At 36.7% G+C, this 144,179-nt stretch overlaps 1 pseudogene; it reads left to right on the forward strand.

The window, feature by feature from the left end:
* Positions 1-114,823: 114,823 nt before the first annotated feature.
* On the forward strand, positions 114,824-115,273 carry LOC103103001 (tubulin beta chain-like; annotated as a pseudogene).
* Positions 115,274-144,179: the final 28,906 nt, after the last annotated feature.

Genomic DNA, 144,179 nt, shown 5'->3' on the forward strand with positions numbered 1-144,179 from the left:
TGGGAGGGATGAAGAGAAAATGGACCTCAACAATGTCAGAAAACAATTATTTAAAATTGTATTGATGTGCAATCTGGAAAAAAAAACTACAGAGAAGGAAAAAAAGTTGAGTCAAGGCCAAGAATTCTATTGTAACTATATCATTTCAAATTATCTAGAAACCAATAGATCAGTTCTCATACAACACTTTTCAGGAAATGGAGAGCTTCCTAATCTTTTAGCATTCTATACCTTTCCTATGTACCTGTTTTATTGTATTCTAGTATTATATTTGTGACTGACATATCTCTCTTAGAGCTGATGGTATAAAAGTTATGGTATAATTTTTATGAAATATGCATGAAAAACAACTACTAAATATTTGCTGAGTGTCAATCGCTGTTTTAAGAGCTGGAAATGCAAACACAGTCTTGCTTTCAAGGAGCTCACATTCTGATTTTGGAAGTAACATTCATAGGAAATTTCAGCAGCAAATCAGAGGGAAAGGCTTCATGAACACTGATGTCTTGGGTGAAGCATGTAGCAATTCATTTTCTTTAATGTCATGGATAAAACTATATATGTTTTTGATGTTGAACATTTTTATGGCACTAAGGATTTTGGTGGCAAGAACCTTTTGATTCTGAGCTTGTGGAAAATATGTCTGGTGAGGAGGAGGAAATGTTCTGGTACCTCCAGAGTTAGTTGCCAGGCTGCATTTCCATAAGGGTTATTGCCCTCTTTGATGGCTGAAGAGGCTGAACTGGAAGCAAGAAATACAGCCCAAGGGACTGGGAAGAGAGGGTGGGTGCCTCCTATTTCCTGAGCCATTTGTCTCTAACTCCTGGCTTGTTTCCATCATGGTCTGAGGTAGTGGGAGTGATTCGACGTGTCAGATATATGTTTCTTCTTTTCTCTACCTCAAGATACCTTGCTGCCTCAGCTGGTGAACTGAACATGAAATTTGGAGTGAGGAAGAAATATGTTTGAATCCTGCTTCTTATACTTTTTAAAAAAGAAATAAAGTTCTATTGGTATCCTTTATTTTTACTTTGCCAAGATTTTACTTTCTTCTTCCAGAAACCTATCCTATGTAACAAAGGAATTTTTTACAAGAAAAGAATGTGAAATAAAAGAAAACCTGCAAAACTGATCAATGCTTCAAAAAAAATTCAAAAGATACATTATGTTCCATACCTGTAGTCTTCCTACCACTGGCAAAAGAAGTTGTGGGGTTTGTGTGTGTGTGTGTGTGTGTGTGTGTGTGTGTATCTGTGTGTGTGTGTGTGTGTGTACATGTGTATTCTCATATCTCTTCTTCAGGAAAAGGTTTTTTCTTTGTAAATTTACAATATACATTTTTGATTGTTGTATAGTCATTTTTTCATTTATATAGTTGTCGTCATTGTGTGGATTGGTTTCTTGGCTCTGCTTCCTTAACATTGCATCATTCATTTCACATAAACCTCTCTGGGCCTCTCTGTATTCATCATATGAATGACTCTTAATGGGAGAGCAAATTCTAATACATTCATGAATCACAATTTGTTTACCTGATCCCCTCTAGTGGGACAGTTCCTAGTTTCCAGTTCTTTGCTGTTGGCTGCTGCTGCTGCTACTACTACTATTACTACTACTACTACTTCTACTATAACTACAGACATACATTCCTTAAATATCTTCATATATATATAGTCTTTTTTTTTAACCAATGACTTCCTCCAGGTATATATCTAGAAGTAGAAATTCTGGATCAAAGTGGAGACATTTAAATGATATTATTTTCATAATTTCAAATTACCTTACAAAATGATTCTGATTCACAGTTCCAATGACCCCTATCTTTCCATAGCCCCTCCAGGTTGACAATGTCCATCTTTTGTCATTTTTGCCAATTTGCCTGATGTGACATGAAATAGCAGGGTTGCTTTGATTCAGATTTCTCTCATTAGTAGTAATTTGGAGCATTCCTGTGATTATGAATAGTTCCTAATTCTTCTGTTGTCAAACATTTGTTCACATCCTTTGACCATTTATCCAAGAAAAATGACTTTTGGTTTTCTATTTCTCTGTTAGTTGCTTATGTATTTTTTATTCCAAACCCTAATCAGAAATATGTTATGAATTTTCCCCATTCAGCCACTTCCCTTCTTATTTCATATGCATACATGAAACTGAAAATCTTCATATAGTTTTTAGGTTGCTTATTTTCTTTCAGTCTTAGGTTTCTCTTCTACCAAAAAGAGATAATAATACTGCCTTCATCTTAAGAATGTAGAAATGATTCTAGGATCATTCACTATCCTACTGATATACTTTTATATTTAATATTCAGAAATATTATGTGGATATGTAATCTATTTTTGGTAATTGAATATAAATATTGGGATGTAAATTAATCCATAAGGTCATTAAAATTGGGACTATTTGTATTAGAATATATTCTCAATCTGATTTAGGGTTTTTTTTTCTTCTAAAATCTGGTCAATCGCTATTTTGGAGAGGTTGTTTTGTCCTAAGTAATTTGAAGTTATTAGTGTTGGCATGGTTACATCTATCAAAATGTTTTTTTTAAAGTTTTGGGCAGTCAATTTTGTTTGGATGATTGTGGGCAGTAGTTTTACCTTTAATATTTTAATTTCTACAAAGTTTGAATAGATAAATTCTCAAATATATTTGGGTTTTCTCATTTGTAATAAAAAGAGTTGTCATCTGTTATTAAATAAAATAATTTATAGCATATGATAGAGACTAATTACTAGCATATAAATATATAGCATATATTAGTATGTCATTATTATGTAATAGATTATTAGTATAAATTCTAGAGAGTGATTATGTCTTTTTGCATGCTAAATTGTTAAACTTGCAATGGTCTTGTCAGTCTTTCTTTGAGTTATGCAAGTCTGATGAATATTAATTTCATATTATATTAATATTATGAATGTTATTTGTATATCCCTATATATTTGCATATGCAGAATGACTTGTATATATTAGATACCTAATAGATGTTTATTTAGGGAGTGACAGATGAGAAAGCTACCTTGAACTTGAAATTAAAATCTATCCCCAGCCCTGTTTCAGCTTCCACATCCAAATAATTTTAGAAATAAATACCTAGTCTTTTTGACAGAACAAAGCACTAGAAACCTTTTCTCTGATGAATTAATAATCATCAGCCTTATTAAGCCCAAGAAAGATATATATCTCCTTTAGTTATAGGCACTTCCAGTAGTTGTGAACAGGAAATTGGGGCTTGCTCTCAGAATTATATAGACCAAGGGATGGCATGGTTTCCTGCCCCCAGTTACAGGGATGGATGAGGATTGTCTCAGGTTCCACCTAATGGCAGATATTCAACCATATGGATTATAGGGACTTCATTAGCAAATTTTGTCATCTTCTGCACTCTATGCTTTCCTATGAATAGATATCGTGCTACTTGCCCATAGCCAATTCTTTGAGCAAAACTTGCTACCATTGAAAAAAATATTTTTTCATTTTTTTCCCTTACCTAGTTCCACGGGGTTTAGGTGGGGGTAGAGAGAAATTACTCAGGACATAATAGTAAAGCTCCAAGAGCCACATAAAAGAAGATTCTTAGCATTTAATTTACATTAGAAAAGTCAGGATTTTTTTTTTTGCCATTTCACTGAAATACAAAGATATACCTTAAAATCTGATATCTTATGGAAGGAAATTAGTTAATTGCAAATAGAAATCAAGTGGCCCAAATTAAGTGTGTTCCAAGTAGTCTTTTGTTTAACTCGGGATGACAGGTGACTTCCTCTGTGGAAATTTCTCCATAGCACTCATGGTTTTTACCACCTATCTGGGAGCTTAATTATGTATTGCCTTATTTTGTTATTTGACCAATGTGTGTATGCATATCTGAACCCTTCCAAATGAAGTAAAAACTAAAAACTGATGTTATTTGAATATCTTCTATAGAAAAGGGACTTTTCAACTCCCTGTGGAGATTATCAGAAAGTATATTATGGTCCTGGCCTCAAAGAAACAAAGTTGCAATGTCCTAAATGACAAGAATTATGTCTTACATGCATTGCTCTCTCCTGACCCTGAATATCTAACAAAGTCCTTACTTAGTACAAAACACTGACTAATACTTGAGTCAAAGTGAAAAATAAGAAAGAATACATCCTTAAACTATAAGGCAAGCACACTAATGAGTGTTCTGCCAAGAGAGCCCTGTAATCAAAAAGGAGATTATTCCTCGGCCGTATGGTCCCACGAGGATGGTGGTCAGGGAATTACCACGGAGGATCTGTACATGGTAGAGTATTGGACAATTCCTTTCCATCTGTCTAGATACAGAGAGAAGTTGGCTGTTTGCCTGTGTCATAAATCAAACTGATCAGAATGGAAGTACAGGAATTAAGATGCGTGCAGATAATACCTCCTGTGGTTATTAAAAGATTAGAATCTCCTTGGAGATTTGGGGTTGTGGCAGATGGACCTCCACCTAAAAGCATTGAAGAGATTAGAAAAGAAATTTGAGAAACTCACCTTAAGAACCATAATGGTTTTTTAATTTAATTTTATTTTTTTAGAGATGGCTGAAACCTGACCAGTTAATAAGAGAGGGAATAGGAAAATTCTGGGGAGAGAAGGCCTATGCTGAAGAAACAGGTGTGGTATAATGGAAAGAGCCCTCCTCTAGCAAGATTTAAGGAGATCTATTGACTACTACTTACTGAATGTGTGACCCTATGAAAGTCATTTCATTTACTTAGGTCTCAGTTTTGTTTTGTTTTTTTTTTTTTATCTAAAAATAGAATTGTTGGATTAGGCAGTATTCAGGATATCTTTTAATTGTGATTATTTTTTAGAAATGTTAGTCCCTTATTTTTTAAAGACATCATGGCCTTTCTTTTGACATTTCTTTAGGATTTCTCTTTTTATTTGTAGTATTACAAACTATAAACAGGAGCTTAAAAGAATTTAATTGCTTAGTCCCTTGTCACTCTTTTTTTCTTACAACTGATATTAAGACAGAAGGTGAGGTTTAAAAAAAAATAAATCTACGGTCCTATGATATTACCTAGAATTATTTTCTGATGCTATTGACATGCTCACTAATGTGGAAACAGCCCTTAAATTGGCTCAAAAGATCTCTGTTCAATAACGTTCATGGAAGAATATCCAGCTTCATTGGACTAGGCCCCAGAATGCAGACATATTTTCCAGGATTTCAGAATTCACAAATTCGAACTAACATAAAATGTGAACTTTTCTGTCAAGGAAAGACTTTAACACAAAAGAAAGGACAACTTTCCAATCTGGAACAAATTGCTAATTTTCACAGTTTTTACCAAGCTAAAAGGCATATCAGCTTCCCCTTGTCTTCCTTCCTTCCTTCCTTCCTTCCTTCCTTCCTTCCTTCCTTCCTTCCTTCCTTCCTTCCTTCCTTCCTTCCTTCCTTCCTTCCTTCCTTCCTTCCTTCCTTCCTCCCTTCCTTCCTTCCTTTCTCTTTGAACCGAACATCCTTGATTTTTATTTTGGAGCAAAGAGAAGAAAAAAGGGGGGAAGGGAAAATTACAAAATGTTCCAAGTTTCAACAAACATGATTCAAAAAATAGAACTGAATAAAAGTATGCTAAAGAAGAAGGTGGTTGTTTTTTTCTTTAAAAAAAAATCACTCATAAAGACTCCTGGGAAACCAAGTTCCCACAATCTGCATGCTATTCAAATCGTAAACTCTTTAAAAGCAGGAACTGTGCCTAGGGATGTCACAATCAGCAGCCAGCTGCTAAGATGCTGTGAGTAACTAATAAACATTAAATAAAGAATCGACTTCAATCCAGGACAACTTCCCTAAACCACCAAACGTGTTTCTTCCTGGGGAGTAGCTCACAGATTCTGAGTGTTCCCTTCAGTTCAGTACATAAAGATAAAGCTCCCTCTGTGCTTAGAACACTGCTAGCAGCCATAGGCTTACATAAGAACCTCTCCAGGGAAACAATAATTTCTTTGGCTAAGATTTATACCCCTAAAATGAACAATGGATTTAGAGATGGAGACCTGGGTTGGAATCTTCAGCCTGCTGCTTCTGAGGCATCATTGGTCAACTTACTTTGCTTAAGTGAGTGGGTCTCAATTTCCTTATCTGTAAAAAATGAGGGAGTTGGACTACATCCAATTCTGAAGATCTTTCCTTGCTTTAAATTTATGAGCCTATGAAAGAATTAGTAAGCAATACAATGTCATTAGAGGCTGGCCTTTTTACTACCTTCTCTCAGCAGACTTCTATCTTGGGACTTCTCTGACTGCCTTTTCCCTCATGCCACAGGAAACTCAATTTCCATATTTAGTACAATAAAAAGAGCAGAGACTCTAGAATTAGAGAACCAATATTCCACTTCCTCTCTGACATGGTATGTGTATGATTTGACAAAATCTTTTTACCATCTTGAGCTACTGTTCACTTTTCTGTAAAATGAGCAGTTGGACTATATGATCTCCAATGTCCCTTCCAACTCTAGGTATATGACCTTATGAAATTTTCTCATGCTTCCTAAAATTTTCACTTTATTTTGTTACGTTGTCTATAATTCCAGGATTAGAGATTGCTTCATGTTAAAAACCATTTTCTTTGAACTGTACAAATACTTACAAAGGGCATGAAGAAGTGTCAACCTTTTATACATTAACACGAATTAATTCAATAATGTCAGTTTCCTCTTAAAAAAGGCAATTGAGGAGCAGCTGGGTGACTCAGTGGAAAAAGAGACAGGAGGTGCTGGGTTCAAATGTGACCTCAGATAATCCCTAGCTTTGTGACCCTGGGCAAGTCACTTAACCTCAATTGCTTATCTCTTACCTCAATTCTGCCTACTTAATGCCCTTTCTAACACAAAAGGTAAGGATTTATGATAAAATAAAAAATAGCTAATATCAATTTTGAGTAAATGGGTCTTGTTGGGATTGGTATAGGAGATCATCAATAGTACTCCATAGAATCCCTTGCTTTCATCAAAGCTTAATTCATTATTACTTTCTACATGAAGCTTGCCCTGATGTCTTTCTTTTTTAAAATAACTTTTTACTATTTGTATGTGCTATATTCCTTCAGTTGAATAGAAGCTCTTTGAAAGCAAGGCCCATTTTAACCCAGTACAACTAGAAGTGGGGAAAGTAATGGAATGGGCCTAAAGTCAGAAAGATTTCAAATTCAGCATTAGAAATTTACTAGATAAGTCAATTTACTTCTCAGTATGCCTCAGTTTTCTCAAATGGAAAATAAGGATATAATAATAATTATCTTCCTGAGTTGTAAGGATAAAATGAGATTAACATTTATAAAGTGCTTAGCATAATACCAGCCACCTAATAAGTATTTAGTAAATGTTTATTTCCATCTTCTTTGTCTTTTTAACCTCAAATCTTTGCATAATGCTTTATGTACAGTGTGCACTTAATAAATATTTGTCAAATTAAATGGAGAAGTTTAGGAAGTATGATAAACATGAGTAGAGTACCCCAATAAAGCTGAAGGCAAAAGGAGATAATCAGAACAAAAAGTCATTGAAAGATGAGAGAGTTAGAAAGGGATACTGAAGTTCTGTAAGAAACTAGCATTATGCCAAAGAAAAGGAAAATAATTTTTCTTCTTCCTCACTACTTTAACATGTGGCTGATTTGCTATAAGGAACTTCTCTTGCTTGTCCAAGATTGTCCAAATATCAGTAGAAAGAAGAAAATCAACTTAAGTCAGTGGCAGAAATTATTATTCACATTTTCATAGTATTTTTATAATTTACAATTTATAAAACATTGTATCTATGCTTCAGACATTATTGTTACTATTAAGTAACATATATTATAATATATAATTAAGTAAAATATAAATATTATTAATAGATGAGGAAAAAAAGGTGGGAGACTAGATAACTAGGCATCTTCTATGACTACATAACTGCCTTATGTGTGATTCTGTGGTGTATTCTTAATGACTAACCACAAATTAATAAACTAAGAACCAGAAAATATTTTAGATTTTTTTTTATTCTGGCCTATAGGTTATATAGATTCCCTTGTACTAAAAGTTCCCCCAAGAAGTTCTATAGGATAGGTTTTATCCATCCTATGATTTCTGGGAAGGCAAAACAACCTCATATTAGAAAAAGAAATTGAACAAGTCATCAAAGAACTCCCCAAGAAAAATTCCCAGGTCCAGATGGATTCAAAAATGAATTCTATCAAACATTCAAAGAACAACTAATCCCAATATTATACAATCTATTTGACAGAATAAGCCAAGAAGGAGTTCTACCAAATTCATTTTATGACACAAACATGGTACTGATCCCAAAGCCAGGAAGGTCAGAAACAGAGAAAGAAAACTATAGACCAATCTTCCTAATGAATATAGATGCAAAAATCTTAAATAGGATACTAGCAAAAAGACTCCAGCAAGTCATCACAAAGGTTATCCACTATGACCAGGTAGGATTCATACCAGGAATGCAAAGATGGTTGAACATTAGGAAAACTATCTGCATAATTGACCATATTAACAAGCAAACTGACAAAAATCACATGATTATCTCAATAGATGTAGAAAAACCTTTGATAAAATACAACACCCATTCCTATTGAAAACACTAGAAATTATAGGAATAGAAAGACCTTTCCTAAAAATAATAAACAGTATATATCTAAAACCATCAGCAAACATCATCTGTAATGAGACGCCTACCCAATAAGATCAGGAGTACCACAAGGATGCCCATTATCACCCTTATTATTTAGCATTGTACTAGAAACACTAGCAGTAGTAATTAGAGAATGAAAAGAAATTTAAGGTATTAAAATTGGCAATGGACTTCCAGGTAAACATGGATGCAATGTATATGTGAATCTCTTCCTCTCCCTGGCACCGAATGAAATAGGCTACCTCAAAAGAGCATAAAAATCATCTTTGGAAGAATAGAGGGACTTTCCAGTACCCCACAGAAATGAAGGTACATGGGGTTTGAACATTGCCACACTATAAGAAGGAGGAAAAGCTTGTACAAAAACGTGAACTGAGACATCCTCCCCACTCCTCCCGAGGAAACCAGAGTAGGGGATCAGAGCGTTCACTAGGACAGCGAGTGGGGGGGGGCACACCAGGGTCCTTGGGATCTAAAGACTGCTAGCAAATGACCTCTCGGGTCAATTTCACGAGAGAACCCTGTGCACTGCAGAGCACGCAGACCATGGGGCCCCTGCAAACTGTTAACAGGGTGGAGTCACAAGAATCTGTAAAAACTGCCTAAGACCAAAGCATTGACCCTCACTTTAGTGGGGGTGAGGGGCACACCAGGCTCCCTGGAAACTAACAGGGAATACCAGAGATCCTCAGAGTGGTTTTACAGGAGATTCCTGCTTACCGGTGAGAAGAGACCACAGAGCATGGGAATGGGCATGCTAACAAACCTCAGAAGCTGGGAAGAACTAGTCTGAGGCAACCTAAATCCACAGAAAACCTGCCCATATCATCCAGACTTCGGACCAAAAAGGAAAGGGGGGGGGGGAAACCACTGAAGGGATGGCTCACACAGCCCAAAATCAAGCCTCCAAGAAGAAAGGGGAAAAAGTGACTGTTTAAAAAATTTATGGCAAGAATATCCAAGGAAAAGAAGAGAAGAGAATGAAATTCAAACAAAATAAAAACATGCCCCCAAAATGGAAATTATCCACAAGCTCTAGAAGAACTCAAATTGGAGCTGATCCAAAAGATGGAAACCTTCTGGAAAGAATAATGGGGGGAAAGCCCAAAAAGAGGTCAGCAGCCTGACAGACAAGACCTCACAATTGCAAAAAGAGCTGGAAGCCTCTAACAGAAGGGAAGAACAAGCTGAAAAGCAAAACCAGTCCCTAAAGACCAGAATTAAGCAACTGGAAGACAGTGATCTTGCAAAACAGCAAGAATTAATAAAGCAAAGCCAAAAAATTAATGAATTAGAATAAAACATAAAATATCTGACTGACAAGGTGACAGACCAGGAAAATAGAGGAAGGAGAGACAACTTGAGAATCATTGGTCTGCCTGAGAAACCAGAGATAAACAAAAACCTTGATGCTTTACTACAGGAGATTATAGAATAAAATTGCCCACATGTTCTGGAGCAAGGATGAAAAAAAGAAATAGAAAGGGTTCATAGAACAGCCTCTATACTAAATCCCCAAAAGTCAACCCCCAGGAATGTAATTGTCAAATTCAAGAGCTTCCAAGATAAGGAGAAAATCTTACAAGAAGCCAAGAAGAGGAGCTTCAGATATAGAGGAGAGCCCATAAAGATCACACATGACTTAGCAGCTAACATGCTAAGAGACTGCAAAGCATGGAAAATGATATTTAGAAAGGCAAGAGAGCTGGATCTCCAACCAAGAATCAACTACCCAGCAAAACTGACCATATATTCCAGGGGAAGGTATGGGCATTCAACAAAATAGAAGATTTCTAAGTATTTGGTAAGAAAAGACCAAAACTTAGTGGAATTTTTGATATCCAATAAGAGAAAGCAAAAGAAAAATGAAAAGGTATATATGAAAGAAAGGGAAAAGGAGAAAAATCTTATCTTTTTCTTCAAGTCAATCTCTCTTCTATAAGGACTACATTTATATCAAATTATATATATATATATATATATATATATATATATACATATATATATTAACATGAGGGGAAAATGTAATATGTAACTCTTAAAAATTATATGCATCATAAGAGTAGTTAGAAGAATTTCGCATAGGGAAAGATTGGGGCATCAAGAAGATTTGGTGAAGGGGGGAGAAAGAAAAAGGGAGTGGGTGAATCATTGATGATACTAAGATTTACTTCAAGAAATAGAGGGGAAAAAACTAAATAGAATAATATTTCCCACACAAAGATACACATGGGAAGGGGAGGGGAAGAATTCTCATATGAGAAGGTGAGGAAAAGAGTGGGAAGTGGTATTACTTAAAACTTACTCTCAGTGAAATCAACTCTGAGAGGAAACAACATCTGGATCCATTGGGATCCTGAATTCTATCTTATCCAACAGGGTAAGAGAGAAGGGGAAATTAAGAAGGGGGAGTGGGAGGGAGTATAAAAAGGGAGGGAAGGTGAGGGGGGAGGGGAAGGGAACAAAAAAGGGAGGGGCACGAAAGGGAAGCATATAATGCGTAGGGACTAGAGGGACTGATCAAAATTAAATCACTGGTTATATAGCTAAAGAAGAAAGGTCAGAATTAGGGGAAGATATCAAAATGCCAGGGAATCCACAAGTGACAAACATAACTTTGAAAGTGAATGGGATGAACTCACCCATAAAACATAGACAAATAGAAGACTGGATTAGAACCTAAAACCCTACCATATTTTGTCTTCAAGAAACACATATGAGGTAGGTTGATATTTACAAGGTAAGAATTAAAGGATGGAGTAAGACCTTTTGGGTCTCAAGTGATAGAAAGAAGGCAGGAGGTGCAATCATAATATCTGACAAAGCCAAAGCAAAAATAGACCAGATCAAAAGGGATAGGGAAGGAAAATATATTCTGTTAAAAGGGAGTATAGACAATAAGGGATTATCACTAATCAACATGTATGCACCAAATGTTATAGCACCCAAATTTCTAATTGAAAAAACTAGGAGAATTGAAGGAGGAAATATACAGTAAAACCATATTAGTGGGAGACTTCAACCAACCACTATCAAATTTAGATAAATCAATCCAAAAAATAAATAAGAAAGAGGTAAAAGAGGTGAATGAAATCTTAGAAAAATTAGAGTTAATACACATATGGAGAAAAATAAATGGGGACAAAAAGGAATACACCTTCTTCTCAGCACCACATGGCACATTTACAAAGATAGATCATACACTGGGTCACAGAAACATGGCATACAAATGCAGAAAAGCAGAAATAATAAATGCAACATTTTCAGATCACATGGCAATAAAAATATTGATCAGTAAGGGTACATGGAGAGCCAATTAAAAATTAATTGGAAATTAAATAATATGATACTCCAAAATCTGTTAGTTAGAGAAGAAAACATAGAAACAATTAATAATTTAATTGAGGAAAATGACAATTGTGAGACATCCTTTCAAACCTTATGGGATGCAGCCAAAGCAGTACTCAGAAGAAAATTCATATTCCTGCATGCATATATTAACAAATTAGGGAAGGCAGAGATCAATGAATTGGAAATGCAAATCAAAAAACTTGAAAGCGAACAAATTTAAAAACCCCAGAAGTAAACCAAACTAGAGATCCTAAAAATTAAGGGCAAAATTAATAAAATCTAAAGTGATAGAACTATTAAACTAATAAACAAGACCAGAAGGTGGTACTTTGAAAAAGCAGACAAAATAGACAAAGTACTGGTCAATCTAATTTAAAAAAGGAAAGAAGAAAGGCAAAATAACAGCTTCAAAGATGAAAAGGGGAACTTCAGCTCCAATAAAGAGGAAATTAAGGCAATCATTAAAAACTACTTGGCCCAACTATATGGCAATAAATACACCAACCTCAGTGATATGGATGGATATTTACAAAAATATAAATTGCCAAGACTAACAGAAGAAGTAATAGAATTCTTAAATCATCCTATATCAGAAAAAGAAATCCAACAGGATCACAAGTGAATTCTATCAAACATTCACAGAAAAGATAATCCCAATACTATACAAACTATTTGACATAATAAGTAAAGAGAGAGTCCTACCAAATTCCTTTTATGACACAAACATGGTGCTGATTCCAAAGCTAGGCAGGCCAAAAACAGAGGAAGAAAATTATACACCAATCTCCCTAATGAATAAAGATGCAAAAATCTTAAATAGGATTCTAGCAAAACGTCTCCAGCAAGTGATCAGGAAAGTCATTCACTATGATCAAGTAGGATTTATACCAGGGATGCAGGGCTGGTTCAATATTAGGAAAACCATCCACATAATTGACCACATCAACAAGCAAACCAGCAAGAACCACATGATTATCTCAATAGACGCAGAAAAAGCATTTGCTAAAATACAACACCCATTCCTATTAAAAACACTAGAAAGCATAGGAATAGAAGGGTCATTCCTAAAAATAATAAACAGTATATATCTAAAACCATCAACTAATATCATCTGCAATGGGGATAAACTAGATGCATTCCCAATAACATCAGGAGTGAAACAAGGATGCCCATTATCACCTCTACTATTTGACATTGTACTAGAAACACTAGCAGTAGCAATTAGAGAAGAAAAAGAAATTGAAGGCATCAAAATAGGCAAGGAGGAGACCAAGTTATCACTCTTTGCAGATGACATGATGGTCTACTTAAAGGATCCTAGAGATTCAACCAAAAAGCTAATTGAAATAATCAACAACTTTAGCAAAGTTGCAGGATACAAAATAAACCCACATAAATCATCAGCTTTTCTATATATCTCCAACACAGCTCAGCAGCAAGATCTAGAAAGAGAAATCCCATTCAAAATCACCTTAAACAAAATAAAATACCTAGGAATCTATCTCCTGAGACAAACACAGGAACTATATGAACACAACTACAAAACACTCTCCACACAACTAAAACTAGACTTGAGCAATTGGAAAAACATTAACTGCTCATGGATAGGACGAGCCAATATAATAAAAATGACCATCCTACCCAAACTTATTTATCTATTTAGTGCCATACCCATTGAACTACCAAAATACTTCTTCACTGATTTAGAAAAAAAAAAACATAACAAAGTTCATTTGGAAGAACAAAAGATCAAGGATATCCAGGGAAGTAATGAAAAAAAAAAAAACATGATGGGGGCCTTGCAGTCCCTGACCTTAAACTATATTACAAAGCAGCAGTCATCAAAACAATTTGGTACTGGCTAAGAAACAGAAAGGAAGATCAGTGGAATAGACTGGGGGAAAGCGACCTCAGCAAGACGGTATATGATAAACCCAAAGATCCCAGCTTTTGGGACAAAAATCCACTATTCGATAAAAACTGCTGGGAAAATTGGAAGACAGTGTGGGAGAGATTAGGTTTAGATCAATACCTCACACCCCACACCAAGATAAATTCAAAATGGGTGAGTGACTTAAACATAAAGAAGGAAACCATAAGTAAATTGGGTAAACACAGAATAGTATACATGTCAGACCTTTGGGAGGGGAAAGGCTTTAAAACCAAGCAAGACATAGAGAGAATCAATATTAGGAAAACCATCCACATAATTGACCATATCAACAAACAAACAGACAAAAAAATCACATGATTATCTCAATAGATGCAGGAAAAGCCTTTGATAAAATATAACACCCATTCCTATTAAAAACACTAGAAAGCATAGGAATAAAAGGGTTGTTCCTAAAAATGATAAACAGCATCTATCTAAAAAACCACAAATAACGTCATCTGCAATGGGGATAAACTAGATTCATTCCCAATAAGATTAGGAGTGAAGCAAGGATGCCCATTATCACCTCTATTATTTAACATTGTAGTAGAAACACTAGCAGTAGCAATCAGAGAAGAAAAAGAAATTGAAGATATTAAAATTGGCAATGAAGAGACCAAGTTATCACTCTTTGTGGATGATATCATGGTCTACTTAAGGAATCCTAGAGAATCAACTAAAAAGTTAGTCGAAATAATCAACAGCTTTAGCAAAGTTTCAGGTTACAAAATAAACCCACATAAGACATCAGCATTTCTACATATTTCCAACACAGCTCAGCAGCAAGAATTAGAAAGAGAAATCTCATTCAAAATCACATTAGACAAAATAAAATACTTAAGAATCTATCTCCTGAGACAAACACAGGAATTATATGAACACAACTACCACTCTCTACCCAACTAAAAGTAGACTTGAGCAATTGGAAAAATATTAACTGTTAATGGGTTGGCTGAGCCAATATAATAAAAATGACCATCCTACCCAAGCTTATTTATCTATTTAGTGCTATACCCATTGAACTTCCAAAAAAATTTTTTACTGACTTAGAAAAAAACATAACAAAGTTCATATGGAAGAACAAAGGGTCTAGGATATCCAGGGAAATAATGAAAAATGACCTAGCAGTCCCACATCTCAAACTATTATAAAGCAGTGGTCATCAAAATAATTTGGTACTGGCTAAGAGACAGAAAGGAAGATCAGTGGAATAGACTTGGGGTAAGTGCCCCCAGTAAGACAGTATATGACAAACACAAAGAGCCCAGATTCTGGGACAAAAACCCACTATTTGACAAAAACTGCTGGGAAAACTGGAAGACAGTAGGGGAGAGATTAGATTTGGATCAACACCTCACACCTACACCAAGATAAACTCAGAATGGGTGAATGACTTGAACATAAAGAAGGAAACTATAAGTAAATTAGGGGAACACAGAATAGTATACATGTCAGACCTATGGGAAAGGAAAGACTTTAAAACAAAGCAAGACATAGAAAGAGTCACAAAATGTAAAACAAACAATTTTGATTACATCAAATTAAAAAGTTTTTTGTACAAACAAAACCAATGTAACCAAAATGAGAAGGGAAGCAACAAATTGGGAAACAATTTTCATAACAAAATCCTCTGACAAAGGTCTAATTACTCAAATTTATAAAGAGCTAAATCAACTGTACAAAAAATCAAGCCATTCTCCAATTGATAAATGGGCAAGGGACATGAACAGGCAGTTTTCAGTTAAAGAAATCAAAACTATTAATAAGCACAGGAAAAAGTGTTATAAATCTCTTATAATCAGAGAGATGCAAATCAAAATAACTCTGAGCTATCCCCTCACACCTAGCAGATTGGCTAACATGATAGCAATGGAAAGTAATGAATGCTGCAGGAGATGTGGCAAAGTCGGGACATTAATTCATTGCTGGTGGAAATGCGAATTGATCCAACCATTTTGGAGGTCAATTTGTAACTATGCCCAAAGGGCGATAAAAGACTGTCTGCCCTATGATTCAGCCATAGCACTGCTGGGCTTGTACCCCAAAGAGATAATAAGGAAAAAGACATGTACAAGAATATTCATAGCTGCGCTCTTTGTGGTGGCCAAAAATTGAAAATGAGGGGATGCCCTTCAATTGGGGAATGGCTGAACAAATTGGGGTATATGTTGGTGATGGAATACTATTGTGCTCAAAGGAATAATAAACTGGAGGAATTCCATAGTGACTGGAACAACCTCCAGGATGTGATGCAGAGCGAAAGGAGCAGAACCAAGAAAACATTGTACACAGAGACTGATACACTGTGGTACAAGATATCGTAATTGACTTCTCCATTAGCGTCAATACAATGTCCCTGAACATTCTGCAGGGATCTAGGAGAAAAAAAAAACAACACTATTCACAAGCAAAGTACAAACGGTGGGAGTAAAAACTCCAAAGTTAAGCAACTACTTGACTACTGGAAGGGACATGAATGAGGAGAGACTCCAAATGAACACCCTAATACAAATACCAACAACATGTAAATGGGTTTGACTCAAGGACACATGTGCTACCCAGTGGAACCATGCATTGGCTAGGGGAGGGGAGGTGGGGGGGAAGGAAAGGATCTTTCTTTCCAAGGAATATTGTTTGAAAATGACCAAATAAAATAATGTTTAAATTGGGGGGGGAAAGTGGCAATGAGGAGACCAAGTTATCACTCTTTGCAGATGACATGATGGTCTACTTAAAGAATCCTCGAGAATCAACCAAAAAGCTAGTCGAAATAATCAACAATTTTAGCAAAGTTGCAGGATACAAAATAAACCGGCATAAGTCATCAGCATTTCTATATATCTCCAATCCATCTCAGCAGCAAGAATTAGAAAGAGAGTACACAGAGACTAATACACTGTGGTACAATCGAAGGTAATGGACTTCTCCATTAGATTCAATGCAATGTCCCAGAAGAACTTGCAGGGATCTAAAAAACACTATCCACAAGCAGAAGATAAACTGTGGGAGTAAAAACACCTATGAAAAGCAACTGCTTGATTACAGGGGCTGAGGGGAAATGACTGAGGAGAGACTCTAAATGAACACTCTAGTGCAAATACCAACAACATGGAAAAGGGTTCGAATCAAGAACACATGTGAAACCGAGTGGAATCATGGGTCAGCTATGGAGGGGGGGAAAGAAAATGATCTTTGTCTCTAATGAATAATGCTTGGAAATCATCAAATAAAAAATTATTTAAAAAAAGAATTAGAAAGAGAAATTCCATTCACCTTAGACAATATAAAATACTTAGGAATCTATCTGCTGAGCCAAACACAGGAACTATATGAACACAACTACAAAACACTCTCCACACAACTAAAACTAGACTTGAACAATTGGAAGAACATTAACTGCTCATGGGTAGGACGAGCCAATATAATATAAATGACCATCCTACCCAAACTTCCTTACAAAAATGTTTGACAAAGGTCTAATTACTCAAATTTATAAAGAGCTAAATCAATTGTACAAAAAATCAAGTCATTCTTCAATTGAAAAATGGGCAAGGAACATGTATAGCCAATTTTCAGTTAAAGAAATCAAAACTATTAATAAGCACATGAAAAAGTGCTCTAAATATCTTATCAGAGAAATGCAAATCAAAACAAATCTGAGGTATCCCCTCACACCTAGCAGATTGGCTAACATGACAGCAAAGGAAGTAATGAATGCTGGAGGGGATGTGGCAAAGTTAGGACATTAATTCATTGCTGGTGGAGTTGTGAATTGATCCAGCCATTCTGGAGGGCAATTTGGAACTATTCCCAAATGGCAATAAAAGACTTGTCTGCCCTTTGATCCAGCTATAGCACTGCTGGGTTTGTACCCCAAAGAGATAATAAGGAAAGAAACATGTACAAAAATATTTATAGCTGCGCTCTTTTTGGTGGCCAAAAATTGCAAAATGAGGGGATGCCCTTTAAATGGGGAATGGCTGAATAAATTGTGGTATATGTTGGTGATGGAATACTATTGTGCTCAAAGAAATAATAAAGTGGAGGAATTCCATGGAGACTGGAACAACCTCCAGGATGTGATGCAGAGCGAAAGGAGCAGAACCAGGGAAACATTGTACTCAGAGACTGATACACTGTGGTACAATCAAATGTTATAGACTTCTCCATTAGTGGCAATGCAGTGATCCTGAACAACTCAGAGGAACCTATGAGAAAAACCACTATCCACATCCAGAGGAAACACTGTGGGAATAAAAATACCAAAGAAAAACAACTGCTTTAATACATGGGTTGAAGGCATATTGTTGGGGATGTAGACTCTAAATGAACATCCTAGAGCAAATACCAATATGGAAATGGATTCTGATGAAGGACACATGTAATACCCAATGAAATTTTGTGTTCGCTGCAGGAAGAGTGGATGGAGGGGAAGGAGGGAAATAATGTGATTATTGTAACCAAGGAATAATGTTCTAAATTGACTAAATAAACTTATTTAAGTGGGAAAAAAATAAAGTGCCATCACAACCTAAAAAAAAAAATAAAGGGCAAGAATCACCACAGAAGAGTGTTGAAATGTCCTCAACTTGTCATCAGAACATTTGAATACCAAGCTTTTGTTTGCTAGATGTAATGACTTTGATGAAATCATGCAAACTCTCTGAGCCTCAATAGTTCCATCAATTAAATGGGAACAACAGTACTTACCCTAACTGCCTATACTGAGCTGTTGTGAAGATCCCTATGTGTGTGAAATATGTGTGGAATCCTGGTAGCCAGAAAGTACAGTATATCCAAAATGATGTGTCATTAGGGGCATAATTGAGACCGGTGGCGGAGGGGAGAAAAGAACCTCAACACAGCAAGCATCCCCAACAAGAGCTGGAAATGAGCATTGCTTTACAACAGGACAGTCTCAGAAGGTAACAGATGGGATTTCAGTTTCCTGGGACATTCATACTGTTATATGTAAAGCACCACAGGGTGCATGGCAGTCACACTTCATTCCACTGGGAAAAGACTGAATTAGCTATTCCACTCAACCCAGCTTCCAGTTCTATTAATCACAATAGCAAATACTCCAACCTAGCTTCTTTTCAACTCCCTAAGCTATGGGTAGTTTATGATAGAAACAGGTTACAAGCAAAAATAGCCATGGTGCATCATGCAGGTGGGGAGGAGATGCTTTTCAAAGGGAGGATGAGAGCGATGGTTGCAGTTAATTAACAGGGATCCAGATTTACTTGCTAATGCTTTTGTTTGGCACACAGGCTCAGAAGTCTTGACGACGGGTGCATTTTAGAAACCAAAAACTAAACAGAAGCTAGGAGCTGTGCCTACATGAGGCAAATGGATCCATACAGACAGTTATTTAGCCAAATCCAGCCTTTGCACAATCAATTCTGGCTGTCTATATATACCCTGTAATGAGAGGGAGGGAGAAAGTGGCTCACATTTGCATAGTGCTTTAAGGTTTACAATGCTCTCTCTGTACAATTAAGCCTAGGAAAGCCAACTTTTATTAATGAAGCACAACTTAGAAAGCATCTAATAACAATTGTTGTTAACATCTTCATAGTGTATTAAGGTTTATAAAATGCTGTGCAATAGGTCATTTCATCTGTGAAAAACAAATGATCTTGGGGTTTTAATTGACTCTAAACTCAATATGAGCCAACACTGGTGTTTTGCTTCCTCCCCAAATAACAAACATGGCAAAAAAACCCAAAATCCATGATAATAACAAAAAAATAAAATAGTGCGAGCATAGGCTTTATTGAGAGGGGCCTAGTGTCTAGGATGAGAAGGTACAGTGTGGCTGTAGAGGGACCTGGTTAGACACCATTTCAAGGAGTGTCTAGTTCTAGGTCATCTTCTAGGAAGGACATGGATAAGCAGGACATGATAGACAAAAGTTACCAAAAGTCTTGAAACAATGGAAACCAATATGCTCAAGGAACTAGGGATGTTTAACATTAGGAAGAGAAGACCCAGTGAGGACATGATAGCTATCTGCAAACACCTCATATGTAGTTACATTGAAGTGAAATATTCTGCTTGGCGAAGGTCAAAACTTGGAGCAATAGAGCATGAAAAAGGGGAAATAGTAGAGTATAAGATTTTGACTTGATGTAAATTAAAACAAAAACAACAACAAGAATTGTCTGAAAATGGGATAAGTTGCCTCACAAGTGTTTGGAGAATGCCTCATGAGAGGTCTTTGGGTGCTTAGTGACTGTCATAAAGGAGATTCTTACACAGTTATAGGTTGGACTACATGACCTTTGAAAGGGTCTTCCAAATCTGAATTTACTATGATTCTGTGATCTGCAAGATAACATAATAGATGTGAGCTCAGAATTTGCCTTGCTGCTCAAATATATATATATATATATATATATATATATATATATATATATATATAGTCCAATTATTGTTCATGTTGTCATGAATGTTCTGTTAGATGGAGCATTTGGAGGGATATCACTTAGTAACTCGATGAACTGTTGTAGCTTTTAAGACATACAAAATAACTGGATGAAGATGTGCTTATCTCCGTTTACTTTTAGCCTTTTTATTGAGCAAATAAGATCAACTTTAGCACTCTATCCACTCGGTTTCCCAATAAACAAAATGCAATTTTGAGGTACATTATCACCAAGAGGATGCCTTGCATAGACAGTGACTTGATTCAGGTACATCAGTACCCGAATATATCAGTTCAATTACATCACTTGATGTACATCAGTTCAATTATTTTCAGAATAATTGATCATTATGGTCCCCAAAGCAAAAAATATTAATAATCAATTGCAATTGTTTCTTCCATGTTCACACAGCTTTAGTCTATTCACAGTCATAATAATAGCTGTCATTTCCACAGCATTTAAAAGTTTACAAAAGACTTTATGTATATAATCTCATTAATGTCTCCTACTGAAAAAAACAAAAACAAAAATAAAACCATCCTGTCTACTAGGGAAAATAGTACTCACTGCACTCTCCAGTTTTTAGATTGCATCTAGAATTTTGTGTTCAGGCCTGGGGGCCACACTTTAGTCAAGAAGTCAACAATCATTTATCAAGCACCTACTTTGTGCCAGGCCCTAGGCTAAATGCTGAGAATACAAAAAAAGCCAAAAATCATCTGTGTCCTTGAGGAGCTCCCAGTCTATGGAGGGAGACATGTGCAAGCAAATGTGTGCAGACCAGATAAATGATAGATCATCTCAGAGAGAAGTCAATGACATTAAGGAAGACTTTGAAAAGCAGGAGAATGAACATTCAAAGAGATCCCATCATTTTGTACAAAGCTGTCAAAGAGATATTTCTAAAGATCTTTGATTATGTCTACCTTCCATTCTAGTGGGTTCCTGTAGCCTTCAGAATAAAATGCACTCATCTGTTTGGTGTTCAAAGCCCTACAAAGCTTCAGCCTACTCAATTTCATTTCTTAATGAAATGCATGTTTATGTGTATATGTGCACATATACATACATTGTTTTGTTTTTAAATGATCCTGATTTTAAACCCATTTGGACGAGCAAAATAATTAGTCCCTATGTTAAAAATTCTTTTCTTTATGACATTTGGGGATAAACATATTAGGAAAGTAGTAGTATGAAATAGTGGATACAATGCTAGGCTATCCCTCATGACTGATTCTGCTTCCAACCTATCCACTACAGCTATGTTTGGGAGAAGCAACCCTTATGGAGATGTGCCCTAGCAACTGATGTGCCTTACCAACTCTTCAACAGGCACAGTTATAGTGCCTGTGGAAGTCCTAGAAAAAAAAACAAAACTCATCAGCAAAATCATTATCAAATGATTCAGCTTCAAACTTATATGACTGTTTTAATGGAAATTACCTCAAAGTAGATGCCTTACCTTTTGCTTTGCCTAAGGACCACTGGGCCTTTCCACCTTCTGATAGGTAAAACATTCGATGGATAGTGTTCCCTCCATTAGAATGTGAGTTCTGGTAGAGTAGGGACTAACCAACTATTTGTACCTTTCTATGCACAATGCTTAGTATGGCATTTTGTGCATGGTTCGTGCTTAATTAATACCTTTTAATTCACCTATTTACTCTCCTCTCCACCACTACAGCACAGCTGATATGGTCTCAGGATGAAATCACAGATGATGTGGTATTTAAATGTCAGCAAAGTGTTAATATTCTGTTATTCTGGCTCTCTTGGAGAGGGAAATGAGGAAATTAGGCATTTTTGTTAAAAAAAGTATATCAACAAAATGTATTTTTAAAATAAGAAATTCTGTTATCCATTTATGATCCATGAACATCTCTCTGATTATTAAACATGAACAATGTCATTGGCTACTGAATAGTGATTGGCCTTTAAGTTCCACTTAGTTCAGACAAAATGCAGATTCTGAGGAACAAAATATAAACCATTGAGGAGATCTAGGAAGCTGTTATTGGAGGAGATCCAAAGAGTTGTAGAACATCCAAGATGCCATTAATTATTATGCCCACTTTTAGCAAAGAGAAGTCTCATGAAATTGGGGTGGGAGTAAATCAAATCTCTCCCCCTTATGTACATCCTCTATGTTCCAAACATCCTAATTGTTGTTCCTCACACACAGCATTCCATTTCCTGCCTCTGCTTTTGTACAAGCTGTCCTCCAACTCTGGAAAACCTTTTCCATCTCATTTCCATGTTTCAGAATTCTTAGTTTCATTTAAAACCCGAATCAAGTCACTGTCTATGCAAGGCATCCTCTTGGTGTTAATGTACCTCAAAATATCATTTTAATTATTGGGCAACCAAGTGGATAGAGTGCTAAAGTTGAGAAACTCTGATTCCAAATCCTGCCTTATACCCTTATTGCCTATGTGACCTAAGCAAGTCATTTAACCTCTCTCAACCTCAGTTTCCTCATCTATAAAGTGAGAATAATAATAGCACTTACCTGCTAAGTTTATTTTGAAGGTAAAATGTGACAAAATTTTTAAGAACTTTGCAAAGCTGAAAGCACCATATAAATGCTAGCTCTCTTTATTTATCATGTATGTAATTTATATTTACTTACTTGAGTACATATTGCCCCAAAGTTGCCCCAAAGAGAACACCTTAAAGACCAGTATTTTTTATTTTTGTTTTTATCTCCAGAAACTAGCAAAGGACCTGGCCCTAATATATACTTCATAACTTGTCCATTTTATTTAAATGTAGGTGTTGTAGAGTTGCACAATACCTTGGAATAAAATAATTTATCTTGGAGGTAATTAAGAGAAAAAACAGGAAGTAAAAAGGGGCATTTTGAATAAAGACAAAATTGGATTCAAGGAGAGAATCAAAAGACAAGAGGTGAGAAACCTAAATTTAGTCAATGTTGAAAAGACATCTCCAAGAAGCTTGTCAGGAGACGAGAAATATAGTGAGGAAGTGAAGGCTGGGAAAAGAATTTCTCCATCTCTGTCTGGTTTTGTCTCTGCCTGTCTCTCTCCCTCTCTTCCTTCTTCATTTTCTCTCTCTCTCTCTCTCTGTAACTTTCCCTTCCTTCTCTTTCCCTCCCTTTCCTCTTTCCCTTCCCTTGTTTTTTCCTCTTTCTCACTCTCTCTCATTCTCTCCTCCCCCTTTACCCTCTCCCCCTTCTGTCTTTGTTCTTCTCAAGCCCTCATTTTCTCCTCTCCCCTTCTCTTTCTCCTTTTCTCTCTCCCCACCTCCCTTCCCCCCACTTTCCCTTTACCTTTTTGGCCTTTGTGGTATCCTGAGTCCTACCTAGTGTCCCTATTTCTCAAAAATAACTAGTTAAGGCAGAAAGGTACTAGATGATGCCTTTACTTTCTCCAGAGGCAAACCCCAGATGAGCTTCTTTCTAGGCTAACCCTAAAAATTCCCTCCCCTCAGGATTTTGACCTACACAGAAGAGATCTTATTATGTCCTTATATTCTGGGGACTTTTACTTCTTTATGTACTTTGGGTGCCAAGATTTTTTCTCCAGCTGGAGCCTTGTGTCCTGAAATACAAGATGTCTTTTTGATCCCTCTGTCCCCAACTGAATTGACCTTAAAACACTAATTTGAGACTACCTTTCATATTACCATCTTTGGATGAATTTTGGGAAGCTTGCCTTGACCACTAGAATTGCTAGTTATGGTTATATGTATATAAAAAATGGCTGAAAAAGCGAGAGTAGAAAGGAAAAAAGAAAGGAAATCATCAAGATCTCAAAAGGTGTGAGGCAAAGTCAAGTAAGATGTAATTTTATGGTAATATTTGCCAACAAGGAAAAAAAATAGCTCTATCTTTTGTACCCTACTCTATACTGAATAAGTTTCCCTGGCTCTGTTACCTCTAGGACCAAATATAAACTCCTTACTCCCCCATGCAGTCTCCAGAACTTCCCTATTGCCCTGCTTGTCTCTCCACATACCTGATGATGACTCCTCTCCATTCTTTGCTTGGAATACTCTCCCTTTTCCCTCCTACATCTTCCTAATCCTTTTAGCTGTTCATGTCTTCCTACATTAGTTTATTTTGTGTTGGATGTTTGTGTGTCTTGTGTGTATATATATATATGTATGTATGTATGTATGTATGTATGTATGTGTATGTTTTTATACATCTATGCATATATATTTACATTACATTTTCTTTCCCCTGTTAGAATATAAGGTTCTTGAGAGTAAGAATTGTTTCAATTTTGTCTTTCTGGGCTTAGCCCAATGTTTCACATATAAAAGGCACATAATAAATGAATATGAATTGATTGATTTGAACTAGTGATGGGTGAGTAGGCCGAAATAGGGACCTCTTAAGAACTGATCACTAAGCAGTCAGAAATATGGCTTCATGGTTGGTAAAACCTAGTCATTAAATTGGCCAGCATAAGTAGGTCAGCCATTTCACAGTCTAGTAAATGACCAAATTAGAAGGGAGGAATGTTAGGACCCTATGGGTTGATGGTTTTTATTTTTTTATTTTTTTTTTTTAAGTTTTAATATTATTTTATTTGGTCGTTTTCATACATTATTCACTGGAAACAAAGATCGTTTTCTTTTCCTCCCCTCCCCCCCCCCCCCCCCCCGCCTTTCCCTCTCCCATAGCCGACGCATGATTCCACTGGTTATCACATGTGTTCTTGACTCGAACCCTTTTCCCTGTTGTTGGAGTTTGCATTATAGTGTTCATTTAGAGTCTCTCCTCAGTCTTATCTCCTCCAACCCTGTGGTTGAGCAGTTGCTTTTCAGCGGTGTTTTTACTCCCACAGTTTATCCTCTGCTTGTGGGTAGTATTTTTTTTTTTTTAGATCCCTGCAGATTGTTCAGGGAAATTGCATTGATACTTATGGAGAAGTCCATCACCTTCGATTGTACCACAATGTATCAGTCTCTGTGTATAATGTTTTCCTGGTTCTGCTCCTTTCGCTCTGCATCACTTCCTGGAGGTTGTTCCAGTTCACATGGAATTCCTCCACTTTATTATTCCTTTTAGCACAATAATATTCCATCACCAACATATACCACAATTTGTTTAGCCATTCCCCAATTGAGGGGCATCCCCTCATTTTCCAATTTTTGGCCACCACAAAGAGCGCAGCTATGAATATTTTTGTACAAGTCTTTTTGTCCATTATCTCTTTGGGGTACAAGCCCAGCAGTGCTATGGCTGGATCAAAGGGCAGACAGTCTTTTATCGCCCTTTGGGCATAGTTCCAAATTGCCCTCCAGAATGGTTGGATCAATTCACAACTCCACCAGCAATGAATTAATGTCCCCACTTTGCCACATCCCCTCCAGCATTCATTACTTTGCATAGCTGTCATGTTAGCCAATCTGCTAGGTGTGAGATGATACCTCAGAGTTGTTTTGATTTGCATCTCTCTGATTATAAGAGATGTAGAGCACTTTTTCATGTGCTTATTAATAGTTTTGATTTCTTTGGCTGAGAATTGCCTGTTCATGTCCCTTGCCCATTTGTCAATTGGAGAATGGCTTGATTTTTTGTACAATTGATTTAGTTCTTTATAAATTTTAGTAATTAAACCCTTGTCAGAGGTTTTTATGAAGATTGTTTCCCAATTTGTTGCTACCCTTCTGATTTTGGTTACATTGGTTTTGTTTGTACAAAAACTTTTTAATTTGATGTAATCCAGATTATTTATTTTGCATTTTGTAATTCTTTCTAATTCTTGCTTGGTTTTGAAGTATTTCCCTTCCCAAAGGTCTGACATGTATACTATTCTGTGTTCGCCTAATTTTCTTATAGTTTCTTTCTTTATGTTCAAGTCATTCATCCATTTTGAATTTATCTTGGTGTAGGGTGTGAGGTGTTGATCTAAGCCTAATCTTTCCCACACTGTCCTCCAATTTTCCCAACAGTTTTTATGAAATAGTGGGTTTTTGTCCCAAAAGCTGGGATCTTTGGGTTTGTCATATACTGTCTTGCTGAGGTTGCTTGCCCCCAGTCTATTCCACTGATCCTCCTTTCTGTCTCTTAGCCAGTACCAAATTGTTTTGATGACCGCTGCTTTATAATATAGTCTGAGATCTGGGACTGCAAGACCCCCTTCCTTTGTATTTTTTTTCATTAATTCCCTGGGTATCCTTGATCTTTTGTTTTTCCAAATGAACTTTGTTATGTTTTTTTCTAAATCAGTAAAAAAAATTTTTGGGAGTTCCATGGGTATGGCACTAAATAGATGAGTTTGGGTAGGATGGTCATTTTTATTATATTGGCTCGTCCTACCCATGAGCAGTTAATGTTCTTCCAATTGTTCAAGTCTAGTTTTAGTTGTGTGGAAAGTGTTTTGTAGTTGTGTTCATATAGATCCTGTGTTTGTCTCGGGAGATAGATTCCTAAGTATTTTATTTTGTCTTGGGTAATTTTGAATGGGATTTCTCTTTCTAGTTCTTGCTGCTGAGCTGTGTTGGAATTATATAGAAATGCTGATGACTTATGTGGGTTTATTTTGTATCCTGCAACTTTGCTAAAGTTGTTGATTATTTCAATTAGCTTTTTGGTTGAATCTCTAGGATTCTTTAAGTAGACCATCATGTCATCTGCAAAGAGTGATAATTTGGTCTCCTCCTTGCCTATTTTGATGCCTTCAATTTCTTTTTCTTCTCTAATTGCTACTGCTAGTGTTTCTAATACAATGTCAAATAATAGAGGTGATAATGGGCATCCTTGTTTCACTCCTGATCTTAATGGGAATGGATTTAGTTTATCCCCATTGCAGATGATATTAGCTGATGGTTTTAGATATATACTGTTTATTATTTTTAGGAATGACCCTTCTATTCCTATGCTTTCTAGTGTTTTTAGTAGGAATGGGTGTTGTATTTTATCAAAGGCTTTTTCTGCATCTATTGAGATAATCATGTGATTCTTGTTGGTTTGCTTGTTGATGTGGTCAATTATGTGGATAGTTTTCCTAATGTTGAACCAGCCCTGCATCCCTGGTATGAATCCTACTTGATCATGGTGGATGACCCTTCTAATCACTTGCTGGAGTCTTTTTGCTAGTATCCTATTTAAGATTTTTGCATCTATATTCATTAGGGAGATTGGCCTATAGTTTTCTTTCTCTGTTTTTGGCCTGCCTGGCTTTGGAATTAGTACCATGCTTGTGTCATAAAAGGAGTTTGGTAGGACTCCCTCTTTGCTTATTATGTCGAATAGTTTGTGTAATATTGGGGTTAACTGTTCTCTGAATGTTTGATAGAATTCACTGGTGAATCCATCAGGCCCTGGGGATTTTTTCTTAGGCAGTTCTTTGATGGCTTGATGGATTTCAATTTCTGATATGGGATTATTTAAGAAAACTATTTCTTCTTCTGTTAGTCTAGGCAATTTATATTTTTGTAAATATTCATCCATATCACCTAGATTGGTAAATTTATTGCCATATAGTTGGGCAAAGTAGTTTTTAATGATTGCCTTAATTTCCTCTTCATTTGAGGTGAGATCCCCCTTTTCATCCTTGATGCTATTAATTTGCCTTTCTTCTTTCCTTTTTTTAATTAAATTAACCAGTACTTTGTCTATTTTGTCTGTTTTTTCAAAGTACCAGCTTCTAGTCTTGTTTATTAGCTCAATAGTTCTGTCAGTTTCTATTTTATTAATTTCTCCCTTAATTTTTAGGATCTCTAGTATGGTTTTCTTCTGGGGGTTTTTAATTTGTTCATTCTCAAGTTTTTTGATTTGCATTTCCAATTCCTTGGTCTCTGTCCTCCCTAATTTGTTAATATATGCACTCAGGGATATGAATTTTCCTCTAAGTACTGCCTTGGCTGCATCCCATAAGGTTTGAAAGGATGTTTCGCCGTTGTCATTTTCTTCAACGAAATTGTTAATTGTTTCTATGATTTCTTCTCTAACTAAATGATTTTGGAGTATCATGTTATTTAATTTCCAATTAATTTTTGATTTGGGTCTCCATGTACCCTTGCCGATCAATATTTTAATTGCCTTGTGATCTGAAAAGGCTGCAGTTAATATTTCTGCTTTTCTGCATTTAAGTGCCATGTTTCTATGACCTAGTGTATGATCTATTTTTGTGAATGTGCCATGTGGTGCTGAAAAGAAGGTGTATTCTTTTTTGTCCCTATTTATTTTTCTCCATATGTCTATTAATTCTAATTTTTCTAAGATTTCATTCACCTCTTTTACCTCTTTCTTATTTATTTTTTGATTTGATTTATCTAAATTTGATAGTGGTTGGTTCAAGTCTCCCACTAATATGGTTTTACTGTCTAATTCCTCCTTCAATTCTCCTAGTTTCTCTATTAAAAATTTGGATGCTATACCATTTGGTGCATACATGTTGATTAGTGATATTTCCTCATTGTCTATACTTCCTTTTAGCAGAATATATTTACCTTCCCTGTCCCTTTTGATCAGGTCTATTTGTACTTTGGCTTTGTCAGATATCATGATTGCAACTCCTGCCTTCTTTCTATCGGTTGAGGCCCAAAAGGTCTTACTCCAACCTTTAATTCTAACCTTGTGAGTGTCAACCCGTCTCATATGTGTTTCTTGAAGGCAACATATGGTAGGGTTTTGTGTTCTAATCCAGTCTGCTATTTGTCTGCGTTTTATGGGTGAGTTCATCCCATTCACGTTCAAAGTTATGATTGTTATTTGTGGATTCGCTGGCATTTTGATGTCTTCCCCTAGTTCTGACCTTTCTTCTTTAGCTTTCTCCTTTTGAACCAGTGATTTACTTTAGGTCGGTCCCCCTAGTCCCCTCCCTTGAGATGCTTCCCTTTCTAGCCCGTCCCTTTTTATGCTCCCTTCCCCTCCCCCCTCTCCTTCCCTCCCTTTTTGTGCTCCCTCCCCCCTCCCCCTCCTTAATTTTCCTTTCTTTCTTGCCCTAATGGATAAGATAGAAATCAGGATCCCACTGGATCTAGATGTTCTTCCCTCTCAGATTTGATTTCACTGAGAGTAAGGTTTAAGTACTTCCACTTCACGCTCTCTTCCTCTCCTTCTCATATGAGAGTTCTTCCCCTCCCCTTCCCATGTGTATCTTTATATGGGAAAGTTTATTCTATTGATTCCCCCCCTATTTCTTGAAGTTAATCTTAGTATTATCACGGTTCCCCCCTCCCTTTTCCTTTTTTTGCCCCAACTTTCCCCAAATCTTCTTGATTCCCCAATCTTTCCCTATGCATGTTTCTTCTAACTACTCTTATGATGATACAATTTATGAGAGTTACACAAAACATTTTCCCCACATATTAATATATATAATTAGATGTAAATGTAGTCCTTATAGAAGAGAGTTTGACTTAAAGAGAAAGATAAGATTTATCTCCTTTTCCCTTTCTTTCATATTTACCTTTTCATGTTTCTCTTGCTTTCTGTGCTTGGATATCGAACTTTCCACAGAGCTCTGGTCTTTTCTTAGCAAATGCTTGGAAATCTTCTATTTTGTTGAATGCCCATACTTTCCCCTGGAAGTATATAGTCAGTTTTGCTGGGTAGTTGATTCTTGGTTGGAGACCCAGCTCTCTTGCCTTTCTAAATATCGTGTTCCATGCTTTGCGGTCTCTTAGTGTATTAGCCGCTAAGTCGTGTGTGATCCTTATGGGAGCCCCCTTATATCTGAAGCTCTTCTTCTTGGCTTCTTGTAGGATTTTCTCCTTTACTTGGAAACTCTTGAATTTGGCAATTACATTCCTAGGCGTTGTCTTTTGGGGATTTAGTATAGAAGGTGTTCTATGAATCCTCTCTATTTCTATTTTGCCCCCTTGCTCCAGAACGTGGGGGCAATTTTCTTTTATAATCTCCTCTAGAATAAAATCCAATTTGTTGTTTACCTCTGGTTTTTCTGGGAGACCGATGATACGGAGATTTTCTCGTCTTCCTCTGTTCTCCAGGTCCGTGACCTTCTCAGTGAGATATTTTCTGTTTTCTTCCAATTCATTAATTGTTTGGGTTTGCTTTATTGATTCTTGCTGTTTTATCATCTCACTTTCTTCGAGGTCCTTAATTCTGGTCATTAGGGACTGGATTTGCTTTTCAGCCTTGTCTGCCCTTGTATTGGCTGCTTCGAGTTCTTTTTCCAATTGAGCAGTCTTATCTGTCAGACAGCTGATCTCTTTCTCCCATTTTTCTTTCCAGAAGGTTTCCATCTTTTGGATAAGTTCCAGTTTGAGATCTTCCAGAGCTTGTTGATAGTTTCCATTTTGGGAGGCGTGTTCTGAATTTTTTTGGATTTCCTCTTCATTCTCCTCTTTCCCTTGGGTACTTCCACCATAAAAGTTTTCAATAGTCACTTTTTTCCCTTTCTTCCTGGAGGCTTGATTTTGGGCCATGTGAGCCATCCCTTTGGTGGTTTTATTTCCCTTTCCTTTTTGGTCTGGGGTCTTTGCCTCTGTGGGGTACTGGGGAGTCCTTCTGTTCCTCCAAAGGTGATTTTATGCTCCTTTGATGTAGTCTATTTCGTTCGGTGCTGGGGAGAGGAAACGTGCGGCGTCTAGATTGCAGCCATGATTACCCGGAAGTCCCCTTGATGGTTTTTAATCTGTAAAATCAGTTAACTAGTCAGAGGCTAGAGCAATAAAGTAAAATTTAGAGCTGGAAGAAAATGTGTCTAAAAAAGTCCTGGGGGATTAACACTAGATATATTAGTGTCCCATTTAGTGGACAAAAAAATTAATAATCTCAGATTTCTAGCTCTGAAGATGTCATTAGAAATAATCTGGCCACAAACCTCTCATTTTGCAAGTATGCAAATGGATATTCTCAGTGAAAGGAATCAGAATAGTAGGGCTACAATTTGAACCCCAATTCTCTTTTTTCAAGAGCTAGTGCTTATTCTACTATTCTATAATTTTCTGTTTAAAGGAATTGTTCTTTTACTGTTCCAATCACAGAAAAGGGGTTATAATGAGATGTCAAATTATAAAATGAAAAAATCATACAATATATGTTTATATGTTATATTAATCATATTATATTATTAGTCATTTTATAATTTCAAATATTCCTTGGGGGACCATAGTTTGAAGGATGTTGGGTCATGCCTCAGAGTTACTGTCAAAAGTTAATTCAACTAGGTGACTCAGCAGTTAGAGAGGCAGGCCTAGAGACAGGAATTCCTGGGTTCAAATGTAGGCTCAGATACATCCTAGCTGTATGATCCTAAGCAAGTCACTTAACCCCCATTGCCTAGCCCTTACCACTCTTCTGCCTTAGAACCAATACCCAGTATCAATTCTAAGACAGAAAGTAAGGGTTTAAAAAAGAAAGAAAGAAAGAAAGAAAGAACTAACTCTTGGTACACTAAGATGGAACAAAGGGTTTTTTAAAATTAATTCATTGAGTTCAGGAGGCAGAACTGAAGATAAACCTAGTTCCTATACAAATGGAAAGAAACAGGGAGCTATACAAAGGGAAATTGTAGGAAGTCACATGGAACTGAGAGAGCCATAATAAAAAAAGCAGCCAGGACTTTGGGAGCAAGGCTTCTGTGGGCCAATCAGAAATGAGTTGTGTGGGGACAAAAACTGTGTTGCTCAGACCCCTCTGCACTACAGCCCCAATGCTTCAATACTGCATCTCCTTTCCTCATGTTGATCTCTTTCATGAGAGACTGAGGTCTTTTCCTCTGAGAATGGGAGATGGAAAGTTTGTTTACCTTTCTTTCTTCTAAATATTCACTTTTAAAAATAAATAATAGTCAACAATGACAATTACTAAATAGTTGAGAGGAAAGGACTGTGCAAGTAAAATGTTCCTAAAGATACAGAGATAGATGTAGCACAGAGGTATTGCACCAGGAGAGTTGTTTCTGTATGGGCACTGAAAGCTAACAAAAAGATAAAAAGAGTAACAGATCCTTTGACAGGTTTCCAAGTATAGATAAGGAGCATTTAGACCAAAAAAAGTCATTTGAGAAATGAGTCAGTAGTATCAAAGAGCAGCTGAACAGCTCTGATCACCAAACTCTGCCCCTCAATGCTGCTACATTAGCAAAATGTCCTTACTGTCTTTCATAAATGCAGAAGAGGATGGTATTATGCTACGCAGAACTTGACTGATTGCAGGTCATTTGGGCTCAGCGCTGGAAGCAACCACTTAATAGTATTCCTGAGGGCTTTAAACCAGCTCCTCACCAGATTATTTTTGTCTGATCTAAAACATTCATATCGTTATATGCTTAGTAGAAGCTGATTACATGCAAGTTTGGCTCCTATACTATGTGCCTATCTTTCAAGTCAATAATCTTCTAGAAATGAAAACTAGGATATGTTTTCCTTAAATGCATAAGGAGGTAGGATTTATCCTTTGTGGAGAATCATATGCAATCATTCAGGATCAGGTGGTAAAGAAGAAAAATCTCAGAGACCATTTAAAATACTTGTATTTGAAGCCATCACTAGCTTGCCAACTGTCATTTTCAGGATTAGCAGCAGTGAGAATAAGGGATGAATATCTTAACATTTCTCATAAGCACCTTTTTTTGTTACCTTTAGAGAGAAAAAGCTTCTAAGCAAATATTAACAAGAGGGTATTGGAGGCAAATTGTGGAGATCTGTTTATTTCTTGTCATCAGATATCTAAGACATTTTTTTGTTTTCTTATTTGTTTTATCATGTGTGTATGTGTTCTTCCTAGATTATAAATTTAATTTAATTTTTTATGATTCTTTAGCTGAGTTTCTGTAAGGTAGATACCTATTCACCCTGTCCATATGGAGAAACTGGATGTGGGGAACACATACTGTATCTATGCCATAGCATCCTCATTAGTAATCTTATTCCAGTGTTTCATAGTTTTCTCTCCATGACAGAATTGTATCTAGGACCCTTATCTCAACTGAGGGTCTTCTATAACAGTTGTACCAGTTGTAGTTTGTCGTGTTTATTCTGGGTACAAAAATCACTAATAAAGCTTTGGCTAACTGGGGTCTTTGCCTCTCAGTAATCTTCTCTAATATATCCTTCCCATAACTATCACATATATTTTCCTTTAGAAATATTTGTATTGTGTCCCCTCCACTTGTACAAAACTCTCTCAATATCTTTCTAAAGATATAATGGAAGAGGATAATACTATGTTCTTACTAATACACCGTGTTCCTTGTATTAAATTCTGAGATTTTAATACTTATTTAATTGAAAACAAAAAAGTATTTAAAAAAGACTTACTGAATTGGCTACATTTCAGTAAGAATGTCTCCCCTTGTCACAAAAGAGAAAACATCAGTATTTCTACCATAGTGCAATCACTTCCTTTGGAGATATCCAGGGAAGAGTAGGTATATGTAATCTAGAGAAACAATGTGTATTCTTTTACAATAAGGCAAAGCTTTTAATAAAGCATTCTGTCTGTCCACAAGTAGAAGGGGTATCTCATGAGGCAGTGATTCGCCCATCATCAGAGGTCTTTAAGTTGATGCTAGGTGATAGCTTCTTAGAGATGTTGTATAGAGAGTTCCTCTTAGAGATTACGTTGGATCACATCTAAAACCTCTTCTAATTTTATAGTTCCTTGTTTCTGTGTTCTCTCAGAAATGTGACACTCACCATATTATACTTGCTTTGCTGAACACTGATCACTACAGAGAGCTAGGTGGCCAATGTTTCTTTTCATGTTTTCTATTTACTGCAGAATGTTAAAGGCATCCTCCTCTATTAAAGAAAAAGAGAAAATTTTCACATGAAGCATCATGGATAGGACATAAATTTGGAGTCAGGATGACTTGGGTTCAAATTCCACAGACACTAGCTACCTTTGTGACCTTGGGCAAATAGCTTTACTCTATTGTCTTGGTTTCCTCATCTGTAAAATGGGAGGAGGGGGTTAAACTAGATGCCCTTTAAAGTCACTTCCAGGGTGTGATATATCTTATGATAGTACAGAGAAATGAGTACCTTCTGCCTGGGATGAGGCAGCAATTTTTCTGTTTAACAAGCATTTTATTAGCTGTATGTAAGGAATTATGCTATAATGGGGAAGGGGAGAGAGACAGAGACAGAGACAGAGACACAGAGAAAGAGTGTGTGTGAGAGAGAGAGACAGAGAGACAGAGAGAGAGACAGAGACAGAGAGAGACAGAGACAGAGACAGAGAGAGACAGAGACAGAGAGAGAAACAGAGAGAGAGAGAGAGAGAGAGAGAGAGAGAGAGAGAGAGAGAGAGAGAGAGAGAGAGAGAGAGAGAGAGAGAGAGAAACAGAGAGAGATCCTGCCTTCAAACATGAATGAGAATCAGGGAGAAATTCATAGCAGAGATGACATTTTAGCTGGACTATTATGCCTCAGAATGGAGCTGCTTAAAATACTTGCTTGAATATGAGTGCCTCATTACTCTTGTAACCTCTATGAAGAGTCAGATTGTCTTGCCCCTAGGTGGTAATGATTGCAAGAGAAAGCCTCAAGGCAATCTATTCACAAATCCTCTAAACCAAAATATTAATCCCACTTGCTGGGAACTAAACAAAGCAATGTCTTTAAAATATTAAAGTATTTTTTACACATGTACAATTAACTAATTAAACTACAAAATAAGCAATTATCCCTTTATAAGGAGGGGGAGGGAGAATTAAGATCAGATGCAATTTTCTTTACAAAGAGTAATTAAATTGTTACAGCAAGAAGACATTGAATGATATTAAACTGAACAAAAAAGGGGAGGGAATTCTTTTACACTAATATGGGAATGAAAAAGGGAAAGAACAAAGTTATCCCAGCTGGAGGGACAGAAAGAGAGACCAGCAGAGAAAAAGAAAGACAAAGACTTAACAGTTTGTTTGACAGTACCTAGTCATATAATTGTACCATCAAAGCAGGTATATTCTGCTCAGATTTCTTCCTTGAGCTATAAAACAATTGGATAGTCTTTCTGTGACTAAGTGAAAAGCTCTGATGATTTGAATGTTTAAAATGACAAGGAGAAGATGCTATGGGGGATGTATCCATAGGCGAGCAATGAAGTATAATGTTAACTAATTCTAGAGGCCTTCCATCTGTTCCTTTTCTGATTCTGTGCCAGAAAATGGGAGCACAGCCATAAGGTTCAGAGAATCAAAGCTAGAAAGCAACTGAAGAGGGTTTCAGATGCAACTCATACTTGACCAAGTATTCTAACTACACTAGTCTCAACAAGTGGTTTCCTGGCCCCTTCTGGAAGATCTCTGGGGAAGGGCAGCGTTACTTCCCAAGGTAAGTAGTTTCTTTCATGACTAAGCATTAAGGAGGGAAGGCTTAGAGGAACTGCTATTACTCTTGGGATCAGGACCAACCTGTAGCAAAATTTGTCTTCTATGCTTTCAGTCACCCCGTTTTGTAATTTGTTTCTCTCTTTTATCCTCTTCACTCAAATTCCCTTATATTCTCTCCAATTCTGTTTTACTTTTACTGTTTTTACAAAACCTTCTCTGAGGTTTTGCCTCAAATGGAATGATGCGATTAACCTCTATGACTTCTGAACTCCTTTCCAATTTTAATATTATGTGATTAGATTTGATTTATGTACTACACTCACATTTATTACAAATTCATATTAAATCATACTCAGGTTACAAGATGATAGAACTTGGTATAACTATGGCAAGAGAGCTAGATTTGGAGTTATAATTCAGTCTAGTTCCTAACTCCAACATTGAGTTGTATATCTGTGGACATGTTATTTAACTTTTCTGAGCCTCATTTACCTTCCATTTTAAGTACCTCACAAGTTTGTTATGAGGATCAAATGAGATCTATACATGGCAACTATGATACCTCGAATAGTAAGTCTCTTTTACATCTTTGACATCTGGACATCAGGGATCCACTTAAAGCATTTTTGCCTCCTAACCCACTTCTGAAAAACACTCATTATTATTTTTTTATTTTACATTGAGCTAATATCTTATTATTTGCAATGTTCTTCCTTTGTTTTTGAGACAAGCAAAATAACCCCAATACTGTTTCTATAAGCCAGTCCTTCAAATACTTGAAGTTTGAAAATTTTTCCTTCCCTACCCCCAATAAATCTTCTCTTCTTTAGATGAAACTTCCCCAGTTGCTTCAATTGATCTTCAAATTGTGTAATGTTAACAAATAAGGTTTGGGGCAATTGGGCAAAAGTCTGTCCTATCCAAAGAATATATTAATTTCAAATACATAAGAACCTAATAGTGGAACATTTAGCAGCAACTTATAAAATTTGCTTCCCTCCCACCAAAGAAGCCATCATTTTTTATCTACCTTCACCTGAGGTGAATCAGAGCTAATTACCAGTCTGCAAATATGATTCTGATTCCACATAACTTTCAGTTTGTTGTTATTTCATTACTTGTTTTGTCATCAATCTCAAAATGGTCACCAATTCAATCCAAATCAACAAGTAAATATAAAGTTTTTACTTTGTACACAGAATCAATTGGATGCTAGTTTGGTTCTTTAGGAAAGTCTGAGAAAGAATTTTCAAAATGTGGAAAATACCTTAGCAGATGTCACTTTCCCCTGATCCCAGTTAATCTGATGAAAGAGCTAAATATAATTTACAGATTTTAAAATGAAGAGGAGGAGAAAAAAATCTAATCAAAGTAGTATTTAATATCAAGGAAGAGGTGGTTAATGCAAGTCCCAAAGCAAAAAACTAAGAAACATAAAATGGGATGTATAACTAGATAACACAATTTCCCAATTTAAATGCAGGTGGAGAGTAGCAAATAACCTTCACTAGTCAGTATTCTTCAAGTCCCTAAGTCCCTCATAGTACACAAGCTTTTTAGTGCCTCTCCAGAATTAAATTAAATGGTGCCCAGCTGGACTCCAAGTGCTCCAACTCCTTCCTATCATTAGTAAATTTCTTTATTCCACTGCTGACATGCTCAGTAAGTATGGTAAATGGAATATTCCTTTTACCTAACACTACCAATTTTTGGTAGTTATGTCTTAAGGATTCTTCTATACCCAGACTTGGGATTTCTTCATTGTAAGGAAGTCAGGGGCTAGTAACTACCTTTACCAATACAGGTAGATGCTGAAGGAAGAATAGTCTATAGATTTGTTTAAGATTTAAGAACTGTTAATGATCATGTATTGAAATCTTACCCAGTTGTACCAAGTCCTGCTACCATCATTTCATCTATTCCAAGTCATGCAAAATTTTTTACTGTGGTTATGTTCTGCTTTTTTCTCAATATCTATACATGAAGACTAACAAAACATATTTGCATTCACGTGGCAGGGAAATGAATATTCATGATCCCTTTGCCACAGGGATTCCTTGAAAGTCCCTCATTATTTTCTCAAACTTAAAGATTTGAAAAATATTCAGTTTAAGGACAGTAAACTTATTCACTTTGTGGATGATTTACTTCTAGCATCACCATCTGCAAAAGTGTGCCTGAGTTATAGTAAACATTTTCTATGTGAGCTCTACAAGAGGGGACACAAAATATCAAAAACTAAACTTCAATGGTGTATTCCTCGTGTAGAATATTTAGGGTTTGAGCTGTCTGAGGGGTCCAGAAGCATTTTCCAAAAGAGAGTAGCAGACATACAAAAGCTGAGTGCCCCTAAGACCAAAAGGCAACTCAGAGCCATCTTAAGAACTACAGGTTTTTGCAGTTAATGGATACTTAATTATAGTGAACTTACAAAGCTAAAGACTCTCTCTCAGGGCTGGAGGAGGTAACATCTTTGCCTCTCTCTCAGTCTGAGGGAACGATCTGAAGAAGTTCAGTGTTTTCCTTTCCTAAATTAAGAAACACTATTAAATATGTATTGTGGTTTTATAGATTGTTTAACTCTGAGAAGACCAAAGAAAAACCTGGTCTTTGGTTTGGACTCTCAGTCTGTTAACGCTCAGTGTTCTAAGTTGATTATTGTTGAGACTCAACCAGCTAGCTTTTGCTATTTTATAATTTGAAGGCAAAGTTAAAAAATTATAAGGATAATAACAGTAGTTATTATTTAGATAGTATAAATTTGGGTTAATCAGATCAGGGAGAATTAGTGTAGCCTGTGAAACACAGGAGAAGCTGTCCCTTGCAGAACCAGGGAGTTTATTTGGGTGGATTTAGAATCCCTTAGAATTAGAAATCCTTCTTTTTCCTTATATATTTCAATAAATATCTTATTTTTATAATGAGTCTCTTTAGTGTCCTTGTGCCTGGCCCTGAAGGGAAGTTCACATTTAAGCTTCACTTCATCACTGAGAATACTTTTGATTACATCTATCAAAGGTAACCAAATAGTTTTGAACCTATATTGGACAGTTTTTCCATATAAATATTTTATTTTTACAACTCGCCAATTTATTTTTATAATACCTACCCCTTCTATGTGACCCTTGTCCATAGCCTTTCAGAAATTCCCCACAGAAGGCCCATGGAAAATGTTTGAGCTCTTCTTTGCTTTCTCTAAATGTTGTAAGGGTACCATCATTAAAAAACAAAAACAAACAAACAAAAAAAAACTAAGAGGGCCACCAGGAAAATTCTGTGACCTGTGTTCTATCTCACTCATTAATTGAAATTCTTGTCTGTTGTTGGAACAGAGCCTTTCAATATTGGCCTAAGAATTATGACTCCAATGTGATGATGTGGAAAAGCCATGTCAACTTTACATGCTTGTTATCTTGGATATGATTTTTACAGCATGCTGGCTGTGCATGCTTGTGAATTTTAAGTATCATTTCATGTTCTCGTCAAGTTGCCTTATGAACTGAAACTACTACAGTTGTGCTGCTAACTATGAAATACTTCAATAATTTGTTTCAAAAGTAAAACACATTGGGAGATGATAATGAACAGCGCACATAAGCCTAATGTTCAGTAAACTTGCACCTTGTTCACAAGCAAATTGATGAGAAGGCTTGTTAAGCAAGAGATCTTGCTAATAATCACTTGCTAACAGAGGGAAAGAAACAAGAGCCATATGTTTAGGTAAAATATCATAATATTTAGAAGAAACAAAGTCTAGTTTTTCTTTCTTGTTCTTTCCATCAACAAGGTCTTATCAATGTAGCCTTTATAAACTCTGAAAATCCAATTATGGATGAACTGCGTTCCTGACTTAAGCTACATTCACACATCGGGGATTTATTAGATACTCCTGAAGGGTTGCAGTGCTTTTTTGTTGTTGTTCAGTCATTTCAGTCATGTCTGACTCTTTTGTGATTTCATATAGCAAAGATATCAAAGTGGTTTGTCATTTCCTTCTTTAGATAAATTTTATAAATGAAGAAACTGAGACAAAATGAAGTAACTTGCCCAAGGTCACACAGCTAGTAAGTGTGTGAGGCCACATTTGAACTCATGAAGATGAGTCTGCCTTCTTCCAAGTCCAGCACTCCATCCACTGTGCCAACTAGCTTCTCTAATGCTATTATCCCAAGGTCCCATTTAAGTCTCAAATAATAATTGACAGAGATTAGTGACTTAGGTCTTTTTTAACTCAATAAATATCCATTAGCTTTAACACTAAGATAGTTATGAAAAGCTATAACAAGAATAAGTACAAACATTTCCAAATAGCATACTCTATACTGCTTTTGGAACTTGGGGAGAGTAGACTCACCTACCAATTCACTTCTGAATAAGTTTACTCACTCTTGCCTTCATTTCCACTTCTAAGCTGGTCAAATTGGTTACTCAGGACTTTGACCATCACCAGGCTTAGCAGTTCACAAAGTGTAGCATGGAGTCTAGCTCCTAAACTTTTGGTGACTTATTCTCCTGACCTGTCAGAATTCACCAAACACAGGCTAATCTGATACTCCTTTACTTAAGGGCAGCAAACACTCAACTTAAAAGAGGCAGAAGCAGTGTCAAGGTAATGTGTTACACAAGTTACATAATAACATCAATAGAAAGACAGCTCTCTTCCTTCCTCCCTTCCTCTTTTCCTCCCTCCCTTTCTCCAGCAGAAGGCTTATTCCTTGTGTCCCTAGGCAAATATAGCCAGACAAAAAGAGAAAATGCTGATAAGTGAGTGCCTTGGAAAATGTTCCCAGCTCTGGCTCAGTAGCCAACCAAAAGTCCATTTCTTTACCATCTTTTTAGAAACTAGAAAATAGTTATAGCTCTCTGTTCTCTAAAGTTCATACAGGCATTTTATCATTTAAGGCACTTTGATTAGGTTTAGAAATTCTGGTCTTTTCCAGTCCCTCTTTGGCAGGTATATATTGGGAAGTGTTCAACAATTGGTTATCAAATCAAAACAAAACACTTGATAAAATTTTAATTTTAATCTGCATTATTAAAACTTTCTTAAATCTGGAAAATCAACAAAATAATAAATCAAACTTGACGAAGTATTTGCCAATTTAAGAACAATAAATACAAAGCCTCTTCCATCACATGAGTTTAGTATGTAATAACTCTGTTATATGAGGGCTGTTAATCTCTGAGGTCATTAAGGGTTATAAATTTGACTCAAAAAGATAGCCTTTCATTCAATAACTATTGAAATGATTATTTTAATCATAATATAATATCCCATGAGACAAAATGGGGAATTAGAATTAGAAAGACATAAGGAAGTAAGAAAACAAATGCCCCCTATGGGCTGCCTATATTTGTCTATGGGTTATCATTCTAAATCTTCAATAATAATTTCTATAATTATTCATTCATGTAATACCCCCGTTTAAGCTAATTACAGAATTCTTCCTGGTGAGATTTTGCTATTCATGGATACTTATCATTGTCTTTAACTCAAACTAAGCAATTGGCTTTGCTCATTAATGGTAAGAGGAAAAAATATTCTTTATCTTCCATTGTCAAGTTCCTTCTTCATTATTTGAAGTTTTCTTTCCAGCTTCTTAGTAGGACTAACAGCCTAGTTATAGCATTATATATTTAGAAAATGAAGGTATCTTAGTGGGTATCTAGGCCAATTCCTTCTTTTTGTAGATAATTGATACCCAGAGGTTATGATTCAAGATAACCAGTATTTGGAAGCTTTCAACTCAGTATACTTTTCCCAAAATATAATGATGCTACAGTGGAGGAGGTGATGCTATAATATAATCTATTTGGTGTAGCAGCTTGAATCAGAAAGACCAAGATTCAAGTTCTGCCTTAGAGAATTATATGATCCAAGACAAGTCACTAACTTTTCTATCCTTCATTCTCCTCACCTGTAAATTTTTTTAAGCCTATCTTAGACTCAATATTATCAAATCCAATATAGAAGAGAGGAAAAGGCTAGGCAATTGTGGTTAAGCAACTTGCCCAAGGTAACACAGCTAGAAAGTATCTAAAGCCAGATTTGAACCCAGGAACCCCAATTTCCAGGCCTGGCTCTCTATCCACTGAGTCACATAGCTGCCTCATTTGCAAAATTAAAAAGTTGCACTTGATGGCCTTTAAAACTATAAAACTGTTATCCTATAATCTGCCTATGAATAACTTACATACAGCTGGCCCACAAAGGCCAAAAGAAGGTCAAACTTAGTCCCTATCCCTTGTATCTGACACAGAGAATCATCATTATAACACAGTGTTCTATTTGACCTTCATTAAGTTGCTTCTTCAATATATTTTGTACATTGAATTTTGCATAATTATACATATCCATAAACATAAACGTATAATATAAATTTTATTTTATGTATATATATTTTTATAAATTTTTTTCTATTCTCCTTTTCACTTCTGAAAATCTTTTCCCCTGGGAAAAGCTACTCTTCACTAGAGGAAATGGTTTATAGATTGAACTCCTTATGAAGAAACTAAATCATTGGATTCTTCAAAACCAACAAGCTCCCTAAGCAATTTTATCTCATCTTTAAGAATCCCTTCTCCACTCCTAAGACCTTATGAATGGTCCTGAACACAACCACATTACCTGACTTCACTACAATTTATATCGTCTATTCCAACTGGACCCTTACTGGTAAAAAGTAATCCTTTTATTATTCCATGATTGAAAATCAATCACATTCTTCATGGTGGCTGTTCCACACCTAGACTCTCTTCAGAATCCATATACCACCTCATATCCCCTTCCTCCAGCAAAAGATAACACTGTTCTTTACTGAGAAAATTGAAACCATTCATTGTGTCTCCTTTTATTCCTTACTCCACATTAAAACCTCTCTTTATATTATCTCTTATTGCTTACCCCCCTCCTTTTTCTATAAAAAGAGCTGGATATTGTCACTGTCAACCTCAACTTGTCTGGGCTCTTGGTTCTTACCTCTCCCATCTCTTCAAAGAGCTTGCTCATTTGATTTTTTTTCCCCTTCTCTCTGATCTTCAATGTTATCTTAGATAGTAGATAATGGCTCCTTTCTTGACTCCTATAAATATGCATAGGTCTTATCAATCCTTAAAAAAACTAAGCCTCCCTCAAGCTATAGTGCTGTAACTCTTCTCTCTTTCAGAGTCAAACTCATAGAAAGAATTATATACGTTTGCTAATTTGATTTTCACACTTCCTGTACAGTTCTCATCCCCATGTGATCTGAATTCTGACTCTACTACTTGACTAAAATTGCTCTTTCCAAGGTTGTCAATAACTTTAAACTGTGAAATTCAATGTTTTTTTTTTTCTTAGACCTCAAGGTATGTACCTGATCTGTCAACAGCTTTTCACTACATCAACTTTCCTTCTGAATGCTCTTCTTTCTGGCCTTCTAAGTGACTGCTCTTTCTTGGCTCTCCTCCTACTATCTTATCTGGCCATCTTTCTAAATATCCTATATTAAATCATTCCTTCTCCTTCCATTCACTGTATGGACATTCCCTAAATTACTGTCTTCAGTCCTTTTACTCCTCTCTTTATACTTCCTATCTTAATGATCTCATCAGGTCCCACTTATTAAATTATCTTGATATAGATGATTCCCAAATCAATATATACACCCCTATTTTTTCTCTTCGACTCTAATCTCACATTTCTGACCAACTATTAGATATATCCAGCAGTTTTTTCAAGGGCATGTAAGAATTAAATTTAAGAGACTGGTCCTTAGAATTTTATAAAGTCTTTTAGAATTACTTGGATAGGTGAAAGTATAGAGAGACAGAAAAAAGTCTAGTCTAGCTAGCCACATGGCTTTTATAGCAGCACCCCAGCACACAAGTTCCTTGGCAAGACAACAGTGACACAGAGAGTCTTAATTCCTTGTCTCTAACCTTTTAACCTCCTTCTCTTCCAGCTCAAATTCAATCATGTTCGGATCAAACTCAGAGTCACATAAGCCACACTAGATGACATAACTAGGTGACCAGCTTAGGTGACATAAGTGATCTAACTCCAGGAACACAGGGATGCATGATCCTGAGGGAGAATTCCCTTCACACAATTGCCCCTTTTATTCTTTGGGAGACCAACATGTTAAATCACCTAACTTGGGGTTTCTAGGATATTAATATGCCAAATCTCCCCAATGAATCATTTCACATATGCAGCTCATACATATAAAGCTTCTCACACTAGAAGTATATAAAATATTTCACATTACATAGAGGGAATTAGAACAATTTAGAGAATAAAAGAAACAGGAGAAATAAAACAAAAAAAATGATTGATAGAAGCATTGACAAAAAGCCAATTAGGGGACATTCCACTAATCCATAAGACTTTACATTCAGAATAAATGATATGTTCAACCCCGTTCAGTTCAGTTCATTATCTGCCAAAGTTCACTCTGGATCTCTTGATAGAGTATGTTATTTCTGCAGACATCCTTATGACATCTTCTCCAGAAGATCCACTTTTCTTGATTTAGGGTTTTGGCAATTTTCTTTTCCTAAAATTGCTTTAAAAGACTTTAAACCTTGGATTTTAGGATAATTATACAATCCCCCTTTAGAAGAATGTTGACCAATACTAGAGTCACTCTGGGTTACATGACTGAATTATTAGGTATATGGAACAATTCTTAGAAAAAAAAGCAAAAACAAAAATCCAAATAGAAGAGAAAAAAATTAAATTCTTGTTAAATAAATAAATATATGTATACACACACACACACACACACACACACACATAAATCTTCTATAATACCTCTCCCATTCCTTTTCTCTTTCCATAGTCAAAACCCTAGGTTAGACATTCATCTACTCTTGTACTGTTTTAGTAGCCTCCATATTCATCTTCCTACTTTGAATTTCTTATCTTTCCAATCCATTTTTCTACATAGTTGCCAAATTAATAACCCTAAAACACATATCTCTGATCTTCTCACTGAACACTCTACCTCTTATGTTACAAATCTTCAATGGCTTCCCAAATCTTTGGAAGAAAAACCAAATTCCTCAGCCTGGCAATAAAAATCCTCTATAATAGGGATCCTAACTACCTTTCCAATTTCATTTCATACATTGCATCCCATCATTTTGCTGTTCCCCATTTAAGATATTCCCATTTCCCCCTCCTTGCCTTTTCACTAGTCTATCCTTACCTGTACTTCATGCTTATTTTCATTCAAAACACAGGTCAGGTCATGCATCTAATAGGTCTTTCCCAGACCCTCCAGCTGTTAACATTCTTTAGCTCCTGAAATTCCTTTGGGTTATTTGGTTTTTAGTTTGTATTTATTTACCCATGCAAGTGTTGCAATTTTCTAGTTGACTTTGAACTTCTCCAGGGTAGGGAGTGCTTCATTTTTGTCTTTTTATTCCCAGCACTGAATATAGTATGTGGCACAGAGAGGATGCTTAGAAAATATTAATTTCAGTGAATTTATGTCTGCAAGGGGCCACCCAGTCTTTGAATTAATACTTTTAGTGAAGAAGAAGATCCTGTCTCCTAAACCACACTAAATTAGGTCTTCTGAGTAAATGTTCAGGATTCTTTCCACTATGTTGTTTATCCTTGCATGATTTATTTCTTGTTCTATGCCATCCCCACCCCCAACTTTTTGGGAATTCTATAGTATCAGATTGATTTTTTTTTGCTGTGATATTACTACAGCAACATGATGAAAATGCAGTCAAGAAATTTGTGCTGAGATGAATTAATATAGTTGCTGTTCAGAGACCACCATGAGACAGCATCATGCTAAAGAAGAGATGTGTCTTATCTGCAGGACTGTTTCCTATTGATCGTGGATCAGTATGGTTGCTTCTATTCTTATCACATTATGTTAGCAATGAATTTTCAGTTGACATGTCCTGTGATAGCTTCCCCTTCAAGAGTAGAGCAAATGTTCCTTCTCATTTTGTGTTTCTCATAATTCAAATGCACTGTCTGCAATTTTCAAGTAGAGATGACAGTTATGTACTAGAAGACTGTATTTTGTGTAAAGTGGTTCCAAGTACCTCACCCATTATTATTTGCCCCTTATTGTGTGATATCTGATCTGTAGTTTATAGAAACAGAGATCTAAAGCTACAAGGTTCTTTAGTGGTAATTTAGTGCAACCCTATCATTTATTTTATTATTTTTTTTAATTATACACTTAGTAACCACCATCATTACCACAAAACATTTAACTAAACAAATGAATAAAAAAAGATTATATGCCATACCACAAACTCAACATTGTTTACAATTTGTTTAAAATATGCAAATTATTCCTGTATGTTAATATAAATATCCTCCGCTCTTGAATTCCCTTTGGATATGTTTTACTTCGATACTTTTTTATATTAATATTGTGGCCTTTTTTAATGTAATCATGTTTTGTGTTATTCTTATTCTCTTTTCTTCTCTTTTCATCTCCTCAAATATTTCCCTTAATGTCTATTTCCAATTTTTGTCATTTCAATAATATAGTACAATCCATTACATTCAAGTATTGCAATCTTTTCAACCATTTCTTCCATTCTGACACTATCCTTTTATAGATGAGGAAACTGAGATTCAGAAATGTTAGTTACATGCCTGAAGTCTATAATGAGTAAGAGATAGATCAGGCATTGGAATCCTAGCCTCCTTGACTCAAAATCTAGCATGTTATCTACTAAACTAGGGTGAATCTTTTTCTAGACATTCAATAAGCTAGAATATAATAGTTTGGAATAAGAACTATCTCTTATAAAATTTGAAAAGGTATATGCCCTGACTTTTTACCATATACATATGTTTAATTAGGCTGATAAATGAAATACCTCAGTATTCTGGGAGGCACACATGGTCTTAATCTCAATACTTAGTTTATAGGACTTAAAGGCAAAGGACCATTTTTCTCACTTAGGACAATCAACTTGTGGCACTCGCTGCCCTAGGGTATTCTTTCTCTTAAACAGAATTAAATTTTAAGTGTTGCATAGAATTGCAGAGAGCAACATATTATAAATAAACATAGTTGGGCAAATAGGTGGCTCAGTAAATTGAAAGCCAGAACTAGAAATAAGAGGTCTTGGGCTCAAATCTGGCCTCAGACACTTTCTAGCTGTGTGACTCTTGGTAAGTTATTTAACTTCAGTTGCCTAACATTTATAACTCTTCTACCTTGGAATTCATATTTAATATTGGTTGTAAGATAGAATGTGAGGGTTATAAAAATTATAAGCAGGGGTAAGAGTCAAGATGGCAGGTTAGCAGCAGGGAAAGCTGAAACCACTCTGACAACCCTTCTAAACCAATCTTTAAAAAGCACTTAAAAACTACAGGAGTCAAAAACCAACAGCAAGAAAGGGTGAGGGTCTCTCCTATTGAACACAACTTGAAAGGTAGGCAGAGAAAATTGTTTTTCACAGTATAAGAGGAACTGGAAGCAAAACGGCACACAGAGGAATACTGTCTAACCATCCCTCCACATATTGCACCAAGTACCATAACTGGGTATAGGCTAACTTTGGGATCCCAAGGTATGGGATACACCAACAAAGGAGCACCTCAGATCTACAACTTAAAGTTCCAGGACTGGCACCAGATTGTAGTAAGGCCTGGAACTCTTGCTGCTGCTGCTTCTGAAGTGAAAACCTAGCCCCAGAGCAAAATAGCTCACTATGACAAATCCTGCAAGCCAGCAGCAGAGGTGAAAGAAGCAGCAAGCAAAGTCCAAAGGCAAAAAAAAAAGTTTGGGAAAATGAGGAAATAGCAAAAGGGGATGGTGAGAGATGAGCAACCATAGGCAAAACTTCAACAACAACAAAACAGGAATTAGTCTTAAATTCTGGAAGAACTTAAAAAGGAATTCAAAAATCAAATAACACAGGTCAAAGAAAAATGAGAAAAAAGGAATTAAAGTGATGTAAATGGAAAATTACAGCTTAAAAATTAAAATTGGTCAACTGAAATAAGGCACAAAAATCCAATGAAGAAAAAAATTTCTAAAAAAAACATAATTGACCTACTGGAAAAAGAGGCAAAAAAAATCAAATGAAGAAAAGAGTACCATGAAAAGAAGAAAAAGAGGATGAAAAGGCCATGGAAAAAATTCAGTCTTTAAAAATTAGAATTGGACAAATAGAAGCTAATGGCTTCATGAGATAACAAGAAGCAATAAAACAAAAACAAAAGAATGAAAAAAATGGAAGAAAATATGAAATATCTCATTTAAAAAAACTGATCTGGAAAATTTATCCAGAAGAGACAATTTAAGAATTATTGTACTACTTGAAAGTCATGACCAAAAAAAGAATCCTAGACATCCTATTGCAAGAAATTATCCAAAAAAATCCTGATATTCTTGAATAAGAGGGTAAAATAGAAATTGAAAGAATACAAATGTAACCTGCTGTAATAAATCTCCAAATGACAATGCCCAGTAATGTTATAGCCAAGTTCAAGACCTCTCAGGGAAAGGAGAAAATACTGCAAGAATTCAGAAAAAACAATTCAAATATCAAGGAGCCCCAGTCTGAATTACACAGGATCTGGCAGCTACTACACTGAAGGACCAGAAATTGTGGAATATGATTTTCCAGAAGGCAAGGGAACTGGGTTTACAACCAAGAATCACCTGCCTATCAAAACTAATTATATTCTTTCAGGAGAAAGTATGATCATTAAAAAAAATTGAAAATTTCCAGGCAAGTAAAGACTAGTTTTATACAAAAAATTTGATGTCCAAATACAAAATAGAAATAAAGCATAAAATGGTAAATAAGAAAGAAAAAATTTAAGGGCTTCAATAAGGTCAGGTTCTTTACATTACTATATTGGAAGATGATATCTATATCATATTATTATTATCATAGTAGTTAGAAATATATATATAGACAGAAGGTGTGGTAGTAAGCTGATTAGGATGATATGTTTTTAAAATTAGGGGTAAAAAAACATACTAAGAAAAATGAGAAGATGGAAGTAAAATGAGGTAAATTATATATAAAAAGGCATGGGGGGTAGTATTTCAGTGGAGGGGAAAATGAGGGTGGTGACAGGTAGTACTTAAACCTTACTCTCATTGTAATTGGCCCAGAGAGCTAAGAATAGCCAGATTCACTGGGTATAGAATCTCATCTTACCCTAAAGAGAAGTAGAAGAAGAATAACAAAGGAACTTGTGGGGAATGGAATATTATAAGGGAGAGAGAAGTTGGGGGGGGGTGATTAAAATCATATAGAGTAGAAGGGAAATAAGAAGGGAAGTGGTGGGGTGGGGAGTAATATAAATGAGGGACAAGGGGGGAACAACTAAAAGCAAAACCCTAGTACGGAGGGAAAGAATGAAAAGAGAAAGGGTAAGATTAAAAGTGAAAATCAAGATGGAAGGTAGTATAAAAGAGTGGGATCAAACTGAGTACCCATTCCACAAAAATTAAAAATCTGGAGTTAGAAAATGATAATATAAGAGACAGAAGTTTATTCCTTTCTCATGTGAAATGGTAGATGCCCTAGTGGGCAAATGAAATGCCTAGGCACAATACAAACATATAAGTTCCCAATACAAGATTTCCCCCCTTCTCTGACCCTATAATCTATGTGTGAAGTTTATCCCAATCAGAAAATAGCAAGAGGTAAGAGCCCATCACTTGGGAGGGGGTTAAGAGTGTCACCCTAAATCTTCAAAGGGAAGAAGAGATAAGATAGCAGTTGGGTTGGTCTTGGATAAGAGGGCCTGTCATTATCTCTTATACTCTGAAGGCACCAGGCGTCTACTCCCTAAATCTTCCTGGAAAATAATCATTAAGTTCTTGAAACTAAAAACAACTAGTAATTTTACATATTCAATTCTTAATTGTGAGTGTAAGCTGAGTGCTTACTTTGAGAACATTGGGTGGTGAAAGCTATATGCTTTACTTTGAATGTCACACATTTAATTTGATTTCATTCACACAGATAGTAATCATAACTGTGAATGTAAATGGAACAAATTCACTCATAAAATGGAAGTGGAGAGCAGAGTGGATTAAAAAACAGAATCTGAACATATGTTGTTTACAAGAAACTCATCTGAGGCAAATAGAAACATAAAGAGTAAAGGTAAGAGTATGGAGCAGAATCTATTAGGCTTCAACTGAGACAAAATAGCAGGAAGAACAATCATACATTTAAACAAAGCTAAAGCAAAAATAGATCTCATTAAAAGAGATAATTACATCTTGATAAAAGATAGTTTAGACAATGAAGAAACATCAGTACTCAACATGAATGCACCAAATGGTGTAGCATCCAGATTTTTAAAGGAGAAACTAAAGAAGCTCAAGGAAGAAATAGATAGTAAAACTATACTAGTGGGAGACTTCAACCTTCCCCGATCAGAATTTTATAAATCTAAGTAAAAAAATAAGTAAGAAAAAAGTAAGGAAAGTGAAAGAAATTTTAGATAAGTTACATTTTCTAGATTTCTGGAGAAAATTGAATAGAGATAAAAAGGAATATACCTTTTTTTCAGTGGAACTTGGTATATATACAAAGACTGACCATATACTAGGACATAAAAACTTTACAATCAAATGCAGAAAAAGACATAATAAATGCAGATTTTCCTAATCACAATCCAATAAAAATTACAATCAATAAGGGTTCATGGAAAGGCAAATTAAAAATTAATTGGAAACAAAGTAATCTAATTCTTCAATTATTGATGTGATTATATTAGTAAAACAGAGAAAAAGCAGATCAATGAATTGGCCATGCAACTAAAATAACTAAGAAAACAACAAATTAAAAATCCCCAGCTAAACACTAAATTCAAAATCCTAAATATCAAAGGAGATATTAGGAAAATTAAAAGTAAAAGAACTATTGAACTACTAAATAAGACCATGAGCTGGCTCTCTGAAATATATAGTGTTTTTGGTTTATTTTATTTTAAAAAAAATCAAATTATCAGTATCAAAAATGAAATGGCTGATTTCACCTTTAATGAAGAGGAAATTAAGGAAATTATTAGGAGCTATATTGCCCAATTATATGTCAATAAATCTGATAATCTACCTGAAATATATAAATATTTACAAAAATATAAATTAACAAATGAGGAAATAGAATCCTTAAATAGTCCCATATCAGAAAAAGAAATTGAACAAGCCATCAATGAACTCCCTAAGAAAAAATCACTAGGGCCAAATGGATTCACAAGCAAAATGTATCAAACATTTAGAGAACACCTAATACCAATACTTTACAAACTATTTGACAAAATAAGCAAAGAAGGAGTCCAACCAACCATTTTCTTTCTTTCTTTTTTTTTAGTTTTTAAAACATTATTTTATTTGGCCATTTTCATATATTTTCATTGGAAACAGATCATTTTCTTTTCCTCCCCCCAAACATCGCCCCCCCACCCCAAACCTTCCCTAGTCCACTGGTGATTCGTCTGGGTATCTCATGTGTCCTTGCTCTGAACCCATTTCCTTGTTGTTGGTATTTGCATTAGGGTGCTCATTTAGGGACTCTCCTCGATCATGTCTCCTCAAACTCTGTAGTCAAGCAGTTACTTTTCCTTGGTGTTTTTGCTCCCTCAGTTTGTCCTCTGCTTGAGGAGAGTTTTTTTTTTTTTCTTGTAGATCGCTGCAGGTTATTCCGGGACATTGTAAAGCCATTACTGGAGAAATCCATTGCGATCTCTTGTACCACAATGTGTCAGTCTCTGTGTACAATGGGTTCTGCTCCTCTCACTCTGCATCAATTCTTGGAGGTTGTTCCAGTCTCCATGGAATTCCTCCACTTTATTATTCTTTTTAGCAAAAAAGTATTCCATCACCAACATATACCACAATTTGTTCAGCCATTCTCCAATTGAAGGGCATCCCCTCATTTTCCAATTTTTGGCCACCACAAAGAGCGCAGCTATGAATATTCTTGTACAAGTCTTTTTCCTTATTATCTCTGGGGTATAAACCCAGCAGTGCTATGGCTGGATCAAAGGGCAGACAGTCTTTTATCACCCTTTGGGCATAGTTCCAAATTGCCCTCCAGAATGGTTGGATCAATTCACAACTCCACCAGCAATGAAATAATGACCCTACTTTGTCACACCCCCTCCAGTATACATTACTTTACTTTGCTGTCATGTTGAACAATCTGCTAGGTGTGAGGTGATATCTCAGAGTTGTTTTGATTTGCATCTCTCATATTATAAGAGATCTATAACACTTTTTCATGTGCTTATTAATAGTCTTTATTTCTATAACTGAAAATTGACTATTCATGTCCCTTGCCCATTTTTTAATTGGAGAATGGCTTGATTTTTTTTGAACAACTAGTTTAGCTCTTTATAGATTTGAGTAATTGGACCTTTGTCAGAGGTTTTTGTTATGAAGATTGTTTCCCAATTTGTTGCTTTCCTTCTAATTTTAATTACATTGGTTTTATTTGTACAAAAACTTTTTAATTTGATGTAGTCAAAATTATTTTTTTGCATTTTGTGACTCTTTCTAAGTCTTGCTTGGTTTTAAAATCTTTCCCTTCACAAAGGTCTGACATGTATGCTATTCTGTGTTCACCTAATTCACTTATAGTTTCCTTCTTTATGTTCAAGTCATTCACCCATTCTGAATTTATCTTGGTGTAGGGTGTGAGGTGTTGATCTAAACCTAATCTTTCCCACACTGTCTTCCAATTTTCCCAGCAGTTTTTATCAAATACTGGATTTTTGTCCCAAAAGCAGGGGTCTTTGGGTTTGTCAAAGACTGTCTTGCTGAGGTCATTTACCCCAAGTCTATTCCACTGATCCTCATTTCTGTCTCTTAGCCAGTACCAAATTGTTTTGATGACCACTGCTTTGTAATATAGTTTGCGATCTAGGACTGCAAGGCCACCTTCCTTTGTATTTTTTTCATTATTTCCCTGGATATCCTTGATCCTTTATTCTTCCAAATGAACTTTGTTATTGTTTTCTCTAATTCAGTAAAATAGTTTTTTGGTAGTTCAATGGGTATGGCACTAAATAGAAAGATAAGTTTGGGTAGGATGGTCATTTTTGTTATGTAAGCTCATCCCACCCATGAGCAATCAATGTTTTTCCAACTGTTTAGATCTAGTTTTAATTGTGTGGAGAGTGTTTTGTAGTTGTGTTCATATAGTTCCTGTGTTTTTCTCGGCAGATATATTCCTAAGTATTTTTATTGTCTCTGGTGACTTTATTTTTTTTTTAATTTTTCTTTTATTTTAAACATTATTTCAGTTGGTCATTTCCAAACATTATTCACTGGAAACAAATATCATTTTCTTTTCCTCCCCTTCCCCCTCCCAACACCTTTCCCTCTCCCATAGCCAACACACGATTCCACTGGTTATCGCATGTGTTCTTGACTTGAACCCATTTCCCTGGTGTTGGTATTTGCATTACAGTGTTAATTTAGAGTCTCTCCTAAGTCATATCCCCTCAACCCCTGTAGTCAAGCAGTTGCTTTTCATTGGTGTTTTTACTCCCCCAGTTTATCCTCTGCTTGTGGATAGTATTTTTTAGATCTCTGCAGATTGTTCAGGGACATTACATTGACACTAATGGAGAAGTCCATTACCTTTGATTGTCCACAGTGAATCAGTCTCTGTGTACAATGTTTTCCTGGTTCTGCTCCTTTCACTTTGCATCACTTCCTGGAGGTTGTTCCATGCTCCATGGAACTCCTCTACTTTATTATTCCTTTTAGCACAATAGTATTCCATCACCAACATATACCACAATTTGTTCAGCCATTCCCCAATTGATGGGCATCCCCTCGTTTTCCAATTTTTGGCCACCACAAAGAGTGCAGCTATGAATATTCTTGTACAAGTCTTTTTTCTTATTATCTCTTTGGGGTACAAACCCATCAGTGCTATAACTGGATCAAAGGGCAGACAGTCTTTTATCACCCTTTGGGAATAGTTCCAAATTGCCCTCCACAATGGCTGGATCAATTCACAACTCCACCAGCAATGAATTAGTGTCCCCATTTTGCCACATCCCCTCCAGCATTCATTACATTCCATAGTTGTCATGTTAGCCAATCTGCTAGGTGTGAGGTGATACATCAGAGTTGTTTTGATTTGCATCTCTTTGATTATAAGAGATGTAGAGCACTTTTTCATGTGCTTATTAATAGTTTGGATTTCTTTGGCTGAGAACTGCCTGTTCATTTCCCTTGCCCATTTATCAATTGGAGAATGGCTTGATTTTTTGTACAATTGATTTAGATCTTTGTAAATTTGAGTAATTTTTTATGAAGATTGTTTCCCAATTTGTTGCTACCCTTCTGATATTGGTTACATTGATTTTGTTTGTACAAAAACTTTGTAATTTGATGTATTCCAGATTAGTTATTTTGCATTTTGAAACTCTTTCTAAGTCTTGCTTGGTTATGAAGTCTTTCCCTTCCCAAAGGTCTGACATGTATGCTATTCTGTGTTCGCCTAATTTTCTTATAGTTTCTTTCTTTATATTCAAGTCATTCACCCATTTTGAATTTATGAATTTATCTTGGTGTAGGGTGTGAGGTGTTGATCTAAACCTAATCTTTCCCACACTGTCCTCCAATTTTCCCAGCAGTTTTTATGAAAAAGTGAATTTTTGTCCCAAAAGCTTGGATCTTTGGGTTTGTCATATACTGTCTTGCTGAGGTCTCTTGCCCCCAGTCTATTCCACTGATCCTCCTTTCTATCTCTTAGCCAGTACCAGATTGTTTTGGTGACCTCTGCTTTATAATATAGTCTGAGATCTGGGACTGCAAGGCCCCTTTCCTTTGTATTTTTTTTTCATTATTTCCCTGGATATCCTTGATATTTTGTTCTTCCAAATGAACTTTGTTATGGTTTTTTCTAAATCAGTAAAAAAAATTTTTTTGTAAGTTCCATGGGTATGGCACTAAATAGACAGATGAGTTTGGGTAGGATGGTCATTTTTATTATATTGGCTCTTCCTACCCATGATCAGTTAATGTTCTTCCAATTGTTCAAGTCTAGTTTTAGTTGTGTGGAAAGTGTTTTGTAGTTGTGTTCATATAGTTCCTGTGTTTGTCTCGGGAGATAGATTCCTAGGTATTTTATTTTGTCTAAGGTGATTTTGAATGGGATTTCTCTTTCTAGTTCTTGCTGCTGAGCTCTGTTGGAATTATATAGAAATGCTGATGACTTATGTGGGTTTATTTTGTATCCTGCAACTTTGCTAAAGTTGTTGATTATTTCGATTAGCTTTGTGGTTGAATCTCTAGGATTCTTTAAGTTGACCATCATGTCATCTTCAAAGAGCGATAATTTGGTCTCCTCCTTGCCTATTTTAATGCCTTCAATTTCTTTTTCTTCTCTAATTGCTACTGCTAGTGTTTCTAATACAATGTCAAATAATAGAGATGATAAGTTCTTTTCCCAATTGTCTTCAGCCTCTCTTTGTTGTGTTTTGAATTCTTCCATAGCCTGTATCCAATTCGCTGGGATTTCTGGTTTATCATTTGCTAATCTCTCCCCCTCTGTTCCATTTGCTGAGTAGTAGCTGTCTATTGTAGTTTCTTTCTTCTTTTTCTGTTGTTTGCTCAAATTCACCCGTTCTTTACTCCCCATATTTGTCTGTGCTCTTGTTCCTCTCATTTTTTTTTGTTTTTTGGGGACTTCTATCAGTCTCCCCTCTTGGAGTTTTAACAGAAGATCTCTTGGTGTAGTCTCTGGGCAAAACCAACCAACCATTTTCATGACAAAAAATGATGCTGCTACCTAAGACATGAAGATCAAAAACAAAGGAAGAAAATTATAGACCAAATTCCTTAATGAACCTGAATGGAAAAATATTAAATAAAATGCTATCAAAGAGGCTAACAGTAATATATCACAAGAATTATTCACTCTAACCAGGGTAGAATTTAGAACAGGAATGCAAGGCTGGCTTAATAAAGTGATACCTCAGTTTTCATCGATAATCCATCTGAAAACAATCCACTAAATTTCAAACTGACAAAAACCAAGGCAATTATTTCTATTTGAATCAATGTAAATCCAATTAATTCATACTAGACACTCCAAAAATGCATGTCCAAAACACATTTCATAGAGAATAAATATAGTGTTTAATACTAAAAACAATAAGAAATTGACATAAAATGAATATAAAATACTAATGTAAAGAATAAATGTGCACCTGAGTGGAACCCAGACCATCAGAATTCACTATGTGGCTGCCTACCTTTTGTCTGTCAGTGGAAGCAATGATTCCCCCAACTCCAGGACTGGAAGAATATCCTAGACAGCATTGGCATTGAGGTAGATGAGGAGTAGCTCAAGGTCATTGGCAAGTTCAGCCTCAATAACAATGAAGGTGTAATCGTGCTGGGAAACAGTGAGCTGGCTTCCATGCTTGCAGGGTAGGGGGTACCTGTTGCCATCAAAGGTCTAACGATGACAAAAGGCTTTGGCCTTTTTAACTGAGAACCCACCAGATCCTTGAATGTAATTGTTTGATTCGAGGCCCAGGGTGATACTTACAAAAAGAGAAACAATGCCCCACTGAACAGAAGAATGCAGTGGTTGCTCTTTGTTTTTGCAAAATTAGCAGCTAGGGCATCTGGGCAGGCAAACAAAATCAGAGGCAACCTACAAAAATGGAGCCAAATTTTTCTCAGAAATATACACACACACCAAAATCAGTGATAACCCATGTCAAGAAAAACTGAGGTATCACTAGACATGTTGGTGATGGAATATAATTGTGCTATAAGAACTGATAATCAAGACTCTGGAAGGATCTGCAGGAACTGATGCAGAGCAAAATAAGCATATTTGGGAGAATAGTGTACACTATAATAGCAATATTAATTGATGATTATCTTTGAAAACTTGGCTACTCTCAGCAATGCAATGATCTGGGACAATCCTGAAAGACTTATGATGGGGAATGCTATCCACTCCAGAGAAAGAACTGTTGGAGTATTTTTGGTTTTGTTTTGGGGTTTTGGTTATGTATGATTTTGCTTTTACAACAATGACCAATATGGAAGTGTGTTTTTCATGATAATAAAAACATTTTTTAAAAGCCTTTTTTTTTCTTTAGTTGGTTGACCTTTCTAACGAAGGAAAAGACAGCCATTTTTAAAGAACTGTTAAACCAGAGAAATATCATTTCCTAATAGTTTCTAGAGGACAGTTAAATGGTACAATGGATAGAATGCTGGGCCCAGAGTCTATATGTGTAACCCTGGGCAAGTCATTTAAATGTATTCATCTCAGTTTCCTCACCTGTTAAATGAGCTGGAGAAGGAAATAACAAACAATTCCAATATCTTTGACAAGAACTTCCCCCTCCCAACAAAAAAAGGGGATCAAGAAAAGTCACACACCACTGAAAATTATGAAAAAACATTTTTAGAGGAACTATAATAAAAAGAGATCTTTCATGTGTTTCACAGAAGAATTCTAATTTTGTTATCTTTATTAGAACTTTTTCTCTGTTGTTGGATAGAGTCAAGGTGATTTCCATGTCCAAGAATGCTACCCTTTGCTTCAGGGAAAGCTGTGTTCAATTCTTACTTCTGAGTGAGAAGTTACTTGCTTGCTGAGTGACCGTAAACCATTCACTTGGTCTCTTGACATTTCAGTTTTTTTCTTTGTAAAATGGGAATAATAAAATGATCATAATAATCCAACATTTAGCACAATATCTAACACATAGTAGACACAATAAATATGTGTTAATTTGTTGATTAATATCTATAGTGCTTATCTCAGAGTTCTGAGGCTCTAATAGACATTATAAATCACTGCAAACTTTAAGATGCTACTAAAAAAGGTCTATAATTATGAGGTAGCAAAGATTTTAATGAAGACCATTATAATTGTTGTTATTGTTCATGAAGCTACATAAAGAAATTTGTTTCTTAAAACTATTTTTTCATCTGATATCAAGGCATTCTTTCCTTGCCCCGTTTCTTGATTTCTGAAACACTGAAATTATACTGCAACAGCTAATGAAGTGAATAATATAGCACATAGGCTTGGCATTTTCTGACAGGCAATGACCAGGGGAAAGAATTAACCCTATTGACAATAAACTGCTAGGAAATTGGTGACCTTGAAGTCATTAATAGCATTATGAAGCATAAAAATGTAAAAGAAAAAATGATTTATGCCTTGAAAATTAGATGGTGGACTCACTCATTTCCATAGAGACAATGTACAGTTTTCAGGAATGTATTTATTTTTAATTTTTGCTAGTAGCAAAGAAGGTAGGATTGGTTTCCAAGAAAAAATAGACACAACAGAACAAAAATGTGGTGTTTGAAATATGTTTCAATGTTTTTTTCACCATCCTACAGCTTGTCACTGTGAGTGTAAAGTGTGTCAATCAGATAAGGTTAAAAGGTAACTTACTGGTCTACAGGATGTCAGAAAAGGCCCCCTACAAGAAATCTATTTTGTCATGGGAGAGGAAAAAGGCATTAGTGGTTATTCATCTCTTCCCCCTCCCCTAAGATTTTGGGTTTCAGCTATAGCTTTTTGAAGCTTTCTGAATCCTAGTAACTGACAGTGAGCTGGAACCATTCAGCTCACATGAGCCTAAAGTTAGTTTAGGGATTAAAGTCATACTTGATCCTTTAATGAAGCACTTGACAGGAGCAGGAATAAGCTATTCTGAGCCTGGTTTTCTGAGCTAGCACTCTCTGCAAAAGTCCTAGAATAATTGGTCCACCTGCTACAGTTTGGATATATAAATGTATTCTGAGAGAACGTAGGAGGATAGCCAATGTAACCAAAATCTCTCTTCTGACATGTAGGCTTTTTGTAACCTGTTGGTCAGTGTTCTCCTAAAGTCCCAATCAACAAATTTCCAGAGATTCTCTGAGTCCTAAGAATGGTGGGAGGAAATCTTTGCACATGTAAATGGGAGGAAATTACATTTAAAAAGAAAGAATGACTTTCATAATAGTCAATCTGATATGTATGGGATGGTACTTCAGAGTTGTTTTAATTTACAGTTTTCTAATTAATAATGATTTAGGGCATTTTTATATAACTAGTGAGAGCTTTAATTACTTTGTCTGAAAACTTCATATTTATTGATTGGGGAATGACTTGTATTCTTATATATTCACTCATTTCTCTATATATTTAAGAAATTAGGTATTTATTAGAGACATGTAAACAATTTTGCACTATTATGATTAGTATGTAATACTTTCCATCTTATTTACCCCTTTTATTTTCTAACCTCCATTTTACCCAATTTGCCTTTTTCTGTCAGTTCCACCTCCCACCTCCCTTCTCTTTTCCTCCTCCTATTTTCCTGTAAGATAAGATAGCTTTTTATACTCAATTGATTGCATATTTTCTTCCCTTACTGAGCTGATTCTGATGAGTTCACATACTCTCCTACCCACTTCCTCCAACTTCATCTCCACTAGAAAAGCTCTTTCATGCCTCTGATATGTGAGATAATTTACCCCATTCTATTTTCCCTTCCCTTTCTTCCCGATGCCTTAATTTTATCAATCTTATCATCCCATCATATTGAACTCACACCATTACTTTCTCTGTCTCTGTCTCTCTCACTCTCCCCATGTAGGGATGTATACAATTTAACCTTATTGAATGCCTTTTGATTTCTTTCCTGTTTAACTTTTTGTGCTTCTTTTCAGTCTTGTATTTCAGAGTCAAATTTTCTATTCAGCTCTGGTCTTTTCATCAGGAATGTTTGAAAGTCCTCCATTTCATTGAATATCCACTTTTTGCACTGAAGGATTATGTTCAGTTTTGTGGGTTTGATAGGTTATTCTTGATTTTGGAATATCATATTCTCAGCCCTCCAATCCTTTCATATAAAAGCAGATAAATCTTGTGTTATTCTGACTGTGGCTCCATGATATTTGAATTGTTCCTTTTTGACTGCTTGCAATATTTTGTCCTTTACCTGGGACTTCTGTACTTTGACTATAATACTCCTGGGAGTTATTCTTTTGAGATCTATTTCAGGTGGTAATCAATGAATTCTTTTCATTTCTATTTTAATCTCTTCTTCTAGAATATCAGGGCAATTTTCCTTGATGATTTCTTGAAAGATGTCTAAGCTCTTTATTTAATCATGGCTTCCAGGAGTCTAATAATTCTTAGATTAGCTCTCCTGAATTTATTTTTTATGTCAGTTGTTTTTCCAGTGAAATATTTCATATTTCCTTCTATTTTTCATCATTTTTACTTTGCTTGATTATTTATTGATGTCTTATATAATCATTATCTTCCACTTGCCCAGTTCTAATTTTTTAGACATTATTTTCTTGAGTGAACTTTTGTACCTTCTTTTCCATTTGGCTAATTCTGATTTTTTAAAGAATTCTTTCCTTAGTGAAAATTGTACTTCTTTTACCAATTGTCTTATTCTGTTTTTCAAAGTATTAATTTCTTCAGCATATTTTAGCCTCATTTACTAAGCCATTGACTTTTTTCATGATTTTCATGTGTCACTCATTTATTTCCCATTTTTAATTCTAGCAATCTTTTTAAAATTTTAAAATCCTCTTTGAAGCCCTCCATTAATTTTGGGGGAGCTTGAGATCAATTCACATTTTTCTTGGAATTTTTGGATGCAATAGTATTGACTTTTTGTCTTCTTCTGAGTTTGTGTTTTGGTCTTCCCTATCACCAAAATAACTTTCTCTGTTGAGTTTCTTGTTTTCTTGTTTTATTATTTTCCAAGGTTTTTTTTTTCCTTACACCTTAAAAAACAAACAAAAAAAATAGCACTGTAAAACTTGGGCTCTATTGCTGTAGTGAAGGGAGCACTTTTCTAAGATTCAGGTTCAGCTAATTCTGGGGATGCTAAGCTTTAAGTTCTTCTAAGGTGGTATGTTATAAAAAGAGGTATGTTCAATACTCTGCTTCTCTGCATGCAACCATAAGCAATTTTTTTACCTTGGAACTGTCACCAAGGTCCTGTGCTTCCTTGTGGCCACAAGTGTCTATATAGCAAGTATTCTCCCCTCCTTCTGAAACCCTGGCTCATAACTATGACCTGCATCTGTATATGGGCAATCAGACAAGAGTCTTGTATTGAGAGCCAGCAAAAGGACACCTATAATCTTCTACTGAGCAGTTATCACAGTCCAACCCCTCTTACTGTCTGTGTTGGAGAACTCAGGAAGCCTTTGCTGCTGAGTTAGCTATCCCCAAGGACTTGCTGCAGTGAGGCCTGTCTTGATGCTTTGAACTCTACTTCCACCCTTCTACCCAAGGGCAATAGATCTCTCATGCTGGCCTTCTAAATTGTAATGGGCTGAAAAAAATATTTAACCTTGTTTTTTGGGGGGTTATGCTATTCCCAAATTCTTTTTGAGGGTCAGGAACTCTTGATATCTGCCTTGATACACTTAGGTGGTACAGTATGTAAAATGCTATACTTGAAATCAGAAAGACCTAAGTTCAACTTCCCCCCTCAGATACTTTCTAGCTGTGTAGTTCTAGATTAAGTCACTTAACTATGTTAAAATTTATTTGTGGTTGAAACTGAAATATATTAATTAGGTGGTCACCAGGGATTTAATTTCTAAACCGCAAAATGAATTACTAAAATAAAATGTAATTTATGGTAGTTTTATTTACAATAGAGGGAAGATATTAAAGAATGAGAGAGAGAGAAAAAGATAACTCTGGCTTCCTCTGAGCCAGTAGAAATTCTAACGCCCTAATCAGGGAAAAAAGTCTCAAGATGATGGGCCTTTCTCAGAGGTGTAAAAAAGGCAGAGTTACTAAATCAGCCTTTCACTCAACAAAGGTGACCCCTAAAAGGAAAGCAGTCTGAGGTCTCCTTCATGAGTTCCTCCAGAGGTCCAGTTCCTCAGCCAAGTCTGAGTGTTCATCTTCCAGTCTCTCCTTCCAGTGAGAGTTCTTTGATCTAACTTGAATTGAATATCTCTTCTGGCCTCTGGTTCTCTTTTTAAATATCTTTTTCTCTTGTGTCATCTCCCCTAAATTTCACATCTATCAATTACAGCAGATGATCCTCTCTAGGACTTCCCACTCCTTAGTTCACACCTTTTTTGGTTAGATTATACCTTTTTTGGTTGTTTAACACCTTTTTTGGTTAGTTCACTTTTTGTAGTTAGTTAACACCTTTTTGTAGTTAAAATGGGTAGATCTCCTTCAAATACTGAGTTACCACCTTTTGGGGACTAAAATCTAAAAATAGACTGGATTACAATTCAATCTTCTCAATAAAGGAAGAGCTAAGTATCTTCATTGTTACAATCAGGGGAGAGCTAAATCCAATCTTCACACTATCATAGGCCTTAGTTTCCTTATCTATAAAATGATGTAGTTGAACTGAGTGGTTTACAAGTTCTCCTTTTAAGTAAATCTATGATCTTTTAGACTCATTTATTATGAAAGATGAGACACATCTCTATTTGGAAGTAAGACTACTTGCCTGAGTTACAATCTGATATCAACTGAAAAGTAGCACTGAAGGAAAATTAATACTTTATTTTTTTCAAGGTCACAGAGACAAAAAGCAAAAGAGAGATTTTTAGCTTCCCATTATGATGAGGAAATGCAACTCTGGGGTAAACTCTTGTGAATTGTTATCCAGCTTAAACCTACTTCTGCTCTGTTTAGCCTATTATTAGGCACTGCTTACATAGTCAAAACTCAAACTCAAAATCAACCTGAAGTATGGAATTTAGTCTTTTTTTTTTTTAGCATTGGAAGGTTGCAAGCGTATCCTTTTGGTTGGCAGGATGAGATGTGATTGTAAAAAACTCAATTCCTGGAACCCTTAGTCTAAGAAAATTGGACATAGGATAATAATATCACCAAAGCTACAACAGTAAAGAAAGCCTTCCATAATTCAGTGGGAGCTGGTTGATAATTCAATCAAATACATGACACTAAATCTAATTAAATGAACTAGTAAATAATTGTGGTGAAAAGTTAATTATAGTGTTGAATATTTAGACCTCACAGCTCCTAACTATGCCAAGAATCTTGTAAGACTGCTACTCCTTTTATTTGTTTGTTTTGTTTTTAACTTGTTATTTAATTATTTTTAGCATTCTTTTCTTCTTAAACTTTGAGTTCTAAACTCTCTCCCCCTCCCACCATCTCATGATGCCTGAGACAGTAAGCAATGATATCAATTACACATGTGAAAGTGTGCAAAATATTTCCATATTAGCCATATTTCCAAAAAAGCAACAAAAATAAAGTGAGAAATTATATTTGAATTTGCATTCAGAGTTCATCTCTGGAAGTGGAGAGCATTTTTTTCATCATGAGTCCTTTGGAATTGTCTTGGGATATTGGATTGATCAGAGCACCCAAGGCTTTCACAACTGATCATCATTATGAAATTGCTCTTACTATACTCAATAATATTCTGGTTCTTCTCACTTGTGAACCTTAAAACTGCTCAGACTCTACTTCAGAAGATTTGATTAAATTATTCCTCATTTTTAATAATGGAGGTACTTGATCAAGAATGTGTTGAGAACTTTTAAAATTACTCTACCCTGCTCAGACAGTGCCTCAGTGGAAGATAAACTTGTAAAAACTCCTGACTGAAACTCCTGAGTGAAAAGTCCCTAACTCATACTTATAGTAAAGCTAGAACCTTAAGCTAGGTCTATTTTTAGATCTAATACAAAAGGGTGCTAAGTACCTATAAAGGTTAAATTAATCACTAAAAGGTCAAACAACTTACAAAGGGCAAGCTTAACAAAAGAGGTGGGGAGTTTTAATCTAACCAGAGAAGGTAAGAACCAAAGAGATGAGAACTAAGAATGGGCAGTCCTGGGAAAAAGCATCTACTGTGATTGGTAGACGTGAAAATTTAGGGGAGGTGACATAAGAGAAAATCTCTTTAAAAGGAAATGAAGGAACAAGTTCAGGGCAATTGAATTCAGTTAAAATTTGAATTCAGTTTGGAGGCTAATTTCAGTTTAGAGTGGAAGAACCCAGCTTGAAGACGATCTTGTGGTGATTGATAAAGACTGACTCACTCTCCCTTAGGCTCAGGCCTAGGCCATTTTGCCCTAGGCCCTTTCCTACTGCTTGGCTACTCTCTCTCTCTTTCTCTCACTCTCTCCTTCCCTTAATTCCTTAATTTGTATTAATTAAAATCTCCATAAAACCCAGCTGACTTTGGGATTTTCATATTTGGGAATTTTCCCATGGCGACTACTTAATTTTAGATTTTAAATCAAGACACTAAAAATTATCTTTACAGTTTGGCCAAAACCTTTACAGTTTTGGCAATTCACAGTCTTGGCAAAACCACATTTTCATAGTTACACACTTTAATTTGCATCAATTCATATAGGTCTTGCCACATTTTGCTTGAAATCACCACCCCTCATCATTTCTTAAAGCATAATAATACCTAATACATAATAATAATAATAATAATAATAAATTATCTTTCTTCCTCCCTTTTCTCCCCCACTGAAATTGTATTTGATAAAAATTTTGCATGTATAATGACATGAAATATTTCTCCATATTGATCCTTTTGTAGAATGAAACTTGAACAAAAATAAAAAAAGAAAGAAAGTAAAAAGGTTTGCTTTGGTCTGGATTGAGATTCCATCAGTTCTTTCTCCAGAAGCAGTTTGTGTACATTTTTCTGAGCTTCTTCTGCTTATTATTTCTTATAACACAATTGTATTCCATCACAATCATATACTATAACTTACTCAGCCATTTCCTCAATTGGCATATAGCCTCTTGGTTTCAAATTCTCTGCCCCCAAAAAGAGAGCTACTTTAGATATTTTTGTACAATGCACAGCCAAGATAGTAGGGGAGTACAGGGACCCACTGACTTCTACTAAATTATCCTCTAAAAATCAGTGATATAATGCCTCAAAATGAATTCTGGGGAAGCATAAGCCACAAAAAGACAAATGGTCAATGTAATGTAATAAATGAAGTAATTTTTCAATCCAAAACAGTCAGAAGACTGGCATGAAAGATCTAGTGCACTGGGGTGGAGGTGCAACTCAGTATGTCAAGGCTGGCCTCACCCAGACAATAGTCCTTGGACACAACTGAGGCAGCAGCCAACAATTCTAGAACTCTCAGCCACAGATAATAAGAGAGGTCAGACAACTGCTCAGAAAGAGATTAAAGGGGTTTCTTTGCTGGCTCTATGTTCAAGACTCTTGTCATATTGTTCAGACACAGTACCAGGTCTTAGTCCTGGGGGTGCAATTGCAGGATGATGAGAAGCATCAACATACACCAGCCCTTGTAACCACAGCAGAGGAGGGGAACTGATCACAGATTGGGTAAAAGACTTCTTGGAGTTACAGAACAGTGCACAGGCCAGGAGAGTATTAAATACACCTCTCCTTACATCATGCCTTGGAAAAACAGAAAGCAGATAGATACTCTGAAGGCAGCTGCACAATGAATCTGAAGCTTGGAACATTACTCCCTTCACCACAGTAACAGAGCTCAACATTTTTTTAAAGAAAAGAGGAAGGCAGGAAAAGGAGCAAACAAGAAAAAAGGAAATAAAATTAGTTATTTTGGTGACAGGGCAGACTCAAATGCAGAAGACAAGAAAGTTAATACTCCTGCATTTAAAGATTTCAAAAAAAATATGAATTGGTCTCAAGCCCATAAGAATGCTCCAAAAGGATTTTTAAAATCAAATAAGAGAGGTAGAAGAAAATTTGGGAAAAGAAATAAGAATGATACAGGAAAATTGTGAAAAAAAGATAAGTTTACTAAAGGAGGCAAAAAAAATAATACTGAAGAAATTAAAAACTTAAAAAACAAAATAGGCCAATTGGTAAAAGTGGACAAAAATACAAAGAAAAGAATTCTTTAAAAAGTAGAATCAGGACTTCTGGTCAAGATGGTGGCTTAGAGAGAGCTAAAGTTCAGAGTTCCAAAAACCATTCCTTACCAATCTCAAACTGTATGCTCCTAGGGCACCGAAATTCAAAACGAACAACAGGATAGACCCAGGGAACCCTCCTCCTGGACCTGGATCAAAAGGTTTGGCCCCCCAAAAGCCAGAAACTGAGATCACTCGGATCTAAGGGGTAGGCAGAAGGAAGGTCCCAGGACCCATCCCCCCAACCCAGAGCACTGAGTCTGAGGCAACAGCGGGAACCTTAGAGCTGGCAAAAGGACCTCAGGGTTGGCTATTCTGAAGGCTGCATCCTGAAAACAACCTGACTGAGTCACGGGGGCACCCAACACAGATAGCAGGGAAACAGAGAGAGACCGGGGGGAGCCTGTAGCCCCCTGGCTGGATCCTTACATCTGAGTCTCACAGAAGGTCCCTGCATCAGGACATACTCAGTCCAAACCAGCTGAAGTTAATGCTATCAGGAGCCCTCGGAGCTCCGGGAAACCACAGCCCCTTCCCCCTCAGAGCCCAGGATCTTCTGGCTGGCAAAGGCACTGAAATACCTTGTGGACAATGCCAAGCCAGGCTCAGAGCATGGAAGTAAGGAAACAGAGAAGCATTGGGAGGGAACTGAGGAGGGCAGTAATACCAAAACACCAGTAAATTCCTGATTTCCTGGGAAGACAGAACAGCTGCGGAGAATGGAAAATTTACCTGGGGCTAAAGCCTCTGAACACCAGACAGATATAAGAAGAGCTAGTCCTCCCCACTGAGATAGAGATGGCAAACAGCACAGAAGCACAAAAGCCTCTAAACACCAAGAAAAACAAGAAGAAAGGGGCAACTTTGGAAACATTTTATGGAGCAAAAATACAAAATACAGAGGACATAGAAGAGGAAACACAAGCAAATGCCCCGAAACCTTCCAAAGGAAATGGAAACTCTCCACAAACTCTTGAAGAATTTGAATTGGAAATGATCAAAAAGATGGAAGCCTTCTGGCAGGGAAAGTGGGAAATAATGCAAAAGGAATTCACGCAACTACCAAATCAGTTTGACCAAACTGAAAAGGAAAACCAGGCTTTAAAGGTCAGAATCAGGCAACTGGAAGCCAATGATCATGAAAAAGAGCAAGAATCAATAAAGCAAAGCCAAAAGATCAAGAAATTAGAAGAAAACATAAAATATCTCACTGACAAGGTGACAGACTTGGAAAATAGAGGAAGAATAATTAGACTTCCAGAAAAGCCAGAAATAAACAGCAAAATCGACATCGTAATACAAGATATAATCAAAGAAAATTGCCCAGAGATTCTAGAACAAGGGGGCAATACAGGCATTGAAATAGCTCACAGAACACCCTCTACACCAAATCCCCAAAAGACAACTCCCAGGAATGTAATTGCCAAATTCCAAAGCTTTCAAGCAAAAGAAAAAATGTTACAAGAAGCCAGAAAAAGACAATTTAGATATAAAGGAATGCCAATCAGGGTCACACAAGACCTTGCAAGTTCCACTCTGAATGATCGTAAGGCATGGAACATGATCTTCAGAAAGGCAAGAGAACTGGGTCTTCAACCAAGAATCAGCTATCCATCAAAACTGACTATATACTTCCAAGGGAAAGTATGGGCATTCAACAAAATAGAAGATTTCCAACTTTTTGCAAAGAAAAGACTAGAGATCTGTGGAAAGTTCGATATCAAAAAACAAAGAGCATGGAATACCTGAAAAGGTAAATATGATGGAAAGGGAAAAGGAGAAAATTGTTATCTTTTCTTTTATTCAAACTCTCTTCTATAAAGACTACATTTATATCAATCTATATATATATATATTAATATGTGGGAAATGTAATGTGTAAATAGGGGGAAAAGAAAAACCAAATAGAATGATCTTTCTCACACAGAGATTTACAAGGGAAGGGGAGGGGAAGAAAACTCCTATAAGAAGGAGAGGAAGAGAATTTTTACTTAAACCTTACTCTCAGGGAAATCAACTCTGAGAGGGGAAAACATCCAGATCCATTGGGATCTTGAATTCTATCTTACCCAACAAATGTTGGGAGAAGGGAAAACCAAGGGGGGTAGGGGAGAGGGAACACAAAAAGGGATGGAAGGAGAGGGGGTAGAGGGAGGGAACACAAAGGAAGGGGCTAGAAAGGGAAACATATCAAGGGAGGGGACAAGGGGGACAGATTTAAAGTAAATCACTGGATTAAAAGGTTAGAGCTAAAGAAGAAAGGTTAGAATTAGGGAAGGATATCAAAATGCCAGGGAATCCACACGTGACAATCATAACTTTGAACCTGAATGGGATGAACTGACCCATAAAACAAAGATGAATAGCAGAATGAATTAGAGTCAAAAACTCCACCATATGTTGTCTTCAAGAAACACACATGAGGAGGGTAGACACCCAAAAGGTTAGAATTAAAGGTTGGAGTAAGACCTTTTGGGCCTCAACTGATAGAAAGAAGGCAGGAGTTGCAATCATGATATCTGATAAAGCCAAAGCAAAAATAGAACTGATCAAAAGGGATAGGAAAGGTAAATATATTCTGTTAAAAGGGAGTATAGACAATGAGGAAATGTCGTTGAAAAATCAACATGTATGCACCAAATAATATAGCACCCAAATTTCTAATGGAGAAACTAGGAGAATTGAAGGAAGAAATAGACAGTAAAACCATATTAGTGGGAGATTTGAACCAACCATTATCAAATTTATATAAATCAAATAAAAAAATAAGAAAGAGGTAAAAGAAGTGAATGAAATCTTAGAAAAATTAGAGTTAATAGACATATGGAGAAAAATAAATAGGGACAAAAAGGAATACACCTTCTTCTCAGCACCACATGGCACATTCACAAAGATTGACCATACACTAGGTCACAGAAACATGGCATACAAATGCAGAAAAGCAGAAATAATAAATGCAAAATTTTCAGATCATACAGCAATAAAAAAATAATGATCAGTAATGGTACATGGAAAACCAAATCAAGAACTAATTGGAAATTAAACAATATGATACTCAAAAATCATTTAGTTAGAGAAGAAATCATAGAAACAATTAATAATTTCATGGAGGAAAATGACAATGGTGAGATATCCTTTCAAACCTTTTGGGATGCAGCCAAAGCAGTAATCAGAGGTAAATTCATATCCCTGAGTGCATATATTAACAAACTAGGGAGAGCAGAGATCAATCAATTGGAAATGAAAATAAAAAAACTCAAAAGCGATCAAATTAAAACCCCCCAGCAGAAAACCAAACTAGAAATCCTAAAAATTAAGGGAGAAATTAATAAAATCTAAAGTGACAGAACTATTGAGCTAATAAATAAGAGTAGAAACTGGTACTTTGAAAAAAACAAACAAAATAGACAAAGTACTGGTCAATCTAATTAAAAAAGGAAAGAAGACTGGAACAACCTCCAGGAAGTGATGCAGAGCGAGAGGAGCAGAACCAGGAGAACATTGTACACAGAGACTAATACACTGTGGTATAATTGAACGTAATGGACTTCTCCATAAATGGTGGTGTAATGTCCCTGAACAATTTGCAGGGATTCAGGAGAAAAAAACACCATTCATAAGCAAAGGATAAACTATGAGAGTGGAAACACCGAGGAAAAGCAACTGCCTGAATACAGAGGTTGAGGGGACATGACAGAGGAGAGACTCTAAATGAACACTCTAATGCAAATACTATCAACAAAGCAATGGGTTCAAATCAAGAAAACATCTAATGCCCAGTGGACTTACGTGTCGGCTATAGGGGGTGGGGGGTAGGAAAAGAAAATGATCTATGTCTTTAACGAATAATGCTTGGAAATGATCAAATAAAATATATTAAAAAAAAAGGAAAGAAGAAAAGCAAATTAACAGCATCAAAGATGAAAAGGGGGACATCACCTCCAATGAAGAGGAAATCAAGGCAATCATTAAAAATTACTTTGCCCAATTATATGGCAATAAATACACCAATCTAGGTAATATGGATGTATATATACAAAAATACAAACTGCCTAGACTAACAGAAGAGGAAATAGAATTCTTAAATAATCCCATATCAGAAAATGAAATCCAATAAGCCATCAAAGAACTTCCTAAGAAAAAATCCCCAGGACCTGATGGATTCACCAGTGAATTCTATCAAAGATTCAAGGAACATTTAATCCCAATACTATACAAACTATTTGACATAATAAACAAAGAGGGAGTTCTACCAAACTCTTTTTATGACACAAACATGGTACTGATTCCAAAACCAGGCAGATCAAAAACAGAGAAAGAAAACTATAGACCAATCTCCCTAATGAATATAGATGCAAAAATCTTAAATAGGATACTAACAAAAAGACTCCAGCATGTGATCAGAAGGGTCATCCACCATGATCAAGTAGGATTTATACCAGGGATGAAGGGCTGGTTCAATATTAGGAAAACCATTCACATAATCGACCATATCAACAAGCAAACCAACAAATATCACTTGATCATTTCAATAGACGCAGAAAAAGCCTTTGATAAAATACAACATCCATTCCTATTAAAAACACTAGAAAGTATAGGATTAGAAGGATCGTTCCTAAAAATAATAAACAGTATATATCTAAAACCATCAGCTAATATCATCTGCAATGGGGATAAACTAAATCCATTCCCATTAAGATCAGGAGTAAAACAAGGATGCCCATTATCACCTCTACTATTTGACATTGTACTAGAAATACTAGCAGTAGCAAGTGGAGAAGAAAAAGAAATTGAACGCATCAAAATAGGCAAGGAGGAGACCAAGTTATCCCTCTTTGCAGATGACATGATGATCTACTTAAAGAATCCTAGAGATTCAAACAAAAAGCTAATTGAAATAATCAACAACTTTAGCAAAGTTGCAGGATACAAAATAAACCCACATAAGTCATCAGCATTTCTATACATCTCCAACATAGTTCAGCAGCAAAAACTAAAAAGAGAAAACCCATTCAAAATCACCTTGGACAAAATAAAATACCTAGGAATCTATCTCCCGAGACAAACACTGGACCTATATGAACACGACTACAAAACACTCTCCACACAACTAAAACTAGAATTGAGCAATTGGAAAAACATTAACTGCTCATGGGCAGGACGAGCCAATATAGTAAAAATGAACATCCTACCCAAACTCATCTATCTATTTAGTGCCATACCCATTGAACTTCCAAAAAATTTCTTTACTGATTTAGTAAAAACCATAACAAAGTTCATTTGGAAGAACAAAGGGTCAAGGATATCCAGGGAAATAATGAAAACAAAAAAAGAACGGAAGGTGGCCTTGCAGTCCCAGATCTCAAACTATATTACAAAGCAGCAGTCATCAAAACAATTTGGTACTGGCTAAGAGACAGAAAGGAGAATCAGTGGAATAGACTTGGGGCAAGTGACGTCAGCAAGACAGTATATGATAAACCCAAAGATCCCAGCTTTTGGGTTAAAAATCCAGTATTTGATAAAAACTGCTGGGAAAATCAGAAGACAGTGTGGGAGAGATTAGGTTTGGATCAACACCTCACACCCCACACCAAGATAAATTCAGAATGGGTGAATGACTTGAACATAAAGAAGGAAACTATAAGTAAATTTGGCAAACACAGAATAGTATACATGTCAGACCTTTGGGAAAGAAAAGAGTTTAAAACCAAGGAAGACATAGAAAGAGTCACAAAATGTAAAATAAATAATTTAGACTACATCAAATTAAAAAGCTTTTGTACAAACAAAACCAGTATAACTAAAATCAGAAGGGAAGCAACAAATCGGGAAACAATCTTCATAAAAAACTCTGACAAAGGTTTAATTACTGAAATTTACAAAGAGCTAAATCAATTATACAAAAAATCAAGCCATTCTCCAATTGATAAATGGGCAAGGGACATGAATAGGCAGTTTTCAGATAAAGAAAACAAAACTATTAAATAAGCATATGAAAAAGAGTTCTAAATCTCTTATAATCAGAGAGATGCAAATCAAAACAACTCTGAGGTATCACCTCACACCTAACAGATTGGCTAACATGACAGGGAAGGAAAGCAGTGAATGCTGGAGGGGATGTGGCAAGGTAGGGACATTAATTCATTGCTGGTGGAGTTGTGAATTGATCCAGCCATTGTGGAGGGCAATTTGGAACTATTCCCAAAGGGTGATATAAGACTGTCTGCCCTTTGATCCAGCCATAGCACTGCTGGGTTTGTACCCCTAAGAGATAATAAGGAAAAAGACTTGTACAAGAATATTCATAGCTGCACTCTTTGTGGTGGCCAAAAATTGGAAAATGAGGGGATGCCCTTCAATTGGGGAATGGCTGAACAAATTGTGGTATATGTTGGTGATGGAATATTATTGTGCTAAAAGGAATAATAAGTGGAGGAATTCCGTGGGAACAGGAACAACCTCCAGGAATTGATGCAGAGTGAGAGGAGCAGAACCAGGAGAACATTGTACACAGAGACTGACACAATGTGGTAAAATCGAAGGTAATGGACTTCTCCATTAGGGTCAATGCAATGTCCCTGAACAACTTGCTGGGATCTCAAAAACACTATCCACAAGCAGAGGATAAACTGTGGGAGTAAAAACACAGATGAAAAGCAACTGCTTGACTAAAGGGGCTGAGGGGAAATGACTAAGGAGAGACTCTAAATGAACACTCTAGTGCAAATACCGACAACATGGAAATGGGTTCTAATCAAGGACACATGTGATACCCAGTGGAATCATGCATCGGCTATGGGAGAGGTGGTGGGAAGGGGGAGGGGGGAGGGGGGAGGAAAAGAAAATGATCATTGTTTCCAATGAATAATGTTTGTAAATGACCAAATATAATAATGTTTAAAATAAATAAATAAATAAAAATAAAAAGTAGAATCAGCCAAATGGAAAAAGATATACAAACTAGACTTGGCCAAATGGAAAAGTGGGTAGAGTGGGCATCTGGGTGGTTCAGTGGATTAAGATCCAGGCCTAGAGATGGGAGGTCATGAGTTCAAATTGACCTCAGACACTGTGTGACTCTGGGCAAGTCACTTAACCCCCATTGCCTACCCCTTATCACTCTTTTGCTTTGGAACAAATATACAGTATTGATTCTAAAATGGAAGGTATAGGTTAAAAAAAAATTGGTACAAAAACTCATTCAAGAAAACCAGGTCTTAAAAATTAGAACTGGGCAAGTAGACTGCAGGAGACATCAAGAAATAATCAAACAAAGTCCAGAGAATGAAAATATAGAAGAAAATGTAAAATATCTCATGGGAAAAATAACTAATGTGGAAAATAAATTTAAGAAAGGTAATCTAAGATTTACTAGACTCCTTGAAAACCATGCTGAAAAACAAAAACAGCTTAGATTTCATCTTTTAAGAAATCACCAAAGAGGGGACAGCTGAGTAGTTCAGTGGATTGAGAGCCAGGCCTAGATACAGGAGGTCCTGGGTTCAAATCTGACCTCACTCACTTCCCAGCTGTGTGTCCCTTGGCAAGTCACTTAACTTCCATTGCCTAGTCCTTACCATTCTTCTGCCTTGGAACTAATATACAGTATTGATTCCAAGATGGAATGTAAAGGTTTAAAAAAATCATTAAGGAAAATTTCCATAATATTCTAGAAGAGGTAAAAATAGAAATGAAAAGAATTCATTGATCACCACATGAACAAGGTCTCAAAAGGAATATTATTGCCAAATTACAAAATTCCCAGGTAAAGGACAAAATAATGCAAATATTCAAAAAGGAACATTTCAAATATCATGGAGCCACAGTCAGAATAACACAAGATTTAGCTGCTTCTGCATTAAAGGACTGGAGGGCCTAGAATATGATATTCCAGAGGGCAAAGGAGCTAAGACTTCAATCAAGAATAACCAGCCCAGAAAATATAGGTATAATCCCTCCAGAGAAAAAATAAGTATTCACTGAAATAGAAGAATTTCAACATTCCTTGATGAAAAGACTAGAGTTGAATGGAAAATTTGACTCTGAAATACAAGATTTAAAAGAAGCATAAAAAGGTCAACTGGAAAGAGAAACCAAAAGATATTCAATATGGGTAACCTATGTACATCCCTACATGTATATATATATATATATATATATATGTATATATATATATATATATATGAGAGAGAGAGAGAGAGAGAGAGAGAGAGAGAGAGAGAGAGGGCAAGGGTTTAAGTTCAATATGATGGTATGATATAAAAAAAATAAATTTAAGGCATGAAAAAGTGTAATGCATTGGTAGGAGAGTGATGGGGAAATAGAATGGGGTAAATTATCTCATGTAAAAGAGGCATGGAAGAACTTTTCTAGTGGAGGGAAAGTTGGGGGAGATGGAGAAGAGAGCATGTCAACCTTATTCTCATTAGAATTGGCTCAGAGGAAGGAGACAATAAACAATCAATTGGTTATAAAAAACTATCTTAACCTACTGAAAAGTAGAAGCAAAGGGTGGTAAAAGAAAGGAGGTTGTACTGATAGAAAAGAGGACAAATTAGGGGACGTAGAGGTCAAAAACTAAAAAGGGGTAACTAAGATGGAAAGTAATATGCATTAATCATAATGGCACAACATTTTTTACAAATCTCTCTAACAAAGGTCTCACTTTTCAAATCCATAGACAAATGAGTTGAATATATGAAAATATAAGTCATTCCCCAATTGATAAATGGATATAAACAAGCAGTTCTCAAAGTAGTTTAAAGTCTGTATAGTTATGGGAAAATGTTTTGAATCATTATTAATTAGAAAAAAGCAAATTAAAACAACTTTGAGGTACCCACCCCCCACCTATCAGGTAGGTAATTATGGTAGTAAAGGAAAATGACAAAAGTTGGAAGGGATATGGGAAAGCTTGGACATGAATACATTGTTGAGAGATTTCTCATTTCAAACATTCAGGAGAGAATTTGGACTATGCCCAAATGTCTAATAAAACAATGCATATTCATTGACCCAGCAGTACATTACTTGGCTTATGTTCCAAAAAAGATAAAAACAAAAATAAAAAGGGGAAGGACCTTGTAAAAAATAGACTCGAATACAGGACTACAATCCCCACAATTCCTTGCTCCACTTCCCCAAAATGCCTTGTAATCTCACCTGGGCGGAGATTGAGAAGGTATTTAAGCTGATTCAAAGGCTTTTGAGGGCTCTCTCTTGGTCTTGGACTTCCGTTTTGGGGCAGGGGGGCTTTTTTCATAATGTAGGTGAGGTTGTGTCTAGGCCTCTCTATGGCCTGGACACATGTCTCTTATCCTGTATTTTCTTTAATCCTTAATCTACAATAAACCTCTAAAAAAAATATAATACTCCTTGCAGAGAGAAACTAATTTCAGATGCCTCAGTCTCCCCAGTCTCCCCTAAATTTTAATCTTTACAGTTGGAGACCACGAAGGGATGAGAACTTCTCAAAAAATTTTTAGCCTAGAGAATTTTTTTTTAAAAGCCACGATTCTCCAAGATGCTTTTTGGAAAACCATCTTGATCAGCTCCTGCCTGCAGCCGCTCCGGCTCCTGCTTCTGCTCCTGGCCTCTCACCTGATGGCTTCCGGCCCGACCCACCCTGGCGGTCTGTCTCTCACCCATCTGGCCTCTGACCCAGACAGCTCATCACCCCAGCCCCAGCCCCAGGAACATGACCCCAGCCGGCTTATCACCCAGATCCTTGGAGCAGATTGCTGAGGACTCATTGAGACCAGCTTGTAACAGTATTGGCCATGTCGAGGGAGGGGAGAGACGAGAGGGAAAGGAGAACAGGCAATTTTCCCTTAGGCTAAGCCTCTGAGCAAATGGGGGTGTATGACTCCTCGTGGGTGGCCTGGGCTCCACGTGGACTGGGGCAGGAGGAAGGATCATATTAGGGGAGAGGGGAAAGAGAGACTAGAGAGAAAAAACAGATTTTTTCAAACAAAAACTTAAAAAAGCAATGGGCTGTGTAAAAAGATACTTTTTGACTGTTCTGGTAATAGCATTGACTTCACCTGCGTATCAGGGAGAAGATTCAACTAACTTTGAAGGGGCAAATGGTTGGCTCAATGGACTGATAGACAGGCCCAGAGACAGGAGGTCTCTAGTTAAAATCTGGCCTCAGATACTTCCCAGCTATGGGGCCCTGGACAGGTCCCTTGAAACCCATTGCCTAGCCCTTACCACTCTGCCTTCGGACAATAGGCATTTAAATGGATAAGAACCCAAGGAACTTTGAAAAGACTAAAGGCTATATATTTTGAGGCATTTCAGACTCTAATGGTTTATAAAAATCTCTGTATTCTATTGCATTTTTGTTATGGTTTAACTTTGTGATTTTAAGTTCATATATTACTGGATTCAATATTATTCTGCTTGAACTGAAGGTTGATTGAATTTATTTTGAATGTACTGAGTTTTTAAAATTCTGTTGTTTTTCCCCTATAACTGTATTGAACAAATATTATTGTGAATAAGCCCATATATGAAAAAACAGCTTTTTTCTATTTTGCTGAGGATAGGTGGACTTCAGAACTGGTTATAATTGTATTAACAACCTTGGAAAATTTAATGTGCTAACTACCTCAAATGATTTGATTTTAAAGGTTTTTTAAATATGATTTTTGGAATTTTTTTTAACAATCTGGTTATTTTTGCCTGCCCTAAGGCCCATTAGCTGAAATGAAATACATTTTATAACCCCCAACCTTCCTGCATTTCTAAATATGTGAATGGAAGTTGGGCAGTTATTCTCAGGGCATTTGTATCCCTAAAAGCCTCCACAAAGGAGCATCCCTTTATTTATACTCTTCAGCTCACTATTTTACTTCTACCAGAATGATATATAGATTTCTTGATTATGTTCTTAACCCAAGATGAGTTTTACTTTGTTTTAAAAAATATGTTTAAATACCAAGGTTGAAAGATTGCTATGTTTATAAAACTTGTGACAAATATCCATCAATTCATAGGTTTTAAAAATGTCATACAGCAACTTATGTGAAATATGAAAGTGTGTTTGTTTGCTATTGTAATTAATTGGGCTATTGAGAATTTTGGGGATTTTGATAACTACATATTTGTACTACTGTATTTTTAAAAAATGAAAAAAAAATTGTTAACCTTGTTCAATTCATTTGCCTTCTACTCACAGTGGAGCATGGCCAGATATTAAGAGGAAATGGATCTCATTTTTGGTGAGAAAGCCTTGCATTTTATATTTTTGATTTTTCTGATGTCTTTTTAATATCTCTTGCCAATTGATTCATATGCCTCATACCTCAGCCATGCATCCCTAACTGATTCTGTTTTTTTTTTCAATCACCCACAACACGGGGAAATGTAAAAAAAAATATTGTAAATTGCAAAGTTTAAATTCCTTTTGAGAAGAATTTTAGGTAAAGAAGATGCTATGTCTCTGAATCCAGAAACTGAACTGTTGGAGAAGCCACCATGAAGAAGCCTCCAGACCACAAGCTGCACAAGATCAAATTGAACTTTGGGTGTGGTTGATTGAACATTTATTTGTATGTATACTTTCATGCCAAAGGGGACTGCCCCCTAATGGCTTTTTGTCAATGAGTTCAGCAATTATTGGTTTTATTCTTTTTTTTCCTCTCTTATCCTCACATTATTGTAATCTTTTAAGTAATCTTTTTGGACTTCTGTTTTGGAGACGTGGCTCTTTCCATAATGTAGGTGAGGTCTTGTCTAGGCCTCTGGCCTAGGCACATTTTCCTTATCCTGTATTTTCTTTAATCCTTAATCTTCAATAAACCTCTAAAAAAATATAATACTCCTTGCAGAGAGAAACTAATTTCAGATGCCTCAGTCTCCCCAGTCTCCCCTAAATTTTAATCTTTACAACCTATATGTACCAAAATATTTAAAACAGTTCTTTTTGTGTGTGTGTGTGTGTGGGAAGATTTGGAAAAGGATACCCATCAATTGGGGAATGACTAAGTCATAATATATGATTGTAATGGAATATTATTGTGCTGCAAGAAATGACAAGCAGAAGGAGTTCAGAAAAACCTGAAAAGCAGAAGTAGGAAGATATTGTGTAATGGCAGAAATATTTTACATTGACCAACTGTAAATAACAATTATTTTCATCAATACAATGATCCCAAAACTATCCCAAAGATTCTTTTTTTTTAAATCCTTACCTTCCATTTTAGAATCAATACTGAGTATTGGTTCTAAGTGGTAAGGACTAGGCAATGGGGGTTAAGTGACTTGCCCAGGGTCACACAGCTGGGAAGTGTCTGAGGCCAGATTTGAACCTAGGACCTCCTGTCTCTAGTCCTGACTCTCAATCCACTGAATCACCCAGTTGCCCCCTATCCCAGAGATTCTTGATAAAAAAAAAAATAGCATTTACTTCCATAGAAAAAGAGTTAAATCTAAATCTAGATCAAAGTAAACTTTTTTCACTTTCATATTTTTTTTTCCCATTTGAGTTCCTTTCCACAAAAGGATTAATATGGGAAGTTTTTTTTTACATGTAAAAACTGTGTAAGATTGCTTACCATTTCCAGTGAAATAGGGGTCGGGGTTTGGGAAAAAGGAGAGAAGTAATTCAAGGCCCAAAATTTTTTGAAAAAATGTGGGAAACTTTTTACATATAACTGGGAAACATTTTAAATATTTTTGTACATTTTGGTCCTTCTTTTTGCTTTTGAATTTCTTTGGGAGACAAACTTAGTAATGGTATTGCTGGTGAAGTACCCCGTGAATCGATCCCAAGGATGAAATGGTGACCAACAATGTAATGCAAAAGAGGGAGTTTATAAAACAAACTGCAGCTTGGGCTTGGCACTCTAAGATGGCACAAGCCCTGAGTCTGGGGCCTGAAGCTCCTTTTATACACTGAAGTGACCAGGAACTTTTGTGGTAGGGGGAGTGCACAGGAATTCCTGGGGTTAGGGGAGTGAACAGGAACTTAATAGGAACTTCTGGGGTTGGGGTCATTATTGGCTCCTGGCATATGTCAGGGGGAGTGACAGATCAATGGGTGAGGGGGACAGGGAAGGGAAATGGTAGGTTTAGGAGTTGGTTCTTCATTGGGTCAAAGGGTATATATTGTTTTATTGCCCTTTGGACAGAGGTCCTCACTGCTCTCCAGAAAGATTGAATCAGTTCACAACTCCTCTAAGAGTGCATTATTGTCTCAATTTTCTCACATCTCTTCCAAATTTTGTCATTTTCTTTTTCTGTCATAACATCAATCTAATAGATATGGAATGATATGTCAGAGTTGTTTGAATTAGCTTTTTTTTCTAATGGTAATTAACTAAAAATTTTTTTTGCAGGACTATAGAGTGCTTTAATTACTTTGTCTGAGAACTGCCTATTCATACCCTTTGACCATTTATCCTTTGGGGAGTAACTTGTATTCTCATTCATTCAGCTCATTTCTCTCTGTATTTGAGAAATGAGGATTTTACTAAAGTGATTTGTTTTAAATAATTTTGATACCAATATGATTACTGTGTATTACTCCCCATCCTATTTCCCCTTTTTTAGTTTCTGACTAGAAAAGAGATTTCCCCAATTTGCTCTCTTTTCTATCAGCTTCCCTCCCGTTTTTATCTCCCTTTCCTCCCATTTTCCTATAGGAAAGTTTAAGATAGATTTCCAAAAGCAATTGATTGTACATAGTCTTCCCACTTTGAAACAATTTTGATAAAAATAAAGTTAATTTTCTCCCCTGCTCACTCCCTCATCTTCCCCTCCACTGCAAAAGTTCATTCATGGCTCTTTAATGTTGAGATAATTTATCCCATTCTATTTTCCTTTCTCCTCCTCCCAATGCATTCCTCTTTCTTATGCCTTAATTTAATTTAATTTTTTAGATGTCATATTCAACTCAAACCCTTGCCCTCTATGTATACTCCTAACTGCCCTAATAATGACTGAAGTAGTATGAATACAGGAAGATAATAAAATTGAAGTAGACAAAGCAGATCAATTCCTTCCTGCATTTTTTAGGAAACAGACCCAGTCCACAAGAGGTCAAGCAGCTTATGCAGGCACAGACTAGACTAGGGATGAAAATTAGAAAGGTCAAGAAATAAAGGAATTTCAGGAATATCAAAGAGGTTCAGGTGAAATGCAAGATAACACTTAGCAAACTAGGGATAAGTATATTAAGTACATGTAAAAATTAACAACCCCTGAATAATGCAAGTATTGTCTCTGACCACACATAACCTGTGTTTGTGATTGTTGAGAGGTTGTTGACTCTCAAATAAGAACCTATTGTGAAAGGAAATAACTTCGTATTTGTAACCTATATAAACCATCCTATAATATTAGTCTGATGCAGCTTCCACTAGGGAAGACTGTCCCAGCTGGTAGATTCTTTATTAATCAATAAATAACGGTTCCAATAATTGAATTTCTGGGTATCTGGACTCATTTTATAAAGTGACCCACTTCATGATTAAGTTTTAAGGTATTACAAGAATCATCATATTAATTAATATGTGACAATGATTTTTTTTTATTTAAGGACCATGGAGCCAAAACTCTTTATATACAAAAGTATCAACACATTCTTCCCTTGTATGATTTTGTACTTTTCCTTCCTAGTAGTAAGCAATGCACAAATTTCTATGAGCTGGGGGAAGGAAATGGCCTTTTCCCTTTTCTTCCCTTCTCCTCTACCCCAAACATCATGTGTCCATAAATTCATAGTGCCAATTTTGTTTATGTTTTCATTTTCCCATCTTAGGAGATGAGTATTCTGAGATGGGGGATGATTAGACAACCTATAAAACAAGGCGATCCATAAAATCCATCCAAAATCTCATTAATACTGGACTTCTGGAGCAAGTGACCTAAGCAATTGAGTCCACTGAGGGGCCAGCATAAGAGACAAACCCCTCTACCTTTTCAATTTATATTTATACTTGTTCTCCCCAGGGACTGAATTTTTTGGACAGACCATTTGTGTCTCTGGTTTAGGGGGGATGTTACTGTAAAGTCTGTTTTTATTATACTTCCTTAGTAAACATCCTTTTATAATAGCTATTGATATCAGCTACTTGATTGATATTGTTGGAACTCATAAGATGGACAACATGAACAGGTTGGTCTGACGTTAGAATTCTGAGGGCAAAAATTAACCACCTTCTGGAGATCCATAGGGAGTTGGGGAAACAGCCCAGAAAAGGACTTTCCTTTAGGGAAATACAGAAGGAAGAAGTACAGGCAGTCCTACTATAACAAGACATATGCATCTCCCAAAAGAATCATTGCTATGCAAAAGTTCATTAAAAAAAAAAAAAGACAGAGAGCTTCTGGGAAAAACTAGGTTAGAGGTACAAAACTCAAAAACCTCATTAGTGACATGAAAAATAAGATAGGAACCTAATAAAAAAAAGGTAACATAGTTTTATACATGTTAAGTGGTTATGAAATGTATAAATGCTGTAATAAACAGTGTTGATGACTGGATTCTTAGCTTGTGCCTCAGGGTGTATGATCAAGTTTGGTTCAGCTATAACTGGAGCTCAGGCAGGATACCATGGCAGAAGAGAATGGAGGTGGTATAAATGTGGCCTTCTCTAATCATAGCTCTAATTGAGCCAAAAGATATTCAATAAATATAGCACTTTACCTCAAGTTTGCTTGTGGATGTAAACATTGGAAGAATTTCAGGTGGTGAGTTATATGAAGTAGTACAGTTTGCTGTATCTTCACTACTTTTAGAAATAATCAAGTAGGAAATCTCATAAAAGCTCAAAGTGTGCCCTCATTTCTCAACTGCATTCGAACAAATTTTTGTTTTTGAAACACACGTTATAACAAAACTGAATGTAGTTGGATTCATTCAAATATTAAAAAAAAATCTGTGACCTTAGTTATGTGAAAGTTTTCTCCAGGGTAGCTAGCTAGGTAGCACAATGGGAAAAAAAAAGCAGCAGATCTGTAGTTGGGAGATCTGAGGTTCAAATGTGACCTCAGATATTTCCTATCTGGGTGACCCTTGGCAAGTCACTTAACACCATTCCCTAGCCCTTGCTATTCTTCTTAGAATTGATACTAAGATGGAAGATAGGCAAAAAAAAAAAGAAAAAAATTAAGTTCCCTCCACATACACAGACTATAACACATTTACATATTCCTATTCTCTGCAATTTCTATCCATAGTCAAGTTATCCTTCCATACATTTGTCTCACAAAATACAAGTAATATTCTGCAGTCTTTCTCAGTTTCTCCTAATACTGTAAATATCCTAATGAAGCACTTTTGCTATCTCCAAGTCACCCCTTCTCCTTGCCACATGACTAGCCTTTCTTCACTTTCTATAATAGGATTTATTTTTGATCATGATTGTTAATGCTGTTCTTCAAAGTTCCTCATTGTATATATGATACGCTGCATGCATGTCTACATCATCCTTTGTGATTATTTTTTATTCTTCAGAGAAATATTCTATCTCATTGCTTTGAAACAAAGGAGTTGTTCCTTTGTCTTTTAGTCTTTTCAATTGTGTATGAATCTTTATGACCCCATTTGGGGTTTTCTTGACAACGATACTCAAGTGATGTGCCATTTCCTCTTTGTCCTCATCTTACAGATGAGGAAACTGCAACTGTTAAGATTAAAATTTAGGGGACACTGAAGCAAGGTATGAATTAGTTCCTCTGCAAGGAGTATTATATTTTTCGAGGTTTACTAAAGGTTGAGAATTTAACAATATACAAGTAAGAAAGCACGTGCGTAGGAGGGCTGAGAGACCCATTCTACTTCACCTACATCATGAGATGCGTATCCTTGGAAGCAGAAACTGGAAAAAGAGAGTCAGTAGGCTTTTACAACCAGTTAAATAGAACTTTTGATCCTGCCCAGGTGAGGATCCCAGTGAGATTACAAAGCATTCTGGGAGCCAGACCAAGGACTTCTGGGGTTTGGAGTCCAGAGTTCAAGTATCCATTTTTACATTTCTCCGTGTGATCATTTGGGAAGAAGGACATCCCCAAAGGATCATAAAAACATAATCAATTTAAAGATTACAATAATTTGAGGGTAAGAGAAAAAAAAGAACAAAACCAATATTTGCTAGACACATTGACAAAAAGCCAGTTAGGGGACAGTCCCCTTTGGCATGAAAGTGTACATTCAAAATAAATGTTCGATCAACTACACCCAAAGTTCATTCTTGATCTTCTTGTGCAACTTGTGGTCTGGAGGCTTCTTCATGGTGTCTTCTCCAGCAGTTCAGTTTCTGGATTCAGAGAGGTATCATCTTTCTTTACCTAAAATTCTTCTCAAAATGAATTTAAACTTTGCAATTTAAATAATGATATTTTTTACACTTCCCCATGTTGTGGGTGATTGAAAAACACAGGATCACTTAGGGATGCATGGCTGAGTTATGAGGTATATGAATCAATTGGCAAGATATATTAAAAAGACATCAGAAAAATCCAAACAAAAAAGAAAAATTTCTAAATGAAAATATAGACTATCAAAGTCATATGTGTAAAAATTCCAAGTAAAAGAAAAGTAAATCTATAACAGGTCCTTGAATTAGGGCCCAATAAAATTATCTAAGCAATGATGCATTTACCCAGTCAGTAGCCAGGACTACAGAAAGTTGCCACTCTATGAAAGACAGAAAAAGGGACCAGATCATAGAGGCCAGGTAGGAGCCAAGGTTTGGGATACTCATCTGTAAGTATTTTCAGAGTGAGTGTGGACACAAGGAAAGCCTACGTGGTAACAATGTTAAACACAGTAACCTTGAGTCTTCACACTAGGTTCAAGACCTTTGCATTGGCTTTGAAGTGCATCAATCCATCCTGGATTGGCTTTTCTTTGGCCCTGTGCAATGGCTCTTTTGTGTGAATCTTGTCCTGGAATCAGAATTATTAAGTAGAGTCCCATAATTTTTTAAAAATAATTAGTGGCATCATTTTTATAGTTTCAAGCTTTTGGGACATGTATTAGCAAGTGTATTTTAAACTTATATTACTGAAAAAAAAAGTTAAAGTAAATCTTAATACTGGTGACATGTGCTTCAAATATAAAAAAGAGAGAAAAATAATAAAAAAACTGAAAAAGTATATTGCACATGAGAGAAAAATATGATAATATAAGAGTTTTAAAAAATTCAAAAATATAGCTTATAATCATTGACACACTGTGTCAGCTAAGAAAATAGAGAATACAAGGCTTTCTCACCAAAAGTGAGATCAATTTCCTCTTCATATCTGGCCATGATCCACTGTGAGTGGGAGCAAATGAATTGAGCAAGGTAACATTTTTCATTGTTAAAGAACAGTAGTACAAATATGCAGGTATCAGTATCCCCAAAATTCTCAATAGCCCAATTAAGCACAATAGCAAACAAACACACTATCATATTTCACATAAGTTGCTGTATGGCATTTTTAAAAAATGGATACTTGTCACAAGTTTTTACAGACATAGCAAATCTTTCAACCTTGGTAATATTTTAAACAAAGTAAAACTCATGTTGGGTTTATAACATCATCAAGAAATCTAGATATCATTCTGGTGGAAGTAAAGTAGTGAGCTGAAGAGTATAAATGAGGGGTGCTCCTTTTTGGAGACTTTTTAGGGGTACAAAGGCCCTGAGATTAACTGCCCAATTTCCATTCACATTTTTAGAAATGCAGGAAGGTTGGGGGTTATAATTGTATTTCACTTCAGCTACTAGAATGGGCCTTATACCTCATGTTAGGGGCAGGCAAAAATGACCAGAGATTGTAAAAAAAAAATATTCTAAAAATCATGTCTAGAAAAAACCCCTTAAAATCAATTGAGATATTTAGCCCATTAAATTTTCCAAAGGTTGTTATACAATTATAACCAGTTCTGATGAAGTCCATCTATACTCTATATGACAATTTACAAAGTCAAAAATGGAAAAGCTGTTTTCATATATGGGATTAATTACAATGATATTTGATCAATATGGTTATAGGGGAAAAGCAACAGAATATATCAGTAGTTAAAACTCAGTACATTAAAATGATTCAATGTAACAGAATAATATTGAATGCAGTAATATATGAACTTAAATCACAAAGTTAAACCTTAAACAAAGCAAACAGTAAAATGCAACAGAATACAGAGATTTGTATAAACCATTGGAGTCTGAAATGCCTTAAAAGTATTACCTCCAGTCTCTTTAAAGTTCCTTCAGTTTTTATCCATTTAGATGCCTATTGTCAGAAGGTAGGAGAATAGTTAGGCAATGGGGATTAAGTGACCTGCTCAGGGCCACACTGCCAGCAAGTGTCTCAGGCCACATTCCAACCAAAGACCTCCCATCTCTAGGCCTGACTCTCAGTCCTCTGAGACACTCAGCTGCCTCCCCAAAGTTAGCTAAAGGGGCTGAATTTTTTTCCTCACATGCAGGTGAGGATCAATGCAATTAAAAGATATCCTTGTAAAATAGCCATGCTTTTAAGTTTCTGTTTGGAAAAATCTTTCTTCTTTCTTCCTTCTCTCTCCCCTCCTACAATCCTCCTCCTACCCCAGTCCACGTGGCTAATCTTAGCCTAAGGGAAAATGTTTGTTACCAGCTGGTTTTTGATCCTGAAGCCTAAGGGAAAATTACCCCATTTGTTACCAGCTGGTTTTTGATCCTGAAGAAACTGGGTCTACTACCAGCAGCCTGGGTGATGAGTCGGCTGGGGTTGCGTGTGCAGGTCTGGGGTGCAGAAACAGGAAGGCAGTGGCCGGGAGTGCAGGGTGGCAATTGCTGGGGCCAGGTGAGTGGCAAACAGCAAACTGGAGTGGATAGCTGCAGGCAGGAACAGGCAGGCAGAAGCGGCCAAGCCAGGCAGGAGGGAAGGGTAAAAGAAAGTCTGACACGGGACGGATTTGTCTAAAAAAGCATCTTATAGAAACATGGCTTAGAAATAATTATCTTGGCTATCCTTTAAAAAAAAATTTGAGAGTCTTTTGTCCCATCTGGGTTGCCAACTGTTAAGATTAAAATTTAGGGGAAACTGAGGCAAGGTAAAATTAGTTTCTCTACTAGAAGTATTATATTTTATGGAGGTTTATTAAATGTTAAGAATTAAAGAAAATACAGAATAAGAAAACATGTCTAGGCCCAGAGAGCCCATTCACAACCACTCACATATTGCCTGCTAGGTGAAGAGCTGCATCTGCTTGGAAGCAGAAGTAGGAAGAGAGACCAGTAGGTGGAGAGCTCCTTTAAATAATAATTTGTGATCTTGCACTCAGGGAGATTAGAGAGAATTCTGGGAGCTAGAGAAAGGACTTCTGGGGTTTGGAGTCCAGAGTTCAAGTCTCCATTTTTACAGCTATTTGTCCAGGGTCATAGAGCTAATAAGTGCCTTAGGGCATATTTGAACTCAGGAAGGCGAGTCTTCCTTATTCCAGGTGCACAATTCTCCACTGTGCTACATAGCTGCCTCTACCTAAATTCACATCCCCATGCAAAGTTCTCTTCTTTTGAGTGGTATTATTTATTCTCTTACTTTCAAGAATCCTGGCATTAGGGTATAAACAGGATCTAGGAAAGAGCTAGTCCATAGCCAGGAATCCTGTCTCACTGATGATACAAATTCTGCCCTCTACAATACTATCCCCTCTTGTCATCCTCATTTTTGAAGCCTGGTAGGGTTGAGTTGCTCCAGCCTTGAAGAATAATAAGGGAAGAGGAGGTTATGGTAGGACCCACAATTTTCATTTTCTCTGTGTCATTTCTTGGTCTGATCTCCCTCTTGAGTTTTCAGTTGACTGCAGGCTTCATTAAGTGTGCAGACAAAAGAATTGGCCTTCTGGAACATGTAGCTGGCAAGCCAAAAGCAACTAGCTCCCTACATAGATGAAAAACTACACTAAAGCAAGTCTTTGTTTCTGCATACCCATTCATAAACAAAGGAGGGCCCAGAGACCTAGTGAATTTGGTTAGCACTCTTTGAAATCCTGAGCAGAAAACTTCAGTAAAAAATAAGAACTCCAGGTGAAATAGAATGGCATCTCAGACCGTTTAGGGAGCTCTTAAAATTTTATTCCAGCCTAGAATGGGCAAAAAGCACTTTGAAATGCATTCACAATTCTTTCCATCCTCTTTCTTCTCTTTTTCCTCTTCTCTAGTACTAACATATGGTACACAGGTCTGGGGACAAGCCAATTTCCTCCCCAAGCTCTAACCATAAATATAATTATCAATCTTTGGGACTTCAGAACTCTCCTCTGCTGATGGGCACAGCTCTACATCTGCTTCACAGATGTCCTGCTTTGCCACCAGGGAAAGAGATAGGTATATGGATCAGTGTGACCCCGAATTTGGGAAACAAAGCAAATCTAATCTGTAGGGTTGGGGTAATTATGTGAGAAACAATAGCAAAGCTAAAACAATACAAAAATTCCTATAGAAGAAAAAAAGGTTTGTGGGGGGAAGGGTATTTTAATTAATATAGATAGGTCATGTTGGCTGAGTCAAGTGAAAACTTAATCTATTAGTTAATGAATTTATTTACAGTTGAGAGTCAACCAGTCAAGTTCTACCTTTCCTAAAATATTTCAGACGTCTATGCCAATATATGCTTTCCTTTCAATAATTCAGATCACAATCTTTCAGTGATTTAGTAGTAGGTGCTGTAATAGTTAAAATTAGTTATGGTCAAATTAAGAGTTATAAAAAATTGCTGTGGTTGTCATTTATAAAATTTAACTCATCACAAGGCTGTTAGTAGCTTTATTATAGCAAGGTAGAGAGAGTAAAGGGGGAAATGTAGGAAGGAGGTAGAAAATATTGCCTAGCTAAATTCCCTAAGTCTGGATCCTAGTCCCTCACCAAAGAAAGTGTCCCACTGAAGACAGGAGAAGAGCAGAAAGGCCAGGGTCTCTAGCCAGGTTCTCTTCAACTTAAGAGAGTCACCAAAACTGAACTCCTCAAGCCACCAACACAGAATGAAATCCAACATAGAGACATCCACATAGCAGAATAACTCCAATACAGAAGCCCTCCAGTGCAGAAGTCCCAACACAGAAGTAGTGTTCCAGCTCTCCAGTCTTGCCTTTTATAGCCCTTTTCCCATGCCACTTCCTGTCTCTCCAATTTCTAGTTCCTTTCACTGTGGGCTGGTCTATCACCTCTCAGGAACCAATCATAGTTTTTTAATTTGCCTGGCACTGCCCAGGGAGGGCATTGCTTGTGGGATCCACTTCCCATTTCTGAGGCTGTGAACTTCCTTTTCTAGTAAAAATGTTTGACTAAGTATGAAAAAACTCTAAGTTCTTGATTAAGTTAAGATAAATAAATTCCCTTTCACAGTGGTCTTCATGAACTGCTATGGCCACATATTACCCAGGGACCACCTGATTTTTTAAGTCTCACAGTTCACTGCTGCTGGGCCCATGTTTAATGATTGGGAGGCAGGAAGGCACAATGAAAAGAACATTAGATTTACAATCAGAGGAAGTTTAACTCCTGTTTCTGCCACTTATTACTTAGATGGCATTGGGCAAGCCCCAACCTCTTTGACCTTCAGTTTCATTATTTATAAAATGAGAGGTTTGGAGTAGATGACTTCTAATGTCTTTTCTGTCTCCAAATCTTTGATCCTTTGGTGCTTAAAACAGAGACTTCAGGAAACAGAGTCTTTCCCCTCTCCCTCTGATAACACCACCATCATGTCAATGAGCCTTAAATATTCATATAATATTTCAAAGAAAGAAAATTTAAGCACCATATTTCCTAAAATTTTCTATTCAACTGTCTTCTTTTGACTATGTAGAAAAAAATGTCTATTCTATCTTGTAAAGCAGGAATTAGCAATTTTCCAAATTTATTCAGTCAATAATTTAGTTGGAAGATTTTATGGACAGTTAGGGGACATTATGGGTAGAACACTGGCCTTGGGAATCAGGAAGACCTGAATTAAAATGATTTCTCTTACTCTTACTAACCATATGACTGACTCTTAGGCAAGCCATTTGTGCTCTTTCTCAACTCAGTTTCCCCATTTGTAAAATGTCATAATAAACGCACCTACCTTAAGGAAGCACTACATAAATACTAGCTATTTTTATTACACTTGTGATGTCTTGACATTGGATGGGGACATTTCAATGATCAATAAATATTTACTAAAAATCTACTACGTGCTAGTACTGGGGATAAGGGCTAAGGATATAAAACAACAAGTATAATAAAAGTAGCTAGTTATTTGTATATTGCTTTATAATCAGCTAGGTGGCATAAAGAAGAGAGTAATGGACCTGAAGACAGGAAGACCTTTCTAGAGCTCAAAGTCAGTTTCGGATACCTACTAGCTATGTGACACTGGGCAAGTTCCTGCACTTAAGGAACTCAAAATTTAATAAGGAGAAAACATGTAAACAACTATGTATAAGTAAGATATATATTGAATAAATTAAAGATAATCTTTATTTTGAAGATCGTTGTACATTTTCTCAAGGGCCAAATCTATACTATATACTTTTTTTAGGCACATTCTGTGTGCATGTGTGTATATATGTATGTATGTGTGTGTATGTGATAGCACAGTGCCTAGAACATAGTAGGTGCTTACTGACTATTGATATGATACTTGACTCAGCCACTTAAGTTCATTCACCTTTTCTTTTACTCCATCCTTTTGTGAAATATCATCAATGCTCAGAAATTCCACTCTACCCCCACTTTTTTGTGACACCACTACATCTGATATTGCCAACTCATTAAAATTTCAGCTCAGAGAATTCTAAGATTCTATAGAAATTATAGAAATAATCAAAAATAGAAGAATATGTTTGCTATGGTGGGCAGAGAAATAGTAAGCCCTTAAAATAAGGAAAAATGGAATCATCCATTTATACAAACACACAAGGATATGAATACACATCCACAAATGTTCTTTAGCCTGATCTCAGCAAGTCAAAACATCTAAAATCAAACTTACATGAAACAGTAGATTCATAAGAAGCAATGTTTCTACAAAGGCTATTTGATTAGGACTCATGTATCTTGGGAACTGGAAGGATTTCTACAAGGCACCACTGAGAAAGTGAAACAACCTTTGAATTAGTATCCAAAGACCTGATTTTAAGACTCAATCCTGCCCTTGCCTAACTATGACATTGGAAGCTAAGCATTTCATTTCTCTGAGGTTTGAGTTTCCTCATCTGTAAATTTAGGAACATCATGAAGGATTCCAATACTTACCTTACAGGATGGTAAAGAGGAAAACACCTAAGAAACAAACTTCTGTCTAAGCATGAATTATTGTTGCTAGTATCATACCAATTCCTCCACAAAATTATTCCAGAAAGTGATCTATCCGTATTGGAAAATCAGCATCCCCCTGTTGATTCAAAGTTTGCATACTTTAGGTGTAATAGTCATGATTATCCATGTGATTCAGATACATTTTACTGAAACATTTAGCAAATGACAACCTGACTGGCATTATATAATAATGAAAATTAAATTGTTTCATAAGGTTCTCTATTTCAACACTATAAGAAACATTTTGTTGATAAGATGGCTGTTTATCTTGAAATTAATTACAATTTTATTTTCTACTAATCTTTCATCTTTTTTACTCTGAGGTCAAAACATTGGAATTTCAATTAAAAGACAAGACTCTCCTGTCTGCAATGAAATTATTCATCCACCTAAAATATATTAAACACCATCTGTATGCTCAACCCTATCTTAATAGAACTGAGTAGGGCAAAAAAGGTTCAGGGACTCTATAATTTTGTTTTCTTTTTATTAGTATTGTTATGAGAGTGAAGGAAGATTGGGACTGTTGGAAAAATATCCACAGTAATACTTATCAAAATACAGTCATATAGCAGTTTTAATCAGCATGAGTTTAGATTTTATCTGGTTTTATTGCTGAATTGAGAGAGATACCTATAAAATATGGGCAGATGAAGTGACTTATCAGAGGTGACACACAGGCCTTATCTTGCTGCTTGGATCCTGAATGCTCTTGTCCCTCTAGGCATTAGCAAAAGCCAATGTGACACAATGATTATTGATTTCAGGGAAGGCTTAAAAATAATCTAAATTAACTCATAAGCTGGGTGGTCAGGGTGGTGTTCTGTCTTACTAGGAAAAAGCAGATGCATTCAAAGAGGTTTTCATTGAGTTTTCCCCCTCTTCCCCCTTTAAATCTTAGTATTCAGAGAGGAAATAAACTTAGTCTTTGTTGTAAGCAACTGCTCATTTAGGATGTGTATTATATGTGAAAATTCTCATAAAAATTGTGGGAAAAAATCCCAGACTTCATTATACAACCATAAAATAAGCTACTTTGCATACATACTTACATATATATATATATATATATATATATATATATAACATACACACATATATATTTTATTATATACTGAAAAACCATAGTTTGCCAGGATATCCTTATGTGTTGATTGCCCTTTTCAATATTAACATCATTTCTAAGTTTGGATTGATTTCAGTTTTCTTCTTTTCTTTCTGGGGCTCTTCAAAATGAATGCTAGTCTGATGAATTTTCTTTCGTTGTGAAATGAAGAAAAATTAATATTTCATTTAGTGGATGGCCATCAAATCTGGTTTAGGTAAAATGGAATTGAGATTTGTAATTAATATTATTATTATTATTCTATATTTTTTGTATTTTTTGGCTTCTAGGGATTGTGTGGGTCTGTGTGTTATGGTAGACAGAGAACTGGCCACAATCTGCTATGAAACCTAGGTTCAAGTCTTGTCTCTGATACATAGGAGTTTCTTAATCCTGAGCAAATCACTTAATCCCTCATTGTCTTCAGGCAACTCTCCAAGACCATAAAAGTTTAGAGAAGGTGTTAGTTGGCTTTGGAAGAGGAAGTTGATCACCTGAAGATCCTTAAGGTAATTAAATCAAAGATCTGGTTCCCCACTCTCCAAAAGTATAATTAGCTCAGAGTGAAGGAGTGAAGGAGTGAAAGGGTAAAGATAGAGTTCTGAGGTCTGATACCTGAAATTTCAATTTAAGGAGGGAACCCGGGCCAGTTGTGTCTTCATTTTCTACCCAGCTGAACTCTTCTGAACCTCTCTACCATTCCTCTGACTACTTTCATTACTCCTGCCCACTGTTTAAGCTTTCCTTTATGTACTTTCTTTCACTAGTAGACTGTAAGCTTTTTGAGGGTAAGGACTGTCTTTTTCATATTTATTTTCCCTGGCCTTTGCACAGAGTTTGGTACATTTTGTTATTCAGTCTTTTTCAGCCATGTCTGACTCATTGTGACCTGGTTTGGGGTTTTCTTGGTAAACATAATGAGGTGGTTTGCTGTTTCCTTCTCTAGCTCATTATACTGATGAACAATTGAAGCCAATGGGTTAAGTGACTTGCCCAGCATCACACAGCTAAGATGGGTCAGAGGCCAGATGTGAATTTAGGAAGATGAGTCTTCCTGACTAAAGACTCACTGTTTTTATCTACTGTGCCACCTTGCTGCCCTAAAGCCTATTTATTCTTACACATTAAGTTGTATTCTCTCTAGACAAAGGAATGTTAACTGACTTACTATGGTGGCACCCTCTATACCTCTAGTCCAGATACTGAAGTATTCCTTTCATGCTGGTTTTTCTCTCCATCTTTTTCTGACACAACTGCACCAATGGTCAAAATATTCTCTGGTCTAAGCTACTACTTTCAGTTTAAGACCAACCCACTTTAACTTCCCTCTTTTTGACGCTGGTAAAAACTGTAATTGAGGTTCATAGTATACATGGCATAATTTCCAGTGACTAAAGGGGTTTTGATGAATTTGATAATCCAGTTAGTGACTTTTGTAATAGGCATATTTAAGGGAAGGTTATATGGAAACAACCATGGACAGAACTGGCCATTAGTCAGGAATAGCTAGATTCAAATTCTCTATGTTCTTTCTCTAACACAGTTGTCTATGCAATCTTGGTCAAGTTCCTTAATATTTTAATGCACTGGGTGACTTCTGTTGCCTATCTGCCCTCTATGAACCATGTCAGTGAAACAAGAAGTCATGGAATTTAGCCAGAAATGTAGCCATTCTGAAGGGAATGGGATGTAGGAGGAAACAAAGAAAGACTTATTAGGGAAATCCACTGCCCTATTCTGACCTTTGCACTATGGCTCAGGGCCACTATCCTCCAACTGGGAGTTTTAAAGAAGGGTAGTCCATCCACACCCTCCCAGCAGGACTGGGACTGATCCTCTACATATATAGCTGGGAAGATTCCAGAGAAGGAAAGAAACAGGATAATTACTAGGAAGGCAAACAAAATGGTGTTTGGACCTTAGCAGGAAGAAAGACCTGGGAGTCCCTGATGTTCTAGTGGGATGTTGCTCTGAGGATTGGGTACAAGGTTACACTGGATAGGAGGCTAGGTGGCATAGTTGGATGGTGTACTGGGACTGCAATCAAAAAGACCCAAGTTTAAATCCAATCTCAGTCACTTACCAGTTGTATGACCCTGGGCAAGTTACATCATCTCTCTTTACCCATGTTTTGTCAACTGTAAAATGGGGGAAATATAATATCTATCTCTCAGGATTGTTGCAAGGACCAAATGAGGTATTTGTGAAGTGCTTTAGCACAGTGCCTGGAACAAGATAAGTGGTATAGAAATTCTTTTTCTCCCCCAAGCTCACACTAGGATTCCGGTGTGCCTGCCTCAGATCAGGTACAAGATCAGCACTGGGAGAGTTTTATAAGGAGGGCATTCTGTTAAGTTATTTCCCAGCCTTAGAGTCTCAAATAAGGAAACACTAATCAGCTATGAACCTGGAAGTTTCTAGACCAGAAGAGAAGGGATAAAGAGGTTTAGAAAGGGGGGAGGATTCCAAAAAAGGAACAGAGCAGAAAGGAGGAGATGGGAAGAAGGGGGTATGTATAACTAGGGAATAAAGTACCTGCTAGAAAGAGAAAGATCAGATCACAAAAGAAATTTCCAATGACTCCTTATTGACTGAAGAGTTAAATACAAATTTCTTTGGCATATAAAGACCTTTATAATCTGACTCGACTACTTTCCTACAGTTATTACAAATGACACCTCTTTGCACTCTCCACCATCAAGTCAAACAAGTCTTTTTGCTATTGCTCACATATGGTCTTCCATTTCTGCCCTCTCTGATTTTGACTAGGCTATGTCCCCATGATTAAAATGCACTCTTTCCTTGATTACACTTCACAGAATTCCTAGTTTCTTTCAAAGGCCAACTCAAAGACATCCTCTTATATCATTCTTTTCCTGGTCAGGTATTAATATCTCCTCAGCTTACCCCAAATAACCTTGTATCCACAAGATCAGCACAAGCTATGTCCATTTCATAGAAGGTGCTATATGCTTGCTTATTGTGACATTTAAGTATCATTTTGTTTTGCATTACACGGAATCAAATGTTTAAAATGCAGTCTTTTTTTTAAGTAAAGCTTATATTAGAACTAATGTAGTCAAATCTAGTTTATAGGATGTCAATTTGGAATAAGTACCTAGATTGTAAGCTCCTTGAAGGTAGGATCAGGTAGGATTATCAACAGATTCCAGTAAAGTACTTTATAGAATAAAAGTGCTCCAATTTTTTTTTTTACCAAATGCAAATTTTAGTGATATATTCACTAAGCAAAATAGGCTAATTGAGATGAAGTAGACCCTAGCAGGAAAAAGAGATTTGATGGATCTAAGTCATCAAAGACTATGAAAATGGCATTAAGCTTGGTAGGGACCAATATGACTATATTGTAGTTATTTGGGGAACTGTGTAGACTGACCAAAGTTAATCAGACACTGAAAATGTCCTTTATTCTAATGTTAGATGATTAATGATTAAATAAATTCAACAAGGATTAAAATATGATTAAAGTCATTAGAATAGAGAGACAATATAATTGTCCAACTTTCTTTTAAAACAAATAACCCAGGGACAGCTGGGTGGCTCAGTGGATTGAGAACCAGGCCGAGAGACAGGAGGTCCTAGGTCCATGATGGCGAACCTATGACACATGTGTCAGCCCTGACAGACATAGCCATTTTTGATGACACACGGCTACATGTGGCTGCATGCCTAGAAGTATGCAAATATCGTGAAATTATGGGGGTTTTTTTTCCTCTCAAAGTGACACACCACCCAAGTTATGCTTGGTTTTTGGCGAATTTTAATACAACAAGCTCAAAATGTTGCCCATCACTGTCCTAGGCTCAAATCTGTCCTCAGACACTTCCTAGATATGTGACCCTGGGCAAGTCACCTGACCCCCATTGCCTAGCCCTTACCACTCTTCTGCCTTGGACCCAGAGTATTGATTCCAAGACAGAAGGTAAGGGTTTTTAAATAAATAAATAAAAATAAAACAAATAGCCCACCTTATTACTCTAATTCCTAGGAAAATAGAGTGTCCCCCAAAGTCTTTTTTTGTAGTTTTAATGTACCAGAGTGCCTGCTTTATTTAAGCCTTAATAGCTTAAAACAATATCAAAACTGTTGACCCTATATTAAGAAGTCTATAGATTAGCAAAGGAAAAATGGCATAGTAAGTACTTAATAAATGCCATTTCATTCAAAGTTTTTAGACCTGAAAAAGGCCTTAGAGGTCATCATTTAGCTTAGTCACCTCATTTTGCAGATGAGTACAAATTGAATCAGAGACAGGTTCAAAGTCATAGAGAACCAATATTTGAACACAGGTCTTTCTTCTGATTCCAAGCTCAATTCCATTTATCACAATTTTTAAAAGGTGTCTACTTCCATTATTTTGGAATAGTGTGGGGCCAAAGGGTCTGGGTGTTGAAGGGACAGTGATGGATGATTTATATATGTATGTACAATACATATGGCATTCTCTTACTCTCAAGAAGGTTGAAATAATCAACTAACCAGGCCCTGAGTGAGATATGATAAAGAAAGCATCGTATTACTGGAAAAGTAGGTGGAATGCCAATAGATTGAATAATAAACTTGATACTTGAGTTCTTAAAAGATGCTAATAAGAATCATGGACCCCTAGGTAGTCAGAGAATAAAATGCTGGGCCTGGAGTCAGGAGGATTCATCTTCCTAAATTCAAATTTAACCTCAGATATTTACTAGCCATGTGAGTCTAGAAAAGTTGCTTAACTGTTTGCTTCAGTTTCCTCATCTGAGCTAAAGAAGGAAATGAAATCATTCCTGTATCTGTGAAGAAAATCCCAAACAGGGTCATAAAAAGTTGTTGAACAATGACAAGACAGGCAGTTAAGAACATCAGGACTTGAACTTAGGTCTTCTGAATTCAGTGCCAGTACCCTTTATTTTCCATTCCACATTAGTTCCCAAAGAAATCCTAAAGCAAAGAGGCAAAGACTAACTTTAGAGGAAGCTTCATGGGATGTAAGAATCAGCCCTAAAGAAAACTGATTGGGTGAAAGAGTGTCTTCAAACTTTATGACTTACATCTTGGGTGGATAAGAAGATTGGTTGGGAATTCAGTTTGCTTAATGGACAGAAACAATAGATTTGGATCATTCTAGTCCCAATGTGTATTTGGGGAATGTTACTACCAAACCACAAAAGAGTCTTTTTGATATGGGGGTACAGGCTTCCCCAGATACCCTAACCCCTCAAATTGTGTAGAGTACTTAAAAGACTTAATTTTGTCTTTTATTCACGAAGGTAACTTTGAGGCTTTCCAGCCTCTCCTTTCATTCTTTTTTTAAAAATTAATTAATTTATTTAGAATATTTTTCCATTACGTTACGTGATTCATGTTTTTTCCCTCCTCCCTTCCCTCATGGAACTGATAAGCAATTCCACTGGGTTATACATGTATCATTGTTCAAAATCTATTTCTATGTTATTCATATTTGCAAAAGAGTGAGCTTTTGACATCAAAATCATAATCATATCCCCATCAAACCATGTAATTGATCATGTTTTTCTTCTGCGATTCTGCTACCACAGTTATTCCTCTGAAGTGTTCTTTCTCATAAATTCCTCTGGATTGTCCTGGATTATTGCATTGTTACTAGTAAAAAAGTCCATTACATTCGATTGTGCCACAGTGTATCAGTCTCTGTGTATAATGTTCTCCTGGTTTTGTTCCTTTCACTCTGCCTCAATTCCTGGAGGTCTTTCCATTTCATATAGAAATTCTCCAGTTCATCATTCCTTTCAGCACAATAATATTCCATCACCAGATACTACAATTTCTTCAGCTATTCCCCTATCAATGGACACCCCCTCATTTTCCAAAATTTTTGTCACCACAAAGAGTGTGGCTATGAATATTTTTGTACAAGTATTTTTCCTCATTATCTCTGTCTCCCTTCATTCTTGATAAGTACAGAGAGGTACGTCCCAGGTTGGCCCCTGACAAACATCTACTTTATGTTTGTCCTCTAAATTGGACAGGTCACCCCTTTTTGGCTTAACAGCATAGGACATAACCACATGACCCATCTCAGGTTCCAGAGACCCAGTAACATGCCTTCATCATTCTTTCTCTAGTCATGTAGCCCATTGTCTAAAAGGTATAAAAAGCCCAGGATATATCTCCTCTAGGAGGCAGTGCTCTACCTGCACTGTTCTCCCAGACTTTCAACATGAATTCCAAATTAATAATTTTTTTCTTTTTATTTCTAAATTAAATTTTGGAGTCTTGCATTTTTGCAAAAGATACCTGTCCTGAACCTGGGATTCACCTCAAGTTCCCTCACAACATTTTTTTTATCATCACTATTCCTAGAAATCACCAAAATTTTAGTTCACAAAAGAAAATATTATCAATTCAATTCAGTTTTGAACTTTGAGAAAAAGTTGCTTTCTACACGTTCTCATTTTGCCCAAATCCTTTATATAGTGATGATAATAGGGACCATTTAAATAGTTTTAAGATTTGCAAAGATTGAACAATTATTTCAAATAATCCTCACAATAATCCTGGGGGATGCATGCTATTATTATTCTCATTTTACAGATGAAAGCAGACTCTGAGAAATTAAGGGATTTACCCAGTCATATAGCTAATTAAGTTTCTAAGGTCAATTTTGAACTCAGGTCTTCTGGACTCCATGTCTAGTGATCTTGGTAATGTTATGGATCACATGTTTGTCATTTTGTTCTACATCACAGGACCTCTGAAATTATTTCCCTTTCTTTAGAGTTGAGGAGTCTGAAACTAAGAGACTTTAAGTGACTTGCTCTGGGTTACACAGATATGAAGTATAAGAACAAGAATTACCTTGTTCACTGCACCACACAGTTTTGTTTATCAGAAATGCTTCCCACCCCAACAAAAAAATCTCCTTGTTTGTTTTTCCCCCCTGAGATGACTTTGATTCTAACTTGTGATTTCATCTTATTAAGTTGGTGACTCTATGGGCTCTGTCTCTGAATGCCCTTGGGATAAACATCAAAGGGCAAATGCTTGATTTCCACATGCCAGGGTGGAGAAAATCAATTTCGATCCCTAAGGGACTGAACTACTGGTGCAGAAAGTCACCCTGTGCTCTGAGAACCCAACTGCTTTGGAACTGAAATCCTGTGGAGGAGACAATCTGGGAGTGTACTGACTGGGTAGGCTCAGGAAACTGCTCTCTGGGGCTATTTAGTGATCTGATTACCTCCAAGGAGATAAGAGCAAATGAGTAAATGACTTTTATTTTTTATAGCTGATAGAACAGATTACTGTTAAAATTTCTCCTGCTATTTTGCTCAATGCTAATGTAAGGGTTGGGGTTTCTACCTCCATCCAAATTCACAAAATAAAAGAAGCCCCAAGCATCTGGACTGAATCAATCAATCAATTAAAAATAAACTAGGTGTGAATAAGTCCTTAACAAATTTGAAATGAGCATAGGGGTTTTAGATCATTGGATTAAAGCAGTTGATTTCATTGAGGAAGTATCTTGGGACTGTTGAAAGAAATAGACAATTCTGGGTTTATAAAAAAACAGGGACTACATTGGAGTACCCTGTGCCTGAAGGCCAGTTATGTTACATTTCCTGCCTCCTCCAAGATTCTTTATTGCTTTTATTGGGGGATTGGGAAGTACTTTTTGCTCAGTCTACCATCATTGTGTTTTCTCCTCTAAGGGGTCCTCTGTAGCCCAGGTTCATTTAACTATATAAAAGTCAAATTAGCTCTTACAAAATAGTATTTACTTAAAACAATTAACAAGAACAAATATAGAAATATTCCCCAAACCACTTCTGCTTCTGGGGAAATGAAGGGATTTAGGTTCAGTGCTTAACTAGGTTCCTATATTCCAGCACTGGTGAATCTTTTGAGTTCAAGTGCCCAGAAGGCAAATTCAAGCTGTCTGTGAGACCCTCTCCTCCACCTATCTCCCCCCCACCCCTACTCCTTAGGGTGCTTGCTTAGGGTGGCTGGACATAGGGGTGGGACATGCAAAAAATGTCCTCAGGTGCTGGGAAGAAGGGGAATGGAGCAGTTCCCCAAGTGCCAGCTCTGCAATTGTACCACATATTTGTCAATGCTGCTATATATCATGATCCCACTAGGTTCCAAATCCATTTGTATCCCAGCATTCTTGTTTCAGGAATTACCTTCTGAAATAGCAGCAACATTTGGCCTGAAGTACTGTCTCCAAATGTGCCATCACTAGAGCTCCCAGTTCCCTTGACTTAAAACTAAAAGAATTAATCAAATATACCAAACTGGTAAGACTGTTTATTAGAATCATAGATTTGAAAAGTGGGAAGAAGGAGAAGGGAATACACACACACACACACACACACACACACACACACACACACACACACACACACATGCTACTAGAGAGGTAGAAGAAAATTATCTCTCTCCCCTCCTTTTTCAAATCCCTCCCTCCTTTCCTTGCACAAGCCCTTCTTTCTCATATAAGGACATTTTCACTGACTATCCCCTATACCTGGAATTTTTTTCATTTTCATCTTCATTTCTTAACCTTACTGGTTTTCTTCAAGTGCCAGCTATAAACCTCCCTTCTACAAGAAGCCTTTTCCTATTCCTTAATACTAGTTCTTTCCCTCTGTTGATTATCTCCTACTTAGCCTGTATGTAGCTTGTTTGTACATAGTTGTTTGCATGTTGTCTCCCCCATTAGACTTTTAACTGCTTAACAGCAAACTTTTTTTTTTCCTTTTGTTTCTGCCTTTCTTTGAATCACCAGAACTTAGCACCATGTTGGCACATGGTTTGATAAGTGCTTGTTGTTTCAAACTGACCCCTTTCCCATTGACTGAGTGACAATCTTGTTCACCTAAGTCATAAGTAGGGTTTCCTTATAGCATCAGTAGCTGATGGGACCACCTGAGTCATGAGCTATGAGATATACTAAAGATGAATTAGACATATTGAGGAAAGGCAGTCTGAGGACTCCATAAGGGCATTGACCTTGGAACCAAACAAAGAGCTGCACCCAAGGAGATTTGGATGAGGACTCATGGGAGAATAGAGATTTCAATAATCAGGAGCTGCGAGTTGGTCCTTTGGCCAATGAGTCCTGTATGTTTGAGCCTATTCTTCCCTGGCACCTTATATGTACAAAGAGAAAAGGAGCCCCTGTTTGGAGTGGAAGTTTCTGTAAGAACTGTCTTTCTATTCCTACTGAGTCAATGCCCTTTCTAAAAGCTAATTAACTCTGACTGATAATCAATGAGGAACCCATCTGTGAGGGTTTGCGAGTGACAGTACTTGAAACCTTTAGCCCCTTAGGGTTACTCACAGAATTTGGAGGAGGATAATTAGTAATCATCTTCTGGGGACTTGAACAAAGTGAGTTGAAAGTGTGGATGCAGAGAGGGGAGCCTGCTACACTAAAAATTAAAATTAAAACAAAATGACCAGGCCCCTCTGATTTCATGTATGTTTTCATAGTAGTAACTAATTTGTTCTGCTGGTTAGGACAATAGCCTAGATACGGAATTGTGGATTCAACCCATGTAAGATTTTAGTTCATAGGATCATAGATTTAGTGCCATATAAGGACCTTAGAAGTCATCTAGTCTGACACCTTAAATTTATAAATGAGGAACATAAGGTCCAGAGGAAATGTCACTTACCCCTCATCACACAGGCAATAAGTAGCAAAGTAAGTTCCCCAACCCAATTTCTTTCACTCTAAATTCAGTGCTCTAACCTTTGTACCATGCAGGCTCTAATTACCTGACTAGAGATGCCATTCCCAATAGCAATTATCCATTGGTTGTGAGGGAAACCAAATCCCCAAGGAATGTATCTTCAAACTCAACCCCACTCCTTGGCAGCAGAATTAGGTGGGGGGAAACTTGGAGCATTTGATCTTCTATGGATTGATATGTAGTAGCATCACAAAAAATAAGTTGTTATATTCCAAAATGTGCTGTATTTATTATCTGTCCCTGTTTTTCAGGGCAAATGAGGTTTCAAATTGAGTAAAATAAAGTCATGAAATGTTAAGGATTAGAATGGTCTTAATAAGCAACATAGTCTCTACCCATCCCTCAAAAGGTTATTGTGATTAAAGGACTCTGTAAATCTTATAGGACCTACAGAAAGGAAATCTATTACTCTGATACTGATTTATGTAGGGGTAGCTAGGTAACGCAGTGGATAGAGCACTGGGCTTGGAATCAGGAAGACTCATGTTCATGAGTTCAAATCTGACCAAATACACGTACTAGCTATGTGAACCTGGGCAAGTAACTTAATTCTGCCTCAGTTTCTTCATCTGTGAAATGAGCTGGAGAAGAAAATGGCAAACCTCTCCATTATCTTTACCAAGACATGGAGAATTGGCAACACCAATTCATCACTTCATCAACATAGACATCTCCTTTACTAACATAGATCAACAACTGCTCTGCAGTAGAGTTGTATAGGGGCAAAGAGAGTTTAAGAGATTTACTCAAGATCAAACAATCAGTAAGGGTCTGAGGGAATACATTAGATTTTAGGCTTCTTGAGAGATAGGATGGGGTATTTACCTTTTTTTTTTTGTATGCCCTGCACTCAGCACAGTGCCTGACACACAGTTGACAATTAATAAATGCTAGAAGACTGAGTTATGTTTAGAATGCCCACATTTTTTTGTGCCCCCAATCTGTGCCAGATGGTGGCTCAATAAATCATAGATAGCATCACAGACTTAGCAATAGAAGGGAACTTAGTTAAATACCTTCATTTAATGATAAGGAAAGTGAGGCACAGAAAATTTAAAGTGACTTGTCCAGGGTCACACAATGAGTAAACATCCAGGATAAGATGTAGATACAGGTCTTCCTCACTTCTTTGTATTCCAGTATAGTTTAGGAGATTTTCTCATAACCCCAAATACTGCTATTTGAAAATGGGTGAAGCCAAAGACCAGAGAAAGGAAATTTCTTGTCCAAAGTTTTATAGAGCCAATTAGAGGGAGAGAGCTGAAACTAACATGGTAGACTCCCAGAAGGGAAGAAGCAGTCACTTATCTGCCAAGCACTGTGCTAAATGTTTTACAGATTTTGTCTTCTCTGAGTCTCTTTGGATATAGTTCCTATCATTATCCCCATTTTATAGTTGAGGAAACTGAGGTTAAGTGACTTGCTCAGCATCTCACTGCTAGTGAATATGTGAGGACACACACATTTGAACTCAGGGCGATACTTCATTTCAAGCCCATTGCTTCTCTCTCCTGGGCCAGTTAGTTAGCTGCCTTCTGGCTCTAAAAATCTCCTTGACGGCTTTTTGTGGCAGTTTTCTATTAAACATTTGAAATAAAATGGACTCATAAGCTCTTTTGAATATGACCCATACAACCAAAAAAGGAATATTTTCTTTGAGAAAGTAACTTTTAACAGCCCTGCTGGGTGCTCATTTGTAGTCAAACAGCACAGTTTTGCCACTGCTGTTTATGACCCATTTGGCTCATTCCAGTCACAAAGAGGGGTTTGTTTGGGGAATACAGCTCCCGGGACATGCAACATGCTGGGTGTGATTTGCCCAGGGGATTCCTTTGATATGTAGGCTTCAATTGCACTAATGTCTCTGTTAGTTTTGATTGTCTCTGCTGGGGGTGGTAGAGATCCTTTAGCCTTAAGGGAGAAATTTTTCCTTGGTTTCTTTTCAACTGCCCCCCACGATTTCCCCCCTAAATTATACTCTAGGATATTGATTTCCCTTATTTTCCTTTGAGATGGTTCCTAATTCTTCTCTTCATACCCTTGGGGAGGGAGAGAGGAGGGGTTAGAGTGATATTTCTATAATACGCCTAGATGGTCTTTTACGGGAATATTTTGCTGATGGTCCTTTAGTTTTTATTGGGCATGAAGAAAGTAGCTCTCCTTTTTTTCATCCATGACATTGCTTTTGTTCCCTTCAGGGCAATTCGGAGTTTAATAAAAAGGATGGAGCTCACCAGCACAAGTAAACAAAGATAGGCTCACATCAGGACTCCCAGCCCCACCCACATGCTGCTTGTCCCCAAGAGAGAAAAAAATGCTCCAGACTTTGGAATGGGGGAGGGAGAGAGAAAACAATTGAACTAGAGGAGAAGAAAAATGGAAATGGAAGAATTAACTACAAATTGGAGGAAAGTGGAGCACACAAAAAACCGTGGGTTCCCTCCAGAGAATAATAGCAGCTTTCTCCATGCGTAGGCATAGACCAGAGGTCTAAAGGGAAAATATGGGAAGAATGGTAGGATTGATTGGAATATGAGTGTATGATGCTCTATTCTTAGGAGACTACCTTCAAATAGGGATACATTTTTTTAAGTGGTCATTACTATGCAAAAGGAAATCTGAAGCCAAGACTACTGGGCGCTCTTCTCTTGTCCTGATCTCCTTAAGGATAGTTGGGTCAAGACAGCTATTGCTGACCAAAGCTGCTGGAGTGACCCCAAGGAGGAAGATGGCTGGGTTTAGTCATGGGCCAAAAATCTCAATTTTATTCAAAATCTGAATGTTTCCAAGTAGCAGTAATTAGATTAGGGTTAAAAAAAAAAAGTTAACCTTTGGGTTACTTTGAAGGATTTGATAAGCTAATAAATTGCCTTAATAAGATTGTTGGAAATAAACTAACCTATTTAGGAAGAAAATTATTTATACTTCCAAAGCAGTTTTGTAACTCCATTTAGAGCTTCTTGTAGACCTGAGTTAGCTGTTGGATCTGGGGCAAGTCACTAATATCTGTTTGCCTAATGGGGAGCCTAATGGTTCAGTAGATTGAGCATAGGGCTGGGGAGTCAGGAAGTTTTGTTGTTCAGTTGTGACTCTAGTGATCCCATTTGGAATTTTCTTGGCAAAGAAGCTGAAATGGTTTACTATTTTCTTCCAGCTCATTTTCCAGATGAGAAACCTGAGGCAAACAGGATTAAGTGACTTGCACAGGGTCACACAGCTTGTGTCTGAGGTCAGATTTGATCTCAGTGATAAATCTTCCTGATTCCAGGCCTGGAGCTCTATCTCCAGTGCCACCTAGCTGCCCAGAGTCAGGAAGACCTGAGTATAAATCTGGACTCACACACTTACTAGCTGAGTGACCCTGGGCAAGTCACTTAACCTCTGCTTTACTCCATAGGAGTATTAATGGAAGGAAATGGCAAACCATTCTGATATCTTTGCTAAGAAGATTCCATGGACAGTATGGCCCCTGGGGTCATGAAAAGTCTGAAGCAATTGAACAATAACAGAAATAACTTTTTTGCATATAAATTGTCATACTAATTGTAAATTGTAAGTTTTTTAATCCATTAAAGTAAGTCTTTCAGAAAACTAATTGTTTAATGAAATAATGTTTTTACTAGCCTAGTTAGTTTCGCAAATACTTTGATCATGATAAAAATAATAATAGCAATTTAAGGATAACTCCTTTGTATAGGCATTATACCATTTGATCTTTGTAACAATCATGTAAGACAAGCTGAAAAGGTATGATTATCTTCCTTTATAGAGCAAGAAACTAACATTCACTAAGGTCTGTTAGAAATATTTCATAATTTAAAAATGAATTCAGGTTATCCTTTTGTCCATTTACTCCTAATCTTTGGAGTTTTTCTAGTTTGCTGTTACTCAAGGGCAGTTATTCAATGCTAATGGTAGATGTGCTAAGTAAAATATCTCCATCCTGTATCACCCCAACAGTGAGTGTTACAGAGTAACGCCATATCTAATGGCCTGACATCCCTGAAGTCCCATGTGTCATCATGCAACCTCACCATACAGGGAGGAATTAGGGGGATTTATAAGGTCTTTATACTTCTGCAACTGAATGGACTCCCTAGGCTGGCTCTGGGCCAGCAGCAGTCAGCAAGGAAAAGACCATGTTAGGCTAAAATCTGGGACCAGATCTTACCTTCAATGAATAAAGCTGAACACTCTCTTTCCTCTCTCTCTCTCTCTTTCTCATTTTATTAAAAAAAAAAATCCTTATGGGGCAGCTAGGTAGTTCAGTGGATTGAGAGCCAGGCCTAGAGACGGGAGGTCCTAGGTTCAAAGCTGGCCTCAGACACTTCCCAGCTGTGTGACCCTGGGCAAGTCACTTAACTCCCATTACCTAGTTCTTACCACTCTTCTGCCTTGGAATTGGTTCCAAGGCAGAAGGTAAGTGTTTTAAAAATTAATAACAATTAAATAAATAAGTAAAAGCATATAACTCTGTCTGGACCCCTTTTTATTCCTAACATGGGCAAGGCACTGCATTAGACAAGAAAGATCATGTGAATTACCTCAATACCAGGATATTGTTTTTTATTAGATCAAAGTATTCAGTACCATAATTTGCATTATGATATTGGTAATTCTGATATAGCTTTTTAATTTTTTCTAAATTTACCTTATTCTTTAAAACTATGATTCAGTGAAATTAGTAGTTGTGTTAACTGGGACGGATCTTTATTTTGTGAGATCCTTTGTCTTATATTTAAATTAACAAAATCAAGTCAAACGTTTATTAGGTACTTAGTATGTTTCAGATACTATATTAAGTGCTGAGGATATAAATAGAGACAGACAGACAGACAGACTCAAGGAGTTTATCTTCTAATGGAAGAAAATATATATGAACCAGTTCACAGAATATCCAATAATCTGACACTGAATAGTTACCTTTGCATGAGTTCTCTTTCTCCTGGTTCAGTTTATAACCTTTCCATGATTAGTAGTCTTCATGAGTTCCTTTGGTCAAAAAGGTTCCTCACATGCTATCCAACCTTCATCTAATGAATTAAGTATACTTCAATATATTTAATTCCTTTGATTCAATAAAACAGGAAACTCAAGGGGAGATTTAGATGAAATTATACCCTGGTATGTATATCAAAGAAAAAATATATATTAATACTGTGTGCCTTGTACACAAGTGTGCTAGAAATAATTTTTTCTTTGTTTATTCTACATTCAAAGGAGGGAAGGAGAGAGGGAGAGAGGAAGAGAGGAAATGAGAAAGGGAGAGAGAGAGTATTCAAATGATTGGTAGAATCGTATATCCTCAGACATCTGTCTAATAGAAAATATTTTGAAATTATAATCATAAGAATTCTGAAAAAAAAAGGAAAATGTCACAATGAGATAAAAGTCAGTTTGGGGTTGACATTCTATTTTATCTAAGAGAATAATATTCACTTATTTTGAGATGAACAACCCTGGATTTTTGTTCTCCTAAGAGCCCCTTCGACTGTGCCCCTTTAGGAAACTTCCTCAGCTGGTGTGTCACTGGTGACCTGAAGTAATCAAAGGAACTTCTTCACTTTGATCAATACCACTGTCCCTTTTGAAAAAGGTTTATTCTTTGTAAGTGGGTCATATAATCCATTCAAGTAATGGGGGAGGGCAAAGGTCTTAACTAAACCGGAAGTATTTTTCAGCCTAAGTTTACTCAATTCATTTTATAAGACCTTTTTACTTTCTGAGAGAAAAAGGGAAAAGTGTAGAAAGGACTCCAGAGAACTATTTTTTATTCTTTTCAGTTAAGTGAAAATGAGATTTTTTAAATGTTTTTTACGTGGATATCAGGCTAAAGTCACATTGACAAAGTCCTGGCACATGTGCCTCTGATGGCTGGAGGGGGCCACTCTGTTCCCCCTCTTCAACATTCCTGGGAACATTTTTTCATATCCCTTGGCCTTCCACCTAGCAGACCAATGGGGAAGGGCAGGTTATAGGCAGCTTGAAGGTGCAGTACAGGCATGCAATCTCTAAAAGGTTTGCCAATGCTGGGTTTTAGGCTAGAAGATAGAGTCCAGAATGAATTGTTTTGAAATGGCAGATGATGATGAAAGGATTAAAGGAGAGTTCAGTATTTAATATTTTCTAGTAGAATCACTTACTTCTTTTTACTTGACAGAGAAGCAATGTTGCATAATAAGCTTGGCCAGAGGGTAGAATCAGGAATAATGGATAGAAATCTCAGTGAAGAATATTTTTTTGGTTTCATAAATGAAAAGCTAAAATAACTTGCAATTAAGGTCATCTAAAAATGGAATGGACCAACTTAGGAAGGGATAAAGTCATGAGTTACAGATGACATATCCCTGTCATTAGCTTGTAAGTTTCTTTTTTAAAAAAAGTCTTACCTTCCTTCTTAGAATCATATATTGGTTCTAAGGCAGAAGAGTGTTAAGGACCAGGCAATGGAGGTTAAGTGACTTGCCTAGGATTATCCAGCAAAGTGTCTGAGGCCAGATTTGAATCAAGTACCTCCCATCTCCAGGGCTGGCTCTCTATCCAGTGAGCCCTGTCTGTGAGTTTTTGGAGGGTAGGCATTGTCTTTTGCTGTTCTTTGTGTCCTAAGCTCTTAACACAGTAATAGGTACTCAATAAATATTTATTTATACTCTCCCTTCCAACTGAGACTGGACAGACACTTGTTAATGATGAAGAGAGGATTTCTATACATATCTAGTTCCCTCAATTGTGTAATGTTTTCATCTATAGCTATACAGCACCAAATTAAAAAAAATTGAAAATGTCCTTGGGTTAATCATCTAGCTGTTTTATCTATATGTAACAATAGGTTCCACTGCCCAGCAGAGGTAGGACACAATCTCTTGATAAGGGGTTCCAATTCTAGCCTGGGATCAGTCAACCTGGTGGCACAGTGGATAGAATTCTAGGTCTGGAGGCAGAAAGACCTGAGTTCAAATTTGGCTAATGACACTAACTAGCTGCATGCCTCTGGACAAATCACTTAATCACTCTATGCCTCAGTTTCCTTGCCTGTAAAATGTGGGTAAATAATAGCACCAACCTCATAGGTTTGTTGTAAGGATCAAATCAGATATTTGTTAAGCGCTTAGCACAGGACTTGGCCCATAACAGGTACTTAATAAAATTCAATTCTTTCTTTTCTGGGGAGTCTTGGTCCCAAAAGAGAGGGGTAAGGTTTGTTCTCAATGCTTCTGGTTCTTTACATACCAACTCTAAAATAGCAGGAATAATACAGTATAAAATCATTTAATATACAATGGAGATGTAGCATAAGACAGCAATTCATTGTCTCTACACTTAAAAAATGCTTAAAACACTAAAAAAAAAAGACTAAATGGTCACTGACAAAGACTTAATACATGACAAGTTAATGTACAACCATTATTATATTTTTGGGGGGAAGAGGTTTTTTTTAGCAGGTTGATTTTTAAAACCCAAAACACAACACCTTTTTGTGGGACTGCTTCAGATTTCCACTATCTGAATGGATCAATCAGGGTTCCCGTCTTCTGGCAAATATGGAAAGTTAATATTCATCTGAACTCCTTTTTAGCCCTGAAATTACTTCTTTATTTTAAAGCAAAAAAAAAAAACACAAAAAAACACAAAAACTTAGGGCTGAACCTCTGAACCATATTTCTCTGAGGCCTTGGGTGGAGCCTTCCCTTCTCTTGCTTACCATGCTCAGAAATGTAGTACAGGTACTGTGCATCCATTCTAAATACCATATGGTTATTGTTGGAGTACAGAAGACCCATCTCTTGTCCAAACTGAGATCTGAGTCAACCAATTAGAGAGGTTTAAGGAGGTGTCATTGTGAATAGCATAAATTGGCAGAGGGGAAAGGAAGTTGTTCTGTTCCCTTGAAACCATGGAATAGAGAGGGAGCTCAGTTTGGCTCCAGGCTGAATCAGCCAGCTAATGGAAGAGGTGGCTAAAAGAGTTAGCTAGCCACATGTGGCTTATGATCTTCTCTTTCTTCTCTGGCCTACCTTTTGCTATTTAATAAATAATTATAAAATTAAGATATGTTATTCAGAGAACTTTAATCATAACAAAGAATGCAGAGGTTGATTTAGGCTCATCATCCCAAAGTGTAAAAGGGAATTATTTGTTCTCTTTGAGTTTACACTTGTGAAAGGAAATCTTTTATTCCCTTTGTGTATTTTGAGTTAACATTTTGGTTAACAATAACTTAAGTATCCCTACTTATTACCTCAATAGATTGAAGACAGGATTAACTTTCCTTTGTCTACTTTTAAATTGAATCAACCAAAGATTGAACACCCTACTTAGTACTAGGTCAGATTTGGAAAATTCACCCTTAGCTGTGAATCCTTTTGATGAGAACTTAACCTTCAGAAGGTGAGACAGTCAATCCCACAGACACTGCCTCCTGGGCAGTGCTAGACATTTTGGAAACTGTGATTGGCCCTTGTGAAAAGGAGAAGGGACAAGAAGACACCATAAAAGCAAGCCCTGAATTCCCTCAGAGCAGATATTTTTTTGAGAAATTATCTGAGGAGATTTTCTTTTAGAGATAGTCTTCTGACTGGGGAGCATTTTCAAGGGAGCTTTGCTGGAGACTGAGTCTTGGATTGTGGGTTTGGAGCTTGGCTTGAATTTAGACTCTGACTCCTAGACTGCTTTGTTGGGTGAGTGAAAGGCTGACTCCTTTCCTAGCTTCTGGAGAGACTAGCTTCCATCTTGGTTGCTCACTACCAGTCTTCCTGGTTGAGAGCTAATTAATCTCTGCCTGGATTAAACAGACCCAGAGTAAAACATTTATGTTGATAGGATAGACAACCTCTCTAACCCCCTCACATTTCTTTTCTTTGTTGTTTCTTCTCTATTTGTAAATAAATTTCTGACTCAAGATATAATAAATACTGGCGACCACATAATTCCATATAATCATTGTCCAATCATTAATTTAACCTTTATAAAAGAAGAAATGGAAGATTCAGCAAAGACCCACTGTCCAGGCTAGATCTCACATAGGCAATATATGTGCTCATTGTCGTGCTCAAGGAAGTCCCATAATTGTTAAGGATAGGGTAATAGAGCAAAACCCTCTCCCTCACCTCCACAGAAAGTCTAAGGAAGAGTTCTCAGTCCCTACATGTCTAGCGAGAGAAATAAGAGAGAGAGTACCAGAGAAGGAAATCACTACTTTTAAAGTGGACCATTCTTCCCAGCTCATTGTTGATATCTGATTCAAAACATTGTAATGGCAAAGAGGAGGAAAAGAGAGACCAAGGAGACCAAGGGATGATAATGGAAATATCTTCTTTACTCAAAGCTCAAGGCTAACCCTATTTAGTATATGGGTCCCCAGAAGTTATAAAGGGAGCATGGCTTAGTTCCATGTATACTACATGAAATGTCCCCAAAAAGCCCATCCCTACATGTACTCCATGAGGTGATTACCATACAAGTATCTGGCTATTTGGAAACATCTAGATGCTAGAGGTGGAAAGTATAGAATGAAAGACAAAAAAGCATGTGTTTGAGCCATGAAAATCCTTGAAGAATAAAAAAAAAATTAAAAGCCATACCCCACTTGCAGCTAACTTTGATAATAGATACAGTATTAGACTCTGAATAAAGCAAGCCAGATTTCAAATCCTGTCTCCACTTCTTGCTAGCTGTAGGACCCTGGGTAACTTACAAAAATGCTAGTCTTTGTTTATTCTTCTAAAAAAATTGAGATAGTAATAGCATGCACCTACCAATGTTGCTGGGACTACACCTTGCAAGTCTTAAAGTGCTATATAAATGCTAGCAATTATCATCAATCTGATGAGGACAAAAGATCTCATTCCCTTTGGGCACCATAACCGATCTTTAAAACACAAAGTCACATGACATAGAGGAAGGAAGGAAAGAAAAAAGGAAAAGGAGGGAAGAATGGCGGGAGAGGAGGAGGGTAGGAAATATAAAGGAAGGAAGAAAGGAGAGAGGAGAGGGAGGGAAGAAGTCAAATCACCCTTTTTCATATGACTTGGTTCACCATGTTACTAGCAAAATATTCAGATTCTTTCAGCTCCAATTTCTGTGAATTTGAGGAAGGCTGTGATTCCCTTGGGGGCTTCAATCTCTACTTTTAGAAACACTGGCCTAATGGCTATACTGAGCTTTACTGAGCCCCACCTCATGAAGAGCTCTGTTCTTTTGCATCCTTAACTAGTTAAGGTAGACAGTGGGGCCACAAGCACTCTCATATGTGGGGCTGGGGTTGAGATGAAGGTGAAGAATTACAGGGAGATTTCTCTCCCCTCTGAGGGACACTGAAAGTCTCTGCCTGACTCAGAGTACTACACATCAAAAGGTGGGGACATATGCTCCCAAAGTGTTCTATTGAAACTAAGACCATGGAAAAGCTACAAGAGTACAGTAAATTCTTCATGCCCAGGCTATTCATGTTCAGAACAGCTACCAGGTGGTTTGCATAAATTTGGTAAGGGTAAGCAACCCTGCACTGCCACACACCTGGATGAGATTCCAGCAATGGCTAGAAACCCATTTTGAAACATAAATGGTTATACTCCTGAGGTCTGAGCTATCCTGGCACTTCCAGCTGTTTTCTGGCTCCTGGATTTCTTGGCTGATGGTCACACATGTTCTCTTCACATCCTTAATTTGTGACCATCTGGCTTTGTGGCCCAGTGCCCACATAGAAATTGGTCAGCCCCTTTGTCAGGTGCCAAATCTTTTTGTGTAGATGGGTTGGATTCAGAATAGCTTTCCTGAATGACTTCAATACAAAGAAGTCACATTGCTCTTTTCCCATAGGTTATACTTTAAGAGCCAGAAAAGTACCAAGTTAAAGTCTGGAATATTAGTTCCCCAATGCTTTTTCAAAGATGTCTTGTATATTCATATACTATCAATTCTAGAGGTAAATTCCTTTCCTTTTGTTTCTCTTGATTCCTGAATACTATTATTTGTGTGTGTGTGTGTGTGAAGGGAAAATTTCAGAGGGACCTTGAAATTAAATGCTATGCTCATCAAAACAGCTGTGAAGTTATACAAGGACTGTGCAGCCGGTACATTTAAATCAGCCCCAAGCATATCTAAGTATTAGGTAAATACAGAGTTAGTATCTCTTGGAATAAATTTATCATTAATAAGTGATTAGAGAACACCAAAGGAAGGCATGGAAATAATGTGAGCATGGAGGAGGTATTTTAAGACACTTTTCTCCCTTCATCCTTCTAAAAACCAAGGCCTTTTCCTTTACGTGACCCAGAGTATTCAGGAAAGGTCTGGTAGTTAAGAATAATAAGGCTATTGTCTAAGTCTTAGAATACTTTCCCTGGAATATATTTTTCCTGGGTTGAGCCAAGACTGTAGTTTAACTTATATAATATTTCCATGATTACATCAGATATGCAGGCAGTCACTAATGTATTTTTCATTTAAAGGAGGGATTTAATATAATGGTTTTTTAAGTTGGAAAGCTATTATAGAACATTGCAAATCATAATGGAGAGTGATGATTAGGAAGAATATTCTATTAATTTGAATGAAAATATCAACACTTAAGACTTTATTCTACATCTCAAAACACAGGAATGGAATAAAATAAAAGAGTTAGAACAATATTTTCATTTTGGATTTTGGTTGAGAGGAGTCCCACTTGGAATCATCTGTGAATCACTGTTTCAAAGCTGGAAGAACCTATACAGGTTATCTTGTCTGACCTATCCCCAAACACTCCAGGACAGCAGCCTTAATATAACCAGAACTTCCAAAACCTATTTTTATGAGATTCTTACTGCTTTGGTGGAGATCAGTCCTCTTCCCCTGTGCAAGGTGTATGGAAGAGTTGGCAAGAACAAGAAAGAAAAGAAATCTAGTCTCTGATTTCTTAAGGTCTTCTGGCCAGCTCTGACTCTGCACCTTATGTAGAGATTAGATGTCAATCTCTGCCAATGTGAAGAGATCCTCATACCAAAGGATGCTGGGGCTCAAGCTACACTAATTGTAGGTCATCCAAGCTCTACTTGAAGATCACCTGTGAAGCTTTCCTAAGTTCTTATTCTGTTTTAAAGTTCTCACTTTAGGAAGCTTATCCTTACTTATATTGATGATAATAAGGATATATTCTATCCTTACTTATATTGAATCAAAATCTAACTTTATGTAATTTCCACTTATAGCATATAGCTCAACCCCCTGGGCTAAATTTTAAAAAAAAAGCCCATTTCCCAGATGATATAGTAGATAGACAGTAGATCTGGAATCTGAAAGACCTAAATTCTAATCTGGTCACAGATACTAACTGAGTGACCCTAGGCAAATCACTTAGTCTCTTTCTGCCTGGCTCCTCATCTGAAAAATGAGTATAATAATAGTACCTACTGCCCAGGGTTGTAATGAGGATAAAATGAGATATTTGTAAAGTGCTTTGTAGTCATTAAAGCATTACATAAATACTAGCTATTATTACTATTACTGTCACCACATGAAAATGTCTCAAATACCTGAAAATATGCTAAACAATCACAATCACTTATAGGTCTTTTTTTCCCTTCTGGTTAAGATGCCCTAGTTCCTTAAGTCAGTTATCAAGTAGAATGGTTTCTAGTCCCCATAACATTCTAGTCAAAGTCCTCTGGAAATGTTCCAGTTTGCCAGTAACATTTGAAAACATGGTTCTATCACTCTGCTTAGACTATAACACCCCAAAGAAACATATACGGTCATGGAAAGACTATCAGATTTAGAATCCAAGGCTCTAGGTTTAAATTTCCATTCTGCTACTTACTACCTATTTGCATTCAGGCATCACTTAATTAAATGCAAAAACACTTATGTTATGTTTATACTGAATGACAGACAATGAACTAGGGATGTAGATAAAAATTAAATAGTCTCTGTCCTCAAGGAACTTGCATTTCACTGGAATCACTTCACCATCTTCAGGTCTGTTTTGTTATCTGTAAAATAATATGGTAGAACAACCTTTGGCAGTATAGATAGCAATAACGGGTCCCCTCTTGTTTTCTTTAAGACTTTGGAGTCCTCCCATTAGGCACAGAGATTGAATTAATGATTTCATTAGGGACCTTCCAGGTAAGGAGATTATCTGTATCAGTATAGTTTGGCATCTTTTTATCTCAGAGAGCTGCTTAGATTCAGATGAATTCTGTTGACTTGCCCAGGGTCATACAGTCATGACAGAAGTGATCCTTGAAACCAGGTTTTCCTGGCTTTGAGGCTGACACTTTCTCTACTCTTTTATACTCTCTTCTTCCATAAGGATGATAAATAATCCATGTTGCAAGTAAAGGAGAACATTTTTCAAAAATGATTTCTGTGAAAATTGTCTAGGCCATGACTTGAATCTAAAGACGAGTTGTCAAAAAGATTACTTTGATTTAAAGCCTTAACCAGCCTATCACTGTATATTGTATGGCCAGTTTCCCCACCAGAGAGCCATCTGGATGCTTTGGTATAAACTGAGCACATCCTAAGTATATCATAGCATCCTGAAATTGCTCACTTTACTTTGTAAATTTTAAATATAGTGTCAGACATGGTAAAATGAAAAGAATATATGGCTGGATTGCATAGATAATGAGACTAAGAGTGGGAGGTACATACCAAGTGACAGAACTATTACATCATGAGCTCATCAAGGAAAGACTCTTTTGCTTTTTCTTGTCTTCCCAGCACTGAGCACAGTGCCTGGCATGCACCTAGTGCCTAATAAATATTTCTTGACAAACTGACTGAATCAGTGGATGAATATGGGTGTAATTACTTTCTACAAAAGAACTTTGTCAAATCTACTGTATGTTAGTAGTCCTAAAAAGGCTGTAAATAACAAGACTATGCTGTTAATGTGGCTTAATGAATACATATATCTTGTTCAGTTATGCTCCACATTTTGTGACCCCATTTGAAGTTTTCTTGGCAAAGATACTGGAGTAGTTTGCCATTTCCTTCTCCAACTCATTTTACAGATGGAGATACTGAGGCCAACAGAGTTAAGTGACTTTCTCAGGATGACACAACTAGTGAGTGTTTGGGGCCAGATTTGAACTCAGAAAGATGATTCTTTCTGACTCCAGGCCAGGCATCCAATCCATTGCACCACTGGTTTCTATGCAACATTTAGAAAGGACTAGCACCTCTAACTGCACATCAACCTTTGATGTTCACCTTTCACTCAACTTTCACCTCTAAGAAGATGTAGCAGATGTTCGATGCCAAGAATATGATGGCATTCTGTGACCGCTGCCATGGGCACTACTTGGCAGTAGCCAGTGTCTTCTGTTGCTGCATATCAATGAAAGAAATAAATGAACAGATGCTGAAAGTACAAAACAAACAAAAATAGCAGCTACTTTGTGGAGTGGATCTCCAACAATGTCAAGATAACAGTGTTTAACATCCCACCCTAGGATCTTAAGATGGCAGCCACCTTCACTGGTAACAGCACCATCATCAAGGAGATATTCAAGCACATCTTTGAGCAGTTCATGGCCATGTTCTACTGTAAGACCTTCTTGCACTTAAGGGAATGGATGAAATGGAGTTCACTGAAGCTGAGAGTAATATGAATGACCTAGAATCAGAATACCAGCAATATCAAGATGCCACAGAAGAAGGGGAATTTGAAGAGGAAGCTGAGGAGGAAGTGGCCTAGAGTGCCTCCAATTGGGTCTGCCAAAACACAGACCCCCACATTACCCTCCCTAATTCTGACCCCACATGATCCTAATTCTTTTCTGATACTACTTCTCCTGGATTTTGCCTTAACCTTGTGTTCCCTTAATTTTTCTGCTCCTCACATAACTTCATATCATACTCGAGCCCTATTTTCTCCAAACTCCTCTGATCCAACCACTTTTTTTCTTCTAATTCTCTCACACTGTCTCCCTGTCTCCAGCCACATTTGCATTCTACCCAGCTTCTCAGATCCCACAAAACCTTTGTTTCCTCAATTTCCCTGATACTTTTCCCCTGATTTTTCTACAGTTTCTCTGACTTCAGATCTCCCTCAGCTTCTCCGATGTCCTTCAAACCTTCCTTGGCTTTCTTATTCTCTCTCTGAAACTACTCCTAAGGGGAGGGAGGAGATATTAGAGAGAAGGATTTAAATTTTGATAGAGGTTACAATTCCCTCTTCAGAAAAAAAGGGGCATTGAGTCATATATATATATAGAGAGAGAGAGAATGAATGATAGCATTGACTTGAACCCAAGGTCCTTATATTTCTCCCCTCTTCCAAATAAATCCCTTTCTCCTCCAAATACCTCCACCCTAAGCTGTGTCGGGCTAAGCTGTGTTGGGCATGTTTTCATTTTTCCAAATAAGTGTGTGCTAATTCCCATTTTAACCTAGTATTATGATTTGGATGGGATTGGCAGCCATATCCCAATAAAACTGTCTTGGTAGACAGTTAAACCTGGACTAAGCCAGGCTGAGGGTAACTGAAAAGTCTCAAACCAATAGGTGAATTATGGGCAGGGGGGGGAGGGGAGGGGGAGCCTATCCCAAGCATGTGAAGATTTCCCCTGTGGCAGAACAGGCAGTTGGGAACAATTTGTTCCAACAGCCATGAAAGTGACTAAAGCAGGCTTTGTGGAGCACTTAAAGCCTGGTCAGAAATTGAGGACACCAAAGAAATCCACTGTATCCTGTAATATTTAAAATAGTTAGAGACATAAACTGTGGTGATTAAAAGAGTTGATTGTCATAAACTGTAAGAGTTAAAATAGTTGAGGTTGTAAACTGTAGTGAGTAAAATAGTGGAAGATATAAATTATAGTAGATATAAGAGTGGGTGAGTAAATTTGTGAACAGAAAATATGTTTCACTACAGTGTCTTGGTTTTAAATCAAATATAAGGTGGTCGCCAGGGAAATATTCCCAATTATGAATATACCCAAGTCAACTGGGTTTTATAGAGAATTTAAGTAATAATACAATGAGGAATTAAAGAAAAGAGAGAAATAGAGAAAAAGGAAATAAGTATGAAGGGCCTTAAGCCAACATGGCCTAGACCTGAGTCTTAAGAGAGAGAGAGATCAGTCAGTCAGTCTTTTATCACTCACCACAAGGTCTGTCTAAGCAAGGATTCTAGTGACAGAGTCTCCTCAAAGAGCCTTCCAGCCAGAGACTGTTTTAAAGGGCCTCTCTCAAGAGCCTCCAGAGGGACAGAGTCCCCTCAGAGGAGCTCCAGCGAGACCTCCTTAGAGATTGTCCTCCAAGAGCTTCCCCTCTCCAGAGCCTCTCCTCAAGTGATCCTCCAAAAGGATTTTCCTAAGAGCTTTCTGTTTTTTCTTATATAGGGGGTTTTCTCCTATGTCACCTCCCCTAAGTTCTTCCATCTACCAATCACAGTAGACGTTTCCAAAGGACAGCCCATTCTGAATTTATTGCTGGGTCGACTAATCCCTTTAGTAACTTTGAATCAGAAAAAAACAATGCTGGGTCAACTAATCCCTTTAGTAAGTTTGAACCAGAGAAAACTTCTGAGTAAGTTTTTCACCTCTTTGCCCCTGGCAAGTTTACAAGTTGCCTGACCTTTAATAGGTACTTAGCACCCTATTGTATAAATTCTAAAAATAGGCATGGCTTAAAGAACTTTTTGCCTCATCATAAGTATGGTTTTAAGTACTTTCATTGTTTAGCAAGGAGTTTTCTCCCCTAAAGCAGTCTTAAGTATGGGTGGAGTAGAGGACCTCCCATTTCTGATCCAAGTAGAGTTCTCACTGTCAAAATGGGGAATGTTCCCAGTAGGTAATTGTTCCAATGGAAAATTCCCCAATGTGGAAATTTTTAACATTCACAAGTCTGAAAAATTTCAAGATTCACAATCCCAGACCATCACCAGTCATCCTGACTTATTGCTACCAGACTTTGATGACCCTAGAAGAGAAAGAGAGGCTGATTACTTTGTGCAATTCTGCCTCACTTAAATCCAATTCACACTCAAGTTAAGGGTCCTCTTAAAAAATGAAGGACAACAACAACAACAACAACAGGAATATGTAGCTTATATCGAAACCAAATGGTTATAGTTGTGCAATCACAAGGGGCTTAGGATATTCTACATGACCTGTGATCTATTACAGACCTAGTTTAATGCAATATGTCTTGTTCTGAGAACATCCAAAGAGGCCACTTTAGGTGGACCAACAAGTTCAAGAAAAGCAATAATGTGTAGGACTTAGCTGCAAAGAATTTTAAAAGCTAAATGGAGAAATTTGTTTTTTATCCTAGAAGAATTAATGTCACTGGAGCTCTTTCTAGGAGTGAAACCTTCAGACCTGAACTTTAAGAAAATCAGTTTGTCAGCTATGTTTTGGATGGATTGGAGAAGGGAGAATCTTGAGGCAAGATCATTTAGGAGTCTTTTGCAATAGTTTAATAATCCTATAGGGTAGGATTTGTTGTTGTTCAGTCACAACTCTTCATGACCCATGGACCATAATGCCAATGGACTTTTCTTTTTTTATTATTTTAAACCCTTACCTTCCGTCTTGGAGTCAGTATGGTGTATTGGCTCCAAGGCAGAAGAGTGGTAAGGGCTAGGCAATGGGGGTCAAGTGACTTGCCCAGGGTCACATAGCTGGGAAGTGTCTGAGGCCAGATTTGAACCTAGGACCTTCCATCTCTAGGTCTGGCTCTCAATTCACTGAACTACCCAGCTGCCCCCTATGAGTTTTTCTTAATGAAGATACTGGAGTGGCTTGCCACTTCTTTCTCCAGTGGATTAAGGCAAACAGAAGTTAAGTGATTTGCCAAAGCCACATAACTAGTAGTGTCTGAGCCTCGATTTGAAGTCATGTCTTCTGGCTCCAAGCCCAGGACTCTATACTATCCAATGCAATTTAAAACCAGTAATAAAATACCATATAACTTTTGAAAAGATGCTTGCTTCTCTGTGCTTTTAGGACCTTTTGACTAAAATATGGTTAAATCAGGATAATAAAATTATTCTTAAAATTCAGATTGGGAGGAGGGATGGAACAAGCATATATTAAGTGCCTACCATGTGCCCAGCACTGTACTAAAAATTATAAACATTATCACATTTGATTCTCACAATAACCCCATTAGGTAGGTGATTAGCATCCCCATTTTACAGTTGAGGAAATTGAGGCAGACAGAGAGTAAATGATATGCCTATGCATAAGGCCACAGAGCTAGTAAAGATCTGTGGCTGGATATAAACTCTATTTACTTGAGCCTCATAGATATACTAATTCTACTAAAGTCTTCCTCAGATTCCTCAATGTGGTATGGAGGCAACCGTGGGTTCTTAAAGGCTATGTTAGAGGTTCTAAGTTCCAACAGATCCTGCTCAGTTGGTAAAGGGAATTTGGCTATCTCCCTGTAGGACACTTGCTGTAAGTTCAGTAACTGCATCTTAGTGCTTATGCTGTCCTGTTGGGTGAGCATAACACATGGCCTACTATATTTAGTGGCTCCAGACACGCATTCTAGTCCATCCTAGACATTTTCTTGGCATCTGCTCCTTGTTGCCTGTGTGCTACCACCTCCTTCACCCACTCATTCCTATTCTGGAATGTAATCAAATTAACCTTTCCATAGGAAAGCAGTCATAATCATCTCTTGTATGGTTCTATTTACTTGTGACCTCCCCTCCCCATTCTATTTCTCAAAATGTGGTATTATTTCCTATAATTAGATTATTATGGATTATCTCACTTTTGTATATGCATCTCCTAGTCCTTAATATAACACTTGGCAAATGTAAGAACTTAATGTATTATTTTTTCCTCTTTCTTTCCTTCCTTCCTTCCTTCCCTCCTTTTCCCAGACTTTGAGGCATATCACCAGCCATGCTAGCCATAGGGTGATGAATTTTAGCTGCAAAAATTCATGGACACCAAGTGCTTAGATGTGGGAACATTAGGACATTTTTTGATGGGGGAGCATTTATACTGAGAAAATCACATATATTCTCAATTTACTAAAATATGAATGTCCAAGGGCAATCACCTGAGCAGATTTAATATGAGGTTCAGTGTCCACCATGCTCCTATGCCACTGCTGTTTCTCTCAGCTTCCTCCTAGGTCATTTCTGTTAGTCAGTTCTGTCCTACCACCTGGCACAGGTTGGGGAAAGATCTAAATGTTAAGGAGTTTGTTTGTTTGGTTATCTCTTCCCTTGAGTTTGCTTTGGATTATGATTAATTGAACTTCCTGGGCTAATTTGTTGCCTAATATTCTTATGCAAAACTCTAAATGCCATATTAAACTTAACTAGGAGAGGCAGGGGGTTATCTTCCTGTAAGCCCAAAGATATATGAACTATGCAAATGAGCATCAGTGCTAACACTGCCTTGTTTGTCTTCCCAGCATCCTAGCCACTGTTTTCCCTGCAGGATAACTTGAGCTAATCTAGTAATTAGTAGTAGGAAGCTTGCAAATCCACAAGCTAATTTACAAATAAGAAAACTATGTTTAAAATGACATTAGCAGCTACAGCTCAATGCTAGGGCTGCACACAACAGCTAAAGTCCCCTAGCCAAATTCCCCTGTGGTGCTTAGAAAATCAAAAGGGCATTCGGGTCTGCCTTTGAACAAAAAACATGAAAGGGTATACAAAGAAAGTTGAAAACATTCTCCTTATCCTGATCCAAGTCCAAATAATCTAGAATTACAGAAATACTGAATGTTATCTATAGTCAGATGCCAAAAAACACTGTACCCTTGAATAATGCGTTTTACCAGAGAATTTTATATTAGACTCATTTCTATAGGATATAAATTAGAGCTCATTATTATGTGTATTCATTGAATCGTAGATTTCCATAGACGAAAGAGACCTCAGAATTCATGTAGACTAACTGTTTCAGAGTAACTTTGAAAGTGTGATTCCTGCCAGGATCCACCTGACAAAGGGTCATCTAGCCATCACTTGATGATTTACAATAATGGAGAAATCACTGTCTTTAAATAGTTCATTCTACTTTTTTTGTAACCTCTAATTCTTTGGAAGTTGTTTTTCTAACACTGAATTTGGAGCTTCCAAAGCCTCCTATAATTTCCTTCTGTACCAAGGATCTTAAGTTGACTATGGGAACAACAACAAAAATATTAAAGTCCTTCAGACACCTGGTTAACATCATGTTCCCACAAATCTTCTCTTTTACATTTTAACGTTGCCAATTCCTTGGACCGATTCTAATATTATACAGTTTTTAGTTCCTTCACCACTTTGGTCATTCATCTGTGAATGAATTCTAACTTATCAATATTGATCTTAAAAGGTGGTTCTTGGAATTGGGCATATTATGTCAAGGTTTGACTAAGTGAGCTTTGCTGGAAAAATTTATGGCACCACCCCCTCAAAGGAAATTGACCTCTCAGTTCATATAGGAAAAATCAAGTGGGTGAAGAATGCTTATTGCCCAGATAATCACAAGAGGCTGGATGAACAGCCCATTGAACTAGTCCATGTTAGTACATATATCTTTGTTAGGCACTATAAATGGATAATGATCTTGGCCCAGAATTGGATAGGAGAAGGAAAACAAGCTGGATTGCATTCAAGAAACCAGACTGTACTTCCAATTCAAAACACTCCATGACAGAAATGTCCTTCCTTTTTTTTTTGCATCATTATGTTTTTATTGATGCTTTCTAATTGCAAATTATAGAACACAATGATCTCTAGAGAATTAAAATTATAGGTGACCCAATGGACATTAAGTAGATTCATCATGGGTGTAAATAGGTTATAACACATAACCAAAGATGAGTTGCCCCAACAAGTAGTATAAACAATTTAATGATTGATCAGAAAAGAATCTGTGCCAATTTTAATGAGAGAAATAGGATAGTAGCTGGTTGACTAAAGTACTACATGGCTACCTACAGAATGTTAAAAGACTTATAAGAATGCCTTTGGTGTATTGAATAGATATTCTTTGGATGATTGTATCTCTCTCTTTAGTTAAAACTCTGTACAACTTTCACCTTCTTCACCAATACTTCTAAAACTGTTTATCTTGTCTCACCATTCAGCTGTTACTATAGACTACAGTTCTCTCTTGGTATAGCCCTTAATGCAAGCAGAATGTTTGTTAAAATAATTTATAGCTTCCTATCAACTACAGTGGTATCTATGGAACCATTCCTTCTCAAGACTTCTTTGCTGGATCTGTTCTTAAGTCAAGCCCACAAACCATAGGTATCTCCCAGGGATCTGTTATGGGCTCTCGTCTTTTCTCCCTCTATACTATTTTCTTGATGGTCTCATCAATTCCTCATGAATTCAATTATCTTCTTCATGCATATGATTCTCATATCTGTTTGTCTAACTTTAAACCATTTCCTGACTTGAGATCTCTCATTTCCTGCTGCCTGTTGAACATTTTAGATTAGATGTTTTATAGACATCTTAAACTCAACATGTCTAAAATGGAATTAAGTGTTCCACCCCTTTCCCTTATACCCATGTTGGCAAACCTATGGCATCTGTGCCAGAGGGGGCTATTCCCTTTCCCCTCTTCATGTGTGCCTGAGAAAATTTCTCATACTCTCCCCTATGCCCAGCAGCCCAATGGGAACACTTCATCCCTCCCCTGTCTGGGATAAGGTGGGGTGCTCATATTCAGTGTAAGTGTTGCAGTTGGGCACTTGGTCTCTAAAAGGTTTGCCAATACTGCCTTAGATATTTTCTCTTACTTTCTTATTTGTAACCAAAGGCCTCATTCCTCTCAATTATTCAGGATTGCAATTTAGGTGACATCTTTAATAACTAATTTTCTTTCACAATCTATTGTTAGGTTTCATTGATTTTTCCTTCTTAATCTCTCTCATATTCACACCCTTTTCCCAACTGATACTGCCACCATGACAAGCTTACAGGCTCTCATCACTCCATTCCTGGATTTTTTCCAATAGACTCATGATTGGTCTCTCTGCTTCCAGTCTTTTCCCCTTCTGGACTATCTTTCACTCAGCCAAGAAAGTGATCTTCCTAAAGAGAAGTCTGGCTATATTACACCCCCCATATACACACTTGGTGAACTCCACTGGTTTCCTCTTATTTCCAGAATCTGTTTGCTTTTAAAACTTTTCATGATCTAACTCCCTCCTATCTTCTTATGCCTTATTTCCCTCTCTATATCCTGAAATACAGTGACACTGCCTTGCTATTCTTGAAATAAAACATTCTTGTTCTGACTCAATATATTTTCTTTTTTTTCTTTTATTCCAGATTGCATATTGATATAATTTTTATAATAATTTTCTGATGTTTTGCAATCCATATTCTTTCTCTCCCTTCCAACCCTCCCTCTTCCTTAAGGTGGCAGATTGAATGATACAGGTTGTACATATGTTATCATAAAATATATATTTCCATCTTCCTCATATTGTGAAACAAGCCATTTTGCTTAGACTAGAGAAAAATTCACAGAGGAAATAAAGTGAAAAATGGTGCACTTCAATCTGCATTTAGACTCTGTCAGTTCCTTTTTTGTAGCAGTGGATAGTCTCTTTTTGTCATGAGTACCTTTGAGTTGCTGGATCCTTGCCTTGTTGATAATAGTTGTCATTGATAGTTGGTCATTATCTTATTTTATTGCTGTTACTGTGTACAGTGTCCTTCTGATTCTGTTTATCTCAGTTTGTATCACTTCATACAAGTCTCTCCACACTTGATTTTTTTGTGTGTGGTCATCTTGTTTATCATTTCTGATGATACAATAGAGTTGCATTACAATCATACACCACAGCTTATTCAGTCATTCCCTAACTGATGGACATCCTTTCAGTTTTCAGGTCTTTGCCACCACAAAACCAACTGCTATGACCGCATGCATTTTTACCATCATGTATACCATGACTGCAATTCTCCTCATCCCCATCTCTTGGCTTCCTTAGCTTTTTTCTAGGCTTAATTAACATCTTACCTTCTAAATGAAGTCCATTCCAATCTTTTTTTTTTTAAACTTAAAACCCTTACCTTCTGTTTTAGAATCAATACTGGATATTGGTTCTAAGGCAGAAGAGTGGTAAGAGCTAGGCAATGGTGGTCACTTCCCAATCTTTCTTAATGATAGTGCCTTCTCTTTTGGACTAACTCTAATTTATCCTGTATAGACCTTGTTTGTATGTAGTTGTTTGCAAGTTGTCTTCCACACAGCAGATGGCAGAGTCCTTGAAAATAAATATGATTTTTTTTTGTCTTTTTCTTTATATCTCTATCACTTAGCACAATGCATGGCACATGGTAAGTGCTTGATAAATTCTTGTTGACTGATTGAAAGCATAAAATGATTCATTTCAAATTGATCTATTCCATTAGTAAGAATTCTGAATAAGAACTAGAGAAGTGGTTTTAGGATACAAGAAGATAAGGAGAAGAAGTGAGGTATAGGGGAAGGAGCACGAAACTTGGAGTTAAAAGATGCCAATTTCAATTCTAGCTCTCTCTGCCACTTACTAGTTGTGTAATCTTGGGAAAGAAAATTGTTGTTCTCTTTAAGCCTCAATCAATTTCCTTATCTGGGAATTAATGATAATAATTGTATTTCTATCTATGTCACCTGGTTGAAAAGAGAATGAAAAGAGAAAATGCATGTGAATGTTTTTGTAATATATGAAGACAATAAATGTCAGATATTAAGTGTGCAGAGAACATTTTTGCTGGAGTAATAATTAGTCCAATCCAAACTTTTAATGCCAGGATTCCACTCCTGAGTATCAACATTAAGGAAGTCAAAGATGGAAAAAAAGGTCATGTAGATATTGAAATATTTGTAGTAACACATTTCCATATTTCCTCCAAATCCTGGAAATGATGTAGTTGCCCTTCAATTGGAGAATACCTAAAACAATTCACATATGTAATGAAATATATTTATAACTTAAAAATGGGAAGTACAAAAAATTCCAAGAAGCAAAGAAAAACTTTTGTGAACTGATATGTTGTTATATAAGCAGAACATCTATAGTTAGGATGACTATAATTATGTAAATAAAAATAAAACTAATAGACATTTGATTTGATCTGATCAATTCTAATAAGCAAACTTGGCCCCCCCAAAACTGATTAAGGGGGAAAAACAAATAAAAACTTGAGGGACTATGAATGTGGAATGTTGTATATCCTTTCATATATAGCCATTACACTAACTGGCTTTACTTAACTATTTTTCTTTGTTACAGAGGAGGGTTCAATGGTGGTTTGGATAGGGATGAGAGGTAAGGGAAAGAGACTGCAACATGAAATGGAAAACCACTGTTTTTTAAGAGCACGGAGAAAGCAAAATAAATGCTTTCCCATAGTGCTTCAATAGAGGTCTCAGAAGGCTCTGAAATAGTTACTAAATACCCTATGTGCCATCACTTTGCTGCTATTTGGAGAAAATTCCCTATAGTGAAGTGTAAGCACACACCAACAGTTGTAACAAAGCTTCATTGTCTAGTGAGGGACACATCCATTGATTGCCTATTGATTTAATGAGCAGGTCAGTTTACCACTCTCCTAAGGATGCCAATGGAGATTAGTGCAGAGATTACTCTGGACAGCCAAAGTTCAGAGAAAAGAGGTAGATTAAAGCCAGAGAAGCAAATCAAAACTGATGTCTAAAGGATGGTCCAGTGAGAAATCCATCAAGTTATAAACAGAACTTAATGGCTAAGATGCTGCCTGACTGCTTTGGCAGCTCACAAGTGAGACAAGAAGGGTTATAGGGTCAACTTGGAGTTATTTCCAGGATTATCACAATAGTAGTTTAAAGTTAACTGCAGGGGATTTCAAATGAAATTGATGGAAGCCCAAATCTCAAGACTTGCACACCATGTGTTTTTGTGCTATCTTATAAGAAGCATATACATGATTTGATTGAAATGCTGGCATCTGATTCACTTGTACCAAACAATAAAAGGCAGTTTTGAATGTCACACTTTAAAAGAGATATTAACAAACTAGAATTTATTCCACAAGATGGTGCGTCTAGTGATTATAGAGGTCTATAAACCATATTATATAAGGAATGGTTGAAGGTATTAGATATCTTTAACTATTTATGTGAGAAGACACCATAAGCAATGATTATTGTCATTCAGTCATTTCATTTATGTATGACTTCATGAACCCGTGTGGAGTTTTTCTTTGCAAAGATACAGGAGTGGTTTGCCATTTCCTATTCTAACTCTTCTAACTTTACAGAGAAGGGACCGAGGTAAACTGGGTTAAATGACTTGCTCAGGGTAATACATTTACTAAGTGTCTGAGGATTTGAACCCATGAAGAGAATCTTTCCAATTTCAAGTCCAGTGCTCTATCCATTGCACCAACTAGCTGTTCAGTTATCAATTTCTATTTACAAACACCTTAAGGCTTATCATGAAGCTGAAGGACGAGGTTATTTGCATGGTTCCAAAGAGCAGAAACAGGATCAATTAATGAAAATAGAGGGGAAAAGAGTTTGGATCAGTCTTTTTTTTTTTAAACCCTTACCTTCTGTCTTAGAGTCAATACTGTGTATTGGCTCCAAGGCAGAAGAGTGGTAAGGGCTAGGCAATGGGGGTCAAGTGACTTGCCCAGGGTCACACAGCTGGGAAGTGGCTGAGGCCAGATTTGAACCTAGGACCTCCTGTCTCTAGGCCTGGCTCTCAATCCACTGAGCCACCCAGCTGCTCCCCTGGGTCAATTTTAAGGATTGTATAATGTGATATAAAGGATGCTTATCTTAGAGTTGGAAAACCTGTGTTTCAATCTGTGCTTTGTAGTTGATGATGTCCAACACTGGAATCTTTGTTGCTCTGAATCTGTTACCTTACCTGTAAAATGAGCTACACTAGGCTAGATGATCTATAAGGTCTTTTTTGTTTCTAAGAGTATTCTGGATCTATGAGGTCTTTTTTTTTTTAACCCTTACCTTCCATCTTAGAATCAATACTGTGTATTGGTTCCAAGGCACACGAGTGGTAAGGATTAGGCAATGGGGGTTAAGTGACTTGCCCAGGGTCACACAGCTAGGAAGTGTCTGAGTCCAGATCTGAACCAAGGGCCTTCTGTCTCTAGGCCTGGCTTTCAATCCACTAATCCACCTAGCTGCCCCCAGGTCTATGAGTTCTAATGAAGAAATTTCTAATGCATAGATATGTCCAAAAATGTCTCAAATTGCTTTTAAAGGTAGTGAAGTTTCCTATCACTATAAGTATAACAGCAAAGGCTGAATGACCAGCTGTTAGGACTATAATGGGGAAGATTCTTATGGTGGATACCTGGTTGGGATAAATAACTGTTAAGAACCATTTGAAATTATATGAATCCATGTTTCTAGATCCAATTTCCCAATCTCATTATTAGATCAAATTTCTTTCCTCAAATTCAAAAGGGAGTCCAGTTAATAAAATAAAATGACTTGATTTTGCCTAGTGATAAACAATCTTGTGTGCAATTAACCTCAGCTCTTCCACTATCAACCTCCCAGTGGACATCAAACTAGAATATGCTTTCAGCAAAATAGTTGGCAGTAGCCTTCTTTTTTTTTTTTTAAGGATAATTCTTCTTAGTTTGTTTCTTTTTATTCCTAGGTTTGGGAAAAAAGGCTCTTACATTAAAGCCAGTGTTGCAGGCACAGAAAAGAGGATGCAAAGGAATATGGTTGGATTGACTAGGGAGCAGCTGTCTCTTTAGCTTAGCTAATCAAGTATGTACTCACCTGTGCTACCATTGCCAGATTTATTGCTTGTTTGACTGAATTCTTCTATTTAGCCACAAGGTAAATTGAAAAGACATGCATCAGTTGCTGTTGGCCTTCTTGTCTTCAATACCATTTGGGTAAGTATTCACATGCAGTAAAAAGAAGATATGCAGATGGTCCACTGATCACAAAGCACTTGTCATTCTGAGTATATTTACTTCTTACTTGTGTGGACTTGGATATCTATTGTACTTTATGTATTTTTCTAACTGGGAATAGGAGGAGACTCGGGAGACTATCCTTTGACTTGGGAATCATGGGCATTTTTCTCTCATATTCTTATCAGTCCTTCTCAATGAGGATGACCAGTGGGCCATTTCTTACAAAGTTCTCTCAATCTCTTTCAGGACAGAAAGGAACGACTTTGACTCTGGGGCTACAATTCCCAGAAATGCACATATCTCTTTATGTTCACAGAAAAATTAGTCTACCCCAAGCCTCACTATACATAAATCCTAAATGCAAGCCAAAATAGAATCTAAGAAGGTCAGGTAACTTTGTCTTTGTCTCAAGGTGCTGTAGGGGTTTCCACCTCTGCCTCTCTTTCTCCAATATTTTGGGTACTTTTTAGAAGATTTTGGAGCTTGTAGGACATTTTTTATAATAACCATATTATGATCTCTGAGCCATGTAATGGGATTTGAAAGGACAAATGGAGGAGAAGTACAAGAGTTTATCCCTAGGAAGTACCCAGGAAGAAATGCTGACCATACTGGGAAGGACATAACTGAATGGACACTAGGGCAAAGTAAAGATAGATGAAATTCATTGACCCCAAATAGACTAGAAGTAAATCTTGGGGTGAGGTAAGTCAAAGAAGTACCAGAGCAATCTGAGTAGCTCTTTTTGAGTTCCAACTGGTCAGATCAGCTTGAATTGTGTGGTTCAAGATCTCAGTCTAAAGACCTACATTTTTCTAAGACAGCAGTACTAGCAGACAAGTAAAAGACATAGTCAGAAGTTGAAGAAAGGAGAGCCTCTAAGAATATCTCTTAAGAAGCCCAAAGAACAACAAAATATTAGAGAAACCAAGGATAGAGCTTCCACAGATGAGCTGAGAAGCATGATCCCTAGACCTTGACAAAGTAGGAGGGGTTTCCAGAAAAATTTCCCTTCCCCACTGGCTTATGAGTTTGTGGGCAATTGTGACTCCTTAACCATAAAGTACATAATATGGACTGAGAATGTTTCCATTGCTTCTGAGGATCAAATGTGATCCTTTGTAAAAATTACTATGTCTATCTTAAAGAGTTATATGTCAATTAAAATTGTTAATTACATTTCTGACAACTATGGATCTTGGGGACCTATTCCTATATAAAAAAATACTTTGCTATTTTATTTATGGGTCCTTTCTGGTCATTTGGCAGAGCATATACTGGAATGGGCCATGAGTTAAGTATTATCCCAAACATAGGACCCAGATATTAGCATAATTGCAGGGTTGGGTGGTATACTTGTTTTAACAGAGTGATTCAGAAGTAAGTGAAGAAGGTACAAACAAAGTTTGATGAAAATCAAGAGGAAAAGAAAATTTACTTCTTAGAATTGAATTAATGATGGATTTGCAAAGGCAATAAAATTTGAGGTAGATCTTGAATATTGAATCAAATGTCTACAAGCAGTTTGGTGGTAAAGTGGATAGAATGCTGGACTTGGAGTCAGGAAGATCTAAGTTCAAATTCTGCCTCAGACACTTACTCTATGAACATGGTTAAGTTATTTAACCTTTTTCTCACTTTCCTCATCTTTAAAATGAGAATAATAAAAGCCCATGTCTCATGCAGTAGTTGTGAGGATCATATGCCATTGGTAAAGTGACTCAAGTTTTAAAATGCCTTATAAATGTTTATAATAATTGTTATTAAAGGAAGAGATATAGATGAAGGTTTTGTCAGGGGAAGACATCTTTAGGGGCTAGGGAACAATATGGACAGGTAAGGAGAAACAGAAAACAGAAGAGTGAATCAGAGAATAAGAATTCAGAGGGCATAAGTGGTATGGAGGTAAGTATGCCTGAACCAAACTGTAGAGGATCTTGATTTCTAGTCTGGGAGTTTGAATTTGTTAACTTGGAAAGAACACAGAACTGCAAAGTCTCAGACAGACCAAGTCTTTCCCTGCCCTTTGATCCAGCCATACAATTGCTGGGTTTATATGCCAAAGAGATCTTAAGGAAAAAGACTTGTACAAAAATGTTCATAGCTGTTCTCTTTGTGGTGGCAAAAAAATTAGAAAATGAGGGGATGCCCTTCAATTGGGGAATGGCTGAACAAATTATGGTGTCTTTTGGTAATAGAATATTATTGTGACCAAAAGAATAATTAACTGGAGGAATTACATGTGATCTGGAACAACCTCCAGGAATTGATGCAGAGTGAAAGGAGCAGAATCAGGAGAACATTGTAAGCAGAGACTGATACACTGTGGCATAATCAAATGTAATGGACTTCTCTATTAGCAGCCATGCAATGATGCAGGACAATTCTGAGGGACTTATGAGAAAGAATGCTATCCACATCCAGAGAAAGAATTGTGGGAGAAAGACAACTACTTGATCACATGGGTTGATGGGGATATGACTGGGAATGTAGACTCTAAATAATCACTCTAGTGCAAATATTAATAATATGGAAATAGGTCTTGATCAATGACATATGTAAAACCCAGTGGAATTACTCATTGGCTATTGGAGGGGGCTGGGAGGAGGGGAGTAAAAGAAGATGAATCATGTAACCAAGGTAAAATATTCTAAATTAATTCATCAAATAAATTTAATTTAAAAAAAAAGAAAGACCAAGTTTTAATCAGGAGAAAAATAAGACCAATATTTGGTCACATCCAGAGCCTGGTGCCAAAACCTTTTCAGAGTCTACACCCTGGAACTCTGGGGGGAAGAAGGATAATTCCAATAGTTGGTCATGTCAGAGCTCAATACCAAAACCTTTACAGGGTCTACACCCTGGGACTCTAGGGAAAGTATCCTTGGGAGAAATCACCAAGGGAGATGATAGCTCCAAAGAACCATGAAGCCTGGGGAACTTATATACCTCCTTGGGAACTGAGTACAGGAGAGCATGACTGATTAGATTTATAGTTGCTACAAAGAAATAAAGAATTCTAGATAGGATTATCAGGGAGAGGCTGGTTGCTTTACAATAGACCCAAAAGGGAAAGATCCAGCCCAAGGGCTGGGCTACCTGAGAAAGTACTTTGACGAAATGGGAGAATCAACTAGGACAAAAGGGTATTTAACATCTGATTGAGTCTGCTAGTTTCACCTAAAGCCCTTTAAGGTCTATTGTTATTTTGAAACTTGTGAAGCTGGGATTTCCCTCCTAGAGAAATTCTCATGTGACAGGGTCAAACTTGATGTCTTCAGTTTTCAAGCTAACTAAACTTGGGGGTTTCTAGATTTCAAGTTGACAACTTCAAATCCCAAATTTGCTAATAATAAGCAAAAGTGAGTAATTTGGTTGTCATTCTATAGCCAATGGAGGAACCACTGAATGGAATTTTAGCAGAATTATAATTTTTATTAACACAGTAAGACTTGGTGGCTATGTTGGGAACAGAAATGAGAAGATGGTTCTTTTTCATATTGTAAGGAAAGATCATCTCCCTTTTCTGAATTCCTATAGACCATTTGGTACTAACAAATTCTAATCCTCAATAATGTAACAAAAGGAATAATAATAGTTATTATTGTATGTGCTGCTTTAGGGTTTGAGAGTCAATTTACAAATATTAGTTAATTTGATCTTTACAATAATCCTGTGATCTATTATTATCTCCATTTTGCAGAGTAGGAAACAATAAGAGAAGTTAAAGTGATCTACCCAGGCCCAATAGTTAGTATCTAAGGCAAGATTTGAATTCATATTTTGACTTTAGGCACAATTCCCTCTCCACTAACCTAGCTACCTTCATGTAATCAAATAAGAGTAGATTTTTTATTTTTTTTTCCTTCTCTAATTAATTGGGATTGGCAGTGACTCTATTTTACTTTATATGTACTTATTGTACCTTGAACAAAATGGACATAGACTAATTTGATTTACTCTACTGAATTCTGGGTGACTTTATCCTCATTTTTTATCTCTATAATGTCCTGTACATTATTCTTTTCATTGTATATGCTTAATAATGTTTGTCAACTATCTTCTTCACAATCTTGCTTTAATGCAGAGAACCATAGTTTTACAGGTCTTCTGCATGAGGGATTGACTGTTTGAACATTGAATGCCCAAGGGTGAAAAGCTCTCCTTTCTAAATGGGGTCAAGGCAGTTTCTGATGAAAGGGTCCATTTACCCTTGAAGTGCTTCTCAGGAAGCTGAAAGGTCACAAATGTGTTTCCCTGTGATGACTTTTAAACTGATGAGTACAGGGCCTCCCAGTGGTTGTGATCAAGCTTTTAAGAAATGTTATATTCCCCTAAGCTATACCCAGAAAAGTTGGGATATTAAGTGAAAGGAAAGTATATAAATCCAATAAAGTATAGAGGAAAAAAGACAACCCTTAAAACAAAGGACTATTTTTCCTTCCCTGTTCATAAGTAAAATTGTTTTTTCTTTCAATTCAGTTCCAAAAAAATATTGATAAAAGGCTATTGTGGGAAAAAGCACTATGCTGGAGTTAATTGGAGATAGAGAAGGTAAAGCCCAATAGTCAGCCTCAAGAGACTTGTACTCATCATCACTGGAGGCTTCAAATAAGAATTAGCAACTCAGTCTAAGGTCTTCTGCTTCAGAATTGGTTGGATCAGCTTGTTTTTGAAATACCTTCTCAACCCCAAGACCCTGTGATTCTATGAGTTCTGCATTTTATCCTGTATTAAATGTTGGTAAACCAGTTAAGGCTTTTGATTAGGGTAGTAACATGGGCAAACTTGTGCATTCCATTAAGAACCCTACAGAAAGACATCTTATTTAGTTGATTAGGCAAAAGGTAAAAAGACCCTAAATTAGAGATGGGATAATGGGAATAGAGGAAAGGGTCAAAATGTGAAAAATATTGTGGAAGTAGTCAATAGGATTTGGCAGTTGATTGGATAATGGTGTGTGAGGCAAGGAGACCTATTCAAAGTAAGTGTTACATGAAAACAATAACAATAAAAGACATACAAAAATCCATATATTCAATACCATTCTCGTAATGTCCAACTTTAATATGATGGGGTGGGGAGATGGGAACAATCTATTGGTATTGTTATGCCATCAGTATGCAGGAGAGGGGAAGAGTTCTTTGGAAATCTGGAGATAAGGCTTTCCTTTTTTTTTTCCTCCCAAGACAGCACTTTTACATGACATTAACAAAATAGCAAATGACTGCTGAAGGTTCAGGTCAGAAGGTACATGTATAAAAGCTTTTTTTGGGGGGGAGGGCAGAGGCAGGGGGCTTGTTTAACATAAAACAACATGGCCAAATCTATCTCCAGGAAGTAATGAGGGTTAACTCTCTTTATACATCTAACTAACACTTATGCTGCAGCTGACAGAAGCAGTGAAACAATACACAGCAATGTTTCCCATATTTGGAATCTTTGCTCTTTTTTCTAAGACAAATCTCTTCCACAAAACTAGTCACATCAGAGCTATAGAAATATATGCTGGTACTTCTCAGCTCAATCACCCTGTTCAAATCTCCCAGCATCTCTGCTGCAGTCAGCAATTGTAGGCTTTAGGAAGCAACTTGGAACAACCTGTGTATAATTTATAATTCAACTAGGATAGTTCTATTAAATAGTTACATGATTTTTCTCTTTTTTTTTAAAAGAAAGACTATTGCTGTTTGTTGTTTTATTTTCTCTCCTTCTTGGGTCATTTATAAGGATTTTATAATGTTTTCTCATGTTGCAACAATGAAGTAGAAAGGGAAATAGCACTTTAAGAAAATCAGTAGACAAATATTTATCAAGTCCTGATTAGTGATGAGAGGTAGTGTGGATAGAGATTTAGCATTATAGATGAAATCTGAGTTCATATTGCACCTCTGACATATACTGGCTATGTGTCCCTGGGTAAATCTCTTGATCACTCAGTGCATGAAGCACCTCTCTAAAATGATTAAGTTACAGAGGAGGTACTTATTCTGCACTGGTTAAAGGACAGACAATGGAAGTGGGGAGTGTCCTAGCCAATTGAAAAAGAGGTAGTAAGCAGATTGGATTATCTTTGAGAAACCAGACATTTCCTTTAATAACCCTCTTTCTGGAGGTCTTTTTGAAACAAAGATCCATTAAGAAAACAAACAAACAACCAAACTAAAACAGCAACACCACCACCATCAACAATAACCACCACTACACAACAAAAGACCCAAACCTTTTATTTATAGCTTTTGTTATCATTTGTAGATTTTTGTAAAAAGATATAAACAAGACTACACAGAATAGGTATGCATGGAGAGAATTCCATCTATTTCAATTTCAGAGGCCTAATTCACACCTTTCCCCCAGCCCCAATTAATCTAAGTAACAGGAATCCTTAAGCCTTGATGATAAAAAAAATGCTTCTGAATGAGTCACAGAATCAATATGTCAAAAAAGTACATAGTAGGGTACCAACAGTTTCTAGATAGCTCTATTAAGTCAATCAATCAACTAGGTTTGAGGAGTGAATGGATTTAAGCATTGGACAAATCCAAATGACTAAATGTATTGGGATTAGATGAATGAATTACACACAGACATATTTGATGTAGGCACATCAGAGAAACAGATATGAGCAGAATGATGGACGATCCTGTCTTGGGCGGTTTTGTGTTAGCTTAAGTTCAGGCTTGAAAAATATTCCTACATCATCCAACACTTATGAAAAGTAGACTTATTTAGCTATAACATAAAAAGGTTATTCAGTAAATATAAAATAACACTTATCTTGGGTAACTTTTGGCTCATCTTTCTTTCATATAGCAATGGTCTGGTCAGCAAAGTAGAATATGAAAATTTGAGATCACCAAGTCTAAAAGGCCTCAGTTCCATATGGGTGGGCCTTTTTTTGCCCTTGTATGACATGGAAACCATGGAAATGTAATGAAAAATGATGCCAAAAAGCTGTATCAAGGGAAGCAGAGGGACTTCCAGGGCAAGATGGCCACAGAATAGAAGCAAGGGTCTTCTCCTCATCACTGACCAATATAAAATGCCTCAAAGGGACAAAAACCAAAATCAGATGAGCAAAGAATGCATATCTCTTGGCACTCTTTCTAAGCCTAGCTTCCCTCATATTCTCCAACATACTGATTGAGAACAAGGAATTGGCAGACTCTATGATCTCCATATCCATTTTCAGACTCCCCTTGTCAGTATCACTAAGAAACTATGACTCCTTTAAAATTCACTCCATCCTGGGACTTCTGTCCTAAGATGACCACAGAGTAGAAGTAAGGGTCTTCCTCTCCTCACCACCTACCAATATTAAAAGCCTCAAAAGGACAAAAACCAAAATCAGACCAGTGAAAGGGTTCTTCCATAGGGTTCAGCCCTGAAGGTAGGCAGGGTTTGGACATTTCCATGCTATAAGGGGATAAAATTACTCCTACCAAATCATGAGCTGATCATCCCTCCCCCATTCCACCTATAGTGTCAAAGTCAGAGCGAGCTTAGGGCAATCATTGGGTTCTTAGGGTATTGGCTGAGGATACCACAGACTTACCCCAAAGAGCAGCAAGCCTTTGGACCCCAGGAGACTGAGGAACATGGAGATGGGGCACAGTGATGGGGCAGAGAGGGGCTGCACAGAAGACAAAGTGGAGACTGAAAAATAGCCTCAGGGCAAAAATTGCTCTGTAGCTCAATATACCAAGACCTGCCTATCCTCCTCACTCAGATTTCTGACAGGGAAGGGAAGAAAAACCTAACACAGCAATAGCCACAAACACCCAAAAACTACAATCTACAACTTCGAAAAAAAATTAACCCTTGATAACTTCTATGAAAAAAAGCAACAATCTACAGAGAAGATAGCAGAAGATGACAGACAAGTAAACACATCCAAACTTTCAAAAAAAAAAAGTGAAAATTGATCGCAAGACCTCCAGGAAATCAGAATGGAGGTAGACAACCAAGTAAGAAAGCTAGAATAAACTTGGCAAGAAAATTGGGAAATAGTTTAAAAAGAAAGTAATTTAAAAGACAGAATCTCCCACTTAGAAAAAGAAGTCCAGAAATCAAATGAAATGATAAACAAATTGGAGACCAGAATTGATAGGCTGGAAGCCATGAAAAGCAGTATAGACTGAACTGAAAAGGACAATGAAAAAAATCATACCTGAAAACCAGACTTTACATACTAGAATTGGGCAAGTAGAAGCTAATGATCTCACATGACAGCAAGCAAAGTCAAAAGAATGAAGATGATTGACTTGGAAAACAGTTCCAGGACAATTTGAGAATCATAGGCCTGCCTGCAAACCTAGAAATAAGCAGAAACCTTGACATCATATTACAAGAAATTACCTAAGAAAACTGCCCTAATATTCTTAAACAAGAGGGCAAAATGGACATTGAAAGAGTCCATAAATCACCCTCTACATTAAATCCTCAAAAGACAACCCCAAGGAATGTAATTGCCAAATTCAAGAGCTTCCAAGCTAAAGAGAAAATATTACAAGAAGCCAGAAAGAGATAATTCAGATATCAAGGAGCACCAATCAAAATCACACAGGATCTGGCAACCTCCAAAATAAAGGACCCCAAGGCTTGGAATATGATATTCAGAAAGGCAAGAGAATTGGGTGTACAATCAAAGATCACCTATCCATCAAAACTGACTACATACTTCCTGAGGGAAGTATGGGCATTTAACAAAATAGAAGATTTCCAAGTATTTGTGAAGAAAAGGCCAGAACTAAATGGAAAATTTGATGACCAAATACAAAATTCAAGGAAAGATGAAAAGGTAAACAAGAGAGGGAAAAGAAAAATTTCTTTTAAGGACTTCAGTAAGTTGAAATTGTTTATATTCCTATGTGGAGAAAGTGATATTTGTAACTCTCAAAAATTGTATTCACTATCATAGTAGTTAGAAAAATTATTTATAAGTAGTGGTTGAAGTACTAAGTGGTTTAAGATGATGTGCAAAAAAGGGGTGGGGGGGAGACAATAGAAGATGGCACCAAGAGCAACTTGAAGGAATAAGAAAAATAGGATAAATTATCCCACATAAAGAGGTGCATAGGAGGGGGAGGAGAAGAGTACTATTATAAGGAGAGGAAGGGAGTGCTATTAGGTAATACTTATACCATACTCTCCATGGAATCAACTATGAGAGGTAAACGAATTAAATTCTGTTATCCAAAAGGGAAGTTGAGAGAGAAAAACCAAGGTGGCAGGAATTGGGGAGGGAGTACCAAAAGGGAGGGAAGTGAGGGGAGAAGGAATTTAATTGACCATGAATAAAAATAAGAGGGGAATAAGAAGGGAGGGGTGGGAAGTGAAGTAATATAAGGATGGGTATTAGGGGGACTGATTAAAGAAAAACACCAGAGCAGAAGGAAATAGAGAAAGAGTAAAGGGCAGGAGTAGGAGAGGAAATCAAAATGATGGGGAATACAAAGGTTGTAATCAAAACACTGAATATGAATGGGATGAAACTCACTCATAAAATAGAAGCAAATAGCAGAGTGCATTAGAAACCAAAATCCTACCATATGTTGTCTACAAGTGACACACATGAGGCACATAGACACATGGTAAAAGTAAGAGACTAGAGCAAAATCTATTGGACATCAACTGAGAAACAGAAGGCAGGAGTAGCAATTATTATACCTGACAAAGCCAAACTAAAAATAGATCTGATAAAAAGAGATAGGGAAGGGAATTAGATCCTGATAAAAGGCAGTATAGACAATGAGGAAATATCAATACTCAACTTGTATGCAGCAAATGGTATAACATCCAAATTTTCAAAGGAGAAACTAGTTGAGCTTAAGGAGGAAATAGATAGTAAAACTACACTAGTAGGAGACCTGAATCATCATCTATCAGATCTAGATTAATCAAACCAAAAAAATAAAAAAGAAGAAGAAGAAGAAGAAGAGGAAAAAGAAGAAGAAGAAGAAGAAGAAGAAGAAGAAGAAGAAGAAGAAGAAGAAGAAGAAGAAGAAGAAGAAGAAGAAGAAGAAGAAGAAGAAGAAGAAGAAGAAGAAGAAGAAGAAGAAGAAGAAGAAGAAGAAGAAGAAGAAGAAGAAGAAGAAGAAGAAGAAGAAGAAGAAGAAGAAGAAGAAGAAGAAGAAGAAGAAGAAGAAGAAGAAGAAGAAGAAGAAGAAGAAGAAGAAGAAGAAGAAGAAGAAGAAGAAGAAGAAGAAGAAGAAGAAGAAGAAGAAGAAGAAGAAGAAGAAGAAGAAGAAGAAGAAGAAGAAGAAGAAGAAGAAGAAGAAGAAGAAGAAGAAGAAGAAGAAGAAGAAGAAGAAGAAGAAGAAGAAAGAGGTAAGAGACATGAATGAAATTTTAGGAAAATCAAAGTTAGTAGATATATGGACAAAAATAAAAAGGAATACACCTTCTTTTCAGCATTACATAATATATTCATAAAGATTGACCATGTACTATGGCATAAAACATGGCAAACAAATGCAAAAGAGAAGAAATGATAAACATAAACTTTTCAGATCATAATGCAATAAAAATAAAAATTATTAAGAGTACATGGTGTGGAAAACCAAAAATTAATTCAAAATTAAATTATATGATTCACCAAAATTGATTAAAGAACAAATTATAGAAAAAATTAATAATTTCATTAAAGAGAATGACAGTAAAGAGAAACCATATCAAAATCTATGGGATGCAGACAAAACAGTACTCAGTGGGAAATTTATATCCTTGATTGCTTATATTAACAAATTAGGGAGGGAACAGGTAAATTAATTGAGCATGCAAATTAAAAAAAAAACTAGAGGACTTCCAGGTAATCATGGCTGCAATCTAGATGCCACACGCTTCCTCTCCCCGGCACCGAACAAAATAGACTACATCAAAGGAGCATAAAATTCACCTTTGGAGGAACAGAAGGACACCCCAGTACCCCCAGTACTCCACTAAGGCGAGAGGTATGTGGGTTTTGAACATTTCCACCCTATAATAAGGAGGAAAAGCTTGCACAGAAAAGTGAACTGAGCCACCCTTCCCCCACCCCACCTCCCCCACTAAACCAGAGTGAGCTAACTGAGTGCTCACAGGGACAGTGAGTGAGTGGGGAACGTCTCTGTCTGGGGGGGGGCACTCCAGGGTCCTTGGAATCTGGGGACTGCCAGGAAAAAACGTCTCAGGGTGGTTTCACTGGAGAATCCAGCGCTTCAGCGGAGCTGTACTTGGGGCAGGCTGCGCAGAACATCTCCGTGGAGCTAAACACCAGGGGCGGACCACACGTTGATTATCTGGGCGGAGCTGAACACCTGGGCAGTGTGGCTGTGATCAGGGACCCAGTGCTCTAAGAAACCTCGGAGGCTGGGAAGAACTAGTCTGAAGCAACCTAAATTCAGAGAAAAACTGCCCATATAACCCAGATCCCAGACCAAAAAGGAAAGGGGAATAAAACCACCAAAAGGATGGCTCACATGGCCCAAAATCAAGCCTCCAGGAAGAAAGGGAAAAAAGTGACTATTGAAAACTTTTATGGTGGAAGTACCGAAGGAAAAGAGGAGAATGAGGAGTAAATCCAAAAAAATTCAGAACATGCCTCCCGAAATGGAAACTATCAACAAGCTCTGGAAGATCTCAAACTGGAATTTATCCAAAAGATGGAAACCTGGAAAGAAAAATGGGAGAAAGAGATCAGCTGTCTGATAGATAAGAATGCTCTATTGGAAAAAGAACTCGAAGCATCCAATAGAAGGGCAGACAAGGCTGAAAAGCAAAACCAGTCCCTAACGACCAGAATTAAGCAACTCGAAGAAAGTGAGATGATAAAACAGCAAGAATCAATAAAGCAAACCCAAAAAATCAATGAATTAGAAGAAAACATAAAATATCTCACTGAGAAGGTTACAGATCTGGAAAACAGGGGGATAAGAGAAAATCTCCGAATTATCGGTCTCCCAGAAAAACCAGAGATAAACAATAAACTCGATATTATTCTACAGGAGATTATAAAAGAAAATTGCCCTCACATTCTGGAGCAAGGGGGCAAAATAGAAATAGAAAGGATTCATAGAACACCTTCTATACTAAATCTCCAAAAGACAACGCCTAGGAATGTAATTGCCAAATTCAAGAGCTTCCAAGTAAAGGAGAAAATCATACAAGAAGCCAAGAAGAAGAGCTTCAGATATAAGGGGGCTCCCATAAGGATCACACACGACTTAGCGGCTAACACACTAAGAGACCGCAAAACATGGAACACGATATTTAGAAAGGCAAGAGAGCTGGGTCTTCAACCAAGAATCAACTACCCAGCAAAACTGACTATATACTTCCAGGGGAAAGTATGGGCATTCAACAAAATAGAAGATTTCCAAGCATTTGCTAAGAAAAGACCAGAGCTCTGTGGAAAGTTCCATATCCAAGCACAGAAAGCAAGAGAAATATGAAAAGGTAAATATGAAAGAAAGGGAAAAGAAGATAAATCTTATGTTTTTCTTTAAGTCAAACTCTCTTCTATAAGGACTACATTTACATGAAATTATATATATTAATATGTGGGGAAAATATTTTGTGTAACTCTCATAAATTGTATCATCATAAGAGTAGTTAGAAGAAACATGCATAGGGAAAGATTGGGGCATTAAGAAGATTTGGGGAAAGTGGGGACAAAAAAAGGAAAAGGGAGGGGGGAACCATCGATAATACTAAGAATAACTTCAAGAAATAGGGGGGGGGAATCAATAGAATAATCTTTCCCATATAAAGATACACATGGGAAGGGGAGGGGAAGAACTCTCATATGAGAAGGAGAGGAAGAGAGGGTGAAGTGGAATTACTTAAACCTTACTCTCAGTGAAATCAAATCTGAGAGGGAAGAACATCTAGATCCAGTGGGATCCTGAATTCTATCTTATCCATTAAGGCAAGAAAGAAAGGAAAATTAAGGAGGGGGAGGGAGGGTGTACAAAAAAGGAGGGAAGGAGAGGGGGGAGGGGAAGGGAGCATAAAAAGAGAGGGGCTAGAAAGGGAAGCATCTCAAGGGAGGGGAATAAGGGGACTGACCTAAAGTAAATCACTGGTTCAAAAGGAGAAAGCTAATGAAGAAAGGTCAGAACTAGGGGAAAATATCAAAAAACCAGCGAATCCACAAATGATAATCATAACTTTGAACGTGAATGGGATGAACTCACCCATAAAACATAGACAAATAGCAGATTGGATTAGAACCCAAAACCCTACCATATGTTGTCTTCAAGAAAAACATATGAGACAGGTTGACACTCACAAGATTAGAATTAAAGGTTGGAGTAAGACCTTTTGGGCTTCAACTGATAGAAAGAAGGCAGGAGTTCCAATCATGATATCTGACAAAGCCAAAGCACAAATAGACCTGATCAAAAGGGATAGGGAAGGTAAATATATTCTGCTAAAAGGGAGTATAGACAATGAGGAAATATCACTAATCAACATGTATGCACCATATGGTATAGCATCCAAATTTTTAATAGAGAAACTAGGAGAATTGAAGGAGGAAATAGACAGTAAAACCATATTAGTGGGAGACTTGAACCAAACACTATCAAATTTAGATAAATCAAACCAAAAAATAAACAAGAAAGAGGTAAAAGAGGTGAATGAAATCTTAGAAAAATTAGAGTTAATAGACATATGGAGAAAAATAAATAGGGACAAAAAAGAATACACCTTCTTTTCAGCACCACACGGCACATTCACAAAAATAGATCATACACTAGGTCATAGAAACATGGCACTCAAATGCAGAAAAGCAGAAATAATAACTGCAGCCTTTTCAGATCAAAAGGCAATTAAAATATTGATCGGCAAGGGTACATGGAGACCCAAATCAAAAATTAATTGGAAATTAAATAACATGATACTCCAAAATCGGATAGTTAGAGAAGAAATCATAGAAACAATTAACAATTTCATTGAAGAAAATGACAACGGCGAAACATCCTTTCAAACCTTATGGGATGCAGCCAAGGCAGTACTTAGAGGAAAATTCATATCCCTGAGTGCATATATTAACAAATTAGGGAGGACAGAGACCAAGGAATTAAAAATGTAAATAAAAAACTTGACAATGAACAAATTAAAAACCCCCAGAAGAAAACCATACTAGAGATCCTAAAAATTAAGGGAGAAATTAATAAAATAAAAAGTGACAGAACTATTAAGCTTATAAACAATATTAGAAGCTGATACTTTGAAAAAACAGACAAAATAGACAAAGTACTGGTTAATCTAATTAAAAAAAGGAAAGAAAAAAGGCAAATTAACAGCATCAAGGATGAAAAGGGGGATCTCACCTCCAATGAAGAGGAAATTAAGGCAATCATTAAAAACTACTTTGCCCAACTATACGGCAATAAATATACCAACCTAGGTGATATGGATGAATATTTACAAAAATATAAATTGCCTAGACTAACAGAAGAAGAAATAGTTTTCTTAAATAATCCCATATCAGAAAAAGAAATCCAACAGGCCATCAAAGAACTTCCTAAGAAAAAATCCCCAGGACCTGACAGATTCACCAGTGAATTCTATCAAACATTCAGAGAACAGTTAATCCCAATACTATACAAACTATTTGACATAATAAGCAAAGAGGGAGTTCTACCAAACTCCTTTTATGACACAAGCATGGTACTGATTCCAAAACCAGGCAGGCCAAAAACAGAGAAAGAAAATTATAGACCAATCTCCCTAATGAATATAGATGCAAAAATCTTAAATAGGATACTAGCAAAAAGACTGCAGCAAGTGATCAGAAGGGTCATCCACCATGATCAAGTAGGATTTATACCAGGGATGCAGGGCTGGTTCAATATTAGGAAAACCATCCACATAATTGACCACATCAACAAGCAAACCAACAAAAATCACATGATTATCTCAATAGATGAAGAAAAAGCCTTTGATAAAATACAACACCCATTCCTATTAAAAACACTAGAAAGCATAGGAATAGAAGGGTCATTCCTAAAAATAATAAACAGTATATATCTAAAATCATCAGCTAATATCATCTGCAGTGGGGATAAACTAAATCCATTCCCATTACGATCAGGAGTGAAACAAGGATGCCCATTATCACCTCTATTATTTGACATTGTATTAGAAACACTAGCAGTAGCAATTAGAGAAGAAAAAGAAATTGAAGGCATTAAAATAGGCAAGGAGGAGACCAAATTATCGCTCTTTGCAGATGACATGATGGTCTACTTAAAGAATCCTAGACATTCAACCAAAAAGCTAATTGAAATAATCAACAACTTTAGCAAAGTTGCAGGACACAAAATAAAGCCACATAAGTCATCAGCATTTCTATATAATTCCAACACAGCTCAGTAGCAAGAACTAGAAAGAGAAATCCCATTCAAAATTACCCTAGAGAAAATAAAATACTTAGGAATCTATCTCCCGAGACAAACACAGGATCTATATGAACACTACTACAAAACACTTTCCATACAACTAAAACTAGACTTGAACAATTGGAAGAACATTAACTGCTCATGGGTAGGATGAGCCAATATAATAAAAATGACCATCCTACCCAAACTCATCTATCTATTTAGTGCCAAACCCATGGAACTTCCAAAAAATTTTTTTACTGATTTAGAAAAAACCATAACAAAGTTCATTTGGAAGAACAAAAGATCAAGGATATCCAGGGAAATAAAGAAAAAAAAAATACAAAGGAAGGGGGTCTTGCAGTCCCAGATCTCAGACTATATTACAAAGCAGCGGTCATCAAAACAATTCGGTACTGGCTAAGAGACAGAAAGGAGGATCAGTGGCATAGACTGGGGGCAAGCAACCTCAGCAAGACAGTATATGACAAACCCAAAGATCCCAGCTTTTGGAACAAAAATCCACTATTTCATAAAAACTGCTGGGAAAATTGGAGGACAGTGTGGGAAAGATTAGGCTTAGATCAACACCTCACACCCTACACCAAGATAAATTCAAAATGGGTGAATGACTTGAACATAAAGAAGGAAACTATAAGAAATTTAGGCAAACACAGAATAGTATACATGTCAGACCTTTGGGAAGGGAAATACTTCAAAACCAAGCAAGAATTAGAAAGAGTTACAAAATGCAAAATAAATAATCTGGATTACATGAAATTAAAAAGTTTTTGTACAAACAAAACCAATGTAACCAAAATCAGAAGGGTAGCAACAAATTGGGAAACAATCTTCATAAAAACCTCTGACAAAGTTTAATTACTCAAATTTATAAAGAACTAAATCAATTGTACAAAAAAATCAAGCCATTCTCCAATTGACAAATGGGCAAGGGACATGAACAGGCAGTTCTCAGCCAAAGAAATCAAAACTATTAATAAGCACATGAAAAAGTGTTCTACATCTCTTATAATCAGAGAGATGCAAAGCAAAACAACTCTGAGGTTTCACCTCGCACCTAGCAGATTGGCTAACATGACAGCTATGGAAAGTAATGAAGCTGGAGGGGATGTGGGAAAGTGGGATCATTAATTCATTGCTGGTGGAGTTGTGAATTGATCCAATCATTCTGGAGGGCAATTTGGAACTATGCCCAAAGGGCGATAAAAGAATGTCTACTCTTTGATCCAGCCATAACACTTCTGGGCTTGTACCCCAAAGAGATAATGGACAAAAAGACTTGTACATAAATATTCATAGCTGCACTCTTTGTGATGGCCAATAATTGGAAAACGAGGAGATGCCCTTCAATTGGGGAA

Source organism: Monodelphis domestica, chromosome 1 (assembly GCF_027887165.1).
Source record: "Monodelphis domestica isolate mMonDom1 chromosome 1, mMonDom1.pri, whole genome shotgun sequence".
In the NCBI taxonomy this organism is placed as follows: domain Eukaryota; kingdom Metazoa; phylum Chordata; class Mammalia; order Didelphimorphia; family Didelphidae; genus Monodelphis; species Monodelphis domestica.